Source organism: Dicentrarchus labrax, unplaced genomic scaffold, assembly GCF_905237075.1.
Source record: "Dicentrarchus labrax unplaced genomic scaffold, dlabrax2021, whole genome shotgun sequence".
Taxonomy (NCBI): Eukaryota; Metazoa; Chordata; class Actinopteri; family Moronidae; genus Dicentrarchus; species Dicentrarchus labrax.
Window position 1 is genome coordinate 15135698 of NW_026136701.1, and position 118073 is coordinate 15253770.

Below are 118073 nucleotides of genomic sequence, written 5' to 3' on the forward strand. Positions count from 1 at the left end.
GTGTGTGTGTGTGTGTATGTGTGTGTGTGTGTGTGTGTGTGTGTGTGTGTGTGTGTGTGTGTGTGTGTGTGTGTGTGTGTGTCTGTGTGTGTCTGTGTGTGTGCAAAGTTCAGGCTGTGCCTCAGGTTTTGTGAGTTTAAACCTTTTTTCTTCTTGCGCACATACTGGCAAAATCCCTCGAAAGATAAACACCTTCTTTCCTGACAGATACCACACATTTTGTATCGCACCTTCAGTTTGTAAAGCGAGAGCTACAAAGGAGAGATGAGCAGTGCGATAACAGTTAACAGCTCATTTAGCATTCACGTAAAGGACAGTTTACATGGAAGTTTGGCTGCTCCAGAGACAGAACAAAACCACCCACCCATGGCCAATACTCATGAACAAAACACTGCTGGAAGTACAGTGATGTTTCCAAGGAAATCTAACTTCTCCCCACAGAAACTAATCTATGCCCTGATCATCTTTCATGATTCCTTATATGGTTATGAGTGCTGATATGTTGCTTCCACTTTATTCGAAACTGACAACCTTTTGATGAGGTATAAAATATTCACAGCTGTAAAAGCTGGTCTAAAAATAGACCATCTGTTTGTTTTTTTTCCTTCTGAACTTGTTTTGTCAAGTGGGAGGACTTTTACTTTTCTTTCGCAATGCCTGAGCATGGCCTCTGAGTTGGGCGCTTGCTCAACTTGATCCGCTTTTTTCATTCCCACTGCTTGCCAATTTTCCTGACAACTGAAGCAGAATACAGACGGAGAGAGAGAAAGGGGGGTTTGAGGCTGACGCAAAAGCATGACAGCCCGTCTCTGCCCTTTTGTAATGGCTGTGCTCACCCTTTAAGCATCCCCCCTAGACCCCCCTCCTCTAGTCCTCCCTCCAGCCTTACCAGAACAGGGTTTATCATCTGTGATAAAGTACCCATGGTCTGGGAGGAATCAGCCCTGGATGTTTATTACATTAGGTCACAGCGTACTAATGGAGAAACTCCTACAGACCATGTCATCGCCATAGGGCAACAGGGTAGCGGATACAAAACAGTATTACTTCTTCTTCCACTCTCTCCTTCTGCTCCTCTTTTCTTTTTCACACGAACAGAAACACACACCCACACAGGAAAGGGTCATACTCAATTAGAAAGCTTATTACAGTCCTTAGCATATGCAATTTGTTTGACTCTGTAATTTTGAAAATAAATAAGCAATTATATATTTTGTCTCCTGCTCACGTGCGCTGCTCTGTCGGCTTCCATTTATTTGGCAGCAGCAGAAATGGGTTGAAATAGTGGTCAGTGTATGATGTGTGTTTGTGTGCTTGTGTGTGACATGCTTTTGCTGTACCAGATGTGCACACAGATTGAGGACACATTTTACTCTTTCTGTCTCGCTTCTTATTTTAATATTATTGCAATATTATTTCAAAGTTGAAAATAACACTAATCTGATGAGAGGTGAAATAGAAGATAGACTCAACATGAGATAAAATGATATGTCAGAATTAATATTTTTGCAGTTGGGTGCTACAACGACAGGTGTAACCATGGTTACACACTGAGAAGATGTACAGAAACAAAGATAGTGTCTGACACATTCATGCCTTGAGATCATATATTCACATAAGTCAAAATCTTCCATTTTGCTGTTGAATGATACACGTTTGCATCTAAAGCTAGTTGAAATGAGTTCTACTCCAGTACTCTGATGATGACTTTACTCCGACTTGCGTTGTTCAGGTGTCTGAGAAAGCATCAGCTGCCAACTCACCTGAGGCCTACAATTAGCGTAGAGCAGCTGCTAAGATTTCTGTGCCATAACAATTCACACTCTGTGGACACAGACTGTCAGCCTTGCAAGATCAGCCACACAAAGCAATGAGGCTGTCTCCTTTCCTTCCCACTCACATCATCAGAATCCTGAATCACACTTTGTCCTGGATTTGTGAATGCATGCAAAAAGGCAAAACACCTTCTACTTTTATGCTGTATGCTAAGTGCCACCCTTCCTTCCTTCCTGGAGCAAGCCAGATATTAAAGTGTCCCTCATTCATTTTCATCAGCGTGCCATTGGATGGAAACAGTACTTCATTTTCAACTGCTTGTTGACCCCCTGCAGTAAGCAGGCAGGCAGTGCCCGACAGGAAACCCAGGCCAGTGCAACATCAATGACCGTGGTGGCACCATTAATGAGAGACGCTAGCTGTGTGTGATATGAATCATAGAGAGTTCTGTAACATTCCCATGCTGTGCGAGGCACACTATGTTTTAATGATTATTAGGAAAGTCAGAGGAGGCCTGGACAGATGGTTTCTCTTGAGGCATTCCCTGTTATAAGAAACTGTCAGTGAAGTGAAGTGAAGTGAAACCAGTTACCTTAAATTAAATATTCTACTCTATATGTCCCCAAAACCTTTATCATCATAAAAACGCACTGGATAGCAGGGAAGTTAGATAAATGTTCCTCTTGCTTAGTCTTCATAATATCTGACATTCTTCTGAGACGTGTTCTGTCCTTATTCCCAGCCAATTATGTACCACCTATCTGTAATATTATTTTTCGTGAAAAAGCATGTGAACAAAACAACAATACAGAACAGTATTGGGTTTGAGAAATTTTCTTACTCTGCAATTGAGAAATGTTAATCGGCTTGTTCTGTTTCATCCGTCCTGGTTGACAGTGCCAATAAAGTCTGTTCAGAACAGCCTGTACACTGAAAGTGACACCTTTCAAACCACATTTGTATCCTCCCGCATCAAAATAAGCCACATGAACATAGTAATATCATGCTTTGCTAGCTTGTGCGTCTTTTATTTTTATTTTTCGCAATGGCAGATTTCCCCGTAACCATCCACAGTGAGTGAAGCTGAGCAATTCAAACATTATTTTAATTACCTATTGCCACATGAGAAGTTGACAAGCATTACACTACAGATTCAAGCTTCAACTGAGCATCTTGCTTTATTCAGAGTGTGCAAAGATTAAAATACTATATGCGCAACGATAATGCGCAATGTGAATATGAATGAACAACAGGGGAAACCAGCTCTTATCCATCGTACACTGCTTGTATAACGTATTCAGTCACAACTTGTATGCATGTGTGAATACCCCTGACACACATACACTGACTCATAACAGCATAAGGACTTCCAGTATCGTGGTCTTACCTGAGATCTTTGAGCAGGATGTGTTGCTACGGTAGCATTTTGTGCTTGTGCTGTATAATCATACAGCAGGTGTTACTGTAAGAATCAATGTTCACATAAATAAAGGTGTGGAAGCGCCTTCAAAGCAGAGCAGATAAAGGAACACCAAATGTGTTATGTACTGTCTGCCAGTGAAAAATCCTTCCTGGAAGCAGGCGCAGGTACCTGCCTCAGTGCCTCTCTTCTTCCCCCCTCTGTGAAAATGTTGTTTTTCTTTCGAGGGAGTGAAGGCGCATATCTACTCAGAAAGAGAAACATGTTTGCTACTGTACCAAAACAAACAGGATAAATCTCACCAGCAGAGGCAGTGGTGCAGAGACGAGCCTGACAACAGCCGCAGGGCCCAGCGACTACTGCACTCTGCCTAATCAGGCAGCCTTTTGAAAACGTTGTCACTTTTATTCCTGGCAAGAAGAGGAGGGTGAGAATAAGGTTTCAGGTGCCATCCGAAACAACAGAAAGACAAAAGGAGAGAATTTCTTCTTTCTTTTTTTTTTTGAGTAGCCTTCTTGTGTTATGCAAAAGGATGTGGTAGCAGAACCAAATACAGCAGAGCGGAGTGCGTAGGAAGCAGGGGTACAGGCTGTCTTGCAGAATAATGGACTTGATTCATTGCTGTGAGCATCTAAGCAACCACTAAATGATCCCAGGTGAACATTGGCTGTTTTCATTTTGTTGGAGCCTTTATTTAGATTTTTTTTTTCAGAAATGTTTTCTCCTGAATATGGTCATATGGGCACTGAATAGCAGACAATTAACAGTGTCTCTGTCTGACCTTGGCAAGGAAAAAAAACACTTCTCTGAGCAGCTCAGTTGTGATGGACTTTCCACCCCTCAACCCACTGTATTAAATCTGAGTGGTGAGAAATCAGCATCAAACACTGTGTGAAAATTCAAAGCAAACCTGGGTGGCCAAATGTCATCTAAAGTCTAATTCGTTTTTGTCTTTTTTTGGTTCACCGAACAATAGCTTATAATTATTATAGTTTAGATCAAAGCAGAACTATTTATGATCACAGTCAGACATTCCTTTCTTTGAAGTGTCCTCTCTGTAAACACGAGAAAATGATGAACCTCTCAGCGAGAAATAGTCCTCTCCATCTGAAGAAAAATATTTCACCATTACCATCTTTCTTCAACATCCCAAACTGTTTAGATGTCCTGCTTACATTATTAATAGTGGCTGATTACCCATTTGATAACACATTTGCACACATGAGCTAATTTTCATAACTTGAAGAGAATCCATAATCCTTACTTTAAAAGAAACCTCTGTTTAAACTATATGTCCTATGCATTTTCAGCCAAATATCAATCATATGGTTTTTCATTAGATCCACTTTCCAGGCAGTTGCACCTTTAACTCATGCCATTATTGTGCAAACTTAAAAAGATGAGCACATTCCTGTTTTGTAAGACATAGAGTGTAAAATATACACTGATTATATTGTCAACTATTTAAACTAATCAAGTCCTTCTGTTGGACCTTCATTCATACAAAGCTTTTATTCTGTCAGTGTTATTTTGAGGAGGCGATGGTAGTGAGGCAGCGAGAGTGAATGACCTTCTACTCTTATTCTTTTTTTCCCCTCTATTCAGTTAAGGGGTTCGTAATTACTGGTCTTAACTGCCACTGCATTTCAATGACTCTTTCAAATCAAAATAGCTTGAGGTTCAAGGTTAAGAATTTATTATAAATAATTACATTAAAACCATTCCCATGTAAAGTGTTCCTCTTGATTGCATTAAAAAGGAGGAAATTTGCTGAAAGTATTTAAACCACCCTTTAAGTGTAGGAATTCTGGCAGGACGTTTAGTGTCAAACTGTGCCTTCAACTGAATTTGAGAAATCCATGTTTTACAGTGTATCTGTTTCGTGTTACGACTGAGCGCGTATTTGTCTGGGGGTATTTTCCTATTTGTCCTAGTTTTTTGTCAAACTTATAAAATAACAGCCTAACAAACAACCTTGGTCTTTTCCTACTGAATTGTGCCAGTGTTTCTGTCTAACAATATGGAAAATATTGAGGGCACCGTACCTCAAACCACATGTTCCTTCATTTCAAAAGCAATCGTTTAAGATTTTGATGTAATTCCCCTCTGTATAACATTAGTAACCCAAGTCTTGCATCATAACATAAATCATCATCTCTATGAAATAAAAAGAGAGTTGCACGACATCTTTTAGAGGAGAACCATTTCTGACACAAAATACAAGGCTAATCTACTCCACACTGTGCTTATATATTACATATTTGCTGACCAAGCACTACTTATAATGCTATTTCATAAGATATTCTCTATTACTGTTTTCTCTGAAACAAATTGCGATTTTTATGCAGAACACACCCCCAGGTTGAGTCAAGTGATCAATGTGTCATTGATACTGTATATTTCCATTCATTTTCCACTTCCTTTTTGCAATGTGTCCTTGTGCTAAATGAAAAGAAAATTACTTTAAATAGCTATTAGCAGTCATCAGCAATCAGTAAGTAATCCAGAGGAAACACTTCTGTTAGAATAACAGGGACTTTGAGAGAAAGTCTGACATGTGTAGATGAGTTCGCCCCAAAGCTGAGGACTTAATAGAGGCCATGTTTATAGGTCTCAGCCTCTAGTCCCTGCGGTATCAACGTCTTCATCAGTACAGGCAGGCTGAAGAAGAGACCAGTGAACCTTGTCTGCCTCTCCACCCAAATCCTTCAATCTCAGGGAGCTTTTCCAAGGCAAATGAAACAATGTTCAAATTTAGCCTCTCCTCCCTCCAGCAGACGAAAGTTGACTTTTCTTCTTTCTCATCAGTGCAAAATGTAGAGCAACAAACTTGCTGTAAAAATAAAAATAAGGTTCGTGTGAGGAGATGAAAGAAAAACTTTGGAACATCTGGCAAGCAGACGCTGGCAGGTTAAGGTAAACAGAGTGTCCTTTTATGGTAGTACTCCTACCCTCCACAGAATCAGAGGTATGATGTGGAACACCTTCAAAGGAGCTAGGGGCCAGCACATCTTGTTTCAATTTATCCTCTCACTGGCAGACATGCTCTCTGGCCATAATATACTCCCACAAAGAGGATACTAGGCATATGTTTGTACAATCACGCATTAATAGTGAGCCGTGCTTGGAAATGGGCGCATTCTCAGACACAAAAGCTTTTGTTAAAGTATGCATTTCATACCATGCAGACTCATACACACACATACTCAGACATTCAAATATTCACAAACTCACATATTTTTAGTGTGACCTTCTGTGAAACCAGGGCGGGAGTAGATTAATTAGTTCACGGCCAGCCCTGAAAGCTAGCCTCATGCCAGACCTGCATGTCAGCCTGTACAACATCTGGCAGCGGGCATCTGGTGCCATACATCAAACTAGCTCCTCCACGTTCCACGCCCCACACACTGAATGTTGGCCTGATCAAACTAACTTCTAAAACTAACATTTGCTTTACAGGGAGGAAAAGGGGGACTGCGAAGTCCTAGAGGCAGAACAAGTTCTTGTACCTGTTTTTCAAAGGTCACTGTCAGTCCAAGATATGCAACTGTACTTATTTTTCATTTTATGTGAAATATATAAAGAGATGAAAAAGAGCATGTAGGAATGCTTGTTCATCCGCTTTTGTGTGTATGTAACCAGTCCCACCTTAGGCTCTCAGCCTCCGTACCCCCAGCTGCTCTACGCATCCCCCCTTTGCCAAAGTCTTTGATGTGACGAGCTGAAATGTCAAAAACCTACAAGCGCTCCAACCGCTTAGAAAGCTCTAATGAACAGGATAAAAACACAACCCCTAAATCAATGAGCAGGCAGCAGCAACCCTGTAGCTGTCACACTGATATCAGAACAGGTCTGCCCTCCATGCTGAAGCTGCAGGAGAAAAACAGGCTTCCCCTGTGATAATAGGTAGCAGGCTTTAGGCTGTTAAACTGGGTCACTTAGTGGTGCATGTATCTGTGGAGCTCTCTAAATTTTTCCTCCTCTCCTTTCCTCTTACATGCTTTGTCTATTTTTTCTCTCTTTTTTTCTCACTCCCCTACCCTTAAGACCTTTTTTTAAATGCTTACCCTCCAACAGAGCACCGATGCCCTGAGTACTCCTCTCTAGCCCTGCCACCCGCTATCCCCCACCCCTGATAACAGTAACTACATTCCACTCCAGTGATACCACCAACTATTACTGCTGCTGGTTATATAGCACATCGTCAGACTGGCATGTTTTCATGGTCATAAAGCAGCAAGGCAGGCCTCTTTTGAACAGAGCAGCCTATCTGCCTGCTCGTGTGAGGTATTTCATTATCATGTTTCATTGAGTTCCGGCTCTCACGTTCTGTAATGAGAGAAAAAAGATTGTTACCTTTACAGCCTCTCCCTCTGTGTATGGTACCATACTCAGTGCTAGAGTATAATTGAATGATTTTGTGAGGGATCAATGAGATTAGGGATTGTGTTTATTCCTCTGTCGCTCTGGATTAGTGGTCCTTTTATATTTGCCTCGAGGAATAGCGCATACAGTACACACTCTTAACACAAACACGCACACACCATAGCGGATACAGATAAACATGCTGACAGGATCGTGAGATGGTAAGAATATATCAGCTAGGTGTTGAAGCTGTAAATGTGCTTAATGAACAGTGAGGCGTTTCTGAATTACTGTAAATTATGATTCATCTTTGTGTTACTAAAGAAACTAAGGAAAAAAACGGTATGTGTAACTAATAATCCTTGTGTGCATCTTTGTACAGGTGTGTTCGCTTAAGTAGCGATTTTGCTGGGGGGATTTTTCTCATGGACTCTATTCCAAAAGTGGAGGTAGGCTCAACTGTTTGTAAAGCAGGGAAAGCCTGCAGGCCTGCCTATCTGCTGTTACATGGGTAAAAGGAGAGTTTGCTATTATTAACCTTGCTACGAATCCTGTCTTTCTACCAATCCACCACTAATCCTAATAATCCAAGCTTGTGCTCCCATCCCTCTATAATAAGTGCCAGATGCTGATAGTACAGATAAACAGCAAACCTGTGTTTTTATCCAAGAAAAATAAAGCAGAGAGGCCCACTGGAATCCACATGCTGTGATGAAAGAATGTGAAAACAGTGGTACACATAAGCAGAGAAAATCTCTCATCAGCGAGAGAGCCTCATGCCAAACCACTCATCCAAACATGTTCGTGTTTAAGTGGACGTAAAAGTGATTAAAGAGAATCTGTGGCATTCACCAAGAATTTTCTCTTTATGTATGCCGGTTGCTTTCCAGGGACAGTGTTACATCACCTGCTACATTGGCTAATATTTTCTCATCTAGTATCTGTACAACTTTCACGTCACCCTGACTGTCAGCAATGTAGGTTTTGCCTTATTAAGACGCTTTTTAGCATCTAAAATTATGTCAAATTACTCTACCTTTCTGTCACAAAGGGCGCTGGCCTGGTGACCAGTCAATAGCGGTTATACTATTAGTGCGGAAAATGTCATCATGGTAAAAATAGTCACGTTAACGTATATTTATAGTTATAGTATATTTAGGTATAGGAAAAGTTTTTGGAGCAATGGGCCTTTGTTTTCGGGATGACAGGTCCAATGGACTATTGGGGTTTCAGGTATGGCACCATATGACCTTGGATATGTGTCCAGTGTGTAGGATTTAGTGTAGTTGCAGATTGCAACTACCTCACTTCACCCTGCCCTCTCAAAGGGTGAAGGAGAAACTATGGTGGCAGTGAAACGCCCCTATCTGGAGCCAGAGTTTTGTTTGTCCCTTCTACTGTAGAAATGTAGTGGTTTAACATAGTGGACTCCATGGAATGGAGACCTGCAGTGTCTGTAGATATAAAAGGCCCAGTCTAAGGTAACAAAAACATAACAGTTCCAATATTCAGGTGTTTGTACACTAATGAAAACATAGATGCATATTATATTCCATTTCTGCCAAAAGAGCCTCCTAAATGTAACACACTGGACCTGAATGCATATCTTCATTTTACTCTTGTGTAACATTTTTGTGAATAAAACCTAACCACAAAGGCAGAGAAGAAACACAAACTAATTATTATAGAACATCTGAGGTTGCAGTGGAGTTGTGGAGTTTCCAACCGACACAGTCAACATTGTTTTTGCAAAGCATGACTATAATGATTCCATAACTTTAACTACATGTTTATAATTGTAATAATTAAGTACTCTTTTTAACCAGAACCCCTTTCCCCCAACCTTAACAAAGTATTTATTTTAACCTAAATCTAACCAAGTTGTTTTTCATCCCTCAACCTAACCAAACCTTAATCATTGCACATCACAAAAACTGATTTATAGAAGTGCATCAGACGAGAGAACATGTTTGTGCCATTGTAGAAGGCATGGATAGAGAACATATTTTGTTTACTTTGTCGAGGTTAACCTTGTGCAGTTAACTTTGGGTTTTGTGTCGGATTTGTATAAGCAAACATCTTAGAAGAAGGTAAGAGAGGTTTAGCAGAATATAAAAATGAAATTTTTCATTTTTAGAGCACACACAAAGGCAGCACAGAGGCAAAAATAGACAGGCACAGAGAGATGTACAGTAGATTTCTGAGGAATTGCTTGTGGGCTACTGTATAAAATTAAGTATTATACAGCCACACCCAAAGCTCTAGTGGGTCTCATAGAGCTTTAGGTGTAAGAAGCAGTGGAGCATTGTTCAAACTGATCTACTCTGGTCTTTTCGGGCTGCACAGATTGCTTCCTCCATTCCTCGGAGGCAGGACAGTGGGGCTGGATGTCCAGGGGAGGAAAGATCATGAGGAGAGGGTTACAACGAAAAATAAGGGATTTATCTGTTCATGTAACCCACAGAGAGGCTGGGAATCATCATGCCAAGCACTGTTTGATGCGCAACTCCCAAAAGATGATGAAGTAGTGGTTACATACTAAGGCCAAGTCATTCTCTCTCTTTTAATTGAGGCAACAATGGAAAATAGCAGGAGGAAAAAAAAGAGAAAAATGTGAAGGTTGGTACTTTTATAAGGGACCAGCTGACACTATACAAGTCACCAGGCTAGTTAAAAAGAATTCTGTCAACTGTCACTTATAGAGTGTGTCTTAATAGATGTTTCTATTTTATTTCTTTTGTCACCTCTGACGGTGATTCACTTTCATTGGTGGGGTGAGTCTGCCTGACCCAGTTGTAGGAATGCTTTGTTTCCCTTTTCCTTTCAGCCGAAGAAATATGCTGGCCTTGACTAATGCTCACACACAATACCATGCCTTTTTACATGGTCCTTGCTCGGGCACTATTCAATTCTGTATTCTTATCTGCAAGACATACTGACACTTAGCAGCAGTTTTTAACCTTTTACAAATTCAAGGTTCAACTGTGCTTAAGTAGAAATGTGAATGTTTTAAGCTATAGAAAATACAGCACAATATGGAGGGATTAGCATACAAAATGTATTTCACTTGAGATATTTGAAAATGAGCTGACTTTGATGGTAATGATGAAGTGGGTAATAATAATAGTCATGACACTGAGTCACTGATGTCGATGATTATTAAATGGAGACACCATAATTGTCCCTTTGCTGTCCTGATAGCAGACATATGTTTTACACAACAAATTGCTTATCAGTGGTCCTCAGCTGACAATGTGCATCTTTGTTTGCCACCTCCCAGGCTATCAGCACCCTTCCTTCAGAGACAGGGAAATTATAGAACCAATACTGAGAAGGAATCGAACATAGTAATGGTTTTCCCCTGTGGAGAGTGAAGCCAGGGCAGTTGACATATCCACCCCTCTTCATACAAAGCACAGCACAGCACAGCGCTCCATCACCTCTGTCAGCCTGAACCGCAGACTCTTCATTCTATCCAATCTAACAGCCCTGTACCTTATCTCTCCAACCAATCGGTTTGCTTCTGATCCTGTCCCCTCAACCAATTTAAATTCTGGAGCCTCACTTTAACCAGTCAGAGTCCCCTGCCCTTTTTTATCATCCCAGTCGGCCAAATTAATAGCCACTACTACTAGATGTAACATCTAAGGGATCAGCAAAGCAAGAGGGACAAAGACATGCTTCCTACCATTTTGCTTTGATATCCTTATGCAAACTAGTGTCAGCGACAGTAGCAGTCCCAAAAATCTGAAGATTTTTATTTTCTTTTTCCTTGGTTGACCTAAGCTCCACATTATATTCATTAAAACTTAAATATCAAATAGCAGTGGCCGATTTTTTTTCCCATTGGCCCACGTTTTGATCTTGAGTCTTGAATCAGAAGTGTTTTCTTTTCCCATGACTGAAAGTAAGAAGGTGTTGCTCAGAGTTTCTGATAAAATTGTGACTGACCTTTACCAAACATAGTCTTTGTTGAGAGGATGATGGTGAGGATGATGCATTAACATGGTAGCCCAAAAGCCAACACTGTTCCTTATGTCTCACCCTTCTTTTCATGTCAAATAATGGTGGCCCCCATTAGGCGGAGATGTGTAATTGTATGAGTCAGGCGCACTAAACAGACTCTTTTTGTCTCTATTCGACAGTCTGCACGTCACACTGCTGAATACTGGACAGGGCAGTCTGCCAGCTCAAACTCCAAAGTCCTGATTTTCTTTACTCTGTGTGTGTGTGTGTGTGTGTGTGTGTGCGTGTGTGCGTGTGTGCGTGTGTGTGTGTGTGTGTGCGTGCGTGCGTGTTTGTGTCTGTAATTATGTGTGTATGTGCTCATTTCATGCCCATTTCTTATTTATTGATTTCTTTCTCATTATTTGTCTATTTGTCTTCAGTCCATTACACCATTACTGCCACAATTGCCCTTTGGAATAAATCATGCAGAAGACTCTTCAGCTGTCAACCCACATACTGTACAATGAGTAATATCCCTGATAAATATTGACTAAATTGTAATGGTTTATTAACACAATAAAGATAATTGTTATCGGTAATTGACCAAACGGATACAACTAAATAGGTTCAAATAGCACTGCAAAGGCTAGAGGCATGCTAAAATTATTTCTGTAAGCAGCAGTTTGCATGACTTTCGAATGGGAAAACAAATGAGCTCATTTGTACTTGAAAGCCTCTTTCCAATATTACAAATTACTGGAGTAAAAATAGCACTTATTCATGCGTTTATCCCTCACAGAGACGTGTTATACTTTTACAAACCTTTCCCAAACAGCATGGTCTTCCAGTTTAAATGATTTTGCATCTAATTTTAATAAAATGTAATTAGACAACATATAGTGGAAACAATTTGCATGAATGTCACTTGCATATAGTCTAATATTACATTTTGCATTGTAAATCATACTATGCACCTTTATGTACAGATGTTTGCCGTTTGCTGAACATCATTACTACATATTTATCACTTTGTTTTGTCTACCATTATTAGTCACAAGTGAAATAAGTAAGTATTCTGCACACCAGCCTGGGGGCTCCATATTTTCTTACATATCATGTTACGTTATTGTCTCTATTGCCAAAAGGTTATAAAATGGGTCATGTTTTAGGAACCTTGACACTTATTGCGAGACTGTGGTAAAATCTTCAGTCAAAGGTGGGCTAAGCAAATTTAGGTAATGCAATTCTAATCCAATAAACTTTTCTTTCAAAATCAGCGAGAATCTCCAACTCGGTCTGCTAGCTGTCCGCTCTGTGTGTGTGCTAAAAAAATCTGGTGGTTGTGCATAAATGGTTAACAAACAAAGTGGATCAGACTGAGCCACATCATATGTTATTTCATGTTATTCCAGCCATTCCCGCTAAGATTTGTGTGTCAGCTAATGTTGAATTACTTGCCCATGGACTTTCAGCTTCCGTTCTAGTTTGCCATGATATGCTGTTGTTGTGGTGTTCGCTATAGTAGCAGGAGAGTTGTGAGTATGGCTGCCTGAAGCTGATGTGCTGGCTCTGGGAAACCATCTTCATCCTCTCTGCATGTCAGCAGCAAATTTAGCAACAGCTAGCAGACCCACAACATAGCTAACCTTGGTTACATTACTCGCTGTGTCGTTGGTACTGTATCATGGTATTTGTCATGGTATTGGATTTCTCCAGAATTGCTTACCCCACCAACCTGCCTAAAAAGAGATGGCCATGTGCAGCCATTACCTCCTAACACACAAAATCACTTTCTCCTGTGATGTTCTGCACTCACCCACCTCTCCCCCTGACTAATATGCTGCATGCCACCATCACACCATAGCCCTTAACCAGTCACTCCTCACAGCAAGGACAGGTCTGACAGAAGTCCCATGCAGTTGGGAAATGACAGTCCCTCAGCTGAAATAAAAAACATTGCTTTGTTGTTGCTTGTAAATTATTAATGTGACAGCATTTCTCACTTTTTTTTTTCTTGTTTCTCTCCTTTTTGGGGCATAATTAAAATCTCAGGAGCCCTCTGACTGTGCGGGGGATTAATCTCCCATGGCATATCTCCATCTGCAGCCTGGATCATCAGCCATCCCTCCCTGCATTAGCCCCCAGCTGTGCAACTGTCTGCCCAATCCAGGCCGAGCACGCTGTATAGGGGCACACTTGGGAAAGGAGTGGGAGAAGAGAGAGGGAGTAACGAGAAAAACGGGGGGGTAGGTTGGAGGGTGGAGTGTTGAAGAGCAGCGATAAATCTTAATATTTCACATCAATTTTATTTTGCAGAGCTGATTTGAGCCTCATTTTCTCTCAAATGGCCTTCTCCACTGAGATCTGATTGATACTAATAGCTTCTACAGCAGTTACATTTAGGGAGGGTGGGAGTCTTTTTTTATTGGTGCAGACAGTTGTTAGTGCAGCACCAAAGTAAGATTGTAAATTTGGCTCTCTTTCATGTAATGTGACTCTTGAGGGTGGTTAGGCTGAGAGCTTTTGATACACCACTGCCGTCCATCTACACTTGCCCTGTGGATGTCCAACTCTAATGAGATGAGTCAATTCTTAAATCTCATAAACAGGCAAACATTTGGATAGTTTTGCTGGTATGGCAAGCTTTATTTGTGGAGCTGTTTATTTGAAAGACAGGACTTATGTGTGTTAAAATATAGTAATTTTGATAGTTTTTCTGAAGTTTTTTGAAAACAGCAAGTTTGATGACAGGTTTGGTATACGTGTGTAGGTATATCTGAGTGTGATGCAAAAAACAGCATACTTAAATTGAGCAACTGTGACAGCAGTCATTCACAGGGACCCATATGAGTTTATAATTCTCCCAGGCTTTGGATTGGAAACTGTCCCGCCAACTAAATAGCCAAGTATTTGGCCACCTCATATTCCAGGCGATTTAACGGGGCCCTGGGCTCCAGCATGCAAGATATGGTTGATCCAATTTAGGCCATGCTCAATCAACCTAATTCTACAGGGGACACGGAGGCTGGGTACTGCAGTGTGTGCAAGAAAGGACTGCTCAACAAAGCAGCTTTTAAAGGTCATGTTTTTACTGCCTCCATGCCTACAAGATCCTTATAGAGGGCACCGTTTGCAAACAGTGTATGTAAATTCATCACAAACCTCCAACTCAACTGTGATTTATGCTGTGAACCTGAGGGGCCTCAGTTTTGACTCAAACTGCGAGTGTAAAATGCAGCGTTGCATCTCTAAGGTCCTGTTTGTAAAATGCGCACTCAGAGAAGTTGAGAGGTTTCTTAAAATTACACTGACATTACAAGTATCTGAAATGTTTTGGAGAAAATGAGTACATCCTGCAAACTATTGTTTCACTGTTCACCCTTACTTCCTTTGTGTTGTAGAGACACAGTAATTACTTGCTAACGCTGTAACTTGTCACAAATGTATGCACGTGTGCACGTCAACAAGATTTTTCCAATTTTCTCAGCTTTCTCATGGGGAGCACAGTGTCATGGTTTTGCCTCTGCCATACAAGGAGACAATTATATTATCAGCATGGGATCTCCGCTTGACATCGCATGTCCTGATGATATAATGAAATAAAATAGGGTTCGCACACATGCTCCCACTGTGTCCTTGACGTGTAGAAATGTCTACTTTGCAATTTCTGTAATTTGGGTGAGAGGTATATTTTCAAAGATACCATGGTGTTGAACGTTCTCTGCAGGGGATAGGCAACCCCATCTTCCATTTCAACGAGTGACTCTGTGAGGAGGAGAGAATATTCCAGTGGGGTATTAGACATAGTGAAACTTGCATTTGGTTTTTCCTGAATACCAGTTACCATTAGGACACTTTTTTTTCCATTACAGCAGAATTGCTATAATTTAAGAGGAATACTAGTGATCCCACTGGCAATTAAAGGATCATTACAGTTTGTTCTTCAAAATTCTGGTCATCCTTCCTATTGGTAGTAATAACAATGTAGTCACCTTGTCAGTTGCTGAGATCTGGAAATGTGGCAACATCATTAAAAAATAAAGTGCGTCTGGTCAAGAATGCAGACGAAGACAGAGTGCAGAAGTTTTAAATGAACCCCATAAGCTAACCAAATGTATTTGGAAGGTACAAGTAAAACAGCGGCATGATGGGTTAGTGGTTACCACTGTTGCCTCCCAGCAAGAAGGTAGGCAGGGCATTTCTGTGTGGAGTTTACATGCTCTAGATGTTCTGTGTTTGCGTGGGTTTTCTCCAGGCCTCCACCATTAAAACACCAATGTTAGGTCAATTTGAGTTTGAGTTGGTCCCCCGGGCGCTGCACGGCCACACTGCTCCTAGTAGTTAGGATGGGTCAAATGCAGAGTACAAATTTCCCTACGGGGGATCAATAATGGATAACTTAAGTTAACTTAATTAACAATAAAGGCGGACATTATTACAAAAAAAGTTTGAGGCATGTTTATAATCTATCTGTTTGTTCTAACTTTTGCCCCCTCTGTCTTAGCAATAGTGATGTCTCTGTGTTACCACATTGCAGCAATTACTTTGGTGAGTACAGTAATATTCTAAATGATTGAAATGATGACCAAGGCCCAAATTTTATAAAGCGGAGCTGAAGAAAGAGATTTAAGAACAAGTAGCAGTTTCTCACGTACCAGAGCAGATTGCATAGTTGCACAACTAGCTTAATTTGATATGGAGTTTAATGGAAATTAGTTTGTTTTTTTTAGAGCTGAAATGATAGGTTAGGGACAACAGAAAATTTATTTGCAGCAATTTTGATAATTGATTCATACTTTAAGTAATTTATTAACCAAAACTATCTGCAATTCCAGTTTGTCCATTGTGAGGATTTGCTGTTTGTCTCTGTTATCACTGTAAACTGAATATCTTGGATAAAATAAGTAATTTGAAAATATTATCTTGGCAAGCAAGATTTGATGTTTTGTAAACTAAACAAAAAACTAAAATTGTTAATAAAAACAAATTCAGTTGCTGCTCTAGTTTATTTACTGACACTGTTGGATTTCAGGCTCATATCATTTACAAAATTATTCTGTTTTATAAATTGAAATACAGGGTTTAAAGAAAAGAATCCTTACTTATTTGAGATTGATACAACATGGAGAAAAGGTCGACATGGAAACTGTCGACTGTAATCGGCAGCGATGAGGAGAATTTTACTGACTGTTGTAAGTCATCAAGTCTAACATGCAAACTTTTACAGCAGTCAGGAAGGTTTGTTGTAAATGCTCAACACACTGCAATAAAATGTGCCAAGCAGGGCTTGATGCTTGGGTTTAAAACAGGCTTGTTATAATGAGATCTCCCACCAACAAACAGATGTGGTGAACCAGCATTCTGTGAAGTTAACATCTGTGGATAATTGGATGGTGTAGCTATTGTGGAAAACACGTTGTGGGCCCCTGTTTCTCAGTGAGAAGTCATTATCAATGTTTATGTTAATAGCTTTGCCATACCAAGGATGCATGTGTTCTTGGACTGAAGGGGTTTTTTGGCTGACTGCTTGTGCTTTCCACTACTTGGTCACGGGTACATTGCTACTCAGATTTTCAGAAGTCTTAAATATCTGACGGTTAAATTCACATTAATTTTGCTGGGTGCTTGCTTCTAGGTTCAATTTTAAAGAGACTCATTTTAAAATTGTATAAACCACTGCCAACAATGTGATATTGGAAAAAAAACACCTCAATGCAGATGTTTTTGCCCAACTCGTGAGAATTTCTTGAAGCATTTTGTGGGGGGGTTTTCTGTTTGATGAAACATGGATGATTTGGTGGGATATGGTGTTCCTTTTATGTTGGAAAGCCACAGATGCCATGCTCTTATTTAGTATTCTTTGAAACCTACTTTGAATGAAGATGGTCTCTCTGTGTCTGTGTGTGTCCCTGGCAAGGGTTGTACTTGATTGCAATTTGACCACATTTGATATTCACATTTAGTCTGAAGGCAAATTCAATACATCATACATTTCAGAAAATAAGAATATCCAAGGACAAGACATGGGACGGTAAATGCATCATGATGGGCAATTTTAAATGTTTGTGTTTACTGGGCTTTGAATGGAGGTAATTTAACGCCTCAGGCAATGAAAATGACTTGAAGTGATGAAGGTTGCAATAGGCTGCCATTTGTTTTCAGTGTCCTTCTCAACACAAACAGCCCACTCCTCCAGTTAGTCAGCTACTTATAAATATATTACAAGTATAAAGCATGCAGAAAGGTTTGACTGGTTAATTTATTACACGGTTAATCTCTATATACAGATATCTGCATATGAATACAGATTATGTAGGTGAGAGACAAGATTTTCGATATCGGAAGCATTCTGGTTTCCATTTGTAGTTTGTTTGTAATCTGAGTATTATTGACCTATGGCATTTGAGCAGGCTTTGGCTGGTAAATAGTCTGTGCACTGGCCGAACTGCAGTCTTGGAAACTATCAGCTATTGTTTGATGACGATTTAGCTCTTTGTACCTTTTATGCAGATACCTGTTTATAATAATATAATGTATTCTTTTTCTCACGTCGTAAGTTGCTAATTGAGAAGTAAACAATGACTGGAGCATGGAAGAGAGGTCTCGGCCTGGATATCCATTACCTGTTATCTGATAGCTACTGGCTACACAAGGAAGCCAGCCTGAAACACTGGCCATTGGCACAAGAGGCTAAATTGTTACAAAGTCAAGATGTGATACTGTAAAGGACTCAAATGAACTCTCAGAAATCCTGTGACCACAAGCACTTCTGCTTTGTAATAGAAATCCGAGGAGAGTGGCAAGAACTAAATGCGGGCTGCGAAGAAGTAGCAGACAAAAACTTAATACAACTGTAGATTGTACACCTAGAATGACCAAAATGTTATCTTGCTACATACTCACTACAGTAGAAATTGTAGCCTCTTTCTCTCCTTTATCCCACCACCAAAGCTCTGATTGGTTGTTCAACTGACTGAAACAGCTGTCAATGGGCTTAACACCATACCTGTTGGAATCACTTACCAAATCAGAGGCGTAGGCGTTGATTCAAAGATTTGACCGAGTGGATCTTTCCATGGATAATGTGCTCAGCCATGAAAATGGCATTATTTAAACATAGGTCCAGAACCATGATAGTGACTTTTCTTTACTCCAATGGTTTGCATCTCAACCGAACAGAAAAACCGTGGGATGCAGCACCTTGTAAAATCAATGTCCAGAAGAAATCAGGCTGTTTGGTAGAAAAAGGCGGATCCTAACCAGCGCTAGATAAGGAATCTCTTACTGATAGAAATATTTTAATTTATGCTACCCATCAAAGCTACTGGCCAGTTAAATTGAAATGGGAAAAGGAGATCTCGACTTTCAAAAAAGGAGCTTCATCACAGCCAGTGTAGATGAGTATGTCTAATACTCTAGGCTACATCATATTAAATGTTTGATTTAATATGATGTAGTGTTAAAAGCCTTAAGACTCGTGCCTTTAACCACATCCAGCAGTGCACCATATATAAGTACATTGGGGAAATGTATACATATATGAAAACATAATAAAATATCATACCAAAAAAACACCAAAACACTCTAATCTTCATCTCCAACACCTAGTATTTTTAGAAAAGAAATTACTAGAAAGTAAGTAAATATATATATATGATACTCACAAGTGACAAAACATGAAAGATCTATCAAAGATGTAGCGTTTGCATCACTATTCATTAGTGTGCTGAACTTCCATTGACAGGTTCAAGTGATAAGAATTTAAAGTGTTTTTGACCAGGCTTCAAGTAAAACCTTTTACTGCAGTGACATCCTTTTTATTATTTTTTCAGTAAAGGTGATATTGAGTTGGCTTGGCAGGTTCAGACACACTGCAAGATAACAAATTGATCATGAATTAATAAGGTCACTACTAATCAAAAAGTCTTATGCTTATGTCTGTATTAGCGGGATCAGACAACATGTGGTCAGAATCAGAAGAGTTAGTGAACGCTTCTGAGGCAGAGGAAAGAAAACCAGGGAGACAGCAGGTCAGAAGGTCAAAGGTTAAGTAGGAGGAAGACCAGATATGTTACAATTGCCTAAATTCTTTAATTATTCTTTACTCAAATAATCATTCTTTGGGGTTTTTGAAGCACACTTTTTCATCTATTTACATAGATATTCCCAGAGTCTTAATTGTAGATATTCAGTATAACATACTGTAATAGAAGTCTTTCTGGGTGCCTCAAAAACCCCTACTGATGAGTTTGAAATGGATATTAAGACATACCACTGCGTTTTCATTAGCAATTTGAAATGAATTAAGTTTGCACCTGCCATGACACCCATGAAGCTCTTCCTATTTTCTAAACAGGCAAATTGTTTATCCATCTCAACATAACTGATATTGATTGAAGTAGCTGAAGAAGTGTTTTGTACAGGCGATGAAGTTCTATGGCATGTAATTATCTCCTACTGTCTTATGCTGATAAGGAAAAAAAAATTGCCGTGTCTAAAAAATGTTAATCCGGGTATTAGACAAGAGGGAAGATGCATGTCTCAGTGCAGACTGGGAATTAGTTTTCAAACGCTTTCATTAGAGCCCTGTGATTGAAATAACTTCTTTGGCTGAAAAAGTTTTCGCAATGCTTTCTCTTTGCTTTAATAACAATGACTGGGCAGTGTTTGTACTGTAACTGCATAGTGGCTGAAAATTGTTCAGACTGCAAATGGAAAGTGCAGCTTTTTTTTTATATAAACGGCCCCGGGGCCTGGTAATTGCTAACATTGGAATATCTGAGAAAATGTGCTGTTATCTGTGAAAGCTTTTAAACTATTGTCTAAAGGCAGAATTTAATGGTCAAATGGAACTGGAAGCACTAATCCACAGATTTAAATTTTTCAAAATAAAGCCATTACATCGCTTTTGTGCTGTATTATCGCTGTTTATCACTGTTCATCATTTTACAGTGATTTCAAGAATTTGAATGAGGCAACTCAAAGTGCTTCTCCTAACAAAGAAATAAAACACTGACTAACCTAAAGTCAGCACTTGCAGGAACTTAATTCTGTTCCACTCAAAACTGTTTCATTCCCTCTCTACACAGTTTTTTAAAATCATATCAAATAGACTTTTTGTGTAAACAAATGAAAATATCAATGTGCGTGCGTGTGTGATCATTCACTAAATTCATTCATCATTTTTAAGAGATTGGCTGTACACATAAAGCTGTGGGATGAAGAAAAGACATTCTGACATATCACAGTGAGAAAGCATAGGTATAAATAATAGAATGGGATGAGTACTGAACTTCATTTAGCTGCTACCAGGGTCCTGGTAATGTGCATGGTGGTTCACTGTCACACTGTCAGGACTTCCTGGGACACTTAATTCAGAGCCATGGTTAATGTTATTTGTAACACCTGTGTCATTTCCTACAATGACAAGACAAAATGTCTGCTATGAAAGGGGCCTATTTTTGGTAATTTTTATTGTTTTATTGGTTTAGCTTGTATTGGTTGACAAAAGTTCAACAAACATTTTTGGCACAGGGTTAAGGGTTAGGGTTGGGGTTGGTGATGTGGGGACTACTCACAGGACTATATGGCAAACTGCTGTACCTGGCAAACTAACTGCTAACACACTAACCAGTAGGGTGTGCTTGTAAAAACAGCTCTTTAAGCTTAAGTTTTGTCTGTGCTGGTCCAACTGGATCTTTGCTCTCATTTTGTACATCATTCAATTATATAGTTTGAATAGTTTAGCTCTTTGAGTTAGTTAGGAAGCTCTTTAGGTCACTAATAGGACTATAAATTCATACAATTTATTCAACATATTAGACATATTTGTACTATGAGCTCCTCTCTATAGCCTGCAAACCATTCCTCTTTTGTGGAGGAGTTTTTTCTTCGACAGAGGATGGTTAAACATAAATGCATGGTGCTGCATAGCTTGCCTTACAACATCTTTACACGTCCATAATTTAATCCCATTAATTGGTCTGATGTGGCTATGTCACATAATCATTTGCCACACTAACTCATCACTGCAGCTAAAACAACACATTACTTTCACACAGTGCTTTGTGCATGACATCAGATTGGCCGGTGCACAAGCAAATACCAGTTAACGTGGTCAGGAGTTGACCTACTAACCCAGCCGTGAAGCTTTGATCTTTGACTCCCTCTCTGGCCAGCACCTCTTGAACTTGTTAACAGCCTTCTCATGTCTCTGGGCTGGGCAGCAGTGATTTATTCTCTGTGCCCTCACTACAAGAAGCACCACAGGGCTGAAAGATGATTGTCCTGCTGAACAGGGGAATAAACCGCGGTATGATGGTGTCAAGAACCCCAGCTGGAGCCGGGAGCAAACGCTCACACAGACACAAAGAAGTGTTGACCTTTAATTGAAGGAAAGATATACATATTGCCGCTATCATATAAAACCCCCCCAATTTAGGTGTTACATTTAATTTAATCCTAACATTATGAATGGTAAACAATAGTTCATAACATATGTACCTCTACAAAAATATCTCATAGTAATTATATTTACTGGCAAGGCTAGGCGACTTTATTTATATAGCACCTTTCAGACACAAGGGTAACTTAAAGTGTTTTACTATGCACATACATGATTGAGGAAAATTAAATAAATAATTAAAAAAAACACAGCAAAAGGAATAAAAGTCATGTTTCAGTGTACATGGAACTCACCACAATATATAAATAAATCAAATAATTATAACTGTAGCTAAATCTAGTGACCCCTGGAGGTTGCAGTGTTCATTACACCTCACAATTGAAAATCAATTGTATTGCTGTCTCCCACAGAGATGAGTGACTCCCAGCCAGGGGTACCCCAGGGGGTCCTTCTGCTATTGCCAGGGGGTACATTGAGAGACTAGCTCAACTAACTTATTGTAATTAATAGCGTATGAAAACTTTAGAAAGCAAACAGAGGAGATGGAATGGTTAGCTAAAGGAAATGGATGAATAATTGAAATAATTAGTTAAAAGTAATGGATAAACTGTTGAAATAGATCACTAAAGGTCATGGGTAAATGAGCTTTTTCCAATCCATCTGGTTGTAGTATGAATGCAAAATGAAACCTAACCGAACTGAAATGAATAAATGAACGGTGATGCTGATGACAGGGTACTTGAGTTTATCAGAATGGGCTGTTGGGGTACGTCTTATTTAGGGCATTATCAAGAATGTTTTGTTGTTTTTCTTGTTTTTTCTGCAACCATAAAATCCCCTTGACAAGAAGAGATTTACAAAGTAAAAGAAGAACAATGGTGCAATTAAAAAACCCTTGCATGTAGATTCCAGAGTAGAGGAACCCATGAAGAGCTGCAAGGTAAATAGCAGTATACCAAAAGCAAGAATAGAGACTAGTTGAGGATGAAGAGCTATAATCTTACACTGACTTTAACTAGACGTAGACAATTTTGTACCACCGGCAGTGTCATCATGTCTCACTGCGGTAAGCTTCGGTCTCTACTAAATCATGTCCACCCACACACACTACATCAACTCACCCACGCCCACCACCCACTGGCGAATCTGTCACGGCCGCTATCAGTGGCGGTCTCTTCGCTCTGGTGAAGGTGCAGTAGTATGTGAGAGATCAAGTGTGTGTGTGTGTGTGTGTGTGTGTGTGTGTGTGTGTCTGTGTGTGTGTGTATGTGTGAATGTGTGAATGTGTGTGAAAGAGAGAGAGGTAATGAGCATGTGTTTGTATTTATCTATGTGTCTTGGTGTGTGTGTGTGTGTGTGTGTGTGTGTGTGTGTGTGTGTGTGTGTGTGTGTGTGTGTGTGTGTGTGTGTGTGTGTGTGTGTGTGTGCATAAGAGAGACAGAAAGAGCAATAAATCTGTGTTAGCATGACACGATGAATCATCTTTGCTATTTTGATTGCTTGAATTTAATCTAATTTTCCAAATACAGGTCGTTTGATCAAATTAAAAGAGTAGGGAGTAACATAAAGAAGCATGTGTTGCAATTAAAAACTATCATACTTCAGTGTGCAGTCATTTTTTTTTCGTTGTCTTCTTTTGAAGAATCTGAAGAGCCCGTGAGGGTACCAGAATCCGCTGTACGCTTAGTGAAGATGAAGGAGGATGAAGTCATTATCTATTGATGTCTCTTTTAAATGCTTCTGTCCTACTGATGTGTACTCAACCCACACTATCTCCACTCACCCAACCCTCCACTTCTCTCTTTCTTTTCCTTATTTGAGTTAATGCTGATAAATTAGCCCATTTTTACCCATAGCATTTCTCATTCCGAGTGGCCCGCCTGGATTTACTGGGTCTTACTTCATGGTATCTGTCTCCTTCCTTCATTGTGGAATTGGTCACAAGGACCAAAAGGTTCAGATAGTGCAGTTGTTGTGAAGATCATTCGCCGTTGAATGAACTTGACAGGAATATCTCAGAAAGAGGTGGTCATTTAAGTTCAAAGGTGCTACTTTCAATTTCTCACACCCCAAAGTGTGTGTTTCATATTCTATTTTTATTTCATGCAAACTGTGTGCTGTCTGCAGAAAATGTTCTAAAATGTTAAAAGCAAAAACACTGGAGCTGTTTATTGCATTTATACAGGAACACTAGAGCCGCTAATTTTTACCTAGGAGACTTAAACTCTTTAAAGCATTGCCATTGATGTAAATGAACACTATTATTCTCCCAATGGTTTTCCAGAACATTACTATAATTACCATAATTATATACTGTAAAAAACAAATTTGCTGAGCAATTGGAGCAATATCTCCACTGCCTCACTGTTTAGTGTACGCTTGCACATTTTTCTTCCGACGCACTAACTCTTTTAGCAAACTTCTCATTCTTATCCCCCAGGGAGCTTTTTGTGTACTCTACATTTTTTTAAAAGAGGTAAAAAAGGAGGGAAGGGGGGTGTTGGGAAGGAGAAACAGGAAAAGAAAGAACTGTGTGCAAGCGTGAGAGAGATGTCAAGCTTTGCTGATATTGCCAGCTGCTGTGTGCGACGCTGAGATGCCATATCTGGGTCAGGCCTCCCAGCCTGGTTCAGGCATCATGTGAGATTCTACAGGGAGTACTCTTTAACATCAACATGGGTGAGAGAGAGATGGATTTTGAGAATATCTGGTTCCGCAGGTGTGGTGTGGTAGATAAAACACTTCCTAGTATCACAGCTGAGCATGAGATTCATCAGCAGCACAGTGGGTCTAAAACATTCACAGACCAGCTGGTACACTCTCACAGCTCTGACGCCACAGAATTACACTTGAGATCTTACCACTTGTGCCTGCCTGTGTCTGTTTTTTTCCTGACACAAACCTGCAGTGAAAAGTAATGGTGAAAGGCAGTAGTGAACACCCTTTACCCACTCCATGGAGTCATGCCCTTCTGTTACCCAGGGCCTCTGGGGTGCAGGCCTGTTGATGTACATAGTTTAATCAAACTGGCAGGACAGACTGCGCTGACAGGGTGTGTTATTTGAGCATATTGCTCTCTGTGGCCGGCCCACTCCCTCCTTTCCTTAACATGGTCCTCAGTGATTAGTGCTATAGAGAGTGACCATGCCTCTTGTTTTCTGGTGCAGCAATCCTAGCTCTCACACTACTCCTGCTCCTAGCACAATCCAGGAAGACAAGAAGTATTTTTATTGTGCCTTGCATAAGCAAGCACAATACTACTCTTCCCCGTGCTTATTATTCTTCCGTACGCTTTTTCGGCGCGCTTCTTCTCCCGCAGCTCCCGCCAAACGGTTTGCCGGTAAATCGCCAAAAACCGGTCCAAAAAATGAATGGGTGTGTATTGCGAGAACCTCCAACTGAAAAAAACTGCCAGAGTGCGTGACATCATCGCTAGAGTGTGGGGAGAGAGAAAAAATTGTGGAAAAATAAATTTGTAAACTGCTGTCATGGCCACAAATTTCACTCTACAGAAATAATTTATAGATAGAAACGTAGGTAAATTCGTTGGGGTCGCAGTGATACCACTGCTGAAGCTGTCAGACTAATAGTTTTGGCGGGAGACGCACTGATGCGCCAGCAACGCCCTCTCACGGCCCCATCTACTCCCATGTTAAAATGGAGAGGAGGAATCTTGAAAGGAGCTCGTTGAACCTCTTCTCTCTCAATCTCCCCAGGTCACATTTTTTAACTTTAGCCACTGAAACTCGGCAGTGCTATAGTCAACAAGATGACGACGCTCACGGTGTTTTCGGTTTTCATTTCGGTCGTTCCTGGCCATGGGTTCGAGGGGATTCATTTTAAATGTTTCTGTCTCTCTGAGGAGTTAGAGACAGAGAGAGAGCACGCGCAGCTGCTGTGGGCTCCCCTGATTGCCATGACAACCAAAGCCTGCCACACACACACACACACAGCTAGCTACAGAGAATGACAAGGCATTAATAAGCTAGCGCTAGCTGGCTAGCTAAAGATAATTAGCAGGCGGCTAACAAACAAACAATTTAAAGCTGAATGATTTTAATATTAACACAAAATAAGTTCAATACACCTTAAATATTTTACCCTACTATGAGCTGTTCCTTAATTTACATTAGCACTCCTTCAGGAGCATAACACAATTAAACACATTAACCAAAGCTAGCACTTAGCTAGCGATTAGCGGTTAGCTAGCGATTAGCGCACAGCTAGTGATTAGCGCTTAGCTAGCGATTAGCACGTAGCTAAGCGCTAGCTTTGGTTAATGTGTTTATGTGTGCTAGCTCTAGCTAGCTACCTAAAGACAATTAGAGGGTATTAAAATGCTAGCTGAAGAGAATTAGAAGGTAGAAGAAGGTATTATAAGGCTAGCTAATTAATTAAAATGCTTTGCTTGCTAGAGAGGATAAGCTACTAATGTTCTAGCGCCAGATAGCTAGACAGAACAAGGAATGAATGTGCTAGCACTCGCTAGCTAGAGAGGACAAAGGATTACTGTGCTAATTAAACGTCACAAAAGACACTGAAATTCTTAATTAGCCATCTATTTCAACTTGTTACACATGACACAAGTTATACAGATTTAGTAATAAAACATCAAGTTAGATTTATTTTGTGAGGAAGAACTCAGACTGTTGTAACTGCCTATGACTGCACAGTAAGAATAGTTTTCTTTCTTAATTATGTATTATTTATTAATATAAATATTGTTATTCATATTATTGAAAGCATTACTTATTATTGTTGTTATTATTATTACTATTATTATCATTATTATTATAACTACATACTTATTATTCCCACCATTGTGGTTATTACTTATTTAGTTACTTTAGCAATTTTAATTAAACCATGACGCTTCCTGCATAATCCCAGGACAATATTATGCCAAACTCCATTTAAGAAATACCATATATTAACAATTATTTGCGCTTACATAAAAGCACATAACTGTAGAAACACAAGAAAAAACTCATCATATCTCAACAGTCTTCTTGTTAATTCGGCATCAATATAATACATAAATACCAACTTTTTGGCCGACTTTGTCGCATCAACTCGTTACCAGCCTCACTATTTCAGTGGGAGAAGACCGTGGCAATAGATGGAAAAAACAAGATTTGTCATTAAAATACGTGGTTGTTAGTGGATCACGCGGACGCCGAATTAAACACGGGTGTCTCCCCTCATTGTACTGTAAACTACTCGGCAATGTCAGTAATGTATGGGCCAGTGTCACGGGCCAGAGCAAGGCACAATCAAAATTGCTTTAGGAATTTTCTAGTTTGTGATTATAGTTGCCAATATTATTTTGTCTTGCATCACTGAGTGGGATTATTTGAATTAAAATTACATTATTCCTGCTGGCGGCACCTCCGGCCTCCTGTGTGTTCCAACATAAACATTTGATGGTGTTTGCAGGTGGGCGTTCTTGTTGCTCCACTTGGTCCGGGTGCCTGCACAGTGGGGAGTGGAACCGTGTAACGCCCTCCTGGTGAAGCTCATCGCCGGCAGGTGAAAGGAGGCGGCTGGCAACAACACGTGTCACGGAGGTGGCACATGTCGGCCTGTAGCTCTTCCCTTACTAGAGTGCATAGGGGACATGCCAACATGGGAGAAAACTAGGATTAACAAAAAAGAAAGAATTTTGAGGCAATTATATTCTTCACCTACAGTTTCAGTTAATGCTGTAGTCTTTCATGCTTTGTTCGATTATTGCAGAACTCTGTTTGATCTTGCTGAACAAGAAAAAATACTTTCAAGAGAAAAACATCTGTGAACGTGAAAGAACACTTTTGTTTGCGTTTTGAGGAATGTGTGTGGGAATCATTTTCTTTTAAACTGTGTGGCCTCCATACTTATCAGAACATTTGAAACTTCTGTCTATTGTATGAATTTAGCAAAATGCTCTTAGTCGAAAGTTATTCTGTAAACCGGCCTGTAAAAGTGTGGATGGAACAAAGCTCAGGGTCATCATGCTGGTTTGTTTGTGGATGTAGGTGTGCAGATAGTTTGTCTGTGTGTCCTTTTAAGTATATCAAGGGAAGCTGCAGTCCCTCACAGCTAATAATACATTTATGCTTTGAATGTTGTGCTGCTTCCAGATCTACTATAACAAAAAAATGAACAAATTTATATTGATAGAGAAAATTGTTTCTGCTCTCAGTGCCAGGTCAGAGAAGTTTGTGTTGGTATGATGCAAAAACTTTTAGTATTAGTATGATATGATAAGCTTTCACAGACTATACCTCAGTGCCACAAGGAAAAAATAAAAAACATAACTTGAACATTATTATCGACATACATTTTCATCTCTTCTTGGAAAAAACTATCTTATTGATTTTTCTGTATGAGCATGCGAAGCAGCCACATTGTGGATTTTTTTGTGTGGCTACCCATTTTGAATGCTCCATGGTAGTGCCCTCATTTTTGGGATCACACTGGCGGCAATTCAAGAGCTCTGTTTTCTATTTTAAGCAGTTCGGTGGTCTCTGATCAACAGGTTTATTTGGTCAGACTATTAGTTCTGCCATGAGCTTTAAGTTAGTTTTTAACTTGTTTTTCTTTTTTCCTGTTTATATCATGAGTCACAAAGGTTGATCAGTGAAACCCCACACAGAGTAGAGCGCAGTCATTCCAATCAGAGTCATGGCTTGTGGGTTGAGTACAAAGAAGAAACTCAGCTCACCACCACCCACCATGGTCACCCTGCCTAGATAGCCTCTGGATACTGGGAAATAGGCATGAACGTGGTCATCCACATGGTGAGTCAGTCTAATAAGCTTTGTAAGTGAGTAGGCAGCAGTCAGGTCAACTCAGCAGGATCTCACTTCTTTGACTCTACAGTCCAGTACATTTTATTTATGTGTGTCTATCGAGACACTGACATTACAGCGTTGTATGAAGGTTTTGTTTGTGTCAACTGTGAGAGATTTTAAATGGCAAACAATAAAGGCAGGTGAGAGTGCAGAGCCACATGTGTTGACCTGAAAAAAAGAGGAAAACATATATTGGTTTTTGCATTGTTCTGTTCAGCTGGTCAGCTAAATAAAATTCTTCAAATAGAAAAGGTTGAATCAGTCATCATCAAGGGATTTTGTCCGGTATTTTGAAAGATGATGACACTGGAATTAATACTTCAAAACTAAATTAGTGCCTCTTTATCGCAATTTCCCCTGCTCCTTTTCCTCTCCTTATTTTCCCCCATTTGCCTACATGTACAAAAATGCACACATGTATGCATGCTTGATCATCCCTGTTCTCCAGGACTAATTACTTTAAATGAAAAAAGCTCTCCCTTGGGGCCCAAATCTCACCCAGTGTCTGATGAGCAGAAATTACATGTCTAATGGAATGGAATAGTTGTGCAAATTGAAGAAATGAAACACATTTTTTTTTTATCTTGATGCAACCTTAAATTAGATTTTAATTTGGACCACACTCACACATAATGGAGTGCAGTAAGCCTTCTTTGGCACCTCTCCTAATTGCCTGTGGCTTTCTTATTCTGCAGGTCGTCGGCTGCATCCATTATCAACTCCACTGACCACCATTTTAAGCAAGATTCCTTGTGAGGCAGGAATATGATTTCAAGAGACCTACAGTAAGACTTTTTGTGTCCAAACCTTTTTAGAAATGGAACTTCACCTGGTTTTCATGCCCAGTTGCTCCGCCTCTGGAAGAAGGACCTGCTGACCAAGCAGAGTTGCCTTGCATGGCAGAAATATTCCCTGCATCTGGGAAAAAAACTACTTGCCAACCAGGCACAATGCCCCAGCATGGCGGGGATATCTGCATCTGGTTGACGAACCCGTCTACCAGGTAGAATCGCCCTGCACGCCAAAAGTATGGCTTTGCCTCTTTACAAAATGACCTGCCAACCTGAGCCATATTGCCCTTCCTCTGATTAAACCACCATCTAGCCGATCCCCGGTCTCTTTCCTCCCTAGTGAGTCAGCAGACTGATTTTCCACAGGCAGAGCGAGTTTTCCGCCATGCAGAGTGATTCTGCCTGTTCAACTAATCACTTTGACAAAGATGGTGCGATATTTCTACCTCATTGGCAGGTTGTTTTGCCAGAGGCAGGAGTTTTGGCCTGGTCAGCAGGGTGGATTTTCTGGCATGAGGGACAATTTTGCTCATTCATTTTGTCTCAGGCAATTTACTGCCTTATGTTAATATTACAACCTGATAACAACGCTATAGACACATTGCAACATGCAGCAGCACCTCCCTTGCTAAACATATGAGTTATGGAGCCACAATGAGGTGAAACCTATTAATTCTTTCAATAACTTTTAAGCTCATTTGTGACAGAAAGAATGAACTTTATTTATAAAACCTATTTTACATCTCCACTCTGTATACTGTCGGGATATATATAAGTTATATTGTTTCATATATTATTTGCTGTAAAGGATACCTTTTATGTATGTTAATCTTCCCTTGTGCTTAATTCAAACTATGACTCCACCCCATGCATGCTAGGTTAACTACAGTCCACAGGAGGCACATGTTGGTCACCTTAAGTGACTCATGAGTCACTAGTTAAGCAGAAAATAGTGCCCCTACTGTGTAAAAATAATTGGTAGTCAAGATCTAATGCTTTCATTGTGAATAACTTCCTGCACCGCCCCACCACCAGTTCGACACACACAAACACAAGGCTACTTGCTCTTTTTGGGGAGGAGTGTATTAAGCTGAGGAATGTTATCTTTGCCTCCTTCACTTGAGCCAAGTATGTCTGAGTTTCAACCAAGAGTGAAAGAAAAGACAAGATACAGCTGCTGGAGTTCAAAAATAAACAGAAACTGCACTTACGGGAAGAGAGTTGGTGAGAGCTGTAGAGGCAGACCTAATGGCCCAGAGGTCACAGTGCTTTCTGTGTGTGTGTGTGTGTGTGTGTGTGTGTGTGTGTGTGTGTGAGAGAGAGAGAGAGAGAGAGAGAGAGAGAGAGAGAGAGAGAGAGAGTCCTAAACAAACTTTTCCATCACAAAATTCTACTGAAGCTAAAAGACAATAAAATAGAAGATAACAAATTAAAATTTGGTTTTGTTAAAAAAAAACACATATACACCATTATACATATTACATTAATCCAATTTACATTTAATTGTATGTGTTTCTGAAAAATGATGAAAGCAGAAAAAGAAAAAAAAGAAAGTGTGTTGAGCAAAAAAACCAGCATTCATTCATTCATTCATTTTATCAGCTTATCACTATTCAAGATTATGACCGACCTGTCCCAGCATACTAACTAAGATTCAATGATAAATGAAGAATGTCTTTATCTTGTCTTATTAGGATTCTGCAGCAGTACACTACGTGCTGATGTAAAACTGAAAAAAAAAAAAAAAAAAGTCATATCACACATGAGAGTATTCTGGCAGCTGTCAAGATACTCCTCTGATAATGTAAGTCAGAGACAAGGCAGATGTGTTGAAAGAATTGCAGTAAGAATATAACTTTTCACCAGCCAAGGCTTTCACAGCAGCTGAGTCACTGTCTTCATCCCTGTGCTCTCTACTTCACCTCTTCCAGCTTAAGAAACCTGAATTTATCCAGTATGTGTGTGTGTGTGTGTGTGTGTGTGTGTGTGTGTGTGTGTGTGTGTGTGTGTGTGTGTACAGTATCTCATGAATAACTTACAGACAGCTATGTGTTTTTTGTGCTCTACTCTAGTATGTTGGATTTCAAATGAAACTATACCTGTGAGGTTAAAGTGTTGCCTTCAAGCAGCTTTAAGGGTCTTTGGAGGTGTTCACAGTGCTGACCATGTGTGGAATCCTTTTTAATTTAAGGGGTATGTGTAAAAAGGGTGATAAAATGTCTTGGTCTTCGTATTTACTTGGATGTGGATGTAAATGTTAAGTGACTAGAAGGAAGGAGAAACTGTTACAAAGGGCCTGTTCTTTGTAGGTATAAATGGTAACTTTACCACTGAAAAGATATAAAGGATTGGTGTTAAGTAAGGATGTAACGATACACTCAACTCACGATTCGGTACGGTTCCCGATTTTTTGTTCACAATACGATTTTCTCACGATTTTTTTTTTTTAATCAAAATGAGCTACAGACAAATTATATCTTTTATTCGCAGGAAAAAAATCTTAGAGGTGCTTTCTTTACAGAAACTCTGTAAAACAGTTTGTGTCCTCTTATAAAAAGTGCAACTTACATGGTCATCTTAAACAACAAAATACATGAAAAATATCTCCTTTCTTTAGAAACAATCTCACAAGTAAACTGGTGTAATTCAATAGCTTAAATAACAAAAGAATATAAAATCTTGACCAAAAAAAGAGGTCCTTTCTTAACAGAAACACAGTTTTTGTGTCTTATAAAAAAGAAAAAAAAAAGTGCAACTGAAGTAGTTATTCACTTAAATAATAAAGAATAACTGGATGTTTTTTTAGGAGATGCAAAGCCTCTCTTCAGGGTGGTTTGCCCCCTCTGCAATTTTCGCTCAGGAGGTGGCGTAACGTTACTTTGCTTCTCACTGTGGTGGCGGCTAATATGCTGCTGCATGTTGCCGGTATATGTTAGCAGTCTCTTGCAAGATAACGTAACCTATTTCTAAAAAAAATTAAAAAAAAAGAACGTATCCTACTTCTCTCGCATCCGCGATTCATTTTTTCTGTCAACCGGTGCGAATCGTCACGCATTTGTACCGTTTTTTAATCGTGTAACGATGCATCGTTACATCCCTAGTGTTAAGCCAATGAGTGGCAGCTAAAAGGTAGAGCAGAGGTTAATGTTTTGTATTATGGACTATTCACCTCTATTCGTTATTCATATTTCACAGTAAATTACATAACTGTTTGCATCCAATACGACAACAACAAATGACTTTGTGTGAGATAATATTCAAAGCTTAACCCTCAAAATAATTCGCCATCACAGACGGATTTCTCCTGTAATAAGGGATTATACCACAGCTTCCTCCACAGGATTTTTAAAGCCATAAGCTGAATGGCACAAAGTTCTTCTGGAAAGAAGAATTAGTATAGTGTAATATAAGTTGATAGATAGATATATATTTTACTAGGCCATTAGCAGCAACCATGTCACTGTGATCATGGCTTAGACAGGCAAAGAGAGGCATTTAAATATTACTTTGTTTCAGTTTTATATAAGCACTCCCAACAGAGTTTTGAGAGTAAAATTTAGTTTTTTCGTCAGCTGAAGATTATTTCTATGCAGGCTTCAACGTGAGAGTTTTATTTCTCGATTTACCAACATTGCCTGTTAGGCCAATTAACCCGCGTCCCCTCGGCCTGCCTGCACAATTTCCCCAGCACATTGAGAAACCGCTGGCTTTTTCAGACAAAGTTTGCAGAATGAATGCCGATGCTACTCTAAACTATGTGGTCAAGGGACAAAAGAAGAAATGCATTACATTTACCGATATAGCGCCGAGTGTGTTGCATGGAGAATTACCTGCAATAAATGAAAGAGCAGGCAGGAGAGGGGGAGATAAAGTGAGCGGGTAAAAATAGAGGAATGTGCCCACCGTTTGCAGATTTGTTGTGTGAAATAGCTGGCCATTATCTGGACAGCCAGGAAGGTTTAGCACAGTGTGAGGAATGCTAAGGTGTGTGTCCTGGTGTGTAATTAACAGATAAAACAGTTGGTTCATTAAATGCATATGCAGTGTCATGCATTCACTATGCTAGTATTGATCGTGCAGACATCTCCACGCACCTCCCTGCTCACCGGACTTCTGACACACTACATCCATCACGCTACCTACCTCCACCATATTTATAGAATTTTAATTAGCTCTGAGCTCAAGCCAACATCATTAGCTTTTCTCTCTCTTTTTTTAGCAAACAGCCATGCATGGTAATAATGGTGTTCTCAGACAGAAGCAGTGGGTACTTATATCAAGGACACAGCAAGAGAGAGAGAGAGAGAGAGAGTGCAGGACAAAAGGTTGACAGTTTAAAATGACAATGAAAAATGGAAGCAGTGTAAGAAAAAACAGCATAACATGTGGAATGCAGGCAGTAATGTCACCTTGGAATAATTTCAGTATGATTAAATGAGTTGCTCCAGCCATTCCTCTGTGATGACAGTATCTGAAAAGAGTCAATACAACTGAATCCCAAGTAGTTGGGTGTGAAGTTTTAGTCTTTCCAACATGCAAGACAAGACTATAAAGTTGAGACTTCAGACATGACCAGACTTGTGTAAAAACATATTGTTGGAAACAATAGGTAGCTTTTATAGAATAAATTTTATAAATATAAATGACGCTATACCTGCAATACTAATGCGTGTGCAGTACATAAAAGATGTTTTTTGTGTTCGTGAAAAAACGTATGCTGGTTATAGAAACCTGGATAAGCACTTGCAATAACGAGTGAGCTTTTATCCAGGTGTCTGATCTGTTATAGTCTGTTATCTGACTGTTACTCAACTGGAGTGACAAAGTCAGAAAAAAAACAAACAATATGACAATAAGCTCTAAACTTTTATTACTAGCGATAAGATGAAAAAGTCAAATCCACAATGCCGCATTACAATGCAGGAGTGTCTTGGCAGTTATAAGCTAGAGTGGCTTTGTGCTCTGTTGTTGAGATAATGTAATCAGTAGGCCTATAAAAATGACAGAGACTGACTGCGATGTTGAGGAGCCAAAGACAGCAGTGATCAAAAACGCGGATACTCAAGTATACGGCCATATTAATAACCTCTTTGTTCTGTGTTCCACTGGATTTTAATCATAACACAGGAGTGTGCATGAAAACACCCTCATTGCATAAGTATGTTTTACCAATTTTGCTCTCAGCTGGGTAGAGAGGCACTTTTCAGCAGCCTCCTGTATATTCATTCTGATCTTGTGACTCATGTACGTGAACCTCTGGTCTGTTGCAGATAGCATTCACACACACATTCACTCATGGACAAACACACAGGCACACTATCACACTATACTAACTTAAGGGTGACCTAATTAAGCCTGGGGGTAGGTGTAATTACATGCAACCTTCATCTGCCCTATTCTCTATTGTTATGGCTACTTACTGCCTATGGACTGAGTGTGTGCCTATGCTGCTGTCACCCAGGGACTTTTCAATGCATTAGCTGCATGATTCCACCGAGACACAAATATCATTTCTAAAGCTCTAAAGAGATACATTTAGGCTTTCATGCTGACTTAATATTCCATTTATTATTTCATGGAATATATAAGATCACATTAGAACCTCTTCACTTGGTTTGATAATGGCAAGTTATAAAATAATTATTCAGATGAATAATTAAGGTTGTCTTGTGTTTTTTAGATGAGCAACATTTTCAAGTATGACTATCTGGAGAACAAGATGATGCATTATGTGCTCTAGTAATTAAATATTGTGGAATATTGTATTGTATCTTGGAGTATGAATTTGACAGGAGGCCAATTCTTATATATAGCACCTTTAAACAACTACTATTATTTGCCTAGACTTCATCATACTTTAAGGTGTCACATTAGTAAAACCCTCAAAAAATATTTTTAAAAATTTTAAATTTATCCGTTAAAAAATAATGGTTTGCATTCCTCTTGTCGATTCAATCATTAAGCAACAATGGCTCCATTAATACCTTGCAGGTCTAAATCAGGCCTGTGTGATCTATGTGAGTTATGGAGGGGTGATGAAGGTCACTGATAAGAAATGTTATCACACAAGCTGTCATCTGTGGCAGCAATTTGCTATAGGCCCTGTTAGTAATTAATCACAGATGCCTGGTTATATACATTTATTTGATCTTCGAGGGATTCACCATGCTGGACAGTGACCCTCCAAAGGTCAAATTCCCCAGGTGTTGGTTATTCTTTGAGACCTGCAGGGGCCTCCTCCAGTCAATACTGGGCGGTTAATCACTATGCACATATTAAATGAGTCAGAGCTAAGATTTAATTTAAATGTGTTTAAGCGTACATCAAGCAACGTACAGAAATAATTTTGCCAAGGCAATTTATTGTGTGACAGGAAATACATAGCAATTAATAAGATAAGAATGTTACATATTTAGTTAGATATTTCAATGGCATTACAGTAGTCAGTCGCAAAAAGAATGTCAGTATGGACAACTGGAAATGCTGACAGAGCTCTTCAAAAAGAAAACTCTGGTTTTCCAATTCTGTACAAGAAAAAGGCCACATTCAGAGGTCCTGTATACATTTAAGTGGAATAAAAAAAAAACATGCAACAATTCATTCCACATCATTGGAATCGCTGATGATGGGGACTTTGATTTGACCTCTGGTGGAGAGGATGAAAGGTTAGAGAAAAGGAATGACTGCCAAATGTACTTGTATCGATTTATCCTCCTCCGTCATTCTTTTACCTGCCACTCACAAGAGATGGAGTGATTCCTGGGATGTTGGGGTGGCAATCGATGAGCGAAGAAGAAGAAGAGGTGGTTTTGGTGGGTAGAAGAACAGGGGAATCTTACCCTTATTTAAAGGGCAAGGCATAGAGTGAAGAGTATTGCATACAGCGAGCAGGGGAACAGCAGTGGAACAGGTGATCCTGCATGTAAAGCAAATAGGTCAAGGTTGCCTGTTTGCTGGATGAGGTGTGCATTGTGAGCAGGTGTTAAAAATGAAACATTATAATAACATTGTGACAGTACATAAGTACTAAGACCTAGTTCTGACTGTTAACAGTACTGCGACAAACTCACAGCCATCTTTATCTGTACAGTGAAAACCAATGATAAAGAGGACTTAAGTATAAAAAAATGTGGGCCTGTCAACATTTTGTGACCTGCATTGTCCAGTCAAATAAGTAGAAGAGCATTTGTCTGAGAGATTACTTTGTGACATGAACACTGTTTACCCCACATTGAGACGGGGGATGAAATGACCAACCTGGTTATATTTTATCTTGTAACTTGTGGCTTACCCATAAATACACACCTTCAACAATGCATGTAAATTCTGGCCTGTTTTAAAGGGGTTCATCATTCAGTTAGATGAAAAAATAAATACCACCTCATATCTGTCAATTAAATACAAGATTACAGCCAGCAGCCGGTAAACAGGAGGAAACAGGTAGTTCATGCTCTGTCCAACAGTTAGAAAATATGCCTACAAGTCCTTCACTAATAGGCACATTATATCTTTTTTTTTTTATCTGTACAAAACTGAAGTGTAAAAATGACTATTTGCGGTTTTACAGGGGGTAATGTCGCAGACCCTTTCTTGGCTCTAAGCAGGCATCCCGTGGAGACTCCCAAGACGTTAATCCTCCCAGCCAAAAAATAGTCCAGCTCATAACCCCATGCAAAATGCCGAGTTGTCATGTGTACACTTCTATTTTAGTATGGATTAAACAAACTAGATATGATGTGTTAAATATTGAGCTTGGGCGATGCTAGTTGATGGATATTACCTTTGGATAGCGCTAGGCTAGCTGTGTACCTATATTTCCACATTTGTTTTTGTGCTAAACTAACAAGCTGCTGGCTGTGGCCTCATATTTTACAGACAGGTATGAGAGAGGTATCAATCTTTTCATCTAACTCTCCATCAGAAAATGAAAAAGTGTATTTCCCAAAATGTGTTCTGGTATCTTTGACTCTTAAAATTACTATTACAGAACTCACCTATCAGGGTAAATCTGGATTAAGATTGAGTTTATAGAACATGCTCTGTGGGCACCATGTTGGAGACCCCTGCTGTACCACAACGCTAAATTTGGTATAAATGGCTATAAAATAGCGAAATCTTCATATTTTTCTCTCCATCAATAAGATGTAAGATTTCCACATGTAAAAACAGAACTTTCCAAAACAATTTCCGGCAAAAACACTGAACGGAAGATGCAGAGATTTAAATGTTTTCCTGCTGTTTTGGCATTTCAGTGTGAGAGAGATCTTCTCAAAAACAGCCTGAAACCAGCAGTGTGGAGGCACTTTTCTTTCACATTTTAACAGTGGTTTCAGACATAGTTAACATAGTCTAAAGCCTTCCTTGGGAGTTAGGATTGATCTTTATTTTAAGATTGTATAAAATGTTTAGTAAGTGCCAACCAAATTACTTTTCGTGGCAGATGCTACACTTTTCAATATGGAACTCAAGATAGATCTATAATAGTACAGCTTGCCGCTGTGATTCATTTTTTGTATTGATTATCTGATTTCCAAACTCAGTTAACTCAGGTCTACACTGATTATCTATCACTCGGCTGCCAATTGTCTGAGAATGAAAGCCAAGTAAACTCAACGGAACACACCATATTTGTGTGATCCTCCTTCTTTTGAGCAAGCTGCATGAGATATGGGGTCAACCTCTGTGTTTTCCACAGTACACATCATCATTTTCTGGTCTATTTGTGCTCTGCTCACCGTCCACTGCCTGTGTTATTATGTACCGAGCCTCCTGATAGGACCATGTTGATCCAAGCCTGACAGCAAATCAATAAAATGTATTCCCTCAGCATCAGTGTTGGTGGATATAAAAAATGTCTTTTGAGCTCAGTCTTAGAACATGAAAGGGATCGACATGTAAGGGGTGTCGGTGTGGTTTAACTTCTCCAGACTTTGGTATAAATAAACAACAAAGTGGTCACAGGGCTTAGTAAGAGATTTGCTGCTGTGCAGTATTGGATTTTTGGCTACCACGATGGATATATTTATTCAAAGATAATGAAGTTGCACACTTATGTGCCCTTTTATACATTCAGCATGTGCAATTTTTACATATTTTGTTGCACTTGTGATCCTCAGTGACTGATATACAGCTCTGCTTCGTCATGTCATTTGCAGAATATATGGAATAAGCACATATTTGCCAAAAAATACAGCAGAAAAAAGTGTTTCTCTAAAAATGGCGGTGTTTACATTTAGTCCAATAATCCTCATTTTTTATTCTGAATTGGAACGTTTACTCATGGCTTAAAAACTTTCCAAGTATCCTCATCAGTATGCACATTTTTTGTTATGGCCATTGACCATAGAGGACTGAGGGGGCCGAGAGTTTGGTTGCACGCTTTGTATCTACAGCTTCAACCTTTAGCTCATCTTGTTTTGACACCTACAGTGTCAAAACATTCCCTGAAGTCAAATGTGCAGTGGGCCAATTAAATTCCTCACTAAGACTGTGTGGTTATCAGGGCATAACCCCTGTGTGAGACTGTGTTTTGTAGTCTGCTGAAGTCTTCTCTCTGCACCCGGCCTAGAGACCGGCAGTTAGGCAAAAGCAGCAGTTCACACAGAAGGTGGTCTGATCAGCCTTATAGATCTTCACAACAGGGGTTTCACACTGACAGCCAGAGTGAGCCTCCGCCTTTGTGCCGATTTAATGCCCAACATCAGTCCCCAAAATCAACTCACAAACACCCACATACAAAAATTGTCTCAGCTCTTTGTGTGTGTGTATGTCAGACATTCTGCCTCTCTTCTTTACGCTCTTAATCTACGTGTTTATACCTCCCCCTCCCCAGCCTGTCTAACCCCGTCTATCTCTTTCTTTCTACTCAGGCAACTCGCACTCTGCTGATCCTTACGTGTTCAGCTGTTAAATCCTAGCAGTTCGGCTGTTAAATTCTAGCAGTTGGTGAAAGATGACAGTAAGATTTTGCAGAAGGCTCACTTTGATTATGATAACTACAGAGCAAAACACTTTTGTCAGGTCCTCTTTTGTCTGTTTCCATCAGATAAATGTAACGGGGTCACTGTGCTAATATGTGGCACTTCTGACGAGCAGCAACGTCACACTGAGGCTCTCAGTCAGACAGAGACTCCTAACAAACATTCTTTATTCTTAAAGGCTTTCAAGCAACAACGTCGTTTTGAGATTGCAGCTATTCTCTGTAATCTTTTAGTTTGCGTCTGTTTTTTGTTTCATACTGTATAAGTATATTATGCAGTGCTATACAGTAGTTGCAGAAGTGATTTCAACCTCACTCCAGCAAAACAGGCTGTGAATTTCTTTCAGAACATTGTTCAAAGCCTAACCACCTAACCCAGAGTGTGAGCCTCAGCTGGATGAACGCTAATGAACGGGAGGCATACTTTATGATTTCTGCGTGTGCTATGTGTACTGCTGCACCCTGACCTCCTGTTTATTGCACTTCAATACCCTTCTGTTCAATAGAGACAACGCAAGCAGATATCTCGACCACACATCTAAACAGTCTTTGATGCGGTTCAGAGGTGCGACTGTGGAGTTGAATGGCCTAAGCAGTGGTCAACCTCAGCCATTCATATATCAGTAATGAGGCATTTATTTTCCACTGGCTTCGGTGGACACTTGACGGTGAGGCACAAGTACGATGACTGTAGAAGCTTGGTCGTACGATGTTCTCATTAGGAGAAATAAGATGAAAGTCAAGCTTTCATCTTGCTATGTTTGTTACTTTCCTTTATGTTTTTTTCCATTAACTGTTTGGAGGGAAAAGAGGTCAACACAACAATAATAATAATAATAATAATAATAGTAATTTCAAAACAATTTAACAGGAAGTTTATCTTCTCATTTCCCCTTCTATGCTTTTAACATTTACATCACTCATGTCCTTGTGTCCACTGACTGATAAAAATATATATATATCATATCCACATGAATTTGTCATTTAAATCTAGGGGGAATAATGACTTATTTATTCAATGTTTACAAGGGTCACTGTACTCATTAGCCTTTCGGAGATACAATGATATCTGATCTATGAGATAATCATTGGACGTCTGTGTGGAAAAACCTCAAAATCATCACACCACAGAATCATGATTTTAGAGAGCAGTTAATTGAGTTAATAAATAAAAAAAAATGCATCAAACAAATATCAGGGATATAAGAAATAACAAATGAATATAAAGACTTGATCTGGGGTGATTTTACAGAGTGATAATTATGGATTTAATTGAATGGGTTAATTTGGAATTTATACACATTTTCTTTAGACTGTTTATCACTTGAATCCTTTTGACTAATTAAGACCCAGATGTCTCACTAAGACTTTCTGCTGCTAAACAGATTTATCTAATTAATATGTAAGCTGCACATTTCAATTGAGTGTGAAAGATGTGGACGGCAACTCCAGGAAGGAGCTCAATACCTCAAACAAACAATGTGACAATTCATTTAAGCTCTTGCATAGTTAATGTACAAAAAGTCTGCAGGTATAGTACATTCTGCCATATGGTACTTTAAGAGTGGGTGGTACGATGGCAGTACAACCGCCCACACATATATGAATTGCTAAAATCTGTCACCTTTTTTCTCCTAATTACATTCTATCTTAAGTAATAGTTGATGTGGTAACCAGAAATAGCACATAATGTTAATAGAAAATTGCCTCTAAAATTAACTTAAATTAACTCTTTGTTACCTTGTGTGTGGTTACACCCCCATTTAAATACAAAAGAACACATAATCTTTTTTTAAACTGGGATTTAATTGTATTAAAATAGTGTGAAATATAATAATCCTTCAGAGATGGTTAAATATTTGAATGATTCAAAATTGAGTTTAAAATGTACCACCATTACACTCTTGGTTTCACACACTGCATTAGAACACCATGCTAAAAAAAAGGTGGTGGTCAGCTCCTATCTCACTTTAGATATAATGAGCACAGAGGTGCAATGGGAAGCCTGATCTTGACGAATAAGTGACACCAAATATCAGTGAAGGTTACTTAGGAGCATGTGATAACTGTACAGTAGGGCCATATGCCACATCAAAGCATGACGAGGCTCCTGCCACAAATTGTCCCATCACTTCACTTTAACTGGGCTGTCGTGACTTCACAGCTTAATTGAAGTGATTTCAGGTGTTTGATTACACATGTGACAGACAGGGAAAGTGTCTTGACTGAAATCAGCCGCCTTCTATTAAAATACCCCTTCAGCGGCCTCCACTGCCTTATGTTTCACTCAAATAAAGAGCTAAGTGTGACACCTAGTGGCACTGGCAGTAATGACGTCTTGTATTTGACATGAATCGTATATGATTAGTGACACAAGAATCATTTTAAACAATGCATGATTGCTGTTGCTTTCATGAATGCATTGCAGTAATTTGAATGAGGCCTGTTGCACGCAGAGACACACACATTCTTTAATTATTCACAAACCAACCTCAATTCCATATATACATGACCTGGTTTGTGCTTTCCCAAGACACGCCATGAAGAAATTACTTTGTCATTTGCATTGATAGCAACTAAAATATCTCGCATGTGTCATTAAAAACTATAAATCCCGAGGCCAAAGTCAACAGGGGGTTAAGAGGTTTCTGTGCTCCACGTTCTTGGCAGCTGTAGACGGCACTCCATATTGAACTCAGATTGAGCCAAGTGTCCTCAGACTCTCTGGTGGAGGGTGAAAACACCCCTATCTGGAGAGATTGTTTTCACAGTATGCCGAAAACTAATTACAAGCAATAAATTAATTTCACGCTACTGCTTTAGAATTAATTGCATCTTAACAGAAGTGACTGGAAGTGATGGCTCAAGCAGCTCAGATAAGGGTGGACACACAAAGTGGTCTATTGAATTATGTGGCTTATCAGTGCCATTGCTTTACATAAGGATGCACTTGATAATCCTTAAAGAAATTACCTAAAACTCTTGTTTGTTGCTGCTGCTAACCATACCTGTTAAGACAGCTGAGTTTTGGGTTTTCGCCATTTACAGAAATGTTCCGCCAACTTTTTGAATGAAAATATGTAGAAAATGTAAGTGTGGAGGACAGTGACAGAGTGAGGACAGATCTGCTACTGTCAAACTCTTTCCCTCCCTGGTTCTCACTTTGGACTCCCATGATACATTTCACACCTGTTGAATTGTAAGTGTCTATAAATAAACTGTGTGTCAAGCGATTGTTGCTGCTCAAGTAACTTTCACTCCTAGGTCTTAATGCTGTGTCATCACTGAGACCCGTTTGTTAGTCAGCATTCCTGGCAGCACAGCAGAGAGTGTGAACTTCTCATATCTACAACAGGCTGGGGCATGAAATTCTTCAGAAAAATCCAGTTTTTCCAATACCTAGAAATTTGACTCATTGCAGCTTTCCACTGCAGACATCTGGAATACCAGGCATAGACAAAAGTGTTTATTTCTGCAGAGAACAGTAATTAAAAAGAAAAAAAAGTGTGTTTATTGGTAAAATAGGGGTAATAGAGCTGGTGTCTGTGCTTCCTTCTTTAGATATTTGGGTTAACTGCTTATTTTCATTATTTTGAGTTAAGCGACTTTTCAAGATTCTCCTAATTAGCCCCAGTGGGATTTTGAGCAAAAGCCTTTGATGTTCACATCTCTTTCACATCCTCCCATAATTGTGACAGTATTATTGTAATCTGTGCAGATAATATTGTTGTATTTTTAACAAGATTCCAGTGTTTGATCGTAGCGAGACCGATTTCATTCCAAGATTTAATTTCCCCCCTTTTTTCTGCTCTCTGCTGTCATCTTTGATACTCATCACCACAATCACATGACAGATGGTCGTTTCTAGATCCCATAATTATATTTCCAGCTTAAGATTTGTAATTCATCACAGCAATGCATGATCTGCATGTCATTTAACAAAAGTTTGTGAATCGTTTACGGGCACCAGTGCTTTTTTTATATTTGACTGAACCTAATGAGATCTCAGATTCATTTCAGTTTGCGTTTCAATGCATTTGTTACACTGGTTTATTTATTTATAGATATGCATAATGTAGCTAAGCTTGTTATGCACAGAATCTCTCCATTTAAAATATGCTATCAGTAATTAATACAAAGTGATGTTAATTCGGCCCAATTATGTTACTAAGCTTTGGGGCAACAGGTAGATCACTACTGGAGTAGAGAAATTATGATAATTGCGAGAAAGGCACACTGGTGTTGTGTGTTAAAGTTCACCAACTTGATCTGCAGAAGACTGGAGGTAAATAATAGACAAGAGCCAGTAGGTGTAGCACTGTGCCCTTCATAATGTGCAACCTCAAAGTGCCACACCCAGTAAATCATTCACCACAGTACACACAGAGACCGAGTACAATGAGCAACTGTTCTGCTCTAATAATCTGTTTTACCATTCAGCCAAAGTACAAAGTCAAAACAGTACGAGTAAGCTTTTTTATATTTTACAATTTAATGTTTGTAAAACGCATACTCTAGCATGATAACTCACCAGTAAGCAAAGCCTTCTATGCGCAGTGAAGTTAGTTAACTTACAAGTGCTTATAGTCTGCTCAATAACAAATGATTTTATAAATTAAACTGAGACTACTAAACTACATCTGTTACAGCAGCACGGGTTCATGAGAAACATTCTTTAATGGCCATGCACAATTACAACTCCAACAAACTTAACATACACACATACGAACACATACTAATGTCAGATTCCCTTTTATTAACAGACTCAAGGGCGTTTTTATATGCTTAGATTTTCTTATATCTAGTTATTCTTGCATTCAGGCAGTTGCGGGCAGTGTGAGTAAAACCTCGCTGCTCCCATTCACGCCCTTGTGCACACTTTCACAGGATTACTGTCAGAATGCTGCGACCACGCCCGTACGACGGTCAAGATCCGCCTTGGAATGTGTTTGCACAGATAATTACTGTGTGATTTGGAAAACCAGTGGAAGACAGTCGACACTATTGTTTAAAACTGCTACATGATTAAAGCATGTATTCTGAAAGGAAGTATTTCCATGTGAAATATTTGAAAAGGCAGTTTTATTATTGTCTTATTTCATTTGTTTTATTTTTTTTTTAAAAATATATCAAAACTCTAAAAAAAAATTAGCAAACACTTTAAACTCAAGCCACACAAATGCACAAACGGACATTATCAGAAATAACCAAAATACCCGAAGTTCTTACTAATTGATAGAAAACCCAACGGCCCTTTGATGCATGTATTAATATACCATATTGAACCTGCAAAACCACCGCCACCCTCTAAAAGGATAAGCGGGCATAGCTAATAGATGGATTGACAAACCAAGACTCTAAAGGCAAACAACACACAACACAAAGTATGTACAACTGAATGCATCTCCATAGTTTTCAGTGCAAAAGACTTTTACCAAAAAGCAGCAAAAAAAATGGAAAAAAAAGAAAAATAACAATAAAAAGCAATAGCAGAGCAGCACGCGCACACACTGACGCCACCTGCTTGTTCTTTGTCTCATTCATGTTCAGGGGCATATCCAGCATTCAGATCACAGGCCTCACAACATCCTGTACAGTGAAAGGTAAACACCATTATTTTTGAGCTTCATTGTTTATGTGCTTTTGCAGACATCTGCCAGGGTGTTGAACTTTGGTCCGAGTGTGTTTAGGAAGTCAAGGTTATCGTTGTCGTCGTATTCGCTGCAGCATCCGACAGAGCCAGCCACGGAGCCTACCCCCTCAAACCCGTAGGCGTGGATGATGTCGTCCGCATACCGTCCGTCCCCCTCTGATGCAAGGAAGGGCAGCTTCTGTAAGACCGAGTGGAAGGGACAGGAAGCGTGTTATTACTCGGAGCAGTAGGAGGGGAGATACCACGCCAAGGCTGCTCAGGATATGACGAGCAGTTCGATATTACACAGCGAACAAACAACTCACCAACAAGTTAGAGAAATAATATTTCTCACCAAGAAGCTGAGAAATATTAAAGTTTACAGAGGATACTATCACGGCTTAGAGAACAAGATTATATTACACATGAGAGTTTCCTAAGCTCCTACAGATAACAATAAGTTATTAAACCTCAGAGAATGTGAGGTGTACACATTTGGACAGATTAAATTCAGCCACATTCTCCTACTCTTCCACTCTCAGACATTAAACTTTATGTTGTTCTATATACATTAAAAATATTTACATGCTTTTAACTATAAAACATTACCTGCTCCAGATAGCGGCCATTTGTTTGCCAGTTGTGAAGGAAAGCTGAGTCCTGCATGTGTTGCCGATGGTCGAAGTCCATACCGCTACCAAGAAGGCCTCCATTAAACTGTTGAGCACCATACTGGCTATCATACTGGCTGGAATAGTACTGGTGCATATCGCCTGTGACAACACCGGACTTATAAATCCCATTATCTAGTGTGCTATGGGCTCCGATTGTGCTGGAGCTCTTGTTCCCCATCCATCCTGCATTCAGCACAGAACCCTTAACTGAGCCCTTCACTGCTTGGTCAACCATAGTAGTGGGAACAGTGATGAGACTTGAATCCTGCAGAGCAAGACAACAAAACAACAACAAAATCAAGCAAATATTTAATGAATTAAGCAAATGAGAGCGAAAAAAGATACAAAAGTGCTTCCTTTACGAGGTTAGAAGCACAGGCAATGCTTTCATTATTATGTCCTTACCACTTCTTCCCCTGGGGCCTCAGTGTTTGATTTGAGCAGGATTCCGCCACTGTCTCCTGCATCATCAATTTCAAGCTTGTCTCCTTTTGTTGCACAGAAAAAGGCAAGCAGTATGCCTGCAATAAAAAAATCAGGTAGGTTAGAAATGAGTGCACTAGGAGAGCATTTTATAAATAGTGCTCTAAGTGTGGTAGGCATCACAAGAGTGAGCAAAATGACATTATACACTTAATAATACTATCACAAATCATTGCTCAGTACCAGATACACAATGCATAATTCAGTGACACAACTTCTAACTTTCTATCAACCTTCTTGTGCTTTCACACATGCATGAGCACAAAATTCCTGTTTCATTATCTACACAGTGTAGCCTACACAATTCTGCTGGCAAGAGTGTAGCAGTGGGGGACTTACAGAGCAGTAGGAGGAGGGCCAGCGGCAACAGCATTGCCAGTAGAGCCAGTCCCCCTAACGACACATTCCTGTCCATGCTCATGCAGGCGCCATTTTTGCACTGGCAAATCCTTATGTTCGTCTTCTGTATGCCACCATTGCCCTGCAGATCTTTAACATCGATGGAAACTTCGTGTACCCCCGTAGGAAGCTCTTTGATCTGCTGCAACGTAGCTGCTGTGCCTAAGGAGGAAACATGTTTAAAAAGTATGAGGGGACGAACGTTTCACCAAGAAACAGCAACGCAAAATAAAGGTGCCCAGGTGGACATAATGTTATGACTGATCGGCGTATATATCATATCTGCGCATATGTCGCCTAAAAAGGGTACAGTACAAAAGATATGTTTGCAGTACTTTAGAAACAGTGTCAGCATTGCATTGTTTGTCCACCAGGGAGCACCTTAAGCACACCTTAAAAAAATATTTTCTTTTTATGTTAAAAAAATAACTGGCTAATATACTTCAGATTTTTAAAATTCCTTTTATCTTTTTATATATTTCCAGTGCTGGAATGAAACAAGCTACATTTTCATCAATAAAACAACATTTTGAGGTACTTGTACGTGAGTAGTTACATTTTCTGCAATTTTATACTTTTACTTAATTATATTTCTGAGGAAGATTTACTTTACTTAAATTTGACAACTCTAGTTACAAAACATAAAGCATAATAAACTGATAAATTGTTCTAAAGTAAACTACCAGGGTCATTCTGCGGCAGCACACCTATGTCTGTACTTTTACTTAAAGCAACAACAAGGAACTGTCGTTTCTTGGTGATTCTGGCAGCCCCTGTTCTAAATTCTTCTTTCACCACAGAAAAAAAAAAATCTTTCACAGTCAAACTCTAAGCCCCCGTCTCTGGCTCCTTCACTGGCCTGAAATGTTTTTATTTTGATAGCTTTCACTAAAAAACAAAAAAAAAGAAATGAATAACTGAGACCTGGATCATGTTGTGTGAGTCGTTGGAACATTTCTTACAGATCTTTATATTATATATTGTTTTGCTGTTGTACATTTTGTATTCTGTTGAAAAGACTTTTCTCCTTAGTTACTCCTTAAGTGGATAAAATGGATAAAAATTCAACCACCTACCATTTAAGGGTTTCACAGACCATTTGCCATCATTATCAGGTGGCAAACTAAAGCTGAAGGGGGAAGAAAATGGAGACTGGTCGTTGTCTTCAGCCCCAACCAGCACGGAACCAAGCTCTCCTTCCTTCTCACACAACACAATCTCGCTAGGGAGTGTTGGCTTGTTGTCGTTTTCATCCTCCACCACAATGATGACTGTTCCTGTGCCTGTCTTGGAGCCTGAAATACATTATTACTTGGTTATTACTTTTGTTGAGAACATGAATGAGGACATGTCAGTACTGAGGACAAACAAGTTAGACCTATGACAGTTGGTAGAATGCCAATCACTTGGGCATCAGTCAACAAGAAATATCAAATTCTGACAAGCATTAAGGACAAGAGCCCAATTTTTGCTGTCACACCAGCAAACTGTGAATCACTGCAAATTACTAGTCGCATTACTTTCGATCAACAGGTGTTCTCATGTGAGACAAAGCCAGGAACTAACTCGCAGTTTTGTTCAGGCAGATACTGGTGAGGGTGGAGCTGGTGTTCTAAGGCGTGAGGACGAAACACTTGACAACTTGTTTGGCAAACCCAACAGAGAGAGTGAGTGAATGAATAATTAAAGCAACAGCACAGTATCGAAGCCTGGGATTTCTTTACCGGTGAAGTAGTTATAAGGTTCAGCAGAATTGTGGAGGCACAAGAGATATTGTTGACCGTATGTTTTTATCCGAGCAATATAACTGCATGGCAAGTCAAGGAAAAGGAAATATACAGAATTTCCGAGCAACTTACTTGCATCAACAGCTTTCATGGTTATGTTGTAGATTCCATTCTGGACAAAATCTGACTCTCTGTCAATTGTGTTTGCAACCTTCAGCTCTCCGGTATTTCTGTCGACATTGATCCAGGAGGCTGGGTCTGTGTCCTTGTAATACCTGGGAGACAGTGGGAAAAAGTACTTGTGTATTTAGTAGCACATTTCTTCCATTCAGCAGTGAAAGTCTGCCCTCCAGTGTTTAAGAGACGTAACAAAAACTTGAGTTGGATTTCCTGCTCTTATAAGGTGTACTATAAGATAATTAGAATTAAGAGAATTATAAAGGATAGCTTACTTGATGCCCTCGCTGCTCTTGGTCTCGGGATCTACAGCCGTGTAAGTTCCTATCAACGTGCCGCTTGGTACGTTCTCTTTGACAGTGAATCGGACGGTAGGAGCTGTGAATTGTGGACCCTCATCAACATTGGTGACAGCGACATCCACAGGGATGGACAGCCACTTGGCATTGGTGTTACTCAGCTCAGCTTCATTACGTGCCTCAATCTGAAGATTTATTTTTTGGTTCTGCTCATAATCCAAGGCCTGGAAAAACAGACAGGGATTGTTTTGTAAATGCGTATCTGATGTCAGCACTGTGTTATAGGCCTAGTTGTATTTCTTAATAAAACATGAACTCTTACTCACCTTCGAGACATACAGAAGCCCCTCGTTTGTTTTGGGGTCAGTAGCCATTCTGAAATTCCCATTTTCATTTCCTTTAGTGATGACGAATTTAGAAATCCAGTTTGGTGTGTTGATTAAATCTTTATCTTCAACGGGAATTCGAAGGATAAGTTTTTCATTTTCATTTTCACTGACACTGACTTCATACTGAAGAAAACAAAAAGTGTGTTACTTAACATAGACAACCAGTCTTTTAGTGAAAAGTTTACACACTTGTTTGACCCCATGTACAGTAATAACAAAGACTTTATATAAAATTGTCATATTTTATTGTCACAAAACGTTATTTCAAGGTGTCTAACTGCTAATCACTTACAGTCGGTTTTGTGAAAGTCGGTGGGTTGTCATTGATGTCAGCCAGAGTAATGGTTGCTGTTCCTGTGTTGGACAGACCAGTGTTTGCACCGTCCATATCCTTGATTTGGACTGTCACCATGTGCTTGTCTTTTACCTAAAGAAAAGCATGGGACAAAATGATATGAAAAAAGATAAATAACATTCTAAGGTGAGGCAAGAGACCAAGATAAGTTATCTGTATCATCTTATTTATGATTCATATTTCAGAGTAAAAACAATGGCGCCTGTGCTCACCTCTCTGTCCAGGGTGTTAGTTACTGTGGTGATGACGCCTGTCTCTGGGTGGATGGAAAACAGGTCTAATTTGTCCAGCAGACTGTATCTGATCTTGACGTGGAGGCTTCCTTTTTTGTCTTTGTCTGTAGCATTCACCATCCCCACAATGGTACCTGTGGTGTAAAACATGATCAAGGAGTAAATCATCACACACAGTTTAAAGTACTAGCACATGACAATTAGTCAATTAGTCGATTGTTTGTCAACTATTAAATTAATTGCCAACTATTTTGATAATTAATTAATCGTTTTGAGATAAAATCATTTCCAAATTTTCTCATTTCAGCTTCTCAAACGTGAACATTTTCCAGTTTCCTTAGTCCTCTATGACAGTAAACTGAATATCTTTGGATTGCGGACAAAACAAGACATTTAAGGATGTCACCTTGACAAACAGCAGTCAACATTTGTCAACATTTTCTGACATGATATGGACCAAACAAAACAAACTAACTGATTAATCGAGAATGTGATCAATAGTTGCAGCCCCACGCTAAAGGTAAAATACCGCAGGATTTCTTGTGTGTATTTCATGTTCCTCACCTGCTTTGCTTTGTTCGAGCACAGTGAACTGCCGCTGGTCTGTAAATGTCGGAGCGTTATCATTCACATCGTCAACGATTATGTTGATGTCCAGAGGTAAGTCTGTCGGCTCATTTGTGGTTTGGTCGTAGACATTAGTGGTTAGCTGTGAAGGAAAAAGTCAATTTGCACATGTGTAAAGGTTAATACAACACAGAATCTATTTTAAATGCCAGATTAGTCATGTAAAGTCCTTTTAAACAGATGTACATTAATGTCAAATATTAATTATTCTACTTAAGGTTCAGACAAAAGACCAAGACCAAACAAGTAGTCAATTTCTTTTGTCAAAATGAATTGATAAGAAAAGGTAATCAAGTCTTGGTTGCAGCCTTGTTTCACACTCACTGTAAATGACGGGAACTCCTCGCGATCGACTGGCTTGTGCACGATTAACATCCCAGTATACCGGTCTAGACTGAACACTCCCTCTGGATACTTATCAAAACCAGGTCCAGAGAAGGTGTAGTACACCTTACGTGTGGATGCTGAATCTGATACAATCTAAACAGAAACCAAATAATTCTACTGAAACATAGACACATGTAAACTGCTCACACAATTCATCAATCAATCAAATCTAAAAGCCATCTATCAAAAGTTAGACAGTTTTACAAAGTCTTGTAAAGCAAGCATAAACACACCACAAGAATTAATTATGACATAAAGTCAGCCGAGAGACATGTCATTCATTAATAGGTGTGCGAATTACATATTCTGGAGAAGATTAAGAAAAAGAAAAATTAAGAGAATTTGTATGATGAGTGCTGCAATAAAGACCTTAAATAGACGATAAATATATATGCTGAAGTAGCCTATATTCTCAGGGCTAAGATTACCTCTTCAATGTTTTTTGGAAAGGGCCCCTTATCATTCTCCAGTATGTTGAAGGGTGGAGGACTCCAACGTCTCTTGGAGCGCTTCAGGAAGCCTTGGCCTGTCTGCTGAGACATGCAAAACAGGTCAAGACATTTTCAAGACAGGTGCACTGACTTTACAAGGGGACACAATCACGCACAATACAATCTTACCTTTCTTTCCTGCACTGTGCTGCGGACAAGGTGAACTTCCATCTCACTTCCCAATCCACTGTTGTCCTGAGCCCACACAGAAAATGTCCGCCCCGTAGTGGCCACTGACACAGCAGTCAAAGCTACTATTTCTCCATTAGGTTCTACTGTGAAACTCGGGTCCTTCGATGTTAGGTGCACTGAATTGCTGTCACAGTCGGTGACTTGACGTGAAAGGGGAGAAAGGGAAAGATAAGGGGGGGGGGGGATAGTTATTAACAAAAGCCAAAGAATTCAAGCTGTAATAGGAGGAAACTGTAAACGATAAAGTTTAAAGAGTTACATAATCAGTTTAAGTACCTCTTGTGATTTGGTATCCAGCCTGAATTGTTTGTGGCACTTGTACATGTATAGACTTCGGGATAAAACAGGACTCCACACTCGGCAGGATCTGAAGCAGTAAGTGAGTTTCAGTTCAAAAAAATGCGTAACGAATAAAAGACAGCGTAAAAGACCATTAATAACGAGTTCGCGCGCATTTAACAGCAAATTATTACATTATAACAAACATTCTTCTTCAATATCGACAAAAAAAACAGATGGTAAAAGCATAAACACGATGGCCTCACGTTACATTTGTAACGATAAGGACTTTTATTTCACCACAGAGGATATACAATACAAAAAAAAAGGGGGGGAAGCACTCACCAGCACCAGGAAAATGTTGAAAATTAAAACATTCGCCATTTTTACGAAAACTGCTCGATAAACTTCCCCCTGGTCCGTAAGGAGGAAGCTGGAAGGTCACCGACAGGAGAGTGACAGATGATGTATTAACGTCTCAGTTAAAAGCTCAAAAGAAGAAGAAGAACTTCGCTCGGATGTCTGTCGCTGCCGACAGTGACTCAACACACGGACACACCTTGACAGACGGACACACCCAGACTGCGAGCCTCCCTGCAAGGATCAGCAGGCGAGGCACCTTCAGGCAGCAAGGGCTCAATATTCCGCTGAACTCCTACAAGTCAACTCCCCGAAAGTTTGCTAATCAAATGTTGGTTTCTGCCAGCAGGGGGAAACATTGCTTAAAGATTCGTTCAGTTCAAGTCCTTCTGTAATTTTGAGAATGTTGCAAGACATGAAAACAAAGACAAACTTAAGTTGCCAACGGAACAGTTCTTGTTGTACCCTACCATATGATATACAAATGCCTTTTAAAAAGCACTGTAATGACGTAGAACTATTAAGTTAAGTTTGTATTCATGCTGAGCAGGTGTGTAAGCACAAAGTGTCCATGTTATAAAAATCTGTTGTTTTCGCCTTTTCCTTTCAATTATCTATCTATCTATCTCTCTATCTATCTTTTTTTAAAGACTATCTGGTCAGTCTCCCAGGTCTCTAGGAGACTGACCCCTGCATGGCCCTATTGTCTCCCCTTACAGCTCCCCTGAAGCATTGTGGTAGGAGGAACAGAACTGGGCTCTTCACTTAACACCGCAGGAATGTGTGCTGAATGGAGCCTGGTGTGGGGGAGGCTCCATTCCCACAGCGAAGCGCTCACTATCTCTATAAACCCCTGATAAAAAGTGAGAGTGGGCAGAGCCAGCAACACTGGGCCCGTGTCCTTTAAAACATGCCCGACTTGGACCTACTGTAATGGGGGTTGGACCTCGTTTTAAAAGTGCACTGGGAAGTGAGGCGATGTGGGGCTGCGACAGGAAAGGCGAGAAAAATGTCAGGAAGACTGAGCCGCTGTGAGTCGTGGGCGTGGACGTAATGAAAGGGCTTCGGGCTGGGAGTCCTTAACACAAAATGTGAAACAGACTCAGCAAAATACCCTCCTGTCACTCCCAAGCTAAACTGAAAGTGAATTATTGTTGCGCTCAGATTGTTTACAGAGTGCACAGCATACGAATGAACAGATACGCTTATGTTTCTACTTATTCTCTCTATCTTCCACACTGTCCAAAATATTAGGTCCTGTCTTTAACAAAGAGTTACCTAATAACGTTTCTGCTGAGTAGTACAGTGTGAAGAAAGCTATTCATTTCTCTTCATTTCTCAAGACCTTTGAGTCATAACTTTGAAAGGAGTATACGCACAATGTGTCTTCATGTCATACATGTCAGTATTGTTATGCTTCTTCCCAGGTACTACAGTGGCTCAATAAGATGTTGATCCAGTTTGGAGCACACTGTTGCATGATGACAAATATCTGCCGACAGTACATTTCAGATTGTAAATTTCAAAGGTGTAACAGTTCCTGGTAAGTATGACAGCGACGCAAACAACTCCACCCTTCTCTGCACTCCCGTTTGAGTGAGAGCCAGCGGGAGGCAGGGTGGGGCGTGCACGTCATATGTGATGGTTCATATTTAGTTGAGAAACATTGCTCAGGGCTTTTTTCTTTTTAGACAATGACGTTCCTAATGTGTGATTAATGTGTGATGCAATAATGGGACCTGTAATACTGGCCACATTGAAATATATACATCAAACATCAAAGGTGTTTTAGAGAGGTGTTGACTGGAGCTTTGAGATTGAATTGTAATCACACATACTGATCAGGGTCAGGCAGTGGCGGCTCCAGAGGTTTTCTGTTGCAGGTGCTATCTATTGGGATGCTCAACACTTAAGAGAAGGTGCTCGCTCGCATTAACTATACTCGTTCCGCGACTATATATATGTAAAAGTGTTCAACACAAGGGCTATAGATACAACATACATAAGCCTCCCAATGTAAACCTCTGAAAATAATATTTCACACAATTCTGTCACAGTCGAGCCCTGAATACAACGGAGCAGCAAACAGCAGCAACACAAGGCAACAGACACTGTGCACGTTTCGGCCTAAAATGCTCAGATCACGAAATCACACAGCCAGTTACCAACACTTGTCTAATGATGAATCAGCAGTGTTCCTATTGTTGGAGCATCATAGATGTAACTATGAAGAGCCAAGATTGGTGCTTCAACCACCAAATTAATTAAATTTGTAATAGCCAACAGAGGGGAAAATCATGCACTTACCGTAGAACTTCACAGTCTCGTTTCCCTTCAGGTTGTCACTCAGAACGTGGACGTTTAGGGAGCCAAAAACGATCCATTTTGGTGTATTTTACTCAGCTAAATTTCCAAATTGGCCAAAGAAGATCACATGTTTGCCCCTCATGTTTTTTTAGACTTATATATATATTTTTAATTATTATTTTAATTCACATTTTTAAACAACATGAAAAAGTTGAAAGATGAAAAGTTTTAAGGAGGTACATTTATTAAACTTGCGAGTGTTAACTAAGCTATATAGAAATACTAACAAATGCAGGATTTATTACTTATCTGGACATTCTACATTAGCTTTTAATTCTGCTGTCTAATCTACTTAAATTTGTTGTACAACACTGTTTTAATGTGGACTAGTACATCGCATGATTGCAACTAATACAATGCACCTATATCCCAAACATATCATGTTTATTGGTCTGTAAAAATAGCCATTATACACACACATACAATAAGGTGCATTTTGGAGCAATTGAAATGTTGCTTCCTCCAAAAGTGCTTTGGTCAGACATTATGTCATATAGGAGACACTCAGTTCATGCAACATTTTATGTAAGATACTCACTCTGCTGCATTTTCAGAACGTGCTAAACACAAATTAAAGTGATTATTCTAAATATTTGTTGGGTCATTTGCATTTGGAACATTGCAATTTCTGCCAAATCAGTGCTGAATTAATAACTTTGACCTTCCGTCTCACACAACAGCGGTGACTCATTTATGCAACCATTGAAACCACCCAGTCACCCTTGGGCTCATATTGCTGTTAGACACAGATGAAAAAAAAAAAATAAATAATTAAAAACATTGTAGGCTTCCAGTTAAAGAAACAAATGGTTTGATGAGGAAAGATTAAGTGATACTTAATTTCCTCTCCCACACACATTTGGACACGGGAGTGAAAGTTTGGCAACACAAACTCTCACTGTGCCAATAGTTACCTTTATCTTTTTTTTCTCTGTAAATGCCGACATGCACAGACACAGAGAGAAAGAGAGCCCAGTGTGCAGCTGAATGTTTAGGAGTGTTGAACCCAGAAACACAAGTGAACCTCTTGGGAATTTCACATGCACAGGTGAAGTTTTACAGATGAGTGCGAAAGTTGGACTAAAAGACCTCCAATAAATGTTTTTATTTTTTATTTTTTTTATTCTGAGTATCACCACTATAAATACTTAATCCTATAGTACAAAAAGTCCAAATGAATTGTTAAGCTTAGTTTTTATCCCCCAAAAACATGAGCACTTTGCACTTCAGATTCACAATAAAGGCATGTCTATTGGTTTCGACAGACTTTGGAAACAATTGTGGAGCTATTTCCTTTCAAACTTGCTTTTGCCTCAGCAAAAGACAATACAGACATTAAAGCTATGCAGACAGTGGACACACCACCTACTTTCTCCTTATCAGTGATGCAGTGAAACGGAGAGAGGAACCGCCTATTGCTGTAAAGTCCCTGCCCCTCTATAAGGTCAAAGTCTGCACGAAACCAGCGACAGACTGGAGATATAGTCGAGTTGACGCGATTTCACTTCAACGGGAGCGTTTTTAACATTTAAGTTAATATTTTTGTTTCAGGGCCGATGGCGTCACCATTGAAATGCGGCTTTTTTATTCTACTGGCGTCCTTCCTAACGGTTTGTACAACAAATTTCCGTGTGCGCTCTTTATTGTTAGATTATCGGGTGTAGAGTAGCCGATCTTAAACAGGTGTGGCTCTTCTCTGGTGGGCTGTTAAGCTCATGTATTTGTCTGTTTATTCAAAGTTAAACCATCGGGGTAGGCGGTTAAAGATTATAAGTAAAAGTTATAAAAAAAAGTTATTGCGCAGTCACGGAACAGCTCTTTCTTTAGTTCCTTTCCAGCAGAGCAGCTTTTCCACATTGATCTCCTCTTAAGTGCTAGATGTGGGGAAAAAAGAACACTTTAGAGGAAGTCCTGAAGAGTCAGACTATAGCGGAGGTTTAAAGTTTTGTGGTGATATTAAAAAAATAGTTCCATCGTTCCATTCTAGAGATGTCCCCCTTTAAATGTAAAGTAAATGAGAGCATGACAAACTGTAGGCCTACATTAAATTATTAATTTATTGATGGGGCGTATTTTTTTTTATTGTCAACAATAAAACAATCAATTTGCTGTGAGGCTAACTTAAAAAAAAAAAAAAGTAAAACCCTGGGATGTAAAAGAAATAATATGTGAACTAATGCCATGTGTGTGAGTCATCAGTAACAGTATGTCATATGAGTTTACAGTTGCACGTTATTAATTAATTTTTCCTCCCTCTTTGTTTACCTGCAGCTTGTTCCTGTGAGGGCAGAAGGAAAAGAGTTACACAGACAGAAGAGAGAATGGATCGTAGCTCCCAGGCAACTCCATGAGAACAACGATTACACCGGCTTGGAGTTTATTGCTAGAGTGTGTACTTATTTGTTCTATTTCGGTCCAAACTATGCTACTAAAACTTAATATTATGTAAGAAATATTTAACGTAGGTACAGCGATGTTCATCAAAGTATTTACATTGTTGTCCACTACATTTTTTATTTGTTCTCCCTCTGTTTTGTATCCTCAGACCACCTCTGTTCTTTCAAAGTGTGGTTAGTATGTGTGAGATCAGCTCCCCATACACTAGCAAACTTCCATTTTAATGTTATCAAAGAATCAGTTAAGACATACTTGACAACAAATCTTGTTTTTAAAACTGGAACACACACACACCTGTGTTTGATGTTTGACTACGTGGTTTCATATCTCAGATCATTTAATACGTTTTAGGATCTGAGCCATATTGTAATTGTATCATCCTAGGTTGCCAACAAACAGTAATCAGTGAGTGGTTGTTCTCGTCAGAGCCACACACCTTTTTATACATGCCTGCTCGCATTCACATGATCTGAATGACATTCAATGATGTATGTTATTTTATGATAAAAACTTACAGTAAATAAATTGTACTAATTGGAATGTTATATTATATATGTATATCTCAATCAGGTATATTCACTTTGTGCGTGTGTGTTTGTTTTTCAGATTCGCTCTGATAAGGAGAACTTCACAAAGATATATTACCATCTAACGGGGGCTGGTGTTGACCAACCACCGATAGGCGTATTTCGTGTGGACCGTGACACTGGTTATGTGAAAATCTACTCCATTCTGGACCGAGAGAAAATCGCTTTCTATCATGTAAGATCTGTATCTTGTATACATCCTGTTTTTAAAATCTGAAGCATTTAAAGCCATGTCTGTTGTACAGTGAGGAAACGATACATTAGTTGTGATGTCTGTTTTTGTAGTTAAAAGGTATGGCAAAATACGCCGATGGGACAGAAGCTGAAAAGGATTTGGACCTTAAAATTACTGTTTTAGATGAGAATGACTGCCCACCGGTCATTAAAGCACAGCAAGTTGGATTTGTCAATGAATCAAGTGCAGCAGGTATTTTAAGATATCTACAGTATATTTCTAATATGACAAAGTATTTTTTATGTGTATTCAATGAACTGGTGTATTATTTCATTCATGATTTCTAGGTACTGTTGTCATGAAAGTGATAGCTACTGATGCTGATGCAGAGAACTCGATCAACTCCCAGATCTCTTACAGCATTGTGGAGCAGAGCAACTCAGCCGGGATGTTCTTCATCAACTCTCACACTGGAGAGGTCATGGTTAGACGGAACACTCTAGACAGAGAGGTGAGTCACTTGACGGACCAAAAATTAGTAGTAAGCAGTAAATTAGAAAGACACAGTTTGTACATTTTTAGGCAGAATCATGCTCATATTAGTCAACAACTTTGACTCGAAACAAAAAAAACTAAAATGTATTAATCACTGCATTGTGTCTTCGATCTACTTTTTTTTTAGAGACAAGATACATATAAGTTGATTATAAAAGGCGTAGACTTGAATGGAGACGTGAGAGGAAACACAGGAACCGGAGAAATTGTAATTAAAATTCTGGACATAAATGACAATATTCCAACCCTGGAAAAAGAGTCGGTAGGTGTGACACAATTACCAGGACCAACACTTCTGTTCTTCATTAACTGGCTTCTGTGATCATGTTTGAAAGTTGTTCTAAAGCAACTGTTGGTTTGTGTTTTATTTGCAGTATGAAGGGAGTGTGGAGGAAAACACCATCAATGTGGAAGTGCTGAGGATCAAAGCCATTGACATGGACCTGATTAACACTGAAAACTGGCTGGCTGTCTTTGAAATCATTTCAGGGAATGAGGCAGGCTATTTCACTGTCACTACTGATTCTAAGACCAATGAGGGAATTATCATGATTCAGAAGGTAAAAGATTCTTATTATGATGGACATTTAAAACAGTTAAATGAATGAGTGTGATTCAGTGAACACAAAGGCTAATGCGAATGCTATATCCTTGCATCTGCAGGCCTTGGACTATGAAGAATTAAAGGTACTCAACTTAGAAGTGGTTGTTCGCAACAAAGCACAGTACAATTTTGGCAGTGGGTCCATGACAGGGGACATAATCACCAAAACCTACCCCGTTAAAATTAATGTGGTCAATCAGAAGGAAGGCCCCCGTTTCCAACCAAGCGTTAAAGTGGTGTCTATCTCTGAGGACCACACTTCCATCTCTATCAACAAAATCATCACCACTTACGCTGCTATTGACAGTGACACGCTACAGACAGCCACCAACGTAAGGTACAGCCACATGGTGAAAATGTTGCTTAAAGGCACATGTATAGATACCTCTCTTTGTGTCTCTGAATGGATATATGTACATTAATAGCTTATTTTGTCCTGTGGATTTTCATATTCATAGGTATGCCAAGATCTACGATGTTGACAACTGGTTGATTGTTGATGCAAAGACAGCAGATATCAGGCTGAATAAAATACCTGACAGAGAGTCCAAGTTCTTGGTCAATGGAACATATTATGCCAAAATCATATGCATCACCAGTGGTGAGTTCTGTATGACAGTTATTATTCTCCAGTGGACTTATATGGTGCACAACAGCTTAATAATAACCTCTCATTTGATTGATTTTCAGACATTCCCTCAAAAACTGCCACAGGGACCATAGCCATTCAGGTCAAGGATCATAATGATCACTGTCCTACTCTGACTACTACAACTCAGACCAAGTGCATTGAGGATAATGTCATCTACGTCACAGCCAAAGACGAAGATGAGTTCCCCAATTCAAACCCATTTGAGTTCACTGTGATTCCAGGGAGCAGCCAGGGGAAATGGACAGTGGAGCCACTTAATGGTAAGATTACAATAGACATACAACAACTTGACACCTTTACTGCAAACCATCATAAAATTAAATTTGTGTCAAATACCCATGTTTAGACAAATTCTGTATTTAGCTCTAGTTTTAAATTCCAAAACATTAGATTTCCAAAGACTCCCAAACAGATGTTGATTACTTTAATGCTTTTTGTTGTTCATTTCATTGGCTTCAGATGGTAAATTTGTATGAATAGCACAAACATGTTCAAACTGGCAAGTTTGCATCAAATGCACTGTATTCTAAGCTCCAAAAACACTGGTACAAAAAAATGTAAAGCACATCAGTGTTCATGTTTTTTTTTTCTCTTGAAAATACACTTAGATAAAGCTAGTGTGTTTAATCACTAGTATGGATCACTGAATCAACCCCAGCCTCACCTGTGCTTTTCCTGCCTTGACAAGTAAATATCTGTCATGAAAAAGGTTCATCTGTGTCTATCACTTCTGTAAAAAGAAAGGGTGTATTACTATTTATTACAAGGCACAAACAGACTAACATAACTCGTGTAGCACGCTTTAGAATGTGGTCTCATCTTTCTTCAGGAACCACAACCATTCTACGGGACAACGACAACTTGTGGCCGGGCATTTACAAAGTGACAATGGAAGTCAAAGACCAGCAGGGACATGCATGTGCTGATTTTCAGACGATGCAAGTAATTGTGTGTACTTGCCATAAAGACACCAAAACCTGTGTGTCGCGCAGTAAAAAGACTTCTGGTTTTGGAACTTCAGGTATCCTGCTTCTGCTCCTGGGACTGCTGCTTCTTCTGTGTGAGTAGAGTATTACTGGCTTTTCTTTTTCTGTTTATTTTGACTAGAATGATTATTTTTCCCCTACAGAGTTGCCTAATCAGACATACTGTAGCATATTTTCTTATCTCTAGCATTCATTACATTCATTCATATTTTTTTTTTTTATCGCTTTGATAAATAAAAGTAATTTATTGACTGATGACTCAACTTAATGTGTCCTGACAACTATATTTTTATTACAATTTCTGCTGACATAGTGTCAAATATGTGTTTCAGTGGTGCCCCTTTTGCTGCTGTTCTGCCTGTGCGGAGGTGCAGCAGCTATTGGAGATTTCAAGCACATTCCAAACGATACGAAACAACAGCTGATCTCATATCACACTGAGGGACAGGGAGAAGATAAGGTACTTTGATTAGTGTATTCTTGATATGAATGGACTTTATACAATATTTATATATTTTTAGTTTTAAAAATATGTCAAATACATGTGTCTAAAATGCTGCATCTTTTAATGGGATCTAATATTTTTCTCACAGGAAGTTCCTCTTCTGCATGTCCCAGTGGAAGTTGATGGTGGCACAATTAATGCCAAGAATGTCACCACCTTTGGGGGAAAGGGGTATCTCGGAGGACTGGCTTATGTGGGAGGAGCAGCAGGTGGCGGAGCAGCAGGTGGCGGAGCAGCCTTAGTAGGTGCCATGAACACTTCAACCTTGACAGCTGAGAAAATGCACCTATACAACCAGTATAACGAAGTGGAGATGGACTACGCCGGTGCTGGGATGATGACAGGACAAGAAAATGTTTTCTCCCAATACATGGCTGGGGCCTTTGATGGGATGGCTCTTTCGGACCAGTACCTAGGGCACTATTATTCAAGTGTGAGTACATAAAATGTTATTAGAAATCTGATCCAAGTATTAACAAAAACCTTTAGGAATTTTTAGTTTGTTTTTATAATGTCTTAGTGATGAGTCAGTAATTAACTATTAGCATTAGCTTACATTGCTGGATTGATAACCAGGCTTAAAACAGATTGGCCCCAGAATATATCTTATAGAATGTAACTATCTTATAGAACATAGCTATTTTTTTATTATACAATATGTTAGGACACGTAAAAGCTTTCTCATACTGTCCCAATTAAGTATTTAATGGATTTAATATATTCTGTTTGTTTGCAGAAATCCAACCATGCTGCACAGCAATCCCAGCAGAAGGATGCTTTGCTGGTCTATGACTATGAGGGTCAGGAGTCCCTGGCAGGTTCTGTTGGTTGCTGCAGCCTTCTTGAGAATGATGATGACCTTGCATTTCTCAATGACCTTGGGCCTAAATTCAAAACCCTGGCTGAGATTTGTCATGGGTCGACTTTGGTGACCGAGTCTGTTGATGCAGGGGTTTCTGTCTGTGCACCCAGACCAGTGTCACCTTTCAGGCCCTCCACCTCCACCCACACACACATCCATACTAACAGAGAAACAATCAGGGATAGAGACCACATCGACATCAACACCCTCAACACTTCCAATGTAGCATCTGGATCTTCCACCTTTATCCAGGAGGAGCGCATTACTGAGAGAGCTCACGATTCAGCCACTGTTTCCAAGGCACACGTCCAGGACAAGATAGTGATTCCCAGCCAGACACTGCTCATACAGCAGCCCACTATGTATTATGCTACCACGCCCATGTATGTAGTAGATCCCAAGCCACAAGTTGTGTTTGTGGCAGGGGGCGCCCAGCAGGCAGTGGGTCAAGTAGGCCAAGTTGGGCTCAGTCAGGGGCTGGTGCAGGTTGGTGGCCTCCAAGGTTCGCAGGGTTTGGTCGTTGTAGATAGGCAAGTAGGAATGGGTGGGGTGACAGGACAGGTAGCACAAGGCCTTTCACAAGGAACCATCTCCAGGTCCAGACAGGTGTTGTTGGTAGAAAATGGGTCTTCGGGGGGAGAGCAAGGTGCACACATAGCACAAGGCTTTGTTCAGACTGGACACGGGTCAACAGAGCAGGGTTTGGAGGTCAGAGGCCAAGGTACTCAGGTGACAACTCAGAGTTTTTCACTGGGTCCGCGCAGTTCTCTAGGGTCAAATGAGGCCCTAACAGCCACACCCAAGTTGCAAGGAAGCCAGAGAGTGGTTATGCAACATAAGAAGGTCTCAGTGACTGAGAGGAATACTGAGTCTACTACAAGAGCGTAAAGTAAGCATTTTGTTTTGCATATACACTATTGTCACACTTGTTAAGATATATACCGAAATATATTTCAGTATACTAAAATATACTGCAATAAAAAAAACAAAAAACTACTGGTAAAACTGGTAAAAGGATAGTTTAGCCTGCTTGATCAAAAGTGCAATATTGCACTGTAGTGATAACATTACTGCTTATAGTAGTTAAAACACGGTATTGACCACATAAACATCAAGCCAGAAAAAGCATTGGATTCCCATACGGACACTGTTTTGGAAAATAGGCTAAGCTACCTGCTAAAATGAGGCTCTGTCAACATTAGTTGAAAGCGTATAGCTCACAGTATTAGTGTAAAGCAAACTTATTCTTAAAAATGTTGGCAAGGAAATGTACAAATAGCTTCCATTGCTCCAAAACATTTAAATACATTGCTGATTTGCTTTTATTAATTTAAAAAAGTATATTGAGACTATGTTTTTCTATTGAAAGGATTCATTTAACATGAATGTTCGTCAAGAATGGAGTTGCCCTTCTGACAATTTTCTCCCTTTAGGAACCCCCCCTTTAAAAAAGGTTAGAGACCCCTGGGTTACGCTGTGTCATAATACGTGGGCTGAGGGAAAGCCTTGGCAAAAAAAATTAAGTGTGATAAGAATGCCCAGTTAGGCACCAACTGACAGCCCTAAAAGCACTGTATTTATTTCAAGCACACAAGTAGGCTTGGGTTCAGGGCGGGAGCAGCCAAAGTAAACATTACAGAACTAAACCAGTCAGACCTTCAGTGTGTACGTACCTATCAAGCTAAAATTACAAACTTCTGACCTTATCTCCAGAAACTGTAAAAAGCAGAGGTTACCCGCCCTATAGGTACCAGTTAGCCTCAAGTCAGTGCCTGCTAGAGTATTTGCAATATGATGAAGAAGGTCTATATCAGATCAGCGAGTTCTCTTTCTATTCCAGTTCCCAGCCTACCAGGCTAGAGAAGGAAGGGAACCCCACAACTGTTTTCAGCTCGGCTTACGTTAGTGGAGGGTGCAACTGGGAACCAATCCCAAGCATGGACTCGCCTACACAATCAAATCTTTCCATCCTACTGCAGCTCAGATAAATCCAGACCCAAATAAGAACAGGAGGAGAGAGAAACACAGAACATGTAATTCACCAGTGCAAGGCGAAAAAAAAGATTATAGGTTGTAACACAGCAACACTTAGTGGGACATTTAGCCAAATGGAAAAAGTCTCACACGGTTATCACACTGGATATAAAAAATGGAAAATTAATTTTAAAAACCAAATATGTCAGCATTTAGCAAATAGTTATTTCATGGGTACGGCTCAATACTCTTATTAAACTCCTACAGTTATGATCAATGTGGGCTTAAAATCTGACTTGCTTTTCTACATTTGAACAACACAAAGCAGTTAAATGTAATGTTATGTTTATAGAATTTCCAAATCTTCTATCACTTGCAAATAATCCTGTAAAATGACTCTAAACCATTAGTTTTAAGAAGCACAAAACTATTCAGAGTGACAGAATGTTTCTATAGCTACTATAATGTTGCATTTATCCATACAGACTTTGAACTCTACATTCAGTGCTCTGAGTACTGTATTTTTAGTATGGTGTTTCTTTAGATGCTTTGGTTGCATTTAGTTTAGCCTTGCCATGAGCTGTTTTGTTGACCTTTAGATTTCTTTACTTAGTTGTACTGTGACTAATCGGGGATTGTTATATGGGCGGCCACTGCTTCTTTGGAAACTGCGTGGGACATTGATAAGTAAATGCTGTTTGTACTGTAAAAACAAGGAAAGCACCCTCTGCAGAACAACCAAAGCCAAAGGGTTTGAATGATTTAGTCTGCCAAGAAAGAATTACTTTTTATCAGTAGACCACATAGTCATTACATACCATAAACCGAAGAAGAGAATACAAGACAAATTCTTTACTTTATTGTTGCACTCTTTTTTTATTATTTCTACAGAATATAAAGTGTTAACTCAGAGAGATCTAAGTGCCAAAGCTGTAAAAATTGTGTGCAATAGCATGATGGCCTATTTTCACAAATTTATATTGTGTAAAAATTACCAGATAGACTTTTAATATGCTTCTGTGTGTTTGTGTGTGGGTGTAGAGATAACATAATTTGGGTATGTGGACTGGCAAAGTAATTAAGGATTAGCTTGCCAAGCACTGAAAACATTTGATAAAATGAAACTGTTTGATACTGCTGTTCTTGCTATTGATATATATATATATTTTTTTTTTCATGTCTAGTTTCTAATATGTCGTACTGCTTGTTGCTGTATGCTATGCTGTATAAACAGTACAATACTAAAGTAGCAGTAGTGAACATAGTAATGAGGAAAGGAACATTTTTCATTTAATAATTTTTTTTCAGTTTTTCACCTTCTGTCATAATAAAATCAATAAGAAAAAAGCTGTTGTATTCACCCTTTTTCTGTTTTCACACTACTGTGATATTTAAGAGATTATATGGGAACAGGCTAATTTACTACATTACAGTAGAGATAGTGTAAGTATTTCACATCAGAAATCAGACACTTGAGCTCAGACGGTCATTTCACTATACTTTAATACGATACACAACGCTGCAGACTTAAGTTGACCCATTTGACTGTCCAGAATGTTAAAATAGACCACCTACGTGTGCATGGGAAGTGTTTGGATGACATTCCGCGTAGTGTCTTAATTAAAATTGCCAGCCTCATGATGGACTGCTTATAAAAAAGGATCAGAATCAATGTAGCAGAACCAGATGTACTGTATTTTTTTATTCCACATATTCTTTTTCCTTGTCAAAACACCATCAACAGACCGGTCAGAGAATTAGGTATGTTGTGCTAGCAGCGGCTAATGTAGAAAGTTGAAATGAGGCGTGGCCTACAGATGTCTGATAAACTCACCTGCTTTTAACTGCACACTTCACAGATTTTCATTTTCAAACTTGTAGCCCCAGTTGACGATGACATCATGCTAACTGTTAAATGCACATACGGAAACCATTCAGATACAGAATGTGGAGTTTTGCCAGGTTCAAAACATAAAATCAATTTCTGGCCTATAACTCTGCATATTTCTTTGTCAGTTAAAACATGCTTCATTCAGTGAGGTTAAACTGAGGAGTTTGCTACCTTTTCCTGGTAGATAGCAGCCTGCCTATGTAGAACAGATACAATGGGTGTCTTTGTTGCTGACTAAAAGATAAAAGATTCTGTCATGCTTTACGTAGACAAAGGAGAGAAAGTGGGTAATCAGGTTTCTGTGACTGATTAGTATACAAGTAATTTACTAAGCAGATAAAGTCTGAAAAAAGAGTGGTTATAATTGAGATTTGGCTGGGCAAAAGCCTAAGACTTAGCTATTTGCCTTTTTAAAATGTTTGCATTAAAAGATAAAATCCATAACCACAGGCTCAGAAGTGTAGGAATGTAAGATGCACAAAAGTCAAAGAACATGTTCTACCACTATCTCGTGTCAGACAACCCGTTATGTAATCAACAGAGTTAATGTGTGCTATATGTAAAAAGCGTCAGAATGCAGTTTAAGTATATTTTAGTATTCTAATGCATCTTCTTTATAATTTCCCTTGTAAGAAAAATGCCATCGTTCAAATAAAAATATGAGTACTGCAGAGTGAATCTGTGTCATAGAGGCTGCTCAGTAATCAGAGCAGGTAAAGAAGGGCCTTATTATCCCACTGTCACTAAGGTATGTACCCTCCACCGGGCGTGGAGGTCACGTACTTATGAGCAAATAACGAATACAGAGTCTAGGTTAAACTAAGAATGAGTTTCCTGTTTTGTTGGGGAAAATAAATAATGAATATGTATGTACAGAGCATGAACTGGTTCTCAGGACATATATAAAAGAATAAAAGAAAATATAAAAGCTTTTGTTTCCCCAAACAGAAATAACTCCTTGTCATATCTTCTTACACTTCTTATAAGACCTTATTCTGCTGTTCTTGTCTTTCTTCTTTGATACGTTTTTTTAAATTAATATTTGCTTTTGCTCTTAATTTCTCCAAAACAAGAGGAGAAGATTTACATCACGATTTACATCAAATTTAAGACTGAAAAGTCGGCTGTGTATGAAAATTTTTTCCTGTTTCTCCAATACAATCTCATTTTGTCTAAGATTTATTCTTTTGGCCATCAGTCATGTCAAAGCACGTTTTTTTCCATCATCTGTCAAACAGAAATGCCTTGCTTTCACAGCCATGACTGGGGTGTGGCTAGAAGTATAACATATGTCAACACTTGAATAGTTTAACAGCCACTTTCTGTGTGCTCAAATGTCTTGAGCATCATATCAGCTTCATGGTGTGGATTACTACGGAGCCCCCGAGGTGACATGAGAAAAAAAAAAAAGTGACGAGAAAAAAAAAAAATTCAAATAAAAAAAAAATAAAGAATTAAAAATTAAAAAAAAAAAAAAGCATTGCGAGACCTTGGCTTTGTAAGTCGAGATCTCGAGTTCAAACTTTCATTGCGCCCCGGGGTTTTGCTTCACCCTCTGACTCCCGCGTGCGTTATGTGGCAAGTAGACTCCTTGGTCCGTGTTTCAGGACGGGTCGGGTGGGTTGCCGACCTCGCCGCAGACCCCTGACGCCTTTTACGCAGCGAGCACTTAGTCCACGGCCCCGGGGTCCGGACGGGGGGCGCTGTATATATGTAGTTGAGATCTCGAGTTACAAAGTCGAGATCTCGAGTTTCAAAGCCAAGATCTCGCAATGCTTTTTTTTTTTTTTTTTTTTTTTTTTTTTTTTTTTTTTTTTTTTTTATTTCAATTTTTTTTTTTTTCTTCTCTCGTCACTTTTTTTTTTTTTCTCATGTCACCTCGGGGGCTCCGTACTCCGTAGATTACATAGCTGAAATTGTGATAAATGTGTGTTTTGAAATTCTTTCTCCGCTTTTTCTGTACAGACTTATTTATTTAACTGTCACTGGGCTCCTCCCTGTTTATTTGTGTCAGTCTGACACATATTGGTAGAATGACACGAAGGATCAAGACTTCCTTGCCTCCCATAAAGGAAGATTCTTTTAAGAGTTGCTAAATTTCATAAATTGCTAAATGTATCTGATAGAGGTTGCTGTTTGTCTCTGTACATGTTTTTTTTTAACAAACTGTCAACAAATTCCATAAAAATACAAAAAACTACAAGGCGGTTGTCTCTGTGACACTCACCCAAGTCTATTATTTCCTATGGTCTTAATTAAAATTATAAGTAATTTCCTAAACAGCTTGACACTTAGTTTTAGCAAAAGCTATACTCAAAAAGGAATAAACATTGCATTTGCTGGGGACTATTTTTCAGCTGTGGATTTGGTACGCTAGCACCTGTATATATTGCACTGTGTATATGGAACTGACTCAAAATACACTACAATGCCCATGTTCATTGTAATGAAGGAACATGTCAGCTGGGCGGTTCATTGATAGCTTTTAAATTATTTACGATGGATGGTACAAAGCTATCAGGTTTTTGATACACATACAATACCTGATAGTATAGATAGCTTCAGTGTGTTGTGTTGTTTTGTTTTGTGTTTGGGGTTTTTATGGGATTTGTTGACAATTATAAAAATATAAATATCACTAGATCTCTCCCGTAACAAAGGATGTCTCAAGCAGTTGTCTCTAAACATAATCCTGGAAGGTACTACATTGTCAATACAATGTAATTATTATTAAGAATTTGGTTATATACAAATGTAATTTCTAGAAGACAGGGTTGTATACAGAGGATCTATATGTAATATTGCATAGAACAACTAAAACAAGCAATTATATTGTGATAAATGAAGATCAATTTCACCTTTACTTACATTTATACCTGTATATCTATCAAATAAAAACATGACATGACAGTATTATTGACAGGACTGGAGTTTTTATTTGAGACTTGAGACAGTGAATGCATGTTGAAGTAAATGTTACAAAACTGTATTTAGGACAAGACTGCACTTGTTTTTGATAGTGGCAAAGCATGACTTGGAAAACCAATTACTATGGTACTTGCATATTTTGAGGTTCTAACACCACTCATGATCTTTGTCAGTAGAAGCCTTATCTATATGCAATGTAATTTTGGCTAAACAGACATATTTCATCATGATGTGCACACTGCAATATTTAGTTGAACATCTGCATCTCTAGCATACTTCTTATGATCTCACTGCTCTTGTCCAACAACGATTAATATTTTGAGGGACTGGGTCACTCAGAGTGTCATGTCAGTGTTTTACAATCAGTGGCGAACATCTTGGCGGACTTCTTCCTCATCCTCTATTTCATCTTCTTCATATTCACCTATCTCATCAGCAGTGGCATCCTGGTACTGCTGATACTCAGAAACCAGGTCATTCATGTTGCTCTCGGCCTCAGTGAACTCCATCTCATCCATTCCCTCTCCGGTGTACCAGTGGAGGAAGGCCTTGCGGCGGAACATGGCTGTGAACTGCTCCGAGATCCTCCTGAACAGCTCCTGGATGGCCGTGCTGTTACCAATGAAGGTGGCGGACATCTTGAGGCCACGGGGAGGGATGTCGCAAACGGCTGTCTTGACATTGTTGGGAATCCATTCAACAAAGTAGCTGCTGTTCTTGTTCTGCACACTCAACATCTGCTCATCCACTTCCTTCATTGACATACGGCCACGGAAGATGGCTGCCACAGTGAGGTAGCGTCCATGACGAGGGTCACAGGCTGCCATCATGTTCTTGGCATCGAACATTTGCTGTGTGAGCTCTGGCACAGAGAGGGCACGGTACTGCTGACTGCCCCTGCTTGTGAGGGGCGCAAAGCCTGGCATGAAGAAATGTAAGCGGGGGAAGGGCACCATGTTGACGGCCAGCTTACGGAGGTCAGCATTGAGTTGGCCAGGGAAGCGGAGACAGGTTGTTACCCCACTCATGGTGGCTGATACCAGGTGGTTGAGGTCTCCATAGGTAGGTGTTGTCAGCTTCAGGGTGCGGAAGCAAATATCGTACAGGGCCTCATTGTCAATGCTGAAGGTCTCATCTGTGTTTTCCACTAGCTGGTGGACAGAGAGAGTGGCGTTGTAGGGCTCCACCACAGTGTCAGACACCTTTGGAGAAGGCATGACGCTGAAGGTGTTCATGATACGGTCAGGGTACTCCTCACGGATCTTGCTGATGAGCAGTGTACCCATTCCTGAACCTGTGCCCCCACCCAGTGAGTGTGTGAGCTGAAAGCCCTGGAGGCAGTCGCAGTTCTCAGACTCTTTCCTCACCACGTCCAGGACAGAGTCCACCAGCTCAGCTCCCTCGGTGTAGTGACCCTTGGCCCAGTTATTTCCTGCTCCACTTTGACCTGCATGATGCATGTCATGTTTAGAAACAAATCATGTTGGACAAATAATGGTAGCATTTTCTGCTAAGGCATACTATATAATAGTATCATAATGTCTACTAATGTCTTTATTGATCGATTGCCGTAAAAGTTCAAATATTCATGGTCCCCAGAGGGTGTATTCTAATGACTTCGGTAATCCCCTAATGTTTCCTGTAGCGTCACCAGGAGGTTTACCTTTGTGGTTTTTAGTTAAATATCTCAAAAACTACTGGATGAATTGCAATTAAATAAATTGTGATAACTTTGACTTTATCTAGCGCCATCATTAGGTCAAATTTTAAATTTGCATAATACTTTGGTTTATAGTACCTGAGAAACTCATGCAACTGAACAACAAGACATTTCATGGTGAACATCATATCTGCGAAACATCAACTTGTTAACATTGTCATTGTTGGTACATACTGATATTAGCATTTAGTTCAAAATACTGCTGTTCGCAAGGACAGCCTCACAGAGCTGCTAGCATGGCTGAAGACTCTTAATGTTTACAAGCTGGCAACCCAAATGTTGTTTTTCTTAATGTCTACGATATTAGAAATACTTATCTATAAAGCTATAATATATCATGAAATAACCTTTAAGAAACCCATTTGTTACAACATATTCATTACAACCTTTATGAAGTATAGATTGTTAGAACCAAGCACCCAAATGTCTCATTATAAATGTTATAAATGAGAAAAAAGTAAAGAACTTGTGCAGCCATTAATAGATGTACATTTGTTCTTTAGCTCTTTTAAGTTATATGCATGGTAAATGATATACGTGGTGAGCTATAATTCTTTGGTTCAGAATTAGTGACATATATTATCAAAAAAGCCTAAAGACAGTAACTCTGTTTGTGTATTTTCTAATAAGGAAAAACGGAGAGTCATCCTGTGGTTGGCCCCTGTATCCTCACTTGCTGCCCAACACTGCAGCATCATCTCCTTTCTCTTTTGCTGAGTCACCTTGTGAGCTGTCACAGCTGCGCATGGACAATGCATCACACTCCTGGCACATCACTGAGAGGCTGCGGAAGCTTTGTGCTAGGAATATACAGTACTGTGCGGTGCTCTCAGGTGAAACTAAACATAGCTTTACAGGATGTGACAGCAGCTGCTGACACAGTTGGTTCAGTTGGTTCAGGATGAGTGGTGACACCATGTTTTATTGTCCACTCACCAAAGACAAAGTTGTCAGGCCTGAATAGCTGTCCAAATGGGCCGGAGCGAACTGAATCCATGGTTCCTGGCTCCAAGTCGACCAGAATAGCACGGGGGACATATTTGCTGCCTTTGGATGAAAAAGAGCAGAGGATAGAGGGATAGAGAGAGGTAAAGGATGGGAGGGTGGACTAAGATATCGACAGTCTCCCTGTGCATGATGTCAGAACATTTGCAGTGAACCATGGATAAAACGTGACTCTTTTCTCCAAATTAAGTCTACTGATTGATATTAATACAGCAGTGCTGTTTGCGAATGTAATCTTTTAGGTAAACAGCATTTTGTTTAAAGGATACTACAGTCTGTTCATCAAGCTGTATATTTAAAGACTGCATAGTGCCTTCTATTGTTTGTGTCTTTGCTCCACCCTCTCTGTCTGTAACCCTTCTTGCAAGCAAATGGCCTCATCATGCTGCACTGCTTTTTCTAGACCAGTGGGGCTTTCGAAGTGCTGAGCTCTGCAGAGTCCATTCAAACAAAGATGCAGTCTTCCCCTGCCCATACCTATTTTCTCTCATTGTCTTGTCTACATAAGTTTTAATGTTGCTAGTAAACATCTGCCAGTCTGTTAACTTATGGGATCCTCATTCAATCCACATGCAATAGTCACCCAGTAGGTGACACTGATGCCAGCATGCAACATGGAAACAAATAATCAATAATGCCTGCTGCTAGGATATAGGATATGGGTAGACACTAATAGTAGATATGTTGTTTAGGCAAGCATTTCAGTCATCCATTGCAGACGAGTGGGAAGGGTTTGATCTCAATCATGGATTGAGATTAGCACTGACTTGTCCTTCTCTGACAGCAGAGGCTGAAGCACTAGGCACAGAGCCGTATGATCATTGTTTGACCGGGCAGTGCCCAGAAGCTGTGAGGAATGACACGCGATGCATTTGGAATGACCTTCAACATGCCACGCCAAATAAAATCAGATGCTGAGGTGAGACCAATGCACAGTGAGCTCAGGGTCAACTATACAGAGACTGCAGATACCTGTACTCCCTACAGAGGGAGAGAGAGAGAGAGGGAGAGAGACAGAGAGAGAGAGAGAGAGAGAGAGAGAGAGAGAGAGAGTGAGAGAGGCAGTGAGAAAGAGGGAGAGAGAGGGAGAGAAAAAGAGAGAGAGATTTTAGCAGATTCACTGTCCTAATTTCCCCTGCACTCATGGTGGGACCTACTTTCCCATTGCAGCTAAATTAGTGACATGAGTATACTGTGGCATTCAAATGAGGTCTATAGCATAAGGTCATGCAAGGTTAATATGCAATGGAAACAAAGCTTCATTTAGTGGTACATTATTCAGATGCAAACATATGGTTTATTTACAAAAAAACTTAAACATTTCTTTTTACCTGATGCCTCATTGTAGTAGACATTTATCCTCTCAAGCTGCAGGTCACTGTCACCTTGGTAACTACCAGTGGGATCGATGCCATGCTCATCACTTATCACCTCCCAGAACTAAGAGGGGGACAGATATTAATTGTTTGGGGTCATGCATCAACAAAACGTGGCGTGAAAACGAATTAAAGCGTGTGCGTCAGGCCTTATTTTAGTAACTGCGCATCTGCTGAGAAAATGACACGCAGCAGAGGGGGGCCACATCACTGCAGCCGCTGACTGGGAGCAAAGCCCTGTCAGACTGAACCGCACCCTGCACAAAGCCTGTATAAACAACTATTACATGATCCATCTCAAACTTTATTTGAAAAAATATTTATTTCTGTCCATGAGACGCCAAACAAAACTTTTAGGCTACATGACCCGAGTCTATAGATGAATCAACAAAAAAAATCCCTGGAAAATAACACGTGGAGTTCCGCATTAAAATTACAATCACCTCGTTAATTTACCCCCCATCCTAAATGAAATGATAATATTCATACCTTCGCCCCGATCTGATTTCCACACTGTCCAGCCTGGATATGAACGATTTCCCTCATGATGCGCTGCGGATGCGGGCAGAGAGTGTCCTGTCTCGATTTCGCCGGCTTCCAGTCTTCAGTCTCTTGCCGCTGTGTTTCTCAAAATCAGCACTTGCCTCATTTCTAGGACGGGTGTTGAGCCGGCGAGATAGATAAACGTGCTGTTGGTCAGATGACGTTTCACACAGCGCAGCATCCAAGCATCCCTGTCAGCCAATAGGAGCGCCCCGGTTTGATGCAGTGGACCAGAGGATCATGCCGCATCATCTCCAACATTACCCTGTCCTACGCAGGAAAAATTTCGCCTTTTTTTCGCTGTCCTGAGGTTGTTCTATAAACCTATCAGTGCATTTATCAGTGTAATACTGAAGGCTGCAGTTCTACTTACTGCTGATTCAGTCAGAACCAAGCCATGTTTAGGAGCAACTGCTACATGTGTACAAAACAGCCTGCTGTTTCAAACTCCAGGTTGATAAAATATTATTTGATATTTTGATCATTTCAATGAGGAATTGAATAAATAAACTTGACTATAAACTCATTTTTATGATATATATGAGATTATATGAGATTTTCATGTTTTAGTTTGAATAATGCAACTGCTCCCATGAGTTGAGAAAATGCCACTCGGCTAATTCACACCCACCACCCAATACCCCACTCACAGCATCCCCATTTTGGTTGTAATAAACCGAATCAACCACAATTTTGTTAAATAATATGCACCTTGTATAATATCAACCGAAATGTTAGATTTTACCATAGAGCCCTCTGTCAGACAGGTCTTCAACATTTGGTTAAAAGCAGGAGCCATCTTGGTCAGGGCCCTTAGTTTTTAGCCATGCTAGCTTTGGTCTGTGGGTCGGTCCACCACTTTAATCCAGACTGAAGTAAATCTATAGTCATTCATGGTCCCAAGAGGATGAATCCTAATGGTGACACCCTGGAGTTTCTTTTAGTGGCACCATGAAGTTCATATTTGTGATTTGAAGTGAAATTTGGTAAAGACATTCAGTGTAAAACCAGATGAGTTAGTTCAACTCAAATTGCTTGAGGAAACCAGGGATTGCCAAAGCTTCAGGGTCGCAAGGCCTTCTTGATTTTAAGGGGTGTAAGAAAATTTCTAAAATATAAAGTCATATATCTCAACATTTGGTTCGCTTCCAGGAAGAAAACTAAATGTAAAGTAAATTGTCTAATAGAACAATGGCCAACATCAAGTACAAGAAAACACAGAATTTATATATATATTAAAAAAAGCTTAGTAGGTATGTATGATTGTTAAAAAATATTAAATAAAGTACATAATATAGTCAGAGAATTGTAGGAAAAGTTCCCTAAATAGGGAATAATCTGCTCAAAATTCATCCAAATTACTCACATCTTTCTTGAGTTCACAATTTGGGTTTATTGTACAGTTTCAAATATAATATGGAATATCCATAATATGTGTCACTTAGTCAGGGATCATCAGTTTACTAAATGATAGAAAAGGGGTCCCTTAAGGAAAAAGGTTGGGAACCACTGCCTTAAACTGTTTAAGTTTATTACCTCAAACAATTTAAGCATGAAACAATATATCATTTGAGTACAAGTAACTCAAGTATTTATTGTTAAGGTGACTTGGGTAACTTAAGTTAATTGAACCAATTTCATTCAGGTAACCCTTAGATGCGTAAGTAGGTCATTTTCTTGCAATATCTTTGTAATGAAAAGTTGTTATCGTTTCATATTCCAGCTATTCCTCAAAAAACATGTTATTGATATCATGCCATGTACATTTTTTACTTACCTTTTATACATTTTACGAAATTGTAGTTTTTGTATTACTACCCCAAGCTTCCATCAGTGGGTCAAAAATGACCCGCATTCATTTCTCATGGGATTTCATGGGAACCTTTGATTCTTATCAACTGTGACTGTATATCATAAGTGTCACCACTTAAGAAGGTTATTTTACACAGCAATATCTGATACATGTATTATCTTCAATTTTTACCTCAGAAATGTGTGTGTGTGTGTGTGTGTGTGTGTCATTCATGATAACTGTGTGACAGAGTATGTGTTTCTTATCTATCATCAAATTTGCCTATTTTATAGTTTGAGGAACTAGCTAGCTAACCAAGCTAGCTAATATTACTGTATTGCGTGTCTGTGTGTGTGTGTGTGTGTGTGTGTGTGTCTGTGTGTGTGTGTGTGTCTGTGTCTGTGTGTGTGCGTACATGCGTGTGTGCATTTATTTATATAGCTACATATTTATCAATAGGTTTGCTTGTCATTCAAAACCTTCTCTTCCTTTTATGTTTTCTCATCCAAGGTGTCATGGCTGCTAGGTGTACAGTTGAAATGGTCCTACAGATGCTAGATGAAGAGGCAGTTATGGGATTTGACTGGAATCTGAAATATCATACACACACACACACACACACACACACACACGCACACACACAAAATGACAATGACATTGTTCTATTGCTGTTGTGTAATTTTGTAATGTTGATTCTTTTCCAATTTTCAAAATGTTTTCAAATGTTTTCAAAATGTTAAAAATGTTGAAAAAGTGAAAAATAAAAAAATATTTCATACATGTAATCATTCTTGTGTGGACCAAAATATAATACAAAATATAATACAAATTATTATTCTTAACCACTTTGAAACACTTATGGAAGAGTGTAGGGTCCAGTCACTTGTGCATCTAAGGGTTCATTAAACTTAAAACTAGCAAATATATTATATTCATATGCAGTATTTCTTTTAACTTATTTAAAATGGGTTATTTATCTCAATAAAGTAAGACCAAACCATAACTGCATCTTTTGTATACAAATGTTACCACTTAAAAGAAACTTACATCCACTAAAGCAAAATTACATTACCTGTCAACACAGCTGACATATGATAAAAAACAATTTACAATTAATCACTTATAAAAATGGTAGCCAATTAATTTTGGGACTTTGGGGCGTCCAATTTTGTAATGATATAAAGAAAATGATTCAATGCAACAAACTGTAATTAAATCACCAATACTTAAAATACTGCGCAAATTTAAGTGTACACAAAACAACTGAGTTATTAGTTAAACAATACATTTTTACATTGGGTTAAATTCATGGGAATGAGTGACTGACTTTTTGGTAGGATTAAGTTAGTTTACTTCTTTTATTAAGATGTGTTGTTAGGATTTACAGTGATCATATTCCCCTTAGGATGAATTGTAATAACTTTGGTGATTCCATAAACTTTTCATCTAGAGCCATTATCAAAGCTTTATGACAAAATATCTGCAGAACTAATGATTCACCTTGTGTTTAGACGTAAGTGGCTTATGTTAACATGCTAACACTGTGGTGAACATGGATAACATTATACCATCATGAACATATTAGCATGCTGATGTTAGCATGTAGCTCAAAGCATCTCTCTGCCTAAATAGCTATCATGGCTATGGACTCTAAGCCTTCTTAATGGTACTTTAGTGATGCATTTCACCCAAAAAATTGTGATCCAGCCTTGCCTACAACCCTTGTGCCTTTAGAAACCCATTGAAACGTTATTGGATGACTATGTCATACACTCCCTGCTTTTTTTATACATTTTTTTTTCTTTCGATACAAGGCATCCAGTCTGCAGTGGAAATATTTGACTGTTTTTTGTTTTGTTTTTTATGCTGGGGACCTACTTTTAATAAAATCCATGTATTCTGTGGCCTGTCCACCAACAGGTCTCTATGCTGAAGAGGTCATATGGCTCAGGTCCCATTCAGCGACACCTTCATTGTTCATCGTCCTCCTGGATCATATTCTTCACCTACATTTTATGTAACCTCCTCTGTGGTTTCTTCCAGGGGAATTTTCCTTACCCAGATTGAGGATCTAAGGACAGAGGGTGTTGAATGGTGAACATATTGTAAAGCCCCCTGAGGCAAATTGTGATTTGTGATTTTGGGCTTATTGCTCTCAACTTGAATCCATAAAATATAAAGAAATTAAAGACTCACTGATATCCATGGTTGATCAATAAATAGTGGTTTATTTAACAACAGGTATGGCTTATATACAAGTGCATTATGTCTGTTAAAACAAAAACAAAATGAAACCAAACAATCGGAAATTATAAGTGGTACAATCCATGGTTTTTACATTCATTCATATCTCTCATTAAGAGATTCTGAGTCGCACGGTTGAGAGAAGCAAAACCTGAAATGTGTACACTGGGGACTTCATATCTCTGAGACTTTCATCTACCAAGCTCAGAACTATTCATCAATCCATTTTATGATCTATGATCCTTCATCTTATTGAGGTTGGGTGTCTCCAACACATTTACTATTTACAAAGGCATAACCCATTCTTCTTTTTTTTGCTTTTCCACCGGTCACCGTCTTCTAGTCCACGTTATCGCTGGTGCTAACATTGCTGTGGATTGCTTTTTACTAATTTTGACTTTTTATTTTTACTCCAAATAAAGTCAAACCAAATGCTTACAGGTGTAATAGCTCCAATCAGCGCTGTGAAATAGCTGCATGGGAGTTGTGAAAATGGAAGCAACAGATCTCAGAGAAGACACTGGATGTATTGTGCTGAATTACTGTCTTTACACTGGTGTTGCATTGGGTTTTGGCGATACATAGTTCAATTTCTGCAATACGCACACAGACAGAGAGACCAACACTCACAGACAACAAGGATTCAGAGTAATGTGAAGATACTGACCACTGCAGTTAACCCACTCTCTACTGCAGATGCCAAGAATTCCTTATTAAATCCAGTGGCAACACCCTGTTTCACAAAGTAGATTACATGTGGGTCTATTGCAAAAGTTATTGTGTGTTTATTATATTCAAAATCCCACTCCATTTTCCCTTTTTTCTTTACTGTCAAGACGCCAAGCTCCACCAAATTTGAAATCACATGATTGCAGGACATTGTGCTTTGAGGCTTAGCAGCATGGCATACGCATGTTGTTATGTATGTATGTTGTACATTTGTTAAATGTTCATAGGAATCTTACACTAAATGGAACTTTGTTGATTCAATGATCTACTAAAAGATCATCCTGAATCAATCAAAAATAGAGCTTTCATAGTTTGATTGAAGCTCCATTTGAGGAAAACAACCACAGGCAGGTTTGCTCAATCATTCACATACCAAACGATATGTAATGTTCGTCAGTGCACTTGGTTAAAAGCAAAAGAGAATTGTGGTGAGTAAAGTACCTCTAAGGTTCTACATAAGTACCACAAGAAGGTGTTCTGTTAAGTCTGGAGTTGTCTTTGACTCCTGAATGACACTTTAATAGATCACCAATACTCCCTCGATAAATGTAATATGATGAGTGTGAGAGAGATTTATCACATTTGAAATGACAAGACATCATTGAGTTGGCTCTTGTGTAAGTGTAATTATTATTATTACTGTTTTTTTATTATTATTTTTTATTATTATTATTATTATTATTATTATTATTATTATTATTATTATTATTATTTGTATTATTATTGTTGTAAACAGTGGTCTAGCCGTAATCATACATCTTCCTCTGACAAATATTCCAACCTCTAATGCATTAAGTATGTAACTACAACAGTTAAGTTACACACAGTATTTAGTCAAGTACAATGCTGTCCACACATGGACACAGGCTTTGGAACAGAAAGTGCCTCCATAAGCAAGAGTCTCTCAATTCAAGAACATGTGAATCGGTTAATCTACCTAGAAATAAGGATTTGACCTGTATTTTAAAATGTAAATTTGACAAATATATGAAATATTGCATTTTTTTTAAAGGTAAACTTAGTTGTGCATGTGAATGTATGAACACATTGACATGCATACACTATGTTAATGCCAGAACATGATTTGGAAAACACACTGAAGTTTAGCAATGCTGTGACAGTTGGCAATCATATTGAACATTTTCATCCATTGGTTTCACTTCAAAAATAGTTTTTGTGTCTTTTTAAGGTTTTCTAGTTTGTTTTGCTGACACGTTCACAATTATTTTCATGCTTTGTCCCAACTGCAAAAAAATAAGGTGCCACCACGTTGAGGTGCCACAAATACTGTCAGAATGAAGTATAGGTTTGTACAATAAGGTCACGCCATGGGAGATTATTCAAAATAATACTTCGAATTATAAAAAAAAAAGATTGAATCAAGCTCAACAACTAATTATGCATTTACTTACAATATCACATTTACAAATAAAAGCATTTGCATACCACAGATTTCATTGACTGAAACGATTGGAAAAATAAAACTTTCTTCAGACCGACAAAATATGGGTCATTCTTTTCTCTAATATCGCTGTTCACACAACGTGTTGATGAAAGCCGTTCGGCAGTCTCAATCTCGTCTCTCACGTGTAATTTATCAAATGATGATATAGCATTTCAGTCTTTTATCAATTTGAAAAACAATTGTATTTTTATGTTGTATTTCTGCACTTTGGAACAGGGTTCATCTGATTCACTTTAATCCACATACAGTCTATGGCAGGGGACTGCACTAAACAGTATTTCCCCAAACAGGCAAATACTGTATTAAAACTAATTTTTTGGCACTATGTCTACATTTAATTTTGGTCAGAGTAGTTTTTGGCGTTGTATTTAGAAAAATCACTCTAATTTGGATTGTTTACCTTTGTAACGGCAAAAAATACTTTGTAACATTCAGATTTTTTTGTCCATACAGGTAAGGCGATATTTTCATACAAATATGTTTGACGGGCATTTCATTAGAGCAAAAGTACCAGTAATTTGATTTTTTTTTTTTTTTTTTTTTTTTTTAGCATCATTGCATTTTTCATCAGTCCTCTCAGTGATTGTGGGTATAGTTATAAGTCTCTTTAGAAATGACAGACAGTGATTTTCCCATTCATTTACATCAAAGTAGTTTATAGGCTGGTGATTTCCGAGTGACATTCAAAAAGAGCAGAAGATACTGTCACATTGTCACAAACCAGCCTCTGGCACTCTCTCACTTGCGTGGTCTCATTTATTGGCTAAATGCAGGAAGAGGGGACATTGAGAAACGTACAGCGGCTCTGTAAGACATGTCTACTCAACTGCAGGTGGGAACAGTCTTCCATTGAGTGTAAGTCTGAGCAGCATAGTTCGCGCCCCCCTTCATAGTCAGTCATTCATGTGGCGTGGGCTGCTTCCTCGGCAAACATAAAGCTTCTTTTCCTGTCTGCAACAATGGATCAGGATGATGCCACGCCATTGACGGTGTTGTTTTCTGTGCTGGCACTGTCCCTGACGGAAACAACACCAGAGTCTATGGGGGAGGAGACGGTGCAGTCCATTAGAGAGGGGAGAGTTGCTTCTGTAGAGCCTGAATCCGTGATGGAAGTTGGTACTAAATCTATGCCAAGGGAAGCAGCTGAATCCTGCGTAGGCTGAACAATGTCTGTGGAGGTGTGCACAATGTCTGTGACCGGGAGAATGGTAGGAATCGCTGCAGTGGTATTAACAATATCTATGATAGGGGGAGTGGAAGAGTCCGCTGAGGGCATATGGCCTGAGTCAGTGGGTGGAGGAGGAGTGGGTGAAGGGGAAACGGTGACTGTTCTAGGAGGAGTAGGGGAGCGAGGAGATATATCATTAACACAGGGAGAGGTAGAGTCTAACTGTGACCGTTTGGAGTCTATGACAGGAGGTATGGGAGAGTTTCTAGTGGAAGGCGTAGATGTAGATTCGTCTACTATTTCTAACTGAGTGGGAATGTCAGAGTGTGCGCCAGTGGGGGGTGGAGGGTCAGTGGAAATGTTTGTCATGGGAACAGGAGAGGGCGTAGGGGATGGAGGGGGACTGTCATGCATAGATGGAGTAGGGGAGTCTGCTAAAGTGGCATGAGTGTCTTCTAGCAAAGGTGGGTCAAATTCTGGGGTGATACTGTCTATCTCATTCCCAAGCGGGTTGGGGGATTCTAATGTGGCGCTAGGCAGGGGTTCAATAATGGGTGTGGTGCAGATCAATAAGGAGGCAGGCACAGTTTGAGGAACAGGAGGAGTGGAGGAGTCCAGTGAAGTGGCTGACTCTTTTGTATGTGAAGGACCAATGTCATTCATTTCAGGAATGTCAGAATCCGTCAGTGGCTCAACAGAATCCACCACTATCGCTGGAGGTTCTTCGGCACCGGCTAAAAGTGGATCTGTAACACATGAGGCTTTGTGTAAAGGAGTGGAAGACAGAAGACGCTCTTTACTGGCATGTATGGCCCCGTCTTTACCCAGGGCTGTGATGGGGGTTGTGGATAAAGATGAAACGGAATGACCGTTGGGGTCTTTATGCTCAGGCTTGCCAGGGTGCACCTCCATAAACATGGGAGCGGACATATCGCCGACCGATGGGGCGGTCAAATCGACAGCCGAAGAAGCGGTGGAGTCCATGGTGGACACTACGGTGGTAGCTGCTTCGTGGAGCGGCGTGTCATGCACCCTGGTGTAGTCCCTGCTGCTCTCGGATTGGGGCAGCAAGAGGCGCTGTTCTCCAGGTTTCCTCGGGGGAAGGAGAGGTTGACGAGTGTAGCTCTCGCCGTCAGCCAGGGTCTCAGGGAGGGGCTGGTAGCGCGTCTCAGGCAGCAGGAGAATGCAGATGATGCAGATGAGAGTGCAGCAGGCAAAGATAATGTGGTGAAGGAAATAGCCCTTCTGATTGTGGAGCTCCATGATGGGAGCCGTCAGCATGCCGAAGCCGGCGCTGGCCAGGACCAGGCCCAGACCGCCACCCCTGTGGTGAGACAAAAAATTTTATCATCTGGTACGATTTAGGATTTATGATCACACATACCTAAAAAAAACCTCATAAACCTCCCAAAGGGGAAGACAGTTCACGGCTATTAAAGTAAATCATCAACTATATGCCTATAAGAACTGTCGCCTAAACCATTTTTTGGAAGGAAGGCACTTATTTTTAGCTATACTCTTATTTTTGACTTATCACTGCCATTTTATCAAAACAGCAGCAGAGAGTGCTGCAGTACCACCAAATGCCCTCTTCTACACATGCAGCTCACCACCAGAGGGCGCGCTTGGAGCACTGTCAGCAGAACAACACCCTTTACATAACCCCAGATAACAAACATCCAGTGCTGTGTCATATATTCTCAGAGGGAATGGCTAATTTGTACAAGGATTACATTAGCACATGGATTACATTTGACACTGAACTGTGAGAGGCTGTTGTTTCTAGCAGTTCAATAATTTCATACCCTTCTTTAACAGGAGGTGGAGCAGCTAATCCATCTGCAGGAGTATGTGACAGAAACCAACCACTGTAGCAACTGAATTATAAACTAAATCAGGACAATGTAACAGGTGTAAAAATAATATTTCAAATATCTGTAATGCTCGCCAACCCATTACCTTTAAATCGATGACATTCATCATTTTACATACACATACCAGAGCAAACATGATCACATGGTGGACTAATTACGTGGATTTGTAATGACAAAGCAAGAGCTATACATTAAGCACAGCCATTCCATTCCTCTCAAAACTAAAACCTCATTTTCCACAATATGTCGTCCACTTTTAAAAAGATACAGTTCCAGTGTTTTGGTGGGCTTACCTGATCACAGTGGGTGTGATCTCGGCACAGAAGAAGATGCTCAAGTTGCTGACTGCGTGGGAGGAAAACATGCCGATGATGGAGAAGGCGATGGAGAAGTGCTTATTCATCGTACCTGAGTTATCTGCAGACAAAGCAGGAGACACACAATTTGCACTCAGTACCCTGTGTAATCTGTAAAAATAGTGCTGGACATGTAAATCATTTTTATAAGCAAGTGTATACCCCATTGTGAAATAACCTAAGCCTAACCACTACCGAATACTTACATAAATTGTAATCCTGCCAAATATTACTATAATAAAATATTTTTCTTTCAAAAATGTACATAAGTATATTTTATCATTTTTATTTTTCTAGTGGTGCTGTTTTCAGAAAAACCTTGTTGTATTCACAAATCCAGAAAATTCCAGTGTTGGAGGTTTACAGTCGCTTACCTAAACTTCTTTCTTCAATCATGTGACTGACAAAATGTATCCTGATAGGACAGAAGAGGTCTGATTGATACGTTCAGACCCGGTTTATTATCCTCAGTGGCCGAGATGATTAAGTTTGAGTTTTTTTATCTTGAATTCTGGTGACCTGACTTGACTTTTTTTATTTATTTATTAACAAAACTTAAAATCAAGGCACCTTAAAGTCTTGAAAGAGAGCCATTCACAGCACATACAAGATGGATTTCAAAGTAAAAGATTTGAGTTAATTTTCAGTGGGATTCAAATTTCAACATCAAATATTCAGTAGGGGTCACATTTCAAAATGAGGTATTCAGTTGCTTATAAATTTGGCATTTATTTGCTTCCGTATACTACATACGTATCACTGCAGCAAAAAAATAAAAATAAAATATACATAATTATATATAAAATTAGTAAATGAATGTGGATTATATCTATTATTTCTCAAGCTCAAGAGTTTCTGAAACTGGAATATATGGACAAAATAATATAACATAACATAATCATATAATAATAATAATCATAACAAAAAATTTCAAACTGTGCATTTAGAAAACCTCGAGGTAAAGTGCTAATAAACATTACTTGAATAAATTTGTATGGTTTCCCAGCACTTGTGCTTATTTTGATTGTTATTGAGGAATTGTCTTGCATACAAAGGGACCATTTAGACCAAAGAGGGTTTAATAACAGTGCAGTCTATGAATAAGACATTTGAAGATGGCATGAAGAGGATGAGAAGAGACTGCTCTATAACAGAGATGCTCACCCTTTACAACACAAAGGGGATAAATAAGCGAAAAGCTAGCCATAATTACATCCAGGACTTCATTATGTGTCTCTGCAAGGCTTGTATTCGCCTAATGAAATACTGCTGGTTGTCTGCATGCTGCACATTTTCTAAAACCTCATCAAGATAGTGCAGCAATCTAGACAATTCAATTCACACGTTGAAAGAATGTGAAGTTGATAAAAAAGCGATAGTGGAAGAACATCCAAGCAAGAGTACTCAATTATTGATCAGCTTATCTATACCCAACTCAAATACAAGATTTGAAGAATGGAAATAAAGAGATTATCCTACCTATGTTCAGATGGACACTGTACTTCCCCACCACTAGAGGAGAATGAAAGAGATAAACAGATATGCATCTTTGAGAAACAACAAAGCAGTAACATCATAACATGCACTCAGACAATAAATTAAAACCAGAGGGAAAAAACAGCTTTTCCACACTCTGTTACAACATAAACAACTTCAAATGGGAACATGAAACATGAGCATAACCTTGATGTGTTGACTCAGGTTAAACATTAAGTCTTGCTCATTTGTAACTGAATAAACTGACTTGTGTACTGTTTTGATCTGGAGAACTTTTTGGTACACATTGACTAAAACAGCAGTTTGTAATCATGTTCGCCTACTCCATCAGGAACAACTAAAGGGTAACCCTTACACATTGCCCCCACAACACTGCATTTACAGCACGTTGTGTATGAGACACAGGATTTGGACTGCTAATGGTCAAGATGTCTCAAGTCAGTTTATTTTAAACATACTCTTGTAACTCTATACTAACGTTGTTCTACTGTTATATATATATATATATATATATAATCTCACATGTAAATTAAAATTGCAATAACTTATTCTATCACTTTTTAATTTGTTTGGAATCATTCATTTGGCCAGAATTTTGTAATATGTGGTCTTATCATATCATCATAAAATTATTGCACCGAAAGTCAATAAACAATACAGATATATTGCCCAGCCCTAATAGGACACTGGCCGGTCATGTCCATCACGATAGAGGTCCCTCCCTGACTACAGCTTCATTAAAACATTAAAAACAATACATTATATTACATTTTGTGTATTCATTTAATTGTTATAATACTCAGCTCAAGTGTTTTCACTACTTTCCCGGCTTCCCTCAGTCATAAGCTTTAACAAATAGGTTAAAAATATACTATTTCACTTTTTAAAAAGGCGAAACAATTCACAAAAACTTTTAGCTTTGACTTTTTAGCTAATGTTAGTTGAACAGGAGTAATAATGCATTTGTTGGGGACTATTTTCTGCCATAAATTAATACATATTTGGCAACAGGGTTTGTGTGTGGACTGGACATCAGTGCCCATGTTCATTGTAATGACGTACCATGTGACCAGCGCAACAGTGAGGCTCATTGATATGTTTTAAATAGTTTTTGGACAACAATGGAGCTGGTGGAATAAGGTATATGAGGGTTTGGATACACAGACTGTTCTTGGTAGTAGGATCAGTCAGTGTTGGTCTTTTCATGGGATTCGTCAGCAATAAGAAAAATATAGAATAGTACCAGCCTTATCATTTAATTCTTCAAATCTTCTTTAAACACTTAATGCAACCCAGAACTCTGAAAAACATCATCATTGTGGTATCATCCTTCAAGAATCCTTTGGGTACAATTTCGTGTATAACCGGTGTTGGTCATAGAGTACTCACAATTGAGCAGGCCCAGCTGCAGCAGTGATGCCAGGGCAGTGATGATCATAAACATGAGAAGGCCACCCCGTCGGCCCATCAGACCCACTGCGGGGCACAGCGCCATGCAGGACGCCACCGCAATGCCCGCCATGGTGTAATAGTCTGCATAGAAGTTATGGAACATGGTTGTCTCCTGAGCTTCGGGGTCCATCATGCTACGGGCAAAGCAGTGGTGGATCCCATAGCCTGTTAACCTGGGTAAAGAACACACAGAGCAGTGTGGTGAGGTAGGAGAGAGAACATAATGGAGAATATAGTGGATAGGTTAGGGGATAATGGCAGTCAACGAGACATTCTCTCTCATCTGAACACATCTCAAAAAAGCTGCGCACATGTTAACAACTAGCTTACTGACACACAAGCACACACCCCACAAAGCATACACAAAAACGTGAGCAACCACTCACACCCTCTCCCTTGGCTGTCTAATGTTTCATAAGGACACAGCTCATGTAAAATTTATGCTGACTTGGGGAGTCAGGGACCGTGCGCTGAAGCAGAGCTAAAGCTGGGTCTACCTAGCCAGAAACGTGGTCTCAGATGAAGAGAAGAGGAGAGATCCCACGGGGGATGAAAAGAGAGAGCAGCACAAATATGGAAGGGCAAAAGCATTGAGAGGGCTACTGATCAATGCTGTGTGGAGCCTCCAGGTTAATAGTGGCATCTTGCCTGCACAAAATGGCGTGTCTGACTGGCATTGCCTCGCCCTATACAGATGTACAAGCACACACTCGCATTTCCCTCTTTTCTATCTCAGTTTTCAGATCCACACACACACACACACACACACACACACACACACACACACACACACACACACACACACACACACACACACACACACACACACACACACACACACACACACACACACACACACACACACACACACACACACACACACACACACACACACACACACACACACACCCCAACTATAACAGCATACATTTCCAAACGGCGAAGGGGCAAAACATAAGACAAACACTTACGAGTTGACACAGAGCACAACGATATTCTTCCACAGGTTCCTTGTCCCGACCATTTTCACAATGCACGTCTTTTTAGGTTTTTTTTGAAGGGCTCTCTGCAGTTCTGGAAAACAAGAAAACACATTAATATTAGAGCTTGGACAATATCTTACTTTTTAAGAGATTTTTGCATAAAGTGCAATAGTCCACGCTAAGTTTCTGCCTCAGTTTCTCTTAGACGTTTGGTCACTGCATAAGTGCATTCTTATTGTTGGTTGGTATTTATTTTTCCGATGTTGCAGCATCCTTACATATGATATGAAAAAAATGAATAAACTACATTGGTTTATTTTTAAATAGAATATGAAAAATTCATACCTAGTTTCCCTTTTTTACACAAAACTATAATACTCAATTACAACTATCCCTCCAATTTTGTTGAAGAAGGACTAAGATATCTACTAAGGCTGGATATTTACAGTTGAACAATTAAGTTTTCTATCAAGGATGTAACAGTAAACATAAGACGAGAACAAATTATGAGCATCAACTTGACTGGAAATTCAAATAAAACACCACAAATATATTTTACACATGAAAATAAGGATCAAAATAACATAATAACAACATAAATAAATATAAAAAAATGTTTTATCTGCATATCTGCCAACATATACACTGATTCCAATATATCCGTAAGAAGGTGATTTCAGTCTGCCTTTACATCCACCAGGCTCTGATTAATACCATCATGTCAAATGGAGTTTTCAAGTCAAAGGAAAGTTTGACAGCATTCTGGGTACAAAGAGTCAAACAAGGACACCCCTGATTTATTGCAACCACAGAAAATTCCACATGTATTTTTAATGAGCACGTTTCATCCCACAAGATATGACTCCCGCTGCTTTGTGAGACAGGTATGACAATGCTCACAGGGGAACAGGAACTGTGCCTTAGAGGGCAACACCCTGGAGCCGCAAGTGATATGAGACATGGCACCTGGTGGATGTTTTTGTATAAGACTGCAGGTTGCCACAGAAACACACCTCCGCTTTGTGGCACTGTATGTTCATGTTGACTCAGGCATGTGACAGCATTCCACACCAGCGCCTCAAGGTTATCTCCGGCTGTATCACTCAGGCTTTCCAGTGATCCCTTGGCTACAGTTCCAAACCTCTGAGTAAGACTACCTTCTTCTATCTAAAGCTACTGAGATCTACTGTATACAAATCAATCCAGTCACAAAGTTGACCTAATCACTAGTTACGTATGCATCTGTCATGTCTCAGGGCTTGAAAAACTGCTCTGCTACAGCGACAGTAAGAACATTCAGTGCCCAACATTACATTTAGTGCTGAGCGGTTTAAAATAGGAAATATTACTGTAAGGGTTGGGGACAGCCAGTTACTATAAAAACAAGAGTGGATAAATTAATGTCTGTGGCAATGTACTTTTCTCAATGCTGTGTCAGCACACGGTCTCCAAGTCCTAAGAAAGTGCAGTCAATTTCACACCGAGTGGTTCCTCTTTGAACCTTTTCCAAGCAGTGGCACTGTTTTTTTTAAATGTATTGATAACTAAGCAATGACAGGACAAATATGTAGAAGAGTATACCACAGTAAACAGCACTGTTAAAGCTTAACACAAATCCAATGTGCTTTGAACAACAACATGGTTCACTCTGCTCTTTGCCTCTGGCAGGCTCTGAGTGCAGACGCAGTTAACCCAGGGTCAAAGTGCCTGACCTGCGCCCATCTGCCATCTGTACACCAACATGTCATGTCCATCCACCCAGGCCATAATGAAATTAATGAATGTTCTAACGTGTCATAATGTAATGTTCAACACCCACTGCTACATCTGGAGTGGTCTGTTACTATGGTAACCAGACAGGAAACTGATGTAACCTTGTCAATCTGGCTTATTAAGGAAAGCACAGCTGGGGTATACGCAGAACAAAAAAAGAAAAAAAGATTACACTGCAGCAAAATACACGAAGACACAATGACTCTGTTTAACATAAAAAACATGTTTCAACAAATACATACATTAGTCATATTATCAAAATGTAAAAAGCAGCCTTTTAATGTGGATTACTTTGAAATTATACCTGTGAGGATATTATCAGCGTCAAGCTCCATGTTCACGTTGTTTTTCTTTGCTATGTATCCCATGATCCACTTGGAGCGGCAGTACTGTTGAGTGGCCAGCAACCAACGCAGTGACTCAGGGAAGATCCTGTCAGAAAGATGGGGGATGTCCTTGTTAATAGACATGAATAATGAGCGAGACGAAATGAATCCTCCTTTTAAAAAGCTGATTGGAATCTCTCTTAATGAGGCTTAGCAGTATTGAATCTTGGTTTTTTGTTAACCAGTGTGTCACTTCAACATATTTTGAATGAAATGCAGAAAACTTTCATGGCATAAAATTGTTTTATTAACAGGAAATCCGCCTCACTTAGACACACTCACATAAAATGTTCAGGTAGTACTCAAAGTAGCCTAACCAGATGTCTTGAAATTGGGAACAACAAACAAACACACGGACAGCAAAAACAATGCCATAATAGCGTCTGTTGGGTGAATTTCTCTGGAACAGATGCTTATGCAAGTAAAAGGGCATGATTCATGATCTTTCGCTGGTGTAGTTTTAAGCTGTTCAGCAAACTTAGATCACCTGCAGCGTTGGACTCTTCAGCCAAATCAGCTTCTATATTTACAAAGTCAGCACCTTTATCAGCGATGATGAATCCAACATATGCCCATAAGCGCTGTCTGGCTTAATCAAGAAGGTCCACATGGGTCCATAGTTTTGAAAAATTCCCAGAATCCTCTTGAGAAGGCTGACTCAAGCTTGCTGATGTATTTGTGTATCTCAGTAGTGGGTGCTGTGTGAGCTCTATTATGTGTGGAAAGATGCTAGAGTGTTGGTTAGTTTGAGTTCACTGCCCAATGTTCAGTAATATCTGTGACTTATCGCTTTCACAGCCCGCTTCATGTCCTTGAGTTCTGTAGGTTTTTTCAGCTTTTTTATTCATCATACCTTGATGTGCGCTTAAGGTTTCTGACTGTATCGTTGTCGAAATCCCCATCAACCCCCCCAACTGTTCTGCTCACTGATTGAAGAGAGTTATATCACCAGCATTTATGTTCAACCAGATTAGTGAGTACTTTTGACTGTTTCTGAGTGGAAACCCCATTTGTTCTTCAGCTGCACTATTGAAGAAAGCAAAGGCCTTTCATGCTACGTGATAAAAATCTATATTCCTGGATTTTCTTCTAGTGGTCTTGTACACACCAGCGTAGAATAAATGGTGGTGAATACACGAGTATTTATTGCCTGAGCTTTCGCAAAAGAGACTGCAGTCACAGTAGAGGTCACTTCAAATGAGTTAACGATAAGACAATTAATTCAGCTGGGAATTCACTGCTGAAAAATGTCCTTGGAGACTTTCTCCACTTCTTTGTTTGGACCAAGTCAATCTGTAAAAATGTTGTTGGGGTTTATTTAGACAATGAAAAACACTTTTGGAACTAACACATGTAGAATTTCATTCCAGTTGTCACATTTCAGCAGTGGAAGAGTTTCATGTAGAATTTAACCTGAAACCTTTTAAACTTCAACAAATAACAAAAAAAAAAAGAAAAAAAGAAAAAAAATTAAGAAAAGTTGTTGCCAAACGGTGCAGCAGATGCTCGGGTCTTTTCCTTACCAGATGTAGGACAGCATCAGCAGAAGGGGACAGATGATGAAAGCTTGGAGTACCTGCCAGTCGCGACAGAGGTATGCCACCCCAGGCATCAGCAGCTGACCACCCAACACAACAAAACTGGCCACCATGGTCATGGAAAAACGCCATCCCGGCAGACACAGCTCAATCCCTGGCAGAGAAAGAGAGAGAGAGAAGCAAACGTGTTATTAAGGTTTTCTGCAACAAACATAGTTATAATGTAACAGTTTAATGAAGAGGACAATTATGGATAACTAAATTAAAACGGATTGCACCACATAAAATAATTCTTAGGTAGAGATTTGGTATTACTAGCCAAGTATTTGCATCCAGTGACTACCAGGTGAAACTGTTGTGTAGCTAACTGAACCAATTAATCTTGCTTGGTAATCCTTTCTAACCCTTGTTGTTTGTGAGAGAGGTAGGAAGATCTTTAATGACATTTTCCAAAAAATAACAATATTATGTTTTGTTAAAAATGTCAGCTACAATTGGAGTACAATTGGATATTTCCCCACTCGTTCCAAACTGCATGACTATTACTAAATGCAAAACATACAGTATCCATTACAGTAAAGTATCATTTAGATTACATAAAGCAAAGTAATACACACTTTTACAAATCATTGGCAGTTAAGTTTAATGTATTGCTTGCCTTTTGTACTTTTTGGATGTCATGCTACAGCCTGTGATGTTACAGAGACTTTAGCAGTCTTTACCAGCTAAGGCATTTCTTAAGTTCTAACGGTGCAAGCACATTTAGTAAATCACTAGTTTCAAACTAGCTGGTTGTTAGTGAGAACTTAGGAGAGTTTACACACAAACTTGGAAATGGATTCACAGAGAGCTGGTGCAACCCAACTTAGGAGTGTTTATGTAAACAGAGCACTGGCTCCTAATTTGGTGATTTTTCATGCTGACAAAAACAGGTCAGAGCTGATGAATCAACCATCGAAACAGAACATCACCTCTGACAAGGTGAGGCAGACAGGCCAGAACATGGATCCTGACAATGATACTCATGAGGACACGTAATGGGACATAATTCCCAGGCCGTTGTACATTATGACTACTACTGTATTAATACTGTGACTTTTAATACAAAGAAACACCTCATGTTAGTTTAACTACACCAGCATTGGACCAAGTGACACCCCAGTAAAAGGGAAATGCGCGCCAATTAGTGTTGAAATATTACGTTAATTAAAAGAAATGTTGAAAAATTTGTATGTATTTTAAAACTGTTACGTGACCTAACCTGCAAGAATAGCAAACATTTGCTTTAGTTTCAGCCTCTCAAATGTGAGCATTTCCTGCTTTTCTATTTTATATAAGAATAAATTGAATCTCTTTGGGTTTTGGACTGTTGGTTGGACATAAGAAGCAATTTAAAGATGTTACTTTCGGCTCTGGGAAATTGTGACAGAAATATTTTAAATATGTATTACATTTTATAGACACTTAACTAAAAAATCATTGATATGTCAGTGTCAAAAACAAATTTGACCTACTGTACCGTGTATGTCAAATTTAGCAACATTAAATAAAGGCAATAAATCACCATGTACAGTTGTTGTTCAGAGACAGTAGACAAACCAAGACAGTAGGCTGCTGTGAGAGTGAACTAACTAGAAAGAGGTTCCTTGTACTCAATTCTCCTCTATCAGAATGGCACTGATTCATTCACCCAGCCATTAGCATGCACACCACACTGGCAGCCAGCAACCACAGACAGTCCAGCCCTTTAGTTACTGCAGTGTAGAGGATGGCTTCACATCAAACCATTGAAAGTGAACAGTACTGTAATGCTGCTTTTCTCACACTGCCCAAATCTTTTTTCCTGCTTCATTCGTCCCTTTCTGTTATACATCACTATTTTTTTTTCTAATGGGTCTTTTCTGCTGCCCAGGAATGTGAACAGTCTCCAGATGGGCTTTTCAAGGTGACAAGGCCAGCATAATACAGTGGGTGTCGGCGGCCCTGCTTCATTCCAGTGGAAAGGACCGGAATTTCAATTAGGACTTGCCCCCTTCTGAGGACATGAATAATGCTCTCTGTTCACAGACACTATCGCAGCTGGAATGACAAAGCCAATGAGCTCGGAGCAGGGCGATGGGTGCAAGACCTGCTGAGTTTGAACCAACTAACCTCGAGACCCCTTCTCTGTGTGCTGCTGGGAGAAAAGTAACGGTTCACTGGTTATGAACTGCATGGGATTTGAATTCTTCGGTTATGTATAAGGCGTCATGTGCACTGAACAGGCCACTGCATTGTGACTGAAAAAAAAACTACATCCTGTGGTGGGCTATGGAAAAGTGTTAACACACATGGACACTCAGGACAGTACAAGCTATATACTTAATATAAAAGATATTAAAACAGGTGTGAATTTATATAAAATATGGCACGTGTTATGTAGATGGAGCTGCAGAATGAGCAGCAGAGTATGAAAAAGAAATGCAAGGAGGCCTGAGCTCCTTACTGCAGCTGACCCTAATCCTCCACAACCCACTGATCAGCAATCCCACAATTCCCTGCTGCAGCCTGTGTTCTACTGACATAAATCTACCACTAACTATTCTGATGTCACATACAATAAAGATGTACCTGGGGATGTCTGAGGTGAAAAAACAAGTAAGAAATAGACACATTTAAATGCATTTGGACAGTACGCAGTGGAAGTGATGTCATCAGTGATCAAGCCAATAGCCAATTAATAATATGTTGATAATCCCCAAAGAAGCTTTGGCTGGTTTGCTGACTTTGGCAAAACAAGAATATGAATCAGACTCTGGCACACGCCACAGTTGCTAACTAGCCTTCTGTCAAGTACACAGCTCACTCAAGGAGGCCCATTGTTTTGCAAGTGAAAGAGATTGGTTGACCACTAGGCACTCAGTGCAGCCACTCCCAGTACCCACAGGCTAATGTCATGACCTTTCACTGGTCATATGAGGTCCATATGGCCCCATGCCATGTTTTAACTGCCTAATCCTGGCCACTTAATCTGCTGAGTATAACTTAATGGCAGGAAGACTGTAGCATTTCTCTGAAAGATAACAGGTTTGTTTGCTGTGCCTAATTTTTATGGCATAAAATAATATATTTATTTTTAGCAGCACCTGCAATGACTGTAGAGTCTGGAGCTACAGTCATTCTTGAAGGTGTCACAGGTGAAAAGCAAAGTGCAGCTGCATTGCAGTTGCCATCCCTCAGCTGTGTTCCCTCTTCTCCTCCCACATATTTTACATCTACTGCTGGGAATTAGCATGCCTCAGCATCAACGATATCCTGGTTCCAGACCTCTGAATCACTGCCCACATATCTGATTCGTTCAGAAATCAAAATAGGTCTGTTGTGCTTATTAATGGCGGTTTCCTTCGATTAGACATTTGTCCAATCAAAGCTTTATAGGTAGGTTTAAAAAAATAAAAAAGGAGACACACACAAATTAGTGACAGACAAATGGCCATGAAAATGGCGACAAGCATGAATAAGATCAACACAGCTGTACAGGTTGTTGAAACTCTGGAATTGGCATATTTCTTCTATCATTGTGAAAAAGTTCCTAGCTATCGCTACCATAGCTTCTGTGTCAATTGAAAATGGCATCAGTAGGATAATGTAGTCGGACTAGAAGTCACTCACTACTGATTGGCTATGGCAAAACAAATAACCTCTCGTCCCCAAACAGAAATGGGCATGAAACATGAACACAATGCCAGCCTGAATGAAGGAAGTAAAATTAAATGGCAATTCAGTCTTGATTATCAGGCTGTGTCAATGGTGCTTGCCTCATGTCACGCAAACATCCTTGTAGCACAGGGTTGGTCAGGATTGTGGAATCTGTGCCAATCCTGACAGACCATGCGCTACAAGGACGTCTGCAAGGAGTCTCTGAAGCTCTGCTGAAGGGACACATTTGTGTTTTGATGATGTGTGTGTTCCCTGGAGGTGTTCCCCAGATCTGATGTCTGGAAAGGAGTGGGGTTTCAGATGCTGTCTGACCATCCACATCACTCCAAAATCTCTCATGGGTGTTTAATTGGGTTGAGATCTGGTGACTGTAAAGGCCATAATAGCATATTATTCACATCATTTTCAGACTCATCAAACCAGAGCAGCTTTGTGCCCTTTATGGAAGCAACTGCAGTTGTTACTGTTAGTCCAGCAACATATTCAGGCTTGTAATTTGTCACCCGCTTCCTGATAGGTGCTCACAGTTGCTTCCACATAACAATGTACTTGGTTAGCTCACAGGTCTGGTTTATTTTCATCCTCGTGTGTGGTTTGCATGGGGTTCAACCAGACCTTACTGGCTACCGAGAATACATCACTCTGTTGTTGCTTCATCAATACATTGTGAAACCTCTGCACCCTCAGATGGAAATGCCTAGTGAGACCAAACTCAATTCAGGCATGTGCAAAGCCGCTGATGAGTTTTTGGAGTGTTTCCTCTGAGTGACAGAGCAGTGCATCATTGTCAGCAAACATCACTTCCCTGATAAGGAACCAGTGAACCTTGGTCTGTGCCTGGAGTTGCAATGTCAGTGGAACGTAGTGACCACATAGCAGTGTGGGGGCGAGTGTACAGCCCTGTTTAACCGTTAATTGGGAGATTGTTTGAGAATAGGACACAAGGTACCCTTCACATTTTAATAGAACATAATCAACCAAAAAGCTATGGCACAGAGCCAATGCTATGATGAAGCATGAAAAGACTTCCTCTGCTCACAAGGTCAAAGGCCTTTGTCAGGTCAATTAAAAGCCACAAGTAGATTGGTCTTCTCTGTTCCTGGCATTTGTCTGGAGTTGGTGTAGTGACAATATCCCACTGATGGTAGATCATTAAGATTCTGGGTACATATGGGGAAGAACAAACTGTAGTTAACTTAGAATTACTCTGCCAAATAACGTCCAAAAGAATGCTCCAAAGGGAGATTCCACAGTGCTTTTTCTCTTGTCTTTGTTTATATATCCGGTGATTGTGTTAGCTCACAAATATCCTGAGGTATCCTCCCTTCTTACAAGCACTGAAAAGGGGCTATTGACTAAGAATAAGGTCATACTCATTGATTAGTCCCTTATCTGGAGCTGCAAAGAATGCCAAGTAGCCTTCACTAGCCACAGGCATTTTCCTTTGATCTATGTGTGCTGAAATTCTCAGCAATCAAACATAAGTAAAATACCACTAGAAGAGTATTTTTCTTTGGTAATGATTGTGTTATGTTCTATCTACCCCATTATGCCCACCCACTTCCTCCCACACACAGAAAGATCAGCACAAATCCAAGCTATTTTGGCTCTCCGGGAGATACAAAGTGACTGATACACAGCTTACACTCTGACATAAATATAAAACTCCCGGATTGCCCCAACACAATAGATTCATCAGCCTGACGAAAGGAGAACTACAACTGCAGTCATTTCTTTATATACTCATTAAAAGAAAGTGCAAAGGTTGCCCGTGCTGATTTTACCAATCACTGGACTTCACTCAGGAATTTGTGGCGTGAGATAGCTTAAGGATAGATCATGCAATGTCTCTCACAAACAACAAGGGTTAGAATTGATTCCCACTCTGGGCCATTTAGAAAACCACCATTAGGTCATCCAGTCCGCTTTGAAACAAACAAGCTGTCTCCTAAAATACAGACATTTAAAAAAAACAGATGTCGGATATACATGCGGCCTAACCTGTTAAGTGAGGAAGTCTGCTTAGCAACCAAAACTGCAAACTCCACACAAAAGGGAACTTTAACCCTGCTTAGAGGGAAAAAAACGAGTCTGCACCTTAACCCATTTATCAGGAGACTGCTAGAGCGGATTGTGGGGAAGGATGAGGACAGGTCAACCTGTGTATCATGGAAAATACCTTTCATTGGCTAAAAAGCATTTGTTCTCTGTACACAGTCGACAATCTACGGCCCACCCCGTCTCTCTGTATACTTAATTATCCTTGTCGGACCATTCTCAACATTCAGATTGAATAAAAAGTGGCCTTAGTAAGGTTCAGTCTGATGGCAGAACAATATCTCTGCACTGGTGTGAGTGGCTGCTGTCCTCAGGGAGGCATTGCCTTATGATGGGAAATGAAAAGCTTCCAGATCTGGCAAGCACTACTCGGGTCAGGCCAGACTGAGCGATACCCATCAATGGCACAGACACAGTTTAAACACAGACAGCAAGACAGGTAAGAAGCAAGCAAACAACGCTTGCTGCCTGTCAGACTGTACCAACAAACAGGAATCTGACATTGACACAAAGGAAGCCATTTAGACAGATAAATACATAGAGCTTCAATCTTTCTGTGCTTCCCCTTGCACCTCATCTGTGAGCAGAGATTAATGCCTGTGGTTTCAAGGGAGGCACCACAAGAGAGAAAGCTCCTCATTACAGAATAACACAGGAACAGTGAAGAGGACAAGACTGGCCTGACCTGGCTAACCTGACAAAACGCAGCATAGCACTGTAGCAGGAAGGATACATCACAGATCATCCTGTCTGAATAGAGAAGCTGTCTTAATGAAGGAAAGACAAAGCTGGGGAACACACATGACTATATATTATGTAAAATCTCATGGAGGACAGATCAGAGGCTATAAAAGAGCTAACATTTGGTTTTGGTTTGTCATGCTGAATATTATTCCTATTATTAAAAAAAAAGAGGAAATGCTCTCAAATTCCCTTACTGTGCTAACTAACGTTTTCACTTACACACATACTTAAGAACAGGAACAAAAAAAAAAAGATTGCTGAGTATGAAGTTATTTTGTAGCCACACGCATTATAAACCACCATATATGACCACCACCTATCTCTACACGGTTCATACATGCATACATACTGTATGGTGCACATTCAATATTTGAACACCAGAGCCTTTAATATGTGTTCATGTTCAATAAATGTGGTGTATATCAGGCTGTGCCGGAGGGGTTGTAAGCTAAGGTACAGCGTGTATCAAGCTCGACTGGATTTGTTCTGAAGCATCACATGAGCAGAGCAAAACCGCCACCCTGAAATATTGTTGCAATGAATGGCTAAAACCTTGAGGAGTGTCCTTAGTGAACTCGTACACCAAGGGCAGTCAAACTATAACTCTGACACACTTCACAAAACCTTTAAAAGAAAAAAAACGTTATGGAAAAGTGCAGCAAAGAACTATAACGCCTTCCCTGTAATATGTAGTCTTCTGTATGCATATGTGTAAGTGATCTACTCATACTTCTCCAGTACATGTCCAAAAGGAGTGACAGCAAACACTACCCACACAATCAATACATTTTGAGTGGGCGTGTCAGCAGCAATATTACCATATTGTGGGGTCATGTAACATTCATAACTCTTAGTCTCTCGTGTCTTTTTTTGTCCATTTCTCTCTCCTTGCCTTCCATCTTCTCTCAGAGACATGACAAGTTTCGATAAGCAGAGGCTGGAATTAAAAAAAAATCTAAGCCTCTTGGCACAACAACAATAATGTATGGAGTGTGCATTTTAGCCAGGACTCAATACAAAACCACAAATCAGCCTCGGAAACAAGGTCATTTGAGGGCAGGAAGCGGTTCCATTATGGCATTTTCTGGCACATAGCAACAGGCGAAGTAACACAAATGAATTTGAATTGGCACTAATACTATATAAACCACATCAGAAATCATTAATGTATAAATATCAAGAGAAAGGGAATCAAACCTAAAAAGGAATATGCTATCCCTTCTTAAAAAGGTCCAGTGTGTAACATTTAGGAGGATCCACAAACAGAAATGGAATATACTCATAGGTATGTTTTCACTACAGTAAAATCACCTGAAAATAAGAGTACTTTTTTAGTTTTTGTTACCTTAGAATGAGCATCTATGGGGAAGCGGGAACTCCAGTTTCTCCTACACGCTTGGAAGTCTGAGCTGTATTCAAATGGTTGCAATCTGCAACTTCACCGCTAGATGACACAGAATCCTACACGCTCCTTTAAAATATAATGACAACATTTTGAGCTGGCTATTGCCCCAAACCATTAGCGTGAGTTTGTCCTAGAACATCCTCCATTAGATCACCTTCTGGATCACCACAGTGGTGCAGTCATGAGCCTGTGTGTCAGAGGTTAATGACAAAAAAGTCACAAAGCGATTCTGGATGTATGCACTCGAGACTATGACAGAATCATGTGGTCTGTCGTCTTTCTGCATGCCCCTGTTTGTTTGTCTACTGTATCTCTCTTTCTCAACAAGGCTCCTCTCACACAGACACAGACACAGACACAGACACACACACACACACACACACACACACACACACACACACACACACACACACACACACACACACACACACACACACACACACACACACACACACACACACACACACACACACACACACACACACACACACACGACATGTACAGGCTTGCCACCTCTGATTCAGACATGGAAGCCAGCAAGAATTCCACTTGAGATGAGAGAAGAGACATTTCGCTTTAAGCTCATGCATAGGTATACACACACACATGCACACACTCAGAGAGAAACCTCACTGGGACTCACAATTCTTTCAATAAGCTATACAGTATGTTTACTTCTGTCACTGTAAAAATAGTAGTAAACTGATATTTGGTGTTAGAAAACACTTCAGGGGAAGAACGTAATTTATGTCCTGGAAAAGCATCTGATTTTATTCCCAAATAGCTGATGTGGATGCATGATATAACCGGTGTAAACAAAAAGCGATCTCTGCCCCACTGCCCCAGAACACAAATCACCTCGTCTTCAAGCTGATGAAAAAATTCTCGCACAAACACTCCGGCGCAGCCAGTTAGCATGACTCAGCAAGCTGATGTGCAGTATGTTTGCATGTGACGGGGCAGTAGGTGAGGGTCGGGGGTGGGGTGTTTACTGTAAAAATGCAGTAGTGAGCAGCACAATTATGCTGAGCTATAGGCACTGTGAGGCTCGGCCTGTCCGGCCTGGTGTTGTGATGCTAAAAAGGCTAGCACACTCTGATGGAGCACGGGGGTATAAATAGCAGCACTGCATCAGATGACTTTCTATAGCTATCGGCTTTGCTTTTCTACTGTTATATTTTGGAGCCTGCGTAGATCAATTTAGTAGAAAGATATAGTAGCCTGGTTTATAGATGAAAGGGCTTAATGTTAACATACAGGAACACTTCACTATCACTTGCGGTGGTGGTGTAATTGTACCACACTGCCTCTTAAGTCTAGCACACTTCAGAATCACATGTGAAAAACCTTCCTTTCTCCATCCCCTGCAGTTTCAACATTCCTCTCAGCCTTTAAGTTCCATTTTTCTTCTACTCACACTAGTTGATAGCCCTCCATTCTCTCCCTTTGTCTGAAACTACCCTGCCACCAATTGTCTTTCCCCATTTTTTTTTTCTGTCTCTCTGTGGCGGTTAGCGTACAAGTGTCACATCACATCAGCCATGTCGGGCCCCGCAGTCGACAGGCCATTCTGGTGGAACGGATTGTAGCTGTGTGTAAATTGCTCTACACACTTAAAAGAGACTCATGCATATTGTGAATTTCCCTGATTGACGCCTTCTCCAAAATGAGGTAACACACAGGCGGTCAGGAGAGTGCTGTCTTCTTATTACTGCATTCACACAAGGATGTATGAAATTGTCAAACCAAACACAAATATTGCATTTATCATATTGCTACTGTCTAGATTAAAGTGATGGCATATAATGGCGCCCAGCCTTCAAGATCCATGAACTAAGACTTAATTGCCCATGCATGGATGGGAAAGGTGGGATTAGTGTAAAGTCTCTAGTGTAAACACAGCCGAGGCTGGGACTTGGCTCTCACTTTTCTTTGTAAGCAGAGTCAAACCAAGCAAGCCACAAAAGAGGGTCATGAGGTTCATAATGTTACATGCAGAAATGTCATATGACTGTCACAGTGTCGGGACTATAAAGAAATATCAGCTAAACTCTTAGCATGTAGCCAACTTTCACGCGAATGCAATAAATAAAACAGAATGCCTTGAAATGAAACGATTGATTCTCTCCAGTAATGTGTTATTGAACCATTGTGTTCCTACTCTTGGAGCTGCTCTCATGGAGTTTCGTCAATAGAGAGAGGCTGCGGGGCAAATAGCATGTGACAGAGGCCACACATGATCAGAAATAAGGGCGGTGGTAAAGCAAACACAAAACCTACACAAATATGCAAAGCTTAAATAAACACATGTCCAAGTTCTGCTCAAGTTGACTTTATAATATAGCGCCACAGTAAGCTACTCATAGGCAGAGCTATAATTTCCAGAGAATCATAAGGACACTAAAAACTGTAAAAATAATGGAACAGTGTATGTGGTGAAATTTGTTTGATTATCATTTTATGAATAAGTGTTCAAATGTAACGGAGATGCCTGTGACAACTGCAAGGAGGAACTATATTTGACTGATTAGATGACAACTGTTGTGGCTGACTACTCCTTTTATGCTGGTTAGGTGAGGAACTGGTAGCCAGAATGATAATTACCTGTTTCAGCCTGAAGCAAGGAAACATGAAGAACTTTGCTGTTGATGCATGGACTCCATAATCCTGCTTATGGTGTTAAATGCTGGGCATTCACATGTCAGGGTGAACAAGGTAACCACTTCTAGAGTTACTTTCCCATAAACATCATATTTTAGATATTCTTGGCAACTTCTAGCCCACTAAACCATTGTTCAAGTGCAAAGGTACTTGAGTATGATTGCAAGGTGCTGTATTAACCTTTCATAACATTACTGAAGAAAATGTTCGTCACTACTTGATTTGCGTTGCAATCACTGTATTGTAGTTTTGCAGATTGCCGACTGTATGGAAGAATGAGAAATGCAAAGAATGTAAAAATAGTAGAGAAAGGTAGAGCAGAAGATGGAGGCAGGGAAGGTAGACTTAAAAGATAGAGACTGAGAAAAGAAGCAGAATAAGAAAAAACGGTCAAAACTACACAAAGAGTAATGAGAAAGCTAGGAGAGGGACATATAAGTGGTGGGAAATAGAAATCTTTACTCTGGCTCACAATAATTGGAGGGAACGCAGCCCTGTTGCATCATTGCTGCTGCTGGTGAAACTATAAGCGATATATTCAAATATTGTTTCCTTTTGATCAGTCACAATGGTCAAATACTGCTGAGCTGCTCTGATATTCCACCAATAAAGAAGCATATGATTTATGCTTTCAAATGCCTTTTTAATTCTACCTTAACATAAGCTGCAAGCTACATTGTCCTCTATGCAGAGCAGATTTCAGATGAATCTTATCTTTCACAATGGCTAACTGGCGCATATTTGTACACATCAAGATAAAACAAGAAAGACATATAAACTACTTTTATGACTTTTAGAAGGAAGCTATACTGGTACAACTTAATAACTAACTGAATGATTTTTCTCTTAACTTATTCTTACTTTTGATTCTTACTGCCAGCCTCGGGCAAAGTTCATAGGCTGAACACTCTTCTATGTGCAAAAATTAGACAAAAATGTTATATGACCTTATATAGTGAGAGTTGTAGAGACATACAGACTCTACAAAATTACCATGCAACTCCACCAACTCCAACTATTGGGTTACAACCACCAGGTTGAGAACCACTGATTTACTGAACCATAAACTGTAGGCTAACGTGAAAACAATGGATGCAGATGTCAAGTTCATTTAAATTTGATACGACGCCGAACTGTACAGCTTGACTCCACCCTTTTGCCTCCATCTGTCCCACCCTCTTTTCCTTTGTCCCGCGTGCAGACTAAGCGGTCATTCTATTTTGGGAGTGCAGTGAAGCTTTTCAAGGTATACAGTGTGGAGTAAATTAGAATGACAAGGACACTGAGGGCTCTTTCCTTCATCATCTCGCCCTTGCTCCGTCCCTCTCATCTTCCCCTCCCTTCACTTTTGCAGACCTCCCTCTGCACTGGCCAATTACTGCGACCAAAGAGGCTTTTAGGGATCCATCGCTCAGACCAGAATATGCATCAACTGCACGGCCAATTGTTAGGATGCTATCAAAAAGTACCCTCCCTCCCATTCTTTACAAACTAAGAGAACATTCCCACATAACTAATTATTTAAACCTTTGCTGTGCAGGGAGAAGGTCACATCAACAGAGAGGATTCATAGAACAGAGAACATTACAGCCTCTACCCACCCCCCCAAACCCCCCTCTGTCGTTATCAGATTATTGATTAGCAGTAACGAGGATTAAAATCTCAGAAAAAGACACATGCTGGCAGACCTAAATGAAAATTAAAGAGTTCACTTCAAGGGTAAGGAAGGCTGGTAGTTGTTCTGTAATGAGAATTTATCCTGACAATGGCATTCAGTTTAATAAATGTTAGGAGGTCACTGCACCACAATTACTCTTCTTTTAACTGAATGCTACCCTCAGCTAGAGACAAGTATTAAAGTAGAATAGCCTTTTGATTAGGTGTGTCTGGTCGTAATGAGAACACCAACAGTGGGAGGATACTAAAGATTAAGAGTGGGCAGCATGAGCAAAATGAATATTGCAAATATACACAGCATTTTCATAATACAATGCTGTTCAAAAGCATGTGATAAAAATGCACATTTATCACTTTCTTCTCAATGGTTATTTTGTCTTAAATTACAAAAAAAAGCCTATATTTTTAAGTATTAAATTACATTTCCTTCAGGGTTTTTTTTAACAATGTTTATCATGTAATATAATCTATAATGTAATATTTACTCAGCTGGAACAAGGAAAACGTCTCCTTACAGTGCAACAAAAGCTGCTCCTTGTTTTTAGACATGTAGCCAAGTCAGTCAACCAACGAGTTTGGCCAACAAGTACATCGTCAAGTAACCATGGAATAGGTCTACACAAAGCTCAACAAGTACACTGCTGCATTACTACTGTGCCATTCCTCATCAGCACTTTTGTTCTGTCTAACAATGAAATTCAAGGATTGTCTGCAACAAACCAAAGCAACAACTTGCTCTCAAAGGCCTCAAGCTAAATGTCTCTGCGCCAAGTTTATCATTGGCCTCAAAAACAGTAATATCAGTGAAAATAAGTATTCACATGTCAACTGACTGTTTGCCAAAACCCCTCCCAGGAACAGGGATTGCTCACAACCATAACTAGACACAGCAGGTCAGTCAGGATGTGGATTATTCAGCATGCCGTGGTATGCATGGGACTCCAGTAAGAGCAATATAGTGTTTGGAGTGTCATGTTAAAAACTTGTTTGGTTTATGGCAAGATGCAAAGGTTAGCACGCCCAGCTAACTTATTACTACCTACAGTTGTAACCTGCTCTTTATTTGGGGAAGTTTACACTCCAGCAACTTCAACCTAACTTACCTGAAAAAGCTGGAAACATTAAAAAGCCAGTTGTTAATCGAAGGTCTAGAAATGCGGGTCCTGCTTTTGGTATGCTTCTTTGTGAAATCTAAGGCCCATTGTTTCTAAATGTACTGCAAATTTCGAGCGGTAAACACTGCCAACATTGTCATCGTAAACTGCATATGTGCTCTGCTACAATGGAAAGTTTGACAGGCGTAGCAACAATAACAAAGAGGCTTTTATTTGAGAGATAAAGACTTACTGAGGACGTAGAGGGAAAGGGTGATCCCTGCTAGGCAGAAGCCCTCAAAGAAGCGCAGGGTGCTGAACATGGAGGCGTTGACAGAGAAGGCCACAGTCAGACCAAACACCAGCATGAACAGCACCGATATGATTAGCACTGGGTGGCGGCCAAACCTATGGATGTAAGGTAAAAAATTATATTTAACTTTGGACACCTTCAATGTGAAAAAAATAGGTTTCAATATTATACACCTGTACATAAGACTTTATGTTGTGCAAGAACTGAATTCTTACCAGTCAGCAAGGATTCCAAACACCAGGTATCCAAAGATGGATCCCACCAACAGAGAAAACTTTGCGATGTGGACTTTCCATGCTGAGTTACACACCAGACTCCACTGTAGAGACAAATAAACCAGACATTAGTTCCCAGAAATGTATGCTGAGTAAAAAAAAAGTGGAAGTGAAAAATAAATATTTGAGAAGGACATATTTCTTACTATTGACTCTTAGTCTCCTCTAGGTCTGTCTTATTTATGGTGCATTATTACCACTCAAAACACACAACACTGAAATGTGAGAAGGGTACAGTCTGTAATAGAAGGGCTTCCTGGTATTTCATTGAATATGAACACTGACATGATATGCCACCAACAAATATCTTTCCTTTGTTAATTATTATTCCAGACATTATTTTACACAGAACATACTGTAAGCACTTTGAAAAAAGTATTTGCTTATTGTTTAACTATTAGTCTTTAGGCTCAGTGTTCCCAAAAAAAAATCTTTGAGAATTTATCTAATGGAGTAACTACTTTTTATTTGCTAATATGTTATTAGCTAATGTGGCACAAAAAATGAGTAGTCTTGAAAATAGTGATTCTGCAACCACTAAATGTACAAATTTTTTGCAAACCCATCTTAAAAACATCTTAATCAGGTATTCAGCTATCTAGACAATACTTTCCTGAGTCAGAAATCACTGGTTATACATGATGTGACATTTCTTTATTTCCTTATGCCTTCTCTGCTGTGTGCCAAAATGGTACACAGCATTTTGGTCAACTGCCCGTTTTTATTTTCATCTTTGACTGAAACTCTCCACCCCAGTAGCAGAGGGATTCCTAGATTGCAAACAATGCAGTGTGTGCCTGCTTTTGAATGAATCAAGCACACCCTGATTATTTTTTTCTTCCCACAGCAGCAACAAGTTAATGCAAATGGAGAGAGAGAGAGAGAGAGAGAGAGAGAGAGAGAGAGAGAGAGAGAGAGAGAGAGAGAGAGAGGGGCAGCAGGAAGTGTTCTTATGCATGTGAACTGCTTTTAGGAGGCACTTCACAAAAAGATATACCCAACCCTGCAACTTCGTCTACCATGGACAATATAACTTAATGCTCCTTGTAGTGTAGTTGAGGAGAAGAAGATGAATTTCGGCGAGGAGGTGGATATTAGGGGTCTATTTGGCACCATATGCCTTCCAGCTGTCTGTGCTGACACAAGCAGCAGGAAGGAGCAGACAGGGGCGTTGTAGCCATGCCAGGTGCATAGTGTTAGGGAGGCTGTTTAACACTGACTTCAATTGTCACTGACCTCATCTATAAACCAAATATCATATAGTTTAACATTAAAAATATATTTATTTCAGCTCAACCTTATCTTGAAATACAAAGTGTTGTTTGTTCTTACATTTTTCTAACCTCTCATAACCTCTGCTATGGTGACCTGTTCAGAATGGAACGCTCCAGGATTACCGAGAGCCACCCGGCCATCACATGATCCAGGCATGCCACTCATTCATGGTTTCAGTATCGATGTCAGCAGAGAAAAAGGCAGTGGGAGGCAAACAAGTTCCTGTTGCGCAATCACCGCACAACCAAGGGGGTTTAAAAAGCTGAAGTTGCCCTATCCCGAGACTGTGACAAACTGGAATATACACTGAAATGATACTCCGAGTCTGCGATTATGCAAACACTGCACGGCCGGATGACTGCTTGGTGACTGTGCAGAACATACATCTGCGGGGGGCCACAGACAGATGACCAATGTTGTAAAATGCTAACATTAGAGCATTCCCAAGTAACATGCCAGAGACAATAAGCAGCACAAGTGCTAAGTGCTGTTGAAATGCGTGGCCAAATGGGCAGGGCATGGATGATTTTGACAGCCAAAGTATCATTAATGTGTTTTATTTAAAAGCATCAATTCACATATATTATTAACCAGGTTTTCTCTCCCGGCCAACACTCTGACCAAGCTCATACGCCATCATTAATGGGCATCCACACTGCTATTAGCTCAAGTGGAAAGAGATATGGACAGATTTTCAGCTATCGCAGAGCAAAGAAATCCAAGCAAACTGCAATTCAGTCCAAGCATTAGTCAAATCCACGCCGCTTGTCTGCTGCGCGCTTATTATTACTGCCAGTTGCTCTCTTGCTATTGTCTTACTCATTTGGGAGTAATGAATAGAAGTCACTGTGTAGAGTTGGGTTTAGACATGTGTGAATCTATTAGCTGACAGAAAATGCAGAACAATGAGGGGCCAAAAGCAAATCAGTTAAAATCCTAAGGTCGTCTGCCGACCTCTCTCAAAGACTGGCCACCAATGGTCAGTGTACACCAGCGAGTCTCATTAGCTCCGATGAAGACGCTCTCTACTACAGCTGCACATTTCTGCACTCGTTGAACTACAGAGTGGTGGAGTGGGGGGGGGGGGTTCATAGGAGGGGTAGCACGCGTGGAGGGAGGGAGTTGGAGAAAAGCACAGGAGGAGGGAGGAATTACAGATTATATAACATAGAAACCGAACATTCGTAGAGATGGAGAGAAATGCAAAGAATGGAGGAAAGTATGGGAAAGGATAGAAGGCTAAAGGAGAGAGGGAGAGAGATGCTTAAAAGCAGTTGTGAGGAGAAGGCAGAAAACACATGGAGAGACTGCTGCATAGTTACTGCCTAGCAACAGACCCTCGCCGTGGTTATCAGACTCTTTCTGCTTCCAAGTGCAAGTTTTAGCATCACTGCCTCAAGAAAGGGTTGAAATCCTATAATGTGGTTAGCTAGATGAGGGTAAAAGGGAAAGAACTATCTAAAAAGGAGGTTGAGCAAAAAGATAAATCTACACTATATATACACACACACTCACTTTCTTTTGCAGCTTTGTGCTAAAAAGAAGTCAAGAGGGAAACCATACACAGATATCTGGCGTTGCAGATATAGCCTGAGGGACTTACAGCCTGAGAGCATGTTTATATTATCTAGGTGTGACCATGTTTCAACTGTCATACAACTGACAAACATCCAGACTATACTACATGTCAAATGTAAAATGCGAACATGTTTGACACATAGGTTGATGGCATTTACATTTTCAAGTAGTGACAAAGTGGTGAAATGACAAACCTTTGTCCTTCAATCTATTATTCATTGCCTCTATTGTTATCAGAACCATAACTACACATCTGTCACCAAAGAGACCTGATATATATTGACAACCGGGCAACACTCCTAATGCCTGAATTCCATCACACTATCCTAAGACAAACTTAAACCCACGGCTGAGGGTCAGAGACCTCACAATGTCCTACCCCTCCCCCTGACAAAACAGCACTTATCAGGAACAAGCCTGCAGCACACACACACATGAAGCCTCAACAGAGTTTTATCTTTCGGTCACAAGCGTCTTTCCTCACAGCTGACGCTTTGAGTGGCTGTCATTGTGTGCTGACTAGGTATCTGCAATGGGGTCATCGCCTTTCGACAGCTGAGACCGTTTCAAAGTGTCCCACACTGATCCGGGGTCTGTGGAAGGAGCCAACCAGCTGGGTAAACAGTATGAAGGGACACAGATCAGAGAGGCCTGCATGGGTGTTCAACTACAGTATCATCTTTCGGATCTATGGGTGTGCAACCTCCAGCACAGCGATACTGGGTCTGGGTGTACCCACTAATGTGCTTTTACAACATATCTTCCTTATCTCTTACGTACAATACTCTAGCCTACATTCTAAGAAACAGAACACAAAAGTGGCACTGACATACACTGACATACAGTATAACTGTATACTGAAGTAGAACGGAAGCAAGTTATTGATTAGTCTCGATTATAACAGTTAACGATTATATTCATTATCGATCGCCTGATAAGCCCATTATTCCTCTCAATTATTAAAATAATCTTTAATCTACAAAATGTAAGATAATAGTTCCCCAAAGACCAACCCAACACTTTCAGATGATATAATATAATATAAAGATATAATATAAAGATATTCTGTTTACTATCACATCTAACATATAAGAAAAGTAGCAAATTCCCACCATTTAGAACCTGCAACCACAGAATTTTTGGCATTTTTGATTAACAAATTAGCAAAATAGTTGCCTATTGTTTTTCTGTTGATCAACTAATCGACGTATCATCTCAAATAAATAAATAACCTGCAACAATTTTGATAATCGATTGCCAAATACTGACTGTTTCCAGAGTCAAGATGTGGATTTGCTGCTTTTCTCACATCAACAATATAAGTTTTTTTAAATGTATTTTTTTGGCCTTTTACTGATAGTGACAGCTGAAGATAGACAGGAAAGGGGGGTGTAGAGAGAGGGAATAACACGCAGCAAAGGGCCGCAGGTAGGATTCGAGTCGTGGGCTGCTGCAGCAACTCCGTAGATGGTCACCAGCTCTACCAGGTGAGCTAACCGGGCGCCCATACATTATCATTTTAAACGTAATATCTTTGGGTATTAGACTGTTGGCTGGACAAAACAAGTCATCTGAAGACATTAATTATACATCTGAACTATATTTATTTTGCGTTCTATATTTGTGTTCTATCCAAACACCATTCTTTGATGTTTGTAAGTTTTACAAAAGGGGATTCCTAAATTCAGTTTTAGATGTTAAAATCATCATAAGTCCGTACGCGGCAAGTGTCTCTGATTAATATGCAAGAACCAAACTTTCACAGGGGATCGGTGTAGAGGTTAATCTTTGCTTTGAAGAGGTTCTCGAGGCCTTTTTTTTCGGTCGGTGTGTGCAGCTGCTATCCTGTCTGAATGGGAGCTGAGTAGGGTAGGTTGCAGAGAGACTATCTATCTCCGAGTAATGATACATTCTCATTTCTAAGGCTCAGTCCAATTAAGACGGACCCTGAGGAGAGCTTATACTCAATTAGGATGGGTCTCCACATTAACCACTTTGGATCCTTCACCACCAGCTCAACCTCCAACCGCCTCCATGAAAAGCTTTTTTTCTGTGACACCCTGAGATAGAAAGAAATGAGCAGATAAATGTATCCCTGTGCCACTGATTCTGGAGGCATAACCATGGCGCATTTACATGTCATTTACGTGTTTACCACGTGTGATATGAAGGGTTGGCAGAGTCGTTGGGGTTTGAATGTGTTGTTGGTACATTTTGACAGAGACACTACCACATTTTCCTCAGTGTTGGCACTCTGCTCTGCCTTTTAGGGATCAAATGTCACAGATAGCTGAGTGCAGTCATGTGCAGTTATGCCTATGCAATCCAAACACAGGGAGGAATGCTAAGTCATCACTTCCTGCTGTAACATCCCATCTTAGTTATCTGTGCTGTGGCGGACAGAAGAGGCCTTGGCAGAATGAGGGACAGGTTGTCAAAAGAGACAAGCTGGACACTCAGTCCTGCTTCATTTTTTTGGCTCCATTTTGGGATTCGTCTGCATGCCGTCTGATTCAATTTCTCCTGACGGTGACCTTGTCAGAATGCAGACCGTATGGGTCAGGGAAGACGAGCACAGCCAGAGACACTTTAACCAACTGCTCGGGCCTGTCACCGATCTGACGTGGTAGTAGTGTCAACATGACATTCTCTGTATGAGTGCAAAGGCAACACAAATATTAGCATCTACAGGTTACAATGCCAGCATGACAGGAGAGCCAGCAGCGTTTCAGTCAAAGCCTTCATATTAAAAACTTATGTTTGTTTTCTACCCATGAGAGAACAGACATTTCTTGAATGTTAGTAATATGGATACACCCAATCGATTCCCCCTAGCATATGACTTCATATCCAGCTGTAGGTTTTTCAGTGCCTCCATCCATTTAGCCTGGCTTAGTTCATGCAACCCCACCCCCCCAAATTACCCTGCGGACAGTAAATTAAATCAAGAATGAAACTTTCCACCCTTGGCTCATGGCTGCATTAAAAAGCTACAACTGCATTTTATATGCTTTATTTAGATGGGGACATTGTTGGTGATAAGCAGATGGGCTGTTGGCATTACAGTGGACACAAGCTCAGGGTGCCACAACCCCGTTCTACAGCACAGAGAGGCTTCAAAGCCGGGCTCCAGATCCAACTCTTTCTGATAAGCCTTTTGATCACGGCTTGCGTGCCAAACTCTTCAGAGCTGAAGATGTTGTGGATAAAAATGCAATTTATGGGAGTTTATCGGCACATCCATCCACATTTTTGACTTTTCCTAAGCCAATAACCGCACGCTGACCATTAATGCCTATTGATCTGTTCTGTTTATAAAGTCTTAATCGTGCTCTGTGATAAGTCTTTTCTTGGAAGATAAATCTCATTACCTCATCAACGTTAATGTCAAGTGTACTCAGAGAGCCCGGTGGATCAAAGTTTCATGCTTACCCTTCCCCCCCGCAAAAATAAAACTTGATATCTTGATATAAGCATGCAGCATCCACAATGGGAGAATGATAGGCATAATGAGATATAATAACCCTTCTTCCTCCAGCTAGCAGACTGATGGCTGGCCTATACTGTCTCCTCAGCCCGAGCCTGCACAGAAAGGAATACCATAACATTATGGTGATGTAATAGGAGGTAAATCCACACTCAAACACTAAAAGTGCCCAGAATTTAAGCCATAAGAATATCTCACTGGTGTTTGTTTAGAGCAGTGATAGGGCCAGTGCTGTTTGGCAAGGGCTGGGGGTTGCACTATTCTAGAGAGGGCACTAATGACCTTTGCTCCAAATCAAAGGCTCCGTGTTTATTATGTCCATTACGACAACCGGCAAATTCCACCAGCCCTGGCAGTTTTGCCCAGTGTGCCAATGGTGGCACCCCTCTGTGACAGGTCACACTTGTGTCAGCTGTTGCGATGACTCACTGTCACCAGGATGCAGGCTCTCACCTACACAAACATACTACTTTAAAGTGAGCCAATGTGTGGCTCTCCAGAAAACAGAAGCACCTCACTCAGCCAGTGTGCAGAAACGCATGCCTTATATGCAACAATGGAGGCATAACAACAACCACTATCCAGAAGCCTTGCGCACTATTGTATATGAACACGAGTGCGCTGCAGCTTTAAAGTGATATTCTCTTAAGGATGGGTGTAGTGTTGATATGTGCCAGAATCTCTCCCTCTCACTAATCGATCCTAAGAGGATCAGAGCGGATAGAGTATCGCATATGCATGACACAATATGATGGAGAGGATGCCCATCCTTACCTTGGTAACAACATTCTGCACGAGTCCCGTGTGCAGCTCGAAGGTCCACTCATCGCAAGTACACTGCATGTTGTGCGTGTCATTGTGGGTGCCGCCGTAACTCCCATTGGCATAGATATAAGCTGGCCGGGCGCTGGTGTTTTTGGGGCTGCCCAACAACGAAGAATGACCCGTAGTCTGATTAGTCAGGTTTGCCAAAGGCTGGACACATGTGCTGTTCGGCTGGGCGAGGAGGAAATTATCAGAGTACTGGCTGAATCCAATAAATATCGCCGGGATCCATGTCAGCACGATCAGCTGTTTCTGGTACTTCCCAAATCCCCCGAGGAATGGAAGCACGGCGCCGTCGATGCGTGTCAGCAGCCCCGCCGACGTGGTTTCGGGGGACACGAAGCCGTTCTCCGGTTGATGGTCCTCCGTGTCGAGCTGCACCACGGCCATTGCGGTCTCGCCGATAGATGCCTCCGTTGTGTAGCGAAAGCCGGGGTTGCAGTGCTACCCCCTGTCGACTCCACAATGCGTCAGTGGCCCCAGCTCTGGCGGTGAAAGCCGTGCGCAGTCAATCACTGGAATGGAAATAAGACGCACCTCTTTATTATCAGGAAGCACTTCCCTCCGCCTGCCAACCCCCCACCCCCCACCACCACCACCACCCCCGTGCGTGCGGGACTGACCGCAAGCTCAAGCTCCGAAAACCCCCCAAAAAGAGGGCTGTTGAATGAAATGATGAGCAAATGGCGAGCAAAACTATTTCATGATCTTTTCCGTCGTCTTGATTCATTGGTTTTTTCTCTCTCTCTGTCGGTCAGCTGTGGCAGCCAGAGCCCTCGGGAGCGCTTCCTGAGGGAGTCACAGGTAACACACCTGCCCATAAAGGCAGTGTGCTGTTCACTCTACACCCAATATGGCCACCTGTAACCACTGGTCACCAGATTTGAAAGAAATTGCTCATTTTCGGTGCAGAAGTAGAGCAAAAAGTCCCTTATTATTAAAAAAAACAAACAAAAAACAATATTACTGTGATTTCATAATAATCAGTAAGAGGACACCAGTGGTTTCTGTTTGTTTTTCATTAATGAGCAGGTTGTTGATTCTGTGTTACTCAGGCTCCCAAGTTGTGTGCGCATATATTAATAACAATTATATTCGAATAATAATAAAAATCAAGTCAAACCATAGCAACCGAGTTCCATAGCCTACAGAAAATAGGATTCCAAACATTTTGAAAGAAAATCACAAGAACCAGTATTTTGGACTCTGTGACAGTTTCCTAAATATTGTAGGATATATATGCTTAAATACAAAGATTTTAAACGCACAGTACTGATGTCGTGTCAACAGGGGGTAGGAAGAGGAGGAACTAGCCCTGGCCCCGCCCATTCCCGGAGAAAACAATAAAACACATACCATTTCTGCTTTAGATGCCAGCAATTATTTTTCTTCTTCTTGGTCATTTAAAGTTTCAACATTATATTGTATTTCATCCATAGTTGGAGTCTGAATGATTGAGAGCTAGAGAATGAATTTGTCTCAATATGCAATATGCACTGTTGGTAGCTATTTCTAGTGATGATTTTTATTTTATTCTTACACAATACCGGTTTATAATGCAGCAGAAAGGATTTGTAACTAAATATATAACTTGCTTTATTCAAGGATACTGAATTATTCATTAAAAGATCAATAATAAGATATTTTAAAAGGAGATTTTAAGCTGTCCAATGGTGGAAAATCAAATGAATTTCTCACTTTATAATAAGCCAACAGGTCTGCAGTTATAAATGTTAGTAGGGCATTAGTAATGAGCTCCTTATGATGATTTATCAAGCCTGGAGTTGTACATTTAATTTATTTATGTTCCGCTGATCTCCAGCTCTTTCCAGCAGGGAAGTGATTGGACTGAACATTGAGGGCTCTTGCTGATGAACTATAAAGACAAGAGCAAGTTATTCTGCTGGAGGGTAAACTGATGAAGCAACTGATTTTTTCACAACCTGGCAACCCCAAACATTTCCTTATTAATGGCCCTTTGCTAATCTAATAAAGCATTAATACATTATTTAGTACCCACTAATAAAGCTACAACATATAAACCCTTGTATGATTTGAATATGAGTATATTCTTATAGCAAAACATTACCATCACATGCTGTGTTAAACATTTGAATACACATAATTGACTCGATCAATAACAGATAAGATTATTAATTATCCTAATTTCACAATCTTTTGCCCACATTTGACTGAAATTCCACCACTCTTTAGTGAGATATATACATGATGTATTATTCTGAATATAATGACAGCATGTGTTCCCAAAACTACACTTTACACTTTCACTCAGATTTGAACACAGAGGTCTGGAATTATAACTATGATTATTTTGTGTTGTAACCCTCATTGTGAAGGATTTAAGGAAGCCTGATGGGAATTGGATGAACTCAACAATTATTTATGACAAGATAGAGTTCAATATTGGTCAGGTTTGATTTACACCCACCAGCTTGATTGCCTATATTTATCTGGTCATGTGATGGTAGACTCCTACTTCATCTACAGAACATTATGTTTAGCAATGCTTCACCCTCCTGGCCATAATGTGCAATTACATACTTTTTTTTTTAATTGACTCATGCTGTTGAATCGTGCACATTTAATTTGTATTAGCTTCTCAAATATATGTGGAAAATACATTTAATTTAGTTTTCTTTTTTTGTTTTTAACTGTTTGAGATTGTGTTTGTTTTTCTTTTTTAAGGATTTTTATGTGGGGGAAATCGCCAATAACAAAAACATTAACACATTACATTGGAGCAGGCGTTGATGTGCAGCTGATTCCAGCTCCTTATTTCATTTTCAAAAAAATGACACACATTTTAAGAATTAACATGCAACTCTGGTTTTACTGCCCGCATGGCAAGCATGACAGATCCTGGGCGGCCCCATGAATGATGACTGAGGGGCCCCTGAATGGCCCAAGGTGTTTCGTTGTGTCTTGTTACACACTGATGACCCCTGCAGGCAGACTGGAGCAACAGCACTGCTTTTGTTGTCTGCAGCATTGTTTATAATGTCATGTATTGTAAGTCTCATAATAAATGACAAGAGTATATATATAAAATGAAGCCGTCAGGTGCAAATCATTGACTTTCAGTGTGCTGTGCAACAGTTAATTCATTGATTATAAAGGTCTTTTGTAAAATAAATGGTCTCTTTTTTTCTTTTGCCTGCAGCTTTATTGTCTTAAAGATCGAAAAAACATTAATGACCGGATCTATTTTGATCTAGATCCTTTACAAACTTATCACTCAGACAATGGTTTCTTTTGTGGTGTGTGCAGAATATATGGCATTGGCTGTGTGCCAATAGAAATCAGTCGACCGTTGTACCGTCACACTATCTCACAGTGCTGTTTGTTATCATTTAAACCTGTATGTTCCACTCCCTAGCAACAATTTCAGGTGTGTCCAGGACCCACCCCTAGACATCGCTATGAGTCAGTGTGTGTGTGTGTGTGTGTGTGTGTGTGTGTGTGTGTGTGCGTGCGTGCGTGTGCGTGTGTGTGCGCGCGTTCTGTCTGTCTGTTCTAAACCAGTTGGTTACACATGAGGTGTAAAAAAGAATAAAAATCTCAGAGGTGTGCCAGAGCTTTCACTCTGCAGTGAGTAATTCGAAACTCTTCTGCTGTGAGAAGACGTAAGAGTCAGATAACAGCGTATGTATCTTTATCAGTGTTCTTATTCTCATTATTATCAATATATTCACAAATTTAGACTGTATGATAAAGTGTTAAATAAACACCACAGCGGGAAGTTTTAGTGCACTTTGGTTTCAAAGTCCAAGAGATAGACTAGTGCAGCACTGGGTGATTTATTCCCTTCGGGGGTTAATGTCAACTTAGATAGAGGGGGGAAAGCCATAAATTCATGAGCAGTGTACACACACAGTGTATGCAAGACCATACAACCCACTAATGCACAAATAAAAAGCCCTGAGTTTTCTTGCAGAGAAGCAAACATTGCAGAAGAAAAGGTGGTTGACAAAAAGCTCAAAATCACCGTGGAACACCTTCTAATTTTGTAGACGTTTTTCCCAGTCGAGAACTGAGGTCATGTCCTTTGTATTCTGGGGGATTTGAGAGGGTTAGTGACCTGAGGAGTTTACCTTCTACACTAATGCACAAATTCCTCCATATGTTAGACATTTAAAGGCTTTTCCTGGGAAAAAAACGCTCAGAAAAGATGGATTGGGGTTTTCTGGACGCAGGGTCTATTTACACTACATTGCATCCTCTTTTATTTACCAAATGTATTTTTGTTTAATGTAAAAACCTTACATGCGCTGAAGTTAATGATAGAACCACCAATGGTCTTGTAAAGCTGAAGAAACGTCTTTTTTTCAGTGTTGTTCTATGAAGCAGTGGAAAGTCTGAGGGAACTATCTGCATGTTAACAAGCTGCTGGGGAAACTCAGATCGGGACACAACATTAATAAGCAAGACAATGTTAATTGTCTCTGCAGTTCAATAAACCAGCTGTCAGGCTTTTTTTTTCACTATTTACTCAGAGAATAATGATGTCAGTGTCAGTGTCTGGAAATGATATCATATGTGCGTCTGCAAGTGGTCTCACAGTCACTGTGAATCACTAGACATTGTTCATGAGAGTTAACCTGCTGCTGTCCCTGCATTGCTTTTGATTCATCACAGTTAATTCCCATGAAGTCAGACGTCTCAGTGCATCTTTCCAGGTGTCAGTTTGGTGTGACTAACACATGCATGCATGAGTGACAAATTCCCTTTTCCAGCAAAATCTTCTGACCTCCTCACTGGATTTCAGTCCAGAAAGCAAACATTAAGTTAAATATTTACTCCCAAGCTAAAGACACAGACAGCGAAAGCTTTTTATTTTCTCGTCAAAATGCCCCATGTACAACTGGCTGGACAGCATAGGTTAAATGGAGACATAAAAGAGGATAAGCAGAAGGGTGGGTCCAGTGAATGACAGATGAGTATCACCAAATCTGCCAAAAATTAAACTCTCCCTTACCACACCCTACTGTGACCGCCCCGACGCTACCAGAAAGATCCTTATCATGAGAAATACAAATGTCAGCAGTCTGTGGAAAAAACACTTGCACAACAATCTTCATGTCAATTGTGTCTGTGGTTTTCCTATAAATAAGGCCAAACCCTCTCTGTCGGAGAGCTTATAATTAATGGCATGGTTCCAATTAATTGTCATTGTGTCATTATACAGTACAGCAAGGGTTCACTGTCCTACTGTTCATTGGTCTCTTTTGACACGAGAGCTGTTATTTTTTTTACACGTTCAGACTTGCAGTGTTTTGCTTGGAATATAAAAAAAAAAGCAAACACGTAATGCAAACCCACCCGAGCTTAGTGGGAAAGAAATGCAAGGTGTGTCTGCGAGTGGGTGTGTTTGAGGTTTTCAATAAATTCTCATAAAATAGGTGAGACTGTCATTGTACGTTTGAAAGTCAGTGTAGGTTCTCCAGAATTTTCAGCACAGACAAGTCATGTCGAGTTTACTTTCAAATACACGCGTTGAAAAAGTGAATGTGAGTAAGAAAAGGATAGTAATTATTAAAGGAAATTCTAATTAAGGGCGTTGGTTTCTTTAAAAGTCGTCAGTTCAGTTCACGGCTGCGTCTCCTCCTTGTCTCTCTCTGTCCTCACACTAATATGTGATGTAGATGTGTGTGTTCAATGGCTATAGCATAGGGTGAAAACACCAGAGGGCACAATATGTCAGCAAACTCAACTATTGTTTGTTTTCCATCAGCTGTAAAGGTAGCAGGACTTTGTTTTAGTATGAGTTACTTCATGAAGGTGGTCATTTTTGTTGCTATATCTTTTATATATATATATTTTTTTTCCCTCTTTTCTCATTTAACATATCTGCACAATCATATATTAATACATTTACACAAACTTGGGTAAACTGTTTACTCTTCAGACTTTTTTGAAACACCGCCTCACACTGACCCTTGGTATGTGTGACCCTCCCTACTCTTTCTTTTTATTGTCCTTCTAACTCCCTTTCACTTTTCAAAGTTCAGACACGCCTCCCTGTGGTGTGCAGAGGAATGGAGAGATAGTTACATAAGGACTGATTGAGAGAAAGAAAATGGAAAAATCATACTTGGTGTAACTTGTTTGTCAGCTTTAAGCAGAACTCTCAGATGGACTCTTTTTGACCTCAAGAATGTTGAACCCGGGATGAGAAATTCTTTGAGCAACCACTATACGCCACTCACTATCACACTGGGAATTAAATGTGCTGGCTGCTGTATTCTTTAATTCTTGTCAACTGGATATATGGCACTATCACTTGCCAGGCTTTAACTGAGTACACACTGATCCTGAAGCTATGACAGAAGAGGGTGGGGGGGGCAAATGAAGCACAA

General features: G+C 39.8%; 4 protein-coding genes across 7 annotated transcripts; 1 reads left to right on the forward strand and 3 right to left on the reverse strand.

Annotated features, from left to right (window-relative positions):
* Window positions 1–44175: 44175 nt before the first annotated feature.
* dsc2l (desmocollin 2 like) lies at window positions 44176–52499 on the reverse strand. 2 transcript variants are annotated; one of them, XM_051421482.1, is made up of 16 exons: window positions 52207–52499; window positions 51859–51949; window positions 51520–51722; window positions 51328–51429; window positions 50837–50992; window positions 50450–50594; window positions 49865–50019; window positions 49590–49724; window positions 49235–49420; window positions 48885–49132; window positions 48565–48707; window positions 47782–48000; window positions 46646–46867; window positions 46229–46344; window positions 45759–46088; window positions 44176–45348 (listed from the first exon to the last, which is right to left on the reverse strand). In XM_051421482.1, exons 1-16 carry the CDS (start codon window positions 52243–52245, stop codon window positions 45151–45153), a joined length of 2688 nt encoding a protein of 895 aa, XP_051277442.1. In that variant the 5' UTR covers window positions 52246–52499; the 3' UTR covers window positions 44176–45150. The 2 variants fall into 2 exon arrangements, with proteins under 2 accessions (XP_051277442.1, XP_051276743.1); XM_051420783.1 differs by having other exon boundaries at window positions 51328–51432.
* Window positions 52500–56024: 3525 nt separating this feature from the next.
* LOC127373473 (desmoglein-2) lies at window positions 56025–64780 on the forward strand. Its single transcript, XM_051418406.1, has 14 exons — window positions 56025–56198; window positions 56860–56976; window positions 57592–57747; window positions 57858–57999; window positions 58095–58258; window positions 58430–58564; window positions 58677–58862; window positions 58966–59243; window positions 59365–59507; window positions 59597–59818; window positions 60388–60618; window positions 60877–61004; window positions 61138–61482; window positions 61786–64780. The coding sequence occupies exons 1-14, from the start codon at window positions 56145–56147 to the stop codon at window positions 62797–62799; spliced, it is 3315 nt and encodes a 1104-aa protein (XP_051274366.1). The 5' UTR covers window positions 56025–56144; the 3' UTR covers window positions 62800–64780.
* Window positions 64781–68687: 3907 nt separating this feature from the next.
* LOC127367402 (tubulin beta-2A chain-like) lies at window positions 68688–73539 on the reverse strand. Of its 2 annotated transcripts, XM_051407199.1 has the most exons (5): window positions 73295–73539; window positions 72761–72869; window positions 72402–72410; window positions 71361–71471; window positions 68688–70151 (listed from the first exon to the last, which is right to left on the reverse strand). In XM_051407199.1, exons 1-5 carry the CDS (start codon window positions 73349–73351, stop codon window positions 69067–69069), a joined length of 1371 nt encoding a protein of 456 aa, XP_051263159.1. In that variant the 5' UTR covers window positions 73352–73539; the 3' UTR covers window positions 68688–69066. The 2 variants fall into 2 exon arrangements, with proteins under 2 accessions (XP_051263159.1, XP_051263167.1); XM_051407207.1 differs by lacking the exon at window positions 72402–72410 and having other exon boundaries at window positions 73295–73538.
* Window positions 73540–77348: 3809 nt separating this feature from the next.
* Window positions 77349–112558, reverse strand: LOC127362604 (solute carrier family 22 member 23). Of its 2 annotated transcripts, XM_051398571.1 has the most exons (11): window positions 112320–112558; window positions 111646–112211; window positions 104472–104575; window positions 104197–104351; window positions 90591–90759; window positions 88986–89113; window positions 86897–86999; window positions 85863–86098; window positions 84456–84488; window positions 82914–83037; window positions 77349–82070 (listed from the first exon to the last, which is right to left on the reverse strand). In XM_051398571.1, exons 2-11 carry the CDS (start codon window positions 112084–112086, stop codon window positions 80543–80545), a joined length of 3021 nt encoding a protein of 1006 aa, XP_051254531.1. In that variant the 5' UTR covers window positions 112087–112211; window positions 112320–112558; the 3' UTR covers window positions 77349–80542. The 2 variants fall into 2 exon arrangements, with proteins under 2 accessions (XP_051254531.1, XP_051254521.1); XM_051398561.1 differs by lacking the exon at window positions 112320–112558 and having other exon boundaries at window positions 111646–112279.
* Window positions 112559–118073: the final 5515 nt, after the last annotated feature.

Excerpts from the sequence above, each read along its gene's own strand:
- dsc2l (XM_051420783.1), bottom strand. The coding sequence starts at position 52,245 with ATGGCGAATGTTTTAATTTTCAACATTTTCCTGGTGCTG. Across the intron at positions 51,723-51,858 it reads TGGATACCAAATCACAAGAG|TCACCGACTGTGACAGCAAT; the intron begins GTACTTAAACTG and ends TTTCACGTCAAG. Across the intron at positions 51,433-51,519 it reads GCACAGTGCAGGAAAGAAAG|CAGACAGGCCAAGGCTTCCT; the intron begins GTAAGATTGTAT and ends TGCATGTCTCAG.
- LOC127373473 (XM_051418406.1), top strand. The coding sequence starts at position 56,145 with ATGGCGTCACCATTGAAATGCGGCTTTTTTATTCTACTGGCGTCCTTC. Across the intron at positions 57,748-57,857 it reads AGAAAATCGCTTTCTATCAT|TTAAAAGGTATGGCAAAATA; the intron begins GTAAGATCTGTA and ends CTGTTTTTGTAG. Across the intron at positions 58,863-58,965 it reads GAATTATCATGATTCAGAAG|GCCTTGGACTATGAAGAATT; the intron begins GTAAAAGATTCT and ends TTGCATCTGCAG.
- LOC127367402 (XM_051407199.1), bottom strand. The coding sequence starts at position 73,351 with ATGAGGGAAATCGTTCATATCCAGGCTGGACAGTGTGGAAATCAGATC. Across the intron at positions 72,870-73,294 it reads GAAATCAGATCGGGGCGAAG|TTCTGGGAGGTGATAAGTGA; the intron begins GTATGAATATTA and ends TCCCCCTCTTAG. Across the intron at positions 70,152-71,360 it reads GCCTGACAACTTTGTCTTTG|GTCAAAGTGGAGCAGGAAAT; the intron begins GTGAGTGGACAA and ends TGCATCATGCAG.
- LOC127362604 (XM_051398571.1), bottom strand. The coding sequence starts at position 112,086 with ATGGCCGTGGTGCAGCTCGACACGGAGGACCATCAACCGGAGAACGGC. Across the intron at positions 104,352-104,471 it reads TTTGGAATCCTTGCTGACTG|GTTTGGCCGCCACCCAGTGC; the intron begins GTAAGAATTCAG and ends TTACATCCATAG. Across the intron at positions 86,099-86,896 it reads GTTGTGCTCTGTGTCAACTC|GTTAACAGGCTATGGGATCC; the intron begins GTAAGTGTTTGT and ends TTCTTTACCCAG.